This window comes from Sorex fumeus, unplaced genomic scaffold (genome assembly GCF_029834395.1).
Source record: "Sorex fumeus unplaced genomic scaffold, SorFum_2.1 ptg000030l, whole genome shotgun sequence".
NCBI lineage: Eukaryota > Metazoa > Chordata > Mammalia > Eulipotyphla > Soricidae > Sorex > Sorex fumeus.
The window spans coordinates 2,083,360-2,227,538 of NW_026606087.1; the positions used below are offsets into that span (position 1 = coordinate 2,083,360).

The 144,179-nt window shown below is 39.9% G+C and overlaps 1 non-coding gene across 1 annotated transcript; it reads right to left on the bottom strand.

Moving 5' to 3' along the window:
* Positions 1-130,693: 130,693 nt before the first annotated feature.
* Positions 130,694-130,899, bottom strand: LOC130025579 (small nucleolar RNA U3). Its single transcript, XR_008792716.1, has one exon. It is a non-coding gene; the product is annotated as a small nucleolar RNA U3 (small nucleolar RNA).
* Between the last annotated feature and the right edge of the window lie 13,280 nt (positions 130,900-144,179).

Genomic DNA, 144,179 nt, shown 5'->3' on the forward strand with positions numbered 1-144,179 from the left:
ATTGAATTTAACAATGAAGCACTTTACCAGAGTCGAAAGGATGGGACACTTCGTCTTGCTCTTATGAAAGTACGTCAAACAATGGGTAATACATCACACAATGTCTTGGGTTAACTGAGCCTTTACACAAGCTGGCTGCTAATTTGCTTGGGCCAGCAGAATGTCACTTTTATTTAATTTTGCCAATAAGATCAGCAGGGATCCAAACTCTGTTTAACTCTCAGTTATTAAAAGAGGTTTTTCTTATTACACGAAGAACTCATTAATTCATGTCTCTCCTAATTCAGAATTTGAGGTCTTTGGAACACAAGGTGGGAGGTGCTTTATCTCTGCTATGAAGGAAGCAAGTTTATCCTATAGAAAACTTCTGTGCTGAGTGCTTAAGCAGCAAAAGAGACAAAGTCTTTCAAGGGCTTTAGAAGAATTTGATGTGTTAATTACAAATTGTTCCTCCATAGTTACCAGAGCAAGTCATCTAAGAATTCCAGTGGGGGAGAGACTTTGTTTTCCCCCCTTCATTCAGTCAATTATTTGGTACTTCATTCAGTCATTTAATCATTCACCCATTTACCACTTCATATATCTTTTCATTTACTTAAAAATCAAATCCTTCTACTTGCTAGGGGTTGGTTTTGGAACTTGGTTTACAGAAACCAGACATATACGCAGACTCCCTGCCCTGCCCCTTCCCCGCACATAAGCATTTTGTATTCACTATGCTTCATTCATCCATGTGAGACATGGGTGGGATGTTTCACATTATTTATTTATTTATTCATTTATTTGGTTTTGGGCCCTACCCGGTGATGCTCAGGGGTAACTCCTGGCTCTGCACACAGTAATCACTCTTGGAGAGCTCAGGGGACCATAAGGATGCTGGGGATAGAAACTGGGTTGGCCACATGCAAGGCAAATGCTCTAAAACCCATTGTTCTATCCTAGACCCTAATACTTTTGAACTTCATTTTCTATCCTTTGTCTACCACTCTCCTCTAGAAGACAGCTGAATCACTGTTTTGCTTTGCTACTGACTTGTGGCCCAATTTGATCAACAAGAGCACTGGGAGATAAAGAAGTGAAGGAGGACTAGATGATATTTATTTCTGCTTTCATGAGCAAAGACATCAAGGGTAACTTGGTCCCTCTATGGTAGTTATAATTCCTATTTGAGTAATATTACCTTAGACTGGTAAAGCTCTCTGTCATTACAATATATGTGGCATTAACTTCGTTTTTTGAGTTTCTCCATGTCCTGCCTACTTCTTAAAAAATGCTTACTTTTTCATAAACTACTGTCAAATATCCCACTCTGACTATGCAGTCTTTTCTCTGACTAATAGACAGGAACAAAAGTCATATATATAAAGATAGTACAGGCTGTGAGAATGATAAGTCACTGGGAATGGGAAGAAGAGTTTGCAGAGAGTTTGCTGGACTCATTCCCTATTTGAATCAGGAACCTAAACAATCAAATTGTGTTTACTTAAATCAATTGATTAATAATTTTGCACTTTTCATAAATTTCAAGGACTGTCTCACCACCAGTGCAAGAAATTGAGGTCTATTTGTATCGAAATAACTATGCTTTGCTTTGCCCATCACTATATAGCACTGTCCTCCCGTTGTTCATCAATTTACTTAAGCAGGCACCAGTAATGTCTCACGATTTGTTGTTACTATTTTTGGCATATTGAATATGTCACGAGTACTCCTGGTAGCTTGCTGGGCTCTCCTAGAGGAGCGGACTATATATAGGTTATCAATTCTTAGTAATAAGTCAAATGATTTGAGGCTCTTCGTGTTCCTAGAATGAACAGACACCATTGGGCTACACTAGCACATGACAGGGACAAATGGAGACGTTACTGGTGCCCTCTCGAGCAAATCAATGATTAATGGGAAGTCAAGTGATCAAGTGATCAAGTAATAAGTTATAATCATTCTCAGGGACTTGGTATTTGGACCTATGACTGAGGAGTGACTACATATCAGACTTTGTTCTTTTAAGGTGACTTCTACAATCACTTGCTTGTGACAAAAACCTCATTTTTGCTGACTGGATGGAAATAATTGCCCGAGAATTTGAAGCCTGAGATGACATGAGCAGGTTTAATATTCTAACACTTGTCCTGACTCTATCAGTGTTTTCAGAGTTTGCATAAAAAAGCAAAGAGAGGTTAATTGGCATAACTTTCAAAGAACCCACAGATATTTTGTAAAGAAACCAATTGCTAAAAATGTTTGATTAACTTCTTCAGGCTTTGTTATATGTTTCACTATATACCACAAATGAAAAATATCCTTTCTGTGTCTGTCTCTCTCCTTCTGAACATTTCTTGTTTTCATTTTTTGTGATATCTACCACTCTCACTGGTCTGAGATGATATATCATTATTGTTTTGATTTGCATTTCCCCAATAAGAGTATAAGTGTAGCATTTTTTAATTATATATTTTTTTATCTTTATGTGCTCTTTAAGGATGTTTCTGTTTCTCTCTTCCTTCATTTGTTAATAGGATTATTTGTTTGTTTTACTTGTAAAGTCCTACCAGTGCTTTAAGTGTCTTGGATATTAACCTTTTATAAGATGAGTGATGGGAAAATATTCTCTCCCAGTCTATGGTGTGTCTTTTTATTCTGATCCTTGTTTCTTTTTGATACAGAAATTTTCTAGTTTGTTTTAGTGCCATTTGCTTATATTTGCCTATTTTTTTTGGTTGGCAAATGGCATTGAATCATTGGAGATACATTTAGAGTCAACATTATGAATTGTTCCACTTATGTTTTCAACAATATCCTGTGAATTCAAGTCTTATATCAAGGCCTTTAATCTACTTTGATTTGACTTTTGTGCATATTGCTGAAAGGGTGTGAATTTTTTTTTTTTTGGCATATGTCCAACCAGTTTTCCCAGCACCATTTGTTGATGAGGGTTTTCTTTTTTGTTGTTGTTGTTTTCTTTTTCTTTCTTTTTTTTTCAATTTTATAGAAACACTGACATAGTTACAAGCTTTCATGTTTGGGTTACAATCACACAATGATCAAACACCCATCCCTCTACCAGTGCACATTCCCCACCACCAATCTCCCCAGGATACCCCACCTCTACCCCCTCCCTCTGCCTCCATGGCAGACAATATTCCCCATATTCTCTCTCTACTTATTATGGTTTGCAATACAGACAATACATACAATACAGACAATATGACGTTGGGATAAATAGTCCTAACTATGCTGAGGAAAGTTCCTTCAACTGTCATTTTATTGAGCATTTTTATCATGAATGGTTGTTGGAATCTTGTTAAAAAATTTTTTCTGGGGGTTATGGTGCTGCCAGCAGGTCATTCTGTACTTGTGAGGTGAGTGCATCAGTAGCCTGATGGTGCCTTCAGACTTCCAGACACCCCAAAATTGCTGCTGTGCCTTTGGCCAGACCCCAAAAACTTGGGGCAAAGTTTACCAAGAAAGTAAATGGCCTAAAGTTAGGTATGTGGGAAACACACCCACAAACCACCTCCTGCTCAGCTATATAATTGGAGGCATGGCCTCTCTGGTTCCTGATTGAACTGCTTAATGGCCATGATCCCAGAGACTCAGAAACAAATCTCGAAACCCAGCAGAAATGCGTCCTGTCCCTGCAGTAGGTTACCGGTGCTGGGCCAACCCAGGTGGGAATAGGTTTTGTGCCTTGGCCTGTTACCCCTGGCGGCCCAGTGGCTGCCATCCTCCAGAGGCCACTGGACAGTAAGGTTTGGGCCCCCAGTGACAAGACACACAGGGCTTCATGGGATGGGGGTGGAGGTGGTCCTGTCCTCCCAACCACAATGAGACCCCAAGTCATCGCCCAGGAACGGCCTCTCTGGCTCCTGATCAAGCTGCTTAACGACCATGATCTCAGAGACTCAGAAACAAATCTCGAAACCCAGCGGCTTTTGGCAGAAATGCGTCTAGACCACACAGTAGGTTACTGTCACTGGGCCACCCCAAGGGGGAAAGGGTGCTGTCCCTCTGCCAGCTTCCCCCTGGCGGCTCGGTGGCCTTCATCCTCCAGAAGCCCCTGGACAGTCAGGCTTGGGCCCACAGTGACGAAACTTGTTGGGCCTCACGGGATGGGGGTGGAGCCAAGCCTGTCCTCCCCACCCCAACGAGACCCCAAGTCATCGCCTATGAACAGCCTTTCTGGCTCTTGATCAAGCTGCTCAACGGCCATGATCCCAGAGACTCAGCTGCAAATCTCAGAACCCATCAGGTTTGGGCAGAAATCCCTCCAGATTTAAGTGTTAAAATTTCAGAATTTCAAAATCACGCAGCCACTACTGCAGCCAAGTGACATCAAATGTTATTCATAACCAGCAATAGAAAACAAATTGTCTACTGTTGTCTTTTCAGCAGATCTGAGTGTTGGGGTAAAATCTCAAATAATAATGGTAGGTCTGGTGTCAAAATATTGAATGTGATCAAAGTAGAGAGAGAGTAATGTGGAAATCATCTGCCCCACAGGTAGGGGAATGGTGTAGGATGGGGGTATACTGGGGTTTTTGGGGGTGGAGAATGGGCACTGGTGAAGGTATGGGTGTTTCATTGTATGACTGAGACTTAGACCCGAAAGCTTTGTAACTGCTCTCACGGTGATTCAATAAATAAAATTATAAAAAAATTTTTTTCTGTATCTTAATAGGATCACATGATATTTGACTTCTCAGCGGTAGGGCATTTGCCTTGCACGCAGCCAACATGGCCGACCCGAGTTCGATTCCTCAGCCCCTCTCGGAGAGCCCGGCAAGCTACCGAGAGTATCTCGCCCGCACGGCAGAGCCTGGCAAGCTCCCCGTGATGTTTTCGATATGCCAGACAAAGTAACAACAAAGTCTCCAATGGAGACGTTACTGGGCCCGCTCGAGCAAATCGATGATCAACGGGAGGGCTTTACTTTACTTTACTTTACTTTATTATATTGATTGATTTGTGAAAATAAACTATCTTTGCATGCCAAGAATAAATCTTACATGATAATGGTGCATGATCTTTTTGATGCATTGTTGGATTCAGTTTGCTGTTATTTTGTTGAGGACCTTTGCATCTATGTTCACGAGAGATGCATGTCTATAAATAGATTTCACTTTTTTTTTAGTTTTCTTTCTGCGTTTGGTATTAGTGTAATATTTTCCTCATAGGGCCTGGCAGTATTTCTGTTTCTTTAATTTTCGGAAAAACCTGAAAAGAATTGGCAGCAGTCTTCTTTTAAAGTTTGGAAGAACTCACAAGTAAACCCACCTGGCACTCCATATGTTCAATTCTCCTGAGCCCGCCAGGAGTAATGCCAGGTCATAGAGGCAGGAGTAAGCCCTGAGCACCACCAGGTGTGCTCCTAAAACCAAGACCCTTCAATGGCTCTTGCAAAATTGGTTTCAATACTATGAAGTTCCTGAGATGTTCCTTATCCATTAAGTTCTTGCTTATCCATAAATAAAAGTTTAGTCAGTGAGATGCCTTGTTGGTCTTGTTGATGAGGTCATCATACTATTATGACTTTTTTTTGTTAATACCCCATTTTCTTCTTGGCCCCCAAGTCTCACTTGATAAATATGATAAGAGTTTTTAAATTATTTTTTGTTAAAAACACTGATTTACAAAGTTGTTCATTAGACAGTTGTTTCAAGCTTTTAGTGTTCCAACATCAACAGTGTGACCTTCCCTCCAACAGTCCCTTCCAATCCCAACCTGTACCCTTTTATTTTATATTGCTTATTCTAACAAAAATTTAAGAAATGGCAAGTAGAATGAGTAAAAAGTAAATCAGAGAAAATTCATGATTACAATATGATTTTGACCTATGCAAATAAGAACATTAAAGCTACTTAATACAATAAAATAAAATGACTATTCTCATTTACGTATATGTTTACAACTCTGTAATCTAAAGTATATAATTTTTAAACTTGCATTTTATTATAATAGTTATGTCTCAACTGTCATTAATAAACCTTTTAAAGCAATTCTAATTAATATATTTTGGAATTTACATGGAATAGGTAAGGAATTATGTAAATTTTCCCCTACACTTTATATATACACTGTTGTTTACAAAGTTGTTTATGATGATTTGTTAAAGGCATTCAATAGTCCAATACCAATCCCACAATCGTTACAATTCCCTCCACCACTGTCTCCAATTTTCCCAACTTTCCTTTAAAAGGAAAATGCAGGCCCTCAATAATTGAATTTATATTGCTAGTTGTCAATAATTTTGCTAACAGAATGTTAAAAATTGTTTACTTTGAAGGAAATTGGTGTAGTTTAGTTGCCTATGTTACATGCCATCCAATCTGGTGTGCTACTACAGGTTTATCAGTGTTGTAGAGATTGAAATGCCATGTAGCTAAGAACACAAGCTCCAGGAGATCCAGAATTTTTTTTAAGTAAAAACAGATTTTATGTGGAGGTTTTTGGAAGGGAGAGGGGGAGAGAGGTGGGGGAGGGAGGGAGGGAGAGAGGGAGGAGGGGGGAGGGAGAGGAAGGGAGGGAAACAGAGAGAGAAACGTGCTCAGGAGAGAATGTGGGCTTGTCTCCAAGGGCAGAAGGGGATCCCCTACACACACCCCAGTGTTAGATAGGAAAGCATGAGAGTACACATCTAAAGAGGGGAGATACGGGCAACACATATGCTTGACCATGTGGGCGCAAGCAGCACATGGGCTCAGGCAGCATATGCACGCCCAAGTCCAGAAATTTTAAGTGGGTAGTATAGCTGCAGTTAAATTTTTAACTGGGTGGTGGCTTTGGGGTGTTGATGTGATTCTCATGGCTTTCAGAGAGTTGGGGGTAGTAGCTCAGCCCATCTCTGAGGAAACCCTAAAGAATTCTGTCACAAAACCCATATAACTGAATGTTTCAGCAGATTAATTTCCGGGTGAGGTTTGGTCCTGAACATTGGTGTCCTGCCAGGGCATGGCAGCAGTTTTGAAATGTGGAAGTAAGCTGCTGCCAGGGTTCTGTTTAGGTAGAAACTGGACTGATTTGTCCCCCTCTGTGGTACCCCAGATATCTCAGCCATGCAGTGTCCAGAGAAATTTTTTGGTTTGTTGATCTCTTTCAAGATTTATTTATGAGTCTCTGAAACAAGGATGGTCACTGTCACTGTCACTGTCCTGCCATAGTTCTTTGATTTGCTCGAGCGGGTCCAGTAACATCTCCATTGTGACAATTGTTACTGTGTTTGCATATCAAATACGTCACAGGTAGCTTACCAGGCTTTGCCGTGTGGGAGAGATACTATTGGTAGCTTGCCGGGCTCTCTGAGAGGGGCGGAGGAATCGAACTCGGGTTGGCCATATTGGCCGTTTGCAAGGCAAATGCCCTACACACTGTACACACTGTGCTATTGCTCCAGCCCAAGGATGGTAAACAAGCTTACATGCTAGTACCACCAAAGGTGGTTCATAACATGAATCTTATGAAGCTCTGTTGCATGTAATTCTCATCATTGATTTTGCAGCTTCCAGTATTCTATTTATTCTGTTTTTGTTATTCTGATTATGATATGTCTTGAAGTATTTTTATTCCTATCTACTTTAGGTGGGACCATTTGGTCTCTTTAATCTTGGTGCAAACACTCTTTAATTTTGCAAACTTCTCAGCTATTTTTTCTTTGACTAACGACTCTTCATTGAAATTGCCTTCTTTCTTTGGGACTCCAATGATTCTTATATTGTGTTTCACTTGAACTTTTCCCCTCGTTCTCTCCTGTGCTGTTCATTGACTTTGAGACTTTTTTCTTCTTATAATCCTTTTTTTAGGTTAGAATTTTTCTGCATCACTTCTTGGATCTCACTGATTTTTATCCTCAATGGCTATTACTCTGGTGTAAAAGTCTTCCAACAACTGTTCGATTTTATCTACCAAACTCTCTAGTTCTGTCACTTCTGGTTGTATTTTTTCTATTTTTTACCTCATTCCTTCTAGTGTTTTCCTTTTTTTTTTAACTCATTAAAAATTCTCAATGTGTTATCTCTAAAGTTATGTCATGCTCGTTTATTGAGTGGGTTAGTATGGTCAAGTTTTCTGGCTACCACCTTCACTCGCTAAGTTTGGTGGTATTCTATGCTGCTTTCCCATTATGTATATTGCAGTCTGGTGGTGAATAATTCTAATTTATAACCTGTACCACTACCCAACCCTGGAGCCCTCTGAGGAAATCAGATGAGTGTTGCTTTCTTCCTTCCCGTTAGACCTATCCTAAACAATACTGGTGTTCCTACCTTGTTATTTGGAGTCTTGTGTGAGTTCCAGTACAACTTACAATATCATTGGCCCAACCTATCCTCTATCTGTAGTTTAAGGCTCTATAATTGTTATTACCATGGCTCCTTTTGTGAGCTTTTGTGAAAATAAGTGATTAGAACTAGGAATAAATTATTATTATCCCAATATAGCAGCCCAGCTACTGCAGTGTCTGTGAGTTCACTTCAGAAGTTCCAAATTTATTCCCCATGAGATGTGAAAGAAACAAGTATCAGATGACTGCTAACATAGTCACATACTGCTAGAAAACTGGAGGGATGATCTCACCTTTCTGCTTGGTTGAGGTCTGAGAGTAGTGAAGTGAATGAAGCCAAGAACTAAGGCAGTGATTATCACCTATATAATGTGAGAAAAAATGTCACAAGAATGAGAGTGTTCCAAGCTTCTGTGCAGGCCGAGAGTTTATGGATGAGGGGTACACATTCAGGTGTAGCATTTGAACCTAGATCTCTTGGGTATCACAAGAAAATCTTCTAAGAGCCAGGACATCAATGAATACAGCCTACCTGAGCATGAAGACTGGCTTTTCATGTACTTCCTAAGCATCTTCTCTTTTCTTCTGAAACTGGTTGTCTATGTCATTTCAGTCTAATGAGAAGATTTTCCCCATTAGAAAAGAATCTGCTAACAGATTATGGTGGCATACAGACATTCTCTATTTTCTTTCCTTTTGTCCCCCTAAAATGGCATACCATTTTATGTCACAGAGTAAGAGTTTAGTAAATATTTATTGAACAAATGGATAAATGAGTAAATAGATTAAAAAACTCTTGCCTAAATTATAACATGTTTTAAAAAAGAAATCACATCTAAAACCGTTCAAGCACTACTAGGAACTAACTAACAAACAAATTCCTGAGGGAACCTACTTTAATACAAAAAGATAAGCATAAATTTATAATTAGCATATCAAGCATACTTGGAAGCAGTAACATTCCCCTCCAGTTCTTGTTTATATTGCTTGGGAATGTGTAAACACTTTCTTTGCATTCAGGACAATCTTTCATTCAGACTCTATTGAATTTATCACAATTTCTCAGTTACCCTATATCTAAAATCAGTAGATGCTTATGGAGGACCAGATGATGCCCTTTCCAGATCCTTAATGAAGGTCAAATAATTATTTGCAACCTCAGATATCCTCTATATGTACCCCTCACCCTTGATGCAAATAGATGAGAATGACTAGGGCATTTCTGCATACTGATGGAAGGTAAGAAATTTAATCAAGACCAACTATGATTTTCCAATAGATAAAATGCCACAGTTTTCTGTTGGGTGAGTCCTCTGTCTCCATGAACCTGAGGAAAATAAGCTGAGTGACCACCAGAGAGAGATTGAGCCGATAGAGCTGATAGCATGCTCAGTTCCCAGACCCCTGTTCATGTTAAGGTGAGCTTGCAATTTTGACTTGACACCCCTTGCCATGTAAGGGACATTCTGAACCCTACTTTCTGAGTTGCCACAGGGATCCAGCATCAGGGGAAAGTCAGGGAAAATAGTGACACACAGCAGTGGCATAGGGTAAGAGTTTCAGTGTCAGGTCTGTGTGGCTATGGACAAATATTTTGCCTGCTTTGATTCACTGTCCTCTAAAGTAAAACTGATTCATCCCATATGGTCCTCTGACCATCACCAGGAGTAATTCCTGAGTACATGAGCCAGGAGTAACCCCTGTGCATCACCAGGTATGAACCAAATAGCAAATAAATAAATAAAGTAAAACTGATCATATTTATATTGAACTCACACAAAGGATGAAGTGTAATTGATGTAGATAGGTAGATAGAAAAGGGTCCATGGCAATGGGATTCCTAGGAAGCAATGAAACCAATACCCTCAAAGCTACAAAAAGCCCACCTCGCAGAAATAGGAAATAAGCCCTGATAAAACTTCATCTGGCACCAGCAAACCTAGAGAAGGCTGGAACCCTTCTGAGGGAAGCTCTAGTAGGAACAAAGGCCAAGGAAAGAAATTTCAAGGAAGACCATCAACCGTTCCCAATTCTACCACCTTGGCAACCACCCTAGCAATGGACCCTTGCCTAGCTAGAAACTCCATGTGTGTGGTGCAGGTTGGAGAAACCCCATAAAAGCCACCTTGAACAAAGGAAGCACATGCATATACTGCCTGAGCCCATGTGCTTCAGGTGTACACGTGGCCAATCACATGTGGTACCCACATATCCTCTTTTGTGATGTGTACTGGGTCTCTTTCTGCCCTTGGAGAAGCCTGCATTTTCTATCTTGAGCACATTACCCTTTCTCCATATTTTATCCCTCCTTACTCTTCTTAAAAACCTCCAAGTAAAATCTAGTTTTATTTCACTACTTATCTATACCCACAATTCTTTTCTGTGAGGTAGAACAAAGACTTGGAAGCCCTGGGTAAAGCCTAGGGCTGACTTTTATTTTTCTACTGAGACTAATTCCTCACTCTAGCCTTAGTCCGTGGCTCCCAAAGAAATCAGGAGATGGGCATTAACTTCCATGCCAACAAGACCAAATGGTCATCAGATGTCCACCTCACAGGGCTTAATGGCCACCTCACAGAGCTGATGGGAATTGAGATCCATGCCATGCAGGGGCTCATCGCAGACTTTATTAGTCCTAGTCTTTCCAGCTGGTCCTGAGGTGGCAGAGGCAGATTGGGAGAAAATGACCATCTCTCTTCCCTCTATAGTGAATAAGCTACCTGTACGGGTTCCACTGACTTCAGAATCATGAGACCATAACTATGAGACCATAACTTCACATCTGATTCTTTCTGGCTTTGCAAATAAAATTAGTAGCTTTCACTGCCTCAGTTTTGCCTCCCAACACATATTTTAGTACTAGTTGAAGTTAGTGACTTCCAGTACCTCAAGCTCGTCTCACAGTAGTTTCTCAGCTTCTTTGTTCTGCTCACCTCGCACCAATAAAATCGCATGCCTGTTAGCTCCATTCCATTGCCCTGGGTTAAGAGGTATGAGGGGGCTTCTCTAAGAATGGTTTGGTTTTGCTCTTGTCCTAATTCATGTTTTATCTGACTGAATGGTCACAAAACTAAATTTAATCTCTCTAAGCCTCAATCTTTTCATTGGTAAAATGAGAGAAACAACCACCATCCATCTAATCTTTCAACAGCATTCATTGATTATTTTCTAAGTATTAAATGTTGTTCTGTGCGCCATCTTTGAAGCGTTCAGCATAAGAGAAGGAACACATGGAGGGTGCGGGATCCCGGAGGAAAAAAAAAAAGAAAAAACAGGTTCCAAAAAGAGCTGAGATCACCGGCAAGTTCCAGATGGAGTAGGCGCCGCATCCCGCCTCCCCCAGATGGAACCCCGGTGACCAGAAGCCTCTACAAACACAGCTCGAGTATGCGGGAACGAGGACTTTTTCTCAAAACCGCGGCCGCGCGACATCTCTCTATATACAAAGTGATCAATGAGAAGTAAACCACCCAATCTTTCTCCCTGAAAATCAGAGTTAAGTTTGGAGCATGGCCACAGCCCCAGAAACACAAGGACTTAATGCAGAACCCAGCAGCTTAGAGCAGAAAAGTGAACGGACGATGAGTTAACCCAGGCCATCATCTCTGCCCAGAGGGGAAAGGGTGTTGCCCCATTCGCCCTCTCTTCTCTGGAAAGAAGGATGGCGGCCGCACGGGAGCCTTGTGGACAGCAGGTATGAGCCGGGGGTGTGGGGAGCGACTAAAACCTCACGAGAAGGGGGGCGTTCCGGTCCGTCCACGCCCTACCGAGGTCAACAGTTGCCCCCCACGAGTGGCTCCCCAGCACGGCCACAGTCCCAGAAGCACAAGGACTTAATGCAGAACCCGGCAGCTTGGAGCAGAAAAGTGAAAGGACTATGCATTAATCCAGGCCATCAAGTCTGCCAGAGGGGAAAGGGTGTTGCCCCATTCGCCCTCTCTTCTCTGGAAAGAAGGATGGCGGCCGCATGGGAGCCTTGTGGACAGCAGGTATGAGCCGGGGGTGTGGGGGCGACTAAAACCTCATGGGAAGGGGGGCGTTCCGGTCTGTCCTTCACGCCCTACCGAGGTCACCAGTTGCCCCCCAGGAGCGGCTCTCCAGCACGGCCACAGCCCCAGAAGCACAAGGACTTAATGCAGAACCCAGCAGCTTGGAGCAGAAAAGTGAACGGACTATGCGTTAATCCAGGCAAACATTTCTGCCCAGAGGGGAAAGGGTGTTGCTCCCTCCCGCCCTCCTCCCTCTGGAAAGAAAGATGGCGGCCACATGGGAGCCTTGTGGACAGCAGGTATGAGCCGGGGGTGTGGGGGCGACTAAAACCTCATGGGAAGGGGGGCGTTCCGGTCCGTCCTTCACGCCCTACCGAGGTAACCAGTTGACCCCCACGAGCGGCTCTCCAGCACAGCCACGGCCCCAAAAGCACAAGGACTTAATGCAGAACCCAGCAGCTTGGAGCAGAAAAGTGAACGGACTATGCATTGATCCAGGCCATCAAGTCTGCCGGAGGGGAAAGGGTGTTGCCCCATTCGCCCTCTCCTCTCTGGAAAGAAAGATGGCGGCCACATGGGAGCCTTGTGGACAGCAGGTATGAGCCGGGAGTGTGGGGGCGACTAAAACCTCATGGGAAGGGGGGCGTTTCGGTCCGCCCTTCACGCCCTACCGAGGCCACGAGTTGCCCCCACGAGCGGCTCTCCAGCACGGCCACAGCCCCAGAGGCACAATGACCTAATGCAGAACCCAGCAGCTTGGAGCAGAAAAGTGAAAGGACTATGCGTTAATCCAGGCAATCATTTCTGCCCAGAGGGGAAAGGGTGTTGCTCCCTTCCACCCTCCTCCCTCTGGAAAGAAAGATGGCGGCCACATGGGAGCCTTGTGGACAGCAGGTATGAACCGGGGGAGTGGGGGCGACTAAAACCTCATGGGTCGGGGGGCGTTCTGGTCCGTCCTTCACGCCCTACCGAGGTCACCAGTCACCCCCCGCGAGCGGCTCTCCAGCACGGCCATGGCCCCAGAAGCACAAGGACGTAATGCAGAACCCAGCAGCTTGGAGCAGAAAAGTGAACGGACTATGCGTTGATCCAGCCCATCAAGTCTGCCAGAGGGGAAAGGGTGTTGCCCCATTCGCCCTCTCCTCTCTGGAAAGAAAGATGGCGGCCACATGGGAGCCTTGTGGACAGCAGGTATGAGCCGGGAGTGTGGGGGTGACTAAAACCTCATGGGAAGGGGGGCGTTTCGCTCCGCCCTTCACGCCCTACCGAGGCCACCGGTTGCCCCCCGCGAGCGGCTCTCCAGCACGGCCACGACTCCAGAACACAGAAACCAATTTCTTAACTATCTGACTTTCAGTAGAAATACTTCCAGGGTCGATAGGTAAAATAGCAGAAATCCAAAACCAACATTTAATTCTTGAACCCAGCTGTAGATAGCAAATCACTTCACAATGCTTTTTCAGCATGTCTGATTTGGGGGGGGGGTAAACTCTAAATAATAGTGGTGAATCTTATTGAAACAATGAATCTAATCAAAGCAGATAGAGTGTTAACTAGAATTCATCTGCCTCACAGGGACGGGGAGAGGTGGGGGGGTGGGGTTTTATTGGGGTTCTTCAGGGTAAAAAATAAGTATTGGTAAAGGGAAATGTGTTTGATATTTGCATGACTGAGACATAAACCTGAAAGCTTTGTAACCTTTCCCACAGTGATTCAATAAATAAATTTTAATAAATAAATAAATAAATAAATAAAAGTAAAATTTTCAAATAAAAAAATAAATAAATGTTGTTCTGTATGTGTATTTATTTGTATGTGGAGTTCATATATATCATATATAATGCCTAGGTGATGGTGTATATGCAAACATAGATTTGCACATATGAATATATTTATAGGTATTTATTTGTATATGTATTTATTTGTATGTGGAGTTCATATATATCATATATAATGCCTAGGTGATGGTATATATGCAAACATAGATTTGCACATATGAATATATTTATAGGTATGGGAAAAGGGCTGGAGCGATAGCACAGCGGGTAGGGCGTTCGCCTTACAAGCGGCCAACATGGCCGACCCGAGTTCGATTCCTCCGCCCCTCTCGGAGAGCCCGGCAAGCTACCGAGAGTATTCGATATGCCAGACACAGTAACAACAAAGTCTCCAATGGAGACGTTACTGGGCCCGCTCGAGCAAATCGACGATCAACGGGAGGGCCTTTACCTTACCTTACCCTATGGGAAAAGGGCTGGTAAAGTCACTAGAACAAATATTCTTCAGGCAGTGGGAGGAGTAAGTGCAAAAGCCCTGATGTAGGATTGAGATTGACATGAAGTGCAGGGATGGCCCGTATGGTGAAGAAGGGGGACAGGGCAGGCAGAATGCAGAGGAAGGCAGAGAAAAAATAAATGGGGGTTATTTCACAATGTTTCTATTAAGGTTGACTAAAATATGTGCCAAACACATAGCAGGTATTCAAATAAGAAGTCGTATCTTCTTCTCACTGAGCTAATAAATTTTAAACACCTAGCTGGAACTGCAATTTGGGGCACAAAGATTTTGATGTGACTTCCTAGGAATGACACTGTCCTTCCCACTGTTGGGGCTGGGGAGCGGCCAGCCACACTACTTACTTTGATCAATACTTCTGTTCCTCAGTCTGCTTTTCTCTTGTGAAGTCAGTCAGTACTGCTTTGACACCTGCTGTTTTTTGGCTTGCACCTGTGCACCTGGGCCTCTTACCAGAACAACTCTGTCTCTCTCTCGATTGTATTTAGTTGGCATTCACCAGCAGCTGCCCTTTGGACTCAGCACTGTCTTCCCTGGCATAAAAGTGGACATTCTGCTAAGGGTCTTTTGATGTGGGCTGGGCTTCCAGTGGAGTAACAGGCATGTCTTGATGGACTCAATTGGAACCATGATATGATAAGGGAAATGGGGAAGAGTGATACTGTGCCTAGCATGAAAAAGCAGAAAGGTTGACTCTAAAGGGATGAATAGAAAGGTTATTTCCTTCCTGAATTACAGGTTTCACTTCTCAAATCAATGTGTATGCAAAGATCCCTCAGTTCTCCTAGCTGATAAAAGATGCACTGGAGGAAGAGCAACTGTGACAGATGGCTCATTTAGAAAAATCACTGGATGGTAGAGATAAACATAATCTACTACTTATTTTGGAAGAACATAATAACCATTATCACATTCTATCTTCAAAACCCTATGAGATGGGTGTTATGAATAGTCTTATTTTATAATTAAAAGTATCACTTATCAGAGAAATAATAGGTATCATGAATAAGATCACCAATTTTCTAGAGCTGGGAATCCAAGGCAGTTTTGATCCTGTAATGTTTCCATGCACCATGTTATTTTCTGCAGATAAATACTGATGAGAATGAACATAACCCATAGCCCTCAATTTCAAACTGCCTTAGCACGAGAACCAAGAAAAATCTCTAGATAGCTTTGATGTACTAGTAAATCAAACACTGAGTTTCTCCTCTCTGCTCAGAGCTAAGTAAGTTAGTGTCAGAAAATTTGAGGGGAAAATGCTTCTCTCATCTGTGCTTGTACCTTGCTGATGAGAAAAGCCTTTACCATAGAGTGAAGTACACATTGTCTGGGAGGATGCTGAATGGAGGGACTTTTGGCTGAGCTTATACAGCAGCTGACAAATGAGGGATCTGAGAGTGAGGTAAATGCTCAGTGTGACAGCAGTGAGGATACGGCTGTGCCTCAGGCAGGGGTCAAGCATTGAGGTGCTCCAGAAAGAGAGAGAGAGAGAGAGAGAGAGAGAGAGAGAGAGAGAGAGAGAGAGAGAGAGAGAGAGAGAAACTACTCCAGAGATAGCGGGTGTTCTAAGAATTTGGGGCTTTGAGACTACTTTGTTGCTAAGATGTTCATAAGAGGCTTTTACATCACACCACATTCATGAAAGGGGTCTCAGTTACCCAGACTGTAAGATCAGTCAGTCAAAGATCTTAGTAGTAAAGAGACTTGACTGAGGTACCTACACCCTAACTAAGCAATCCTCAATGTGACCTGACCGTCCTGACTCAATAAGCATGTGCTATGCACCACACATGCTAGGTACTCAAGGCTGAACCAGAGGATCAAAAAAGCAGCTGCTGGGGCTGGAGCTATAGTACAGTGGGTAGGGCGTTTGCCTTGCATGCAGCTGACCCGGGTTCCCGGCATCCCATATGGCCCCCTGAGCACCGTCAGCTGTAATTCCTAAGTGTGGAGCCAGGAGTAACCCCTTGTATCCCCTGTTGTGACCCAAAAAGCCAAAAAAAAAAAAAAAAGAAGAAGCAGTTGCTGTATTTCTGTTGTGCCTGAGGGATGGTCAGTACCAGGGGAAGTCAAGAACAAGTTAGAGAACTTGAGCAAAAGAAATAAACAAGTTCCTAAAATGTGGGCAAAGAGTTGCTTCTTTCCCAGTCAGTGTGCTTTATTGTCACCTCGCCACTCATATATTTAGTGTACTTTCACTGTGGGTACAGCTCCTTCCCATTACTTCTTTCTCCCTGAGAAATCGAGTGCTGGGGATCAACCCCCGTACCTAGAAGACCAAGCAATTGTGAGGTGTGGCTTGACAACCACCTGCTAGGAATGGTGGGCTCTAGCTCATGCCGTGCAGGGACTCATCCACAGACTTTACCAGTCCTAATCTTCCCCGCCAGTCCTGGGGTGACAGAGGCAGACTGAGAGAATGTGACCATCTCTCTCCTCTCTGCCTCACATAAGCCACCCATGAGCGCCCACCAACTTCACTGTGATTTAGAATATTGTTAATAATGGTTTATCATACACCTTCCAACAGCATACCCATCACCTGTGTGCCTATCCCTGTCCCACAGTAATCCCAGCATTCCTCACTTTAGCCCTCCACCCCCCTTAGTCCTCTACCCCCTATTCCCAACTCAATTGGGTCGATCAGTTCTATAGTGTTGCCTTTGGCCTTTTGTTGCCATCTCACTGTGTATCTTTAAATTCCACATGTGGGAAAGATCATTAAGAAAAAAATAATTTGAGGAGGAAAGAATGAATGCTCAAGGTTTAGGACTGTAAGTAAGGACTGAAAAGTGCTGAATAGATTTGATCTGCTACTAGGACCTTTCCTGACATAACATCTGCCTCTCAAAATAAAGTTATATTTAGTCTTCAGGTGTAGCTAAATACAAAGTTAGCCAATGTTTATCCTATTTCATCACTGAGATAAGAATCCCTTTGTGGGTAAACACATAACTTAGTGTCTTCCATCTGTTCAAACCAACCCATCATTTGAATAACAATTTCCTACTCCAATCCCCTCAGCACACCACACACACACACACACACACACACACGACCACCACCACCACTTTCAGTTGCATATGTGAGATTTGTGGGCTGAGGCCTGAAATCAAGTTTAATCTCTGTATTCATATAAACAAACTCCTTGCAATTTTATAAAGAAAATAATTTTAAACCTCTAAAACCCTCACTCAACATGCTAAAACCAATAAATATACATGCATTGATATAGTAAAATAGGGCTGGAGAAATAGCACAGCAAGTAGGGCGTTTGCCTTGCACATGGCCAACCCGGGTTCGAGTCCTCCATCCCTCTCAGAGAACCTGGCAAGCTATTGAGAGTATCCCGCCCACACAGCAGAGCCTGGCAAGCTCCCTGTGGCATATTCAATATGCCAAAAACAGTAACAAGTCTCACAATGGAGACATTACTGGTGCCCGCTTGAGCAAATCGATGAACAACAGGATGACAGTGCTACAGTGCAATAGTGAAATTTTATCTAAATAAAAGATACTTTCTACTGGAAAAAATAGAAGAATCCCAGATCTCAGAGAATAAGACTCACTGGCTCAGTGCTTGCACTGGGAACCAAAATCCCATAACTGTATAGCTTTGTAAGATAGCTTTTTATTTATTTGCCTCTGAAATATTGTTTTATAGATCTAGTAAATTGATTTCTGACTCTGCTTCTTTGGCTCAGGATTATGATTCTCAAAACTTTGCATCTTTCCGTGTTCCCCAAATCTTGGAAAAGGAGCTGCTAGAGCCCTCTAGTCTTCCTCTTTGCATCTGTGTCCTCCCCTTGCCTGGTCTTATCTCTCATTCCTCCTGTGACTGTCTTATATGTCCAAGCTCCATGGGCTCCTTTTGAAGAATGAGCATGTGGCTGCTGTTGTGTCCCAAGTGATGCCAACTCATTATTCTCTCTCTCACATTATTAGTGCTTGGGCTCAGGTTGATGTGTTTCTGATTAATGAGGCGTTTGTTCTGCACCACAAAACAATTGAAGAATACCCTTCTCATTCCAGTGAATTGTACACAAAGTTAATTATGAGATGACCTTCCTTGGTTCCAAGCACAAGATACCAGGTGTCTAAGTCTCACCTGACAATTGTTTCCATGAAATCTTGGCAGGAGAAAGAAATACTCAGAGCAAAGGGGAAATATAAGACATGAATCTGACATTCAGAGTCTCTGAACTCTGGGCTTGCACAACTGTGAGCGGCATGTAAAAAAGAAAACAAATGTCTTACTTTCTTGGAATGATCTAAATTCAAAGACTGTGTGACTTTGAGCAAGTTACTTAGAGTATCTGAATTTCAATTTCAACCAGGGACTGTGGGCTGGAGGTGGGGGTGGAGGGGAGACAGCAATCATCAAACAGCTTTGTTCTGTTTTTAATTTTTGTGGATAATGCAGAACCTGGGGTCAGAGTGATAATACAATGGCTAGGGCCCTTGCCTTGCATGAAGCCAACCTGATTTCTATTCCAGGCATTCCATACAGAAGTGATCCCTGATTGTAATGCCAGACCACCAGGACTAATTCCCGTGTGTAGATCCAGGAATAAGATGTGAGTACTGCCAGGTATGGCCCCCCTCCCATCCAAACCCAGGCAGATGTAGTTTCTGTCTCCTACCTTTTCTTTTCTCTTTACACCTAAATAATAGCTCTCATGGAAGGAAACCTTATTCATTATGCTTTTTTAATTATTAAAATTTATTAGTGAGTCACTATGAATTACAAAGTTCTTTGTGATTGAGTTTCAGGAATGCAATGTTTCAACACCAATCCCTTCACCAGTGCTTACTTCCCTCCACCAGTGTCCCCAGTTGTCCTCTGTTGCCTGCCTCTCTGGCAAATATATATATATTATATGTATATATATGTACATATATATACATATATATATTGCTTTTGGGCTCTGTGGTTTACAGTACAATTACTTATAAGGTATCAAGCATATCACTTTAGTACTTCCTTCCCTGTCCTATCCTCATTGTTTTCAAGGAAGAAGTTAGGAGATTCTACTCTGGGTCACATAACTAGGCCAAGGACCAACAGACATCCTTGTCTGGCAGTAGCATCGCTAAGATATATTTGTGTCTTTCTACTGGGGAGGCCAGGATTGCCAGGTTCTTGAGAGCACCCAGAAAGGAAACTCCATTCTCTACAATGGTCCCTGAACATAGTTTGATCAAAGCTGAATAATCTTCCCGCTCTTGGCACATCTGAAGCTCAGGTGAAGAATGGAGAAATTACCTTTGGGGATTTGTGTCCCAGAGAATTCTAGCAGAAAAATTCCAACTTCCTGTTCATTAGGGCTACCCCTAAGTGAGGAACTTTCCAGAAATCAGACCTCCCATAGTGCAGACTAAAGGGAAACAAAGCTAGTGAATCACTACCTAAGGTGACCATAGGTCATGTGTCCAACACACTTCGCTTAACAAAAATTCTGTGTTCTGTCTTGTAAGAACATTATCAAAATGAGTTTTTCTCATTTTGCTAATGTGGAATTCAATACCAAAGAGTTCTCTGTCTCCCCTTTGCTTTTCCATTTGCAGAAATACCAGAGATTGCATGGAAAACTGTAACCATAAAAGAGGTTTCCAAGACCATCTGTGATATAGAGGTAGTTCAAAGGGGCAACTTAAGCACTACGTATTAAACCTGTAATAGAAGAAATCAACCAGAAAGTATCTGAGTGCATCATTAGGGTGCAGTAATCGAGACTGAGAGTTGGAAAGAGTATTGATAGTCAAATCTCTAGAACTTGGATTGATGATGAAATATTCTCACAGTTGTGCAAGTTCAAACAATGACAATTCATGGTGGGTAGAGGCTCAAGTTTCGGATAATGCAGAATCTCAGTGTTACATGTTACCAGATATATAAACTGAAAAAGTTATTTAAATTCTTTGTGCGTCAACTTTACTACTTAGGAAATAGAGATAAAGATTTTTGTTGAAACATGAGTATTCAAAGGTATCATATCTTAAAGTGTTTCATACTGAACCCAGAACACAGGAAGTAGGAAGTTACAGTATATATCATCTGCAACTGAGATTTTGGAGAGTTAGGTGTGGCCTGAAAGACAGGGAGTAGGGTGGAAAGGTCTGCATGCTTAAATTGTTAGACAATGAAATTAGCTACACATCAATGTAATTTCTAATTCTGAAGAGGCTGGTATAGGTATAAGGTGTTTAATAGTACAGAATTCAGTGCTCCAGAATACTAAGTTCTATAACAACCTGTTGGCCATCACTGGGGTAATTTGCTAACTTTGCCCTATACCCTTCCCAATCCCAGTTACATTTTCCTCTCTAATGCTCAGCTCCACGTTAATATTCAGCTCACTCTACTAGTAGTTTTATGAAGACTCTGCTCAACTGGAATGACTGAACACTAGATTTAGTGACAGACTGTGGTCAGTGGGTCTCAGTGGAATGACTGGAAGAGTGGACAGATGTTGGCGATGCTGATGGATGCAGTCTGCTGCCTTCCCTACTCCAGATCCATTCACTCGGGATTCATACTGCATCGCAAATAGATTTCTCAAGTCTTCTCTTCAAACTTTCTCCAACCCCCTAGCTTCAGGGGGAAGCAAGAAATTGTTGAGGCACATCCATCAAACCAGTGGAATCATTTCTGATTCCACTGATTGGATTCATAAATTTGTTTTGCCACAGTCGTCTCGTTCAGAGAGTTGACAAGCTCTTCTTGAATTCATGAATTTGGGAGGAAATGAACCAAAGGGACTGAGAAGCTCCGTTTTGAAATGAACTGTGGTATGTTTGTCTACAAATTTCATTAACAATTTCAGAAGAATTACAGAGGTGTGAAAAGGATCAGCACATTGTTGAATTGGAACATCTGTCCTAGGCATTAACCATTTCAGTGAATAAATTCACAAATACACACATAAGAACACTTATTTTCTAATATCATTGATAATCATCTATAAGCTAAATAAACTAATGTATTTTATTGATTTATTATTAAATATTGATCAATATGTTGTATTTGATACGTAGTTCTAGGCTCTTGGTGGGTGTGAGTGAAAAAATAGAGATAAAAATCCTTTCTTTTTACAGAAATGTATGTAATGTTTTATTTCTATAATATCCTATCATTTTCTTATCTTTCTAGAATTTCCCACCCTTTGCAAGCTTTTCTCGTGTGTACCTTAGATTTTATAGCAGTGGTTATCACCCATTCATCCATGGATCAATGCTAGTTTGCAGGTGTAGAAAAGATGAAAATCAATGATCCATGGATCAGTAGACAGACAAGTGCTGGTATGAAAAGTTTGGAAAACGCTTCTTTACAAGGAAAATGAAACCAGACTTTCCTTTACATTTCCTGGGATGTTTGTTAAGCATGACATTTGAAGGATTCAAACTAGTCCTTCAAAACCAGAATTTCCAAGCTTAGTTTCCAGAAATATTTATTTTTTATCGTGTCCTCAGAGTCATCGAAAAAAATAGGCAAAAATCAGTGGAAAAGATAAGGTGTGGGAGATAATGATTTTTTGAAACATGCTCATGGGTGCATATCTTTGTCTCATCTCTTAATAGTGGATGAAAAGCAAGCAAGTGATATTTCCAAGTCTCATTTTCTCCATCAGTAAAATGGGAGCAATAATGCCAGTCTAGTGGTCATGCTGTAGATATTAAAAATGTAGTACTCGGGGCTGGAGCGATAGTACAGAGGATAGGCTGTTTGCCTTGCATGTGGCTGACCCAGGTTCAATTTCCAGCATCCCATATGGGCCCCCCAAGAACTGCCAGGAGTAATTCCTGAGTGTAAAGCCAAGAGTATTGTCATTGGCTATTGTCAAGAGTATTGTGCATTGTCAAGTGTGACTCAAAAAGCAAAAAAAAAAAAAGCTGTACATTTCATGTAGTCAACTCACTGTTGAAACATGGTAGTATCCTTCTAAATTTAATTAATTCAATTTAGTCAAATTTAAACAGAACTTTGCCAATATTTCTTGATTGGGTAATATTTCATCGTGTAAATATTTATGAGTGAGAAACAGAGGAACAAAGAGAGACAGAGATAGAGAATAGAATATGTGAGTACGTGGTTGTCTCTGTTAAGCCAGTAGATCAGAAAAGAGCATGAGAGACGAATATTGATTTTGTATTTCTTTAATATCTCCTCAGAAATTTTTGCTAAGATCTTAATTATGACTCAGATAAGCCCTTTTCAACAAATTTCCACAAAGTCAGAAATTTATACATTAACTTGCAATGTTAATATCTGACCAATAATTAAAATCATTCATTTCTCTGCCTCATTTTAGTTCTTAGCCAATTGCTTTGATTAGCTTTAAATTTAATAATATGAGCATCATGCATTTGTATGTTACTTTATAATTTTTTAAAATATATTCACATATCTTTGGATCTTTCTAACTACTCTGGGAATTAATCAAGGCTGATGTAATTATTCTAGCATTGCAGATGAAAATGCTGAATTCTATACACGTGAAATAATATGCCCCAGTTCCATGGAGTTAGAAACAAAATTTTGACCAGAATCCAGATTAGTTTAAGGTCATTATTATTGTGAGATAATAACCAGTAGAGATATACACCCTATAATGAGAGAGACCCTACTTAATTCATGGGCTCTTAATTCTATTGAGAGTGAACCTATAGGCCACAAGAGACATCACCTTTACTCTTGGAGAAGGAAAAGAATCATCATAGTAATTTATGTGTTTGAGTCGAATGATGCTAAGAACTGCCAGGTGGCACTTGAGAAGCTATTGGTGCCAAGAATTAAACACAGAATGTAAATAATGTGCTCTAGAACTTGATAAATATCCTTAGTACTGTTTTTGGTTCATTTTTCAAAGGTGGTATTTGGTGGGGAGTAGGGAGGAGAGGGTGCAGATGGCTGTGCTCAGGGTTTATTCCCAGTTCTCTACTCAGGGATTATTTCTGATGGTGCTTGGGAAACCATATGTGATGCTGGGGATCGAACCAGGTTCTTCTTCAGGAAAGGTATGTACCACACGTCTGTACTATCTCTCCAGTCCCCAAAGGAAGTATTTTTGAGTCACACTTGGCAGTGTTCAGGGGTTATTCCTGACATGGTTCTTGGAGATTGCTCTCAGCAGTGCTCAGGCACCTATGTGGTACCAGGGGGAATTCTGGTCTCCTCCCTGGCCTCTTTTTTTTTCCATTTTGTTCTTTCTTTTTGTTTTTGAGCTCAAAGAATTGTCTAAACTAAAAATGGATACACACCAGAGGACTGGATTCCTCCAAAGACAGAGGGAGTAAATACCTAGAGATTCAGATACTAATATGAGTAAACAAGCACAGAAAATGAGCATCATGAATGAAGATAGGCATGGAGATGAGCCCGTAGATGTCAGATCCTCACCAACAAAGACATTCACCAACTGGTGGAATTGTCTCCTCACATTTAATGGCATCAATGCTTCCTTTGCTTCTTTTTTGGATCTTGGTCTTAAAGGGTCTATGACACTGTCTCTGTCACTGGCACTCCCTTTTTCAGTCCTCTCCCACCACTGCCACCCATTCTGTTTAGTGGCAGTATTTATGTTAGAAAGATAGTACATGGCCAAGGGCTGGAGCGATAGGGCATTTAGCACAGTGGTAGGTCATTTGCCTTGCGCGCAGCCAGCCCAGCTGAGCCAGGTTCGATTCTTCCACCCCTCTCGGAGAGCCCAGCGAGCTACCAAAAGTATCTCGCCTGCGACAAAGCCTGGCAAGCTACCTGTGACATATATGCCAAACACAGTAGCAAGAAGTCTCAAAATGGAGACGTTTCTGGGCCTGCTCAAGTAAATCGATGAATAACGGGAGGACAGACAGACAGACAGTACATGGTTAAGGTACTTGCCTAGTATTCAGCCAAGCCTGGTTCCATCCTTGACGTCACATATGGTCCTCAAAACAGAGCCAAGGAGTGATACCTGAGCATTTCTCCAGTCACCAATCCCCAAATCAAATTTTTAAAACACTTATTTGTGTGACCAGAACCTGGACAAAATTTGAGTGAGGCTGCAGAATAGAGTTGCAGTAGAACTCTGACCTCTTCATTGCTCTAAGATGATAAAAGTTATCCTGGAAATTTGCAATTGGATGAGAAAGGATAGTGGCCTCACCTATTAGGAATCTAATTGAAAGGGTGTTGAAGAACTAAAAATTTGCTGAAGGTCTGGAGGCACAGACTCAACAAACTTGACACAGCACTTGCTTCTTCACAGATTCACATTCTGAGTAGGAGTTTGAGAGTCAGACTAGCTGAACCAGGCTTACAGGTGGTCCTTAGTTAGAAAATGGTCAAGTGACTGGGATCAAATAATCAGTTCACTAAGGTCTTCCCCAGACCAAGGTGCAACAGCTGAAAATAGAGAGCAATTCATTGGAGAAAATGATGTTCGAGATTCCTCTTGAGAACTTCTTTAGAGGAAGTTGAACTCTTTTGTGATTATAACACAGACTGGAAAACTGATCTCTGGTCTTCTCAGACAAGATGGTGAATTAATCTAGAGAACAATGGAAGAGAATCTCCCCAAAACCTTTCAGTGTATACAGGTCATCCCAGGGTACACCACATTGACGTGAGAATTATTTTATGCTAAGATCAATAAGATCAACCATCAGTGTATCACTGTTCTCCCGTTATTCATCAATCGAGTGGGCCCAGTAACATTGTGAGACTTGTTACTGTGTTTGGCATATCGAATACGTCACGGGTAGCTTGCCAGGCTCTCCAAAAGATAAAAGATCAACCATAAGTTGATATATATATATACATATATATATGCCCCTATAAGTTCCAAAGAATTTTTTTGACAATTCCCTTAACTTCTGAGGAGTGTGAAAATTTTAGGTATCACCCAGATTTAAGATTTTCTCTAAAAATAGCCTATCAGAGAAATACTTCTATATAAACAAAGGCCATTATAGACAATCTGGTTCTTTCTGTTAAGTAAGTCCTTCCTCAACTCCGATAAAAACCCTCGTTTTGCCCCATTTTCTTCATGTTTTTTAATTAATTCATTTTTTAATTGGGCTGGAGCGATAGCACAGTGGGTAGGGCATTTGCCTTGCACACAGCAGACAAGGCCGACCAGCGTTCGATTCCTCCGTCCCTCTCAGAGAGCCCAGCAAGCTGCTGAGAGTATCTTGCCCAAAGCCTGGCAAGCTACCCATGACGTATTTGATATGCCAAACACAGTAACAACAAGTCTCACAATGTTATTGGGCCCACTTGAGCAAATCAATGAACAATGGGAGGACAGTGACAGTGACAATTGAATCACTGTGAGATACAGTTACAAAGTTACTCATGATAGGGTTTCAGTCATACAATGTTCACCATCCCATCCCTTCACCAGTGTACACTTCCCACAACCAGTGTCCTCAGTTTCCCTCATCCCCCCTTCCTACCTTTATAGTAGGTACTTTTCCTCTGTCTGTCTGTTTACCTCTCTCTCTCTCTCTCTCTCTCTCTCTCTCTCTCTCTCTCTCTTTCTCTCTCCTTCTCCTTTTCGGCATTTGCAATACAAGCACTGAAAGATTATCATGTAGTATATCTTCTTATCTACTTTCAGATCTGTTCTTGTTCAGTGATCAATTCCAATGAACATAGAAGTGCAGATAACATTTCTGCTGTGTGTTTTTAGGCCCCAGGGTACATTCCTAAAAATGGTATTGCTGGGTCAAATGGAAGCTCAATTTTTAGTTTTTTGAGGAATGACCATATTATTTTTTAAAGAGGCTGGACCAGTTGACATTCTCACCACAATGAATGAGAGTCCCTTTCTCCGCATCCTTGCCAGCACTGGTTGTTCTTGTTCTTTTTGATGTGTGCCAGTCTCTCTAGTGTGAGATGATATCTCATTGTAGTTTTGATTTGCATTTTCCTAATGATTAGTGATATAGAGCATTTTTTTCATGTGACTTTTTGCCGTTTGAATTTCTTCTTTGAGGAATTTTCTGTTCATTTCTTCTCCCCATATTTGGACAGGGTTGAATATTTTTTTCTTGTAAAGTTCTACCAGTGCTTAATATATTTTGGATATTAACCCCCCTATTATGGATACACGGTACATAATTTTTCCCAATCTGTGGGTTTTCTTTGTATCTTGGTTACCATTTCTTTTGAGGTGCAGAAGTTGCTTAGTTTAATGCAGTCCCATTTGTTTATCTTTGCTTCCAATTGCTTGGTCAGTGGTGTTTCATCTTTGAAGATGCCTTTAGCTTCCAAGTCATGGAGGGTTCTGCCTACATTTTTTCTCCATGCACCTTATAGATTTATGTCTGATGTTGAGGTCTTTAATCCATTTTGATGTGACTTTTCTGCATAGTATAAGATAGAGGTTTGAGTTCATCACCTTCCCCAACTTCAAACTGTACTACAAAGCAGTAGTACTTAAAACAGCATGGTATTGGAATAAAGACAGACTGCATATCAGAGGAATAGATTTGAATAGCCTGATATATTCATATACAAACATTTTTTAAGATCATTTGATTTTCGATACAGGAGGAAGAAATATGAAGGGGAGCAAAGAAAGCCTTTTCAACAAGTGATGCTGGGAAAATGAGCAGCTACATGTTAAAACTATGAATTCAGATCTTGACCCATTTACTTCAGAATCTACAACCACGTCAACTTTTTCTATGTATCTAAATAAATTTCTTCCTTTCTCTTATTTTTCTGTGTGATGTTAATTTGATTGCTCAACTACCCCAAGAACAACCCAGAAGGGTGGGGTACATTTCTTATCTGCTCCGTAGCATTAAGTTGAAGTAACTCTTAGAATCTCTTTAGTAAATTTCTAAGCAGCTATTTAGTTTTCATGACAGTTAACTGAACTTTTCCTTTACAGTAAAGCAATATTCCTCTTCCCTTTGTTGCACTGACCTGTCTTGATAAAGGTTCAGTGTATAAGGGCATCAACTGGGAATGTCTTGAGGAAAAAAAAGATAGGGGGAAGGAGGTAAAACTATACCCCCTTGGTCAAGGATAATCTAGGAAATACCGTCTTTATATGACAATGGAAGTTGGCATAATGAAAAGAACATTGATTTTGCTACTACTAGGTGTGTAATTAAAAAAGTCCTGGGATTTCTCCCCTGATCTGCGCGGGACTGGCACGGAGGCCCAGCTCTGGGCAACAAAGCTGAACGGCTCCTATTCCAACCAGGTAGAGCCCGCCCCCAAGGGCCTGGGACCCTCTCTGAGCATGCGCAGTTAGCTCCATCTCCTAGAAAGCCGGTTTTCTCCCCTGATCTGCACAGGACTGGCACGGAGGCCCAGCTCTGGGCAAGAAAGCTGAATGGCTCCTATTCCAACCAGGTACAGCCCGCCCCCAAGGGCCTGGGACCCTCTCTGGGCATGCACAGCTAGCCCCATCTCTTAAAAAGCAGGTTTTCTCCCCTCATCTGCGTGGGACGGGCAGGGAGGCCCAGATCTGGGCAACAAAGCTGAATGGCTCCTATTCCAACCAGGTACAGCCCGCCCCCAAGGGCCTGGGACCCTCCCTGGGCATGTACAGCTAGCTACATCTCCTAGAAAGCCGATTTTCTCTCCTGATCTGCGCGGTACGGCACGGAGGCCCAGCTCTGGGCAACAAAGCTGAACGCCCCCTCATTCCAACCAGGAGACGTACCCAACTCCTCGCCCAGTGCCAGGGACCCTTTCCCGGGCCGCAGCCGCTAACGCGGCCACAAAATATTCTCCCACTACATATGCCATAGGAACCATAAGCTACCTTCTTAGATGGAAACTTCTCTAGTTTAGATCAGCCACTAGAAACACAGTAGCCAATAACTCATAAGCCTATCTTAACTCAAACTTCATATCAAGCAGAATAGTAACAGTGAACGTGAAGGACTAAACCACACGTGTCACAATGGTAAAGCAATGCAAAAGCCCAACAAACTTTCTTATTGAAGAGTCTAGCCCAGATGACAACAGTACTGTAGTGTTAGACAACCTCTTTGACAAGGAATTCAGAAGGGAGCTACTGAGGATGCTTAGGGAACTACAAGAAACAATGGAAAGCAACGCCAATAGAAGACAAGAGGATTTGAAGGCAGAAATGAGGAAAATGCAATTGGAAATGTCAGACCTGAAAAACCTCGTAGGCGAATTGAAAAACTCAGTGGAAGGCCTCAGCAGCAGAGTAACAGCTGCTGAGAACAGAATCAGTGAGCTCGAAGATGAAGTTCAGAGACTCTCCAGAAAATAGCAGAAAATGGAAAAGAGACTCACAATTCGGGAACAGATGGCAAGAGAAGATCGTGATGAAGCAAAGAGGGGTAACATAAGAATTACTGGAGTCCCAGAGGTACAGGAAGAAAACCTTGATGAAGAAGAAACTGTCAAAGACATCAGTGCTACAACGTTTCCAGAGCTGAAGAAAACTTGTGACCACATTCAGGAGGCCCAAAGGGTACCAGCTAGAAGAAATCCGAACAAAAATACCCCAAGACACATTCTGATCAAAATGACCAAAACCTTAGACAGAGACAAAATTCTGAAAGCAGCAAGATCGAAGAAAGAAATCTCTTACAAAGGAGCATCCTTAAAATTCACAGCTGATTTTTCTGATGAAACCCTCATGGCCCGAAAACAGTGGTGGGACATAGTGAAAAAACTCAATGAAATAAATGCCTCCCCAAAAATACTTTACCCAGCGAGACTCTCATTCATAATAGAAGGAACAACACACAGTTTCACAGAAAAACAACAGCTCAGGAACTTCATAGACTCAAAACCATGATTACAAGAACACCTAAGTGGGCTACTTTAAGGCAAGAAAGGCCCCTCAAATACACCAAATTTCAACAGAACAATGGGTCAAAATCCCATAACAATAATCTCTCTCAAAGTCAATGGGCTAAACACACTAATTAAAAGACATAGAGTGGCAAGATGGATTAGAAAATTGAACCCAACATTCTACTGCCTGCAAAAAACACATCTCAATAGTCAAAGCAAACACAGAATCAGAGTCAAAGGCTGGAAAACAATCCTACAGGCAAACAGCTCCCATAAAAAAGCTGGGGTAGCCATCCTAATATCAGACCACATCGATGTCAGAGTGAAGAAGGTCATAAGAGACAGTGAAGGCCATTTCTTAGTGATCAAAGGATCTGTACAACAGGAAGAACTTACAATAATAAATGTATATGCACCTAAGGAGAGACCAGCAAAGTACTTAAAACAACTACTCATAGATTTGGAAAAAGACATCAATAGCAACACAATACCAGTGGGAGACTGCAACACTGCTTTGTCACCTCTTCATAGATCAACCAGACTCAAGCTTAGCAAGGACATACTTCATCTGAGGGAAACAATGGAAGAAAGGGACTTAGTAGATATATACAGGACACTTCATCCACAAAAAGCTGAATACACATTCTTCTCAAGCGTACATGGAACATTCTCCAAGATAGACCACATGCTGAGCCACAAAACATGCCTCCATAAAATTAACAAGATAGAGATTGTATCAACAATCTTTCAGACCATAATGCTCTGAAATTAGAAGTAAATCACACACAAAAACAGAAAACTAAATCAAACACCTGGAAATTAAACAGTGTGCTATTGAACAACGAGTGGCTTAGACAGGAAATCAAAGAGGAAATCAAAAGATTCCTAGAAACGAATGAAAATGAGAACACGAGTTACCAAAACTTATGGGACACAGCAAAAGCTGTGTTAAGAGGAAAGTTTATAGCTCTACAAGCATTCCTCAGGAAGGAGGAACGAGCACACATAAGTAACCTAACCTCACAGCTTAAGAGCTTGGAGAAGGACCAAAAAAAGGAGCACGACCCGAACAGGAGGAAGGAAATAATAAAACTCAGAGCAGAGATTAACGAGATGGAAACCCAAAAAACAATCCGAAAGATCAATGAAACCAAGAGCTGGTTCTTCGAGAAAATTAACAAGATCGATAAGCCTCTAGCAAAACTCACAAAGAGAGGGAGAGAGAAAACCCTAATAAACCGGATCAGAAATGAAAAGGGGGTCATTACAACAGAAACTACAGAAATTCAAAGGATCCTCAGGGAGTACTTTGAGAAGCTTTATGCCACGGAACATGAAAACCTCGAGGAAATGGATAAATTCCTAGACTCCTACAGACTCCCAAGGCTGAACCAAGGAGACCTGGAATACCTGAACAGACCTATCACTATCAAGGAAATTGAAATTCTAATAAAAAGTCTCCCCAAACACAAAAGTCCTGGCCCAGATGGATTCACTAGTGAATTCTTCCAAATCTTTAAAGAGGACTTACTCCCAATCCTCTTTAAGCTTTTCCACGAAATTGAAATATCAAAAACACTTCTGAACAGTTTCTACAAAGCAAATATCACACTGACAACAAAAGCAGACAGAGATACCACAAAGAAAGAGAAATACAGACCGATATCCCTGATGAACACAGAGGCAAAGATCCTCAACAAAGTACTAGCAAATAGAATCCAACTACTCATCAAAAATATCATACACCATGACCAAGTAGGATTCATCCCAGGGATGCAAGGATGGTTTAACATTCGGAAATCAATCAACAGAATCCATCACATCAACAAAAGAAAAGATAAAAAGAATATGATTATATCAATAGATACAGAGAAAGCATTTGAAAAGATTCAGCTCCCCTTTATGATGAAAACCCTAGCCAAAATGGGTATAGAGGGGACCTTCCTCAACATAATTAAAGCCATCTACCACAAGTTTACAGCAAGCATCATCCTCAATGGGGAAAAACTGAGAACCTTCCCTCTAAAATCAGGGACGAGACAAGGATGCCCACTATCTCCACTGCTGTTCAATATAGTACTGGAAGTACTTGCAATAGCGATTAGGAAAGAAAAAGATATTAAGGGCATTCAGGGAGGAAAGGAAGAAATCAAGCTCTCACTATTCGCAGATGAGATGATACTATACTTAGAGAATCCAATAACCTCCACCAAAAAACTCCTAGAAACAATAGACTCGTATAGTAAAGTTGCAGGCTATAAAATCAATACTCAAAAGTCCATGGCTTTCCTATACGCAAACAGTGAGAGAAAAGAAAGCAACATGAAAAAAACAATCCCGTTCACTATTGTGCCCCAGAAAATCAAGTACCTAGGAATCAGCTTAACTAAGGAAGTAAAGGACCTGTACAAAGAAAACTACAAAACGCTACTTCAGGAAATAAAAGAGGACATGAGGAAATGGAAAGATATCCCCTGCTCATGGGTCGGGAGACTTAACATTGTCAAAATGGCAATACTACCGAAAGCATTGTATAAATTCAATGCAATCCCTATAAGGATACCCATGACATTCTTCAAAGAAATGGAGCAAACACTCCGGAAATTTAAATGGAACAATAAGCCCCCACGAATAGCTAAAGCAATTCTTGGGAAAAAGAAATTGGGAGGAATCAACCTCCCGAACTTCAAACTGTACTACAAAGCAGTAATAATCAAAACAGCATGGTACTGGAACAAAGGCAGAACTGCAGACCAATGGAACAGGGTTGAATACACTGACATCTCCCCTCAATCATATGATCATCTAATCTTTGATAAAGGTGCAAGGAATGTGAAGTGGAGTAAGGAAAGCCTCTTTAACAAATTGTGCTGTCATCACTGAACGGCTACATGCAAAAAATGGGCTCAGAACTCTGCCTAACACCATGTACAAAAGTAAGATCAAAATGGATTAAAGACCTCAACATCAGACCAGAAACCATAAGGTACATTGAAGACAATGTTGGCAAAACCCTCCATGACATTGAAGCTAATGGTATCTTCAAAGATGCCATGCCACTGGCCGAGCAAGTGAAAACAGAGATAGATAAATGGGACTATCTTAAACTAAGAAGCTTCTGCACCTCCAAAGAAACAGTGACCAAAATACAAAGACAGCCTACAGAATGGGAAAGAATATTCGCCGAACACACATCTGAGAAGGGGTTGATATCCAAGATATATAAAATACTGGTTAAACTCCACAAGAAGAAAACATCCAACCTCATCCAAAAATGGGGCAATGAAATGAACAGAAACTTTCTCAAAGAAGAAATCCGAATGGCAAAAAAGCACATGAGAAAATGCTCTACATCATTAATCATCAGGGACATGCAGATCAAAACCACAATGAGATACCATCTCACACCTCAGAGACTGGCCCACATTCAAAAGAACAAAAGCAACCGATGCTGGCGCGGATGTGGCGAGAAAGGGACACTCCTTCACTGTTGGTGGGTATGTCGACTGGTTCGGCCCTTCTGGAAAACAGTATGGACGATTCTCAAAAAATTAGAAATTGAGCTCCCATTTGACCCAGCAATACCACTTCTGGGAATATATCCCAGAGAGGCAAAAATGTATAGTCGAAGTGACATCTGCACTTGTTTGTTCATTGCAGCACTCTTTACAATAGCCAGAAACTGGAAGAAACCTGAATGCCCAAGAACAGATGACCGGTTAAGGAAACTTTGGTACATCTACACAATGGAGTACTATGTAGCTGATAGAAAAGATGAAGTCATGAAATTTAAATACAAGTGGTGCAACATGGAAAGTATCATGCTAAGCGAAATGAGTCAGAAAGAGAGGGATAGACATAGAAAGATTGCATTCATCTGGGGGATATAAAGTTTCTAAATAGGAGATTAATACCCAAGAATAGCTGAGATCAGCACCAGGAGGATTACTCCATAGCTTAGTGGCCAGTTGGGCATTCTAGAGGAAAGGGCAGCTCAGATAGAGAAGGGAGCACCAAATAAAGGGTGTTTGGAGGATCCTCCCAGGAGGGGAGATGCATGTCGAAAGTAGACTATGGACTGAACATGTTTGCCACTCAATGCCTCTTTTGCACACCACAACAGCCAAAAGGAGAGAGAGATCACAGGGTATTGCCCTGCCACAGAGGCAGTGTGGGATGGGGGGGATGGGGGTGGGGGGGATATTATCCATGGTGGTGGAAAATGGGCACTGTTGGAGGGATGGGTATCTGATCGTTGTATAATCGAAACACAAACACAAAAAAAATTGTAAATCTACAACTGTACCTCATGGTATTTCACTAAAAAAATAATAATAAAATAAAATTTAAAAAAAGTTAAAAAAAGTCCTTTACCTTGTTGATTCTCAACTTTATAAATAAAAACTAATACTATTACATAGGGCAGAAGAAAAATAAGATTAAATTGGGTGATTTTCTTACACAAAACAAGGCAAAGTCTAATTTTTAAATCATAATTTTTAAGTATCTTTTAAGGGTTCAGAAAGATAATTCAGTGGGCAAGGCACTTATCTTGCACACAGACAACCTGTATTCAATCCCCAGTACTCCATATGCCCCCTCAAGTACTGCCAAGAATGATTCTTGATCCCTGAGTAAAGAGCCAGAAAAAAGCCTTGAAATTCACTGGGTATGGTCCAAGAACAAATATAAAGGTTTAAAATTAATTTATGATTTGTTATTAGTGAATATTTTATTTGTATACTGATTTTATATGATTTTATATAAAATACTGAAGTAGAAGGGTTTGCCAGAGTAAAAAGCTTAAAAGCCTCCTCCAGAATAGTCTCTTACCCTCGTAATATTATGTGTAATTTCCTTTTCTTTGGCAAAGAATGAAAAGGACAATTCTCATGAATTCTCTATATTTTTATTAGAAGCTTCTATGTGTCACCCAGAGTATGAGCACTAAAATCAGAGTCCAAACACAGAAATCCTAGTTGAACCACTTCTACATGCAATGCTTGGAAAAAATTAGTTAATTCTGGACCTTGATTTCCTCCTTTTAAAATAACAATAATGCTATTGTCTAAATCTTCAGAGTGTTGTGAAAATTAAATAAATTAACACATGTAAATATCTTAGAAGAGCCAACACACACACACACACACATACACACACAAACACACACACACACACCCATGCGTGCATGCGCACGCATGCTTGGCGTGTATTCACATACATAAATAAAGTTAACATGCACATAAGGTTAATGAATATTCTGTCAGTGAACATTTATTGGATATTTACTAAGCCTGTGTTCTGCTAGATTTGGGGATAGTAAAGATGAGTTAGATGGGCGCATATGCTGCCTGAACACGTGTCACCCACCTTCTCCTCTTTGAGATGTGTACTTTCATTTTGTCATGTCTAGTGCTGGGATGTGTGTAGGGGCTCTCTCTGCTCCTGGGGAAGCCCGGGTTCCCTTTTGAGTAGGTTACTCTCTACTCTCTCTCACTTTCTCTCCCTCCTTCCCTAAAAAACCTCCAAATAAAAGCTGTAATTTCACTGCTCGTCTACTCCTGAAATTCCTTTCTGCGAGGCGAGACAAGAACCCAATAACCCTGCGTCCTGGTGGCAGAGGCGGATGGGGAAAAAGTGACGGTCTTTCTCCTCCCTGCTTCACATAAGTCACCCCTGGGGCTCACTGACATCAGGGGAAGAGCCATAGGGACCACCCTGGCCGCCTCTGAAGAATTTATACAGCTGGCATCCATGGAGCGAGCATGAGCTACCAACCAAAGGAAAAGAAGAATCTACTAATTGTGCACATCACAGATGACTTTGGGACACTGAGATGAGTGGCAGAGACAAAGCTGTTGCTGGCCATTTAAAGCTTAAAGCTCTGAAAATTGAAGAGGAATCTTTGGGGAGAACTAGTCTGAACTGCCAACATCGGAGATTAAGAAGTGATTAGATTTGTTTCTTCTTTGAAATCTCTGACTCAAATCCAGTGCTCTGGAGGGGACACATACCTGATGCCCTTGCTTATATATTGTCTTTCCAATAGCACTGCTTCTGTTTAGAAACCCAAAGGCAAGAGCACATGGAACAGACTGTTAATTACCATGACATTTAATAATAAAGAAGACACTTGTATTAGTAACATCAGCATCTCAGCAAGGAGAGATTGAGAGTTCCCATCCCAGTTAGAATCTTCTCCAAAAATAAGATTTTCCACTTCCACCACTTACACACTTTCCTTTCCACTTTTTTTCCTCCCCTCTAAAATGCCAAATTCATTTTTTATACTCTATCTTCTACCCCTTTATTTCATTGATTTTTCATAACTTAGATGATGATGAATGTTGGATTGAGGGACAAACTCTCTTGCTACCTTTGCATTTGTTGTTTCTAAACATATTTTTTCTTTCTTTTTCCCTTCTGCCTCAGATGCATCAGGCCTCTTTCTACCTCACTGTTAATTTTAAGACTAAGCTCTTAGGGCTACACATGATTGGAATATAATTAATCAGACCAATTTTTAAAACATAATTGGTTTGAGCACTCAGAATTTAGCGGTGTATGCAAAGGCCATATTCAGGATAAGTACTAGCACCAACTCTTGATCTCTTTTTATTAAGACAACATGATTAAAAATGTTGTTAATAACAGTGTGTTTCAGGCATGCAATGTTCCAAAACCAAATCCGCCACCAGTGCCCCCTTTCCACCACCAGTGTCCCTAGGTTCCCTCACACTCCCCCAGTCTGCCCCCTTGACAGGATATAACAAACATGTTTCACATTACTTGCTCCAACAAAACTTGAGAAAATGACAAATGCACTTTGTAGGAAATAAATCAATAGAGGTCCAAAAAAAAAAAAAGATAAGTTAGACAGAATGATCCCAAAGTTCTATGCTTCTAGGAGCAATTCTACTTTTCCTAATGCTCCCATTACTTTCTCTAGGATCCTTTTCCTTCTTTAAAATCTCCCAGCCAGACTCTTCAGGACAAGTCTTTTACTTCTGTTCAGTTGTTTGGTACTGGGAGCTGAGACCTTTTAGACTATGTCCCTAGTCATCCTATATGGTATTGATCACCAAGGAGTTCTCCTACAAGAGGAAGAAAGCCCCACTATCCCAAAAAAATTTCCACAAGTATTAATCATACATGTCTAGTATTTAGTTTCCTAATATTTAATTGCTTGATTTCCCAAGGTAATATTTACTTTTGATTAAATTTTATAAGATCTGAATCTATGCAAAATGTTTCAAGAATTTTTTATCTTTTTATGTTAATGAATAGTTAACATAAATGAACAAAATTGTTTGTAATCAAATAATCAACACTCCCTACCCCCATGTCATTTTATGACTCTCGTGTATATTTCAAAGACCATGGAATGGGTCTGTTTAAAATGTGTTTTGAAAGGTTTTCTAGAAGAAAATTTTTTACAATTTAACAAATTTTAAAAGCAGCCATTGCTTCCCCATCTTCATAAATCAGCAGTTATCTGGACGGTGGAGCCCTTCCTACATATTTTGATCTGATGTTTATGTAATGATAGCTGTTCACTCAATGTGCCCAATTTCATTCTCCATTCATTGAATTTCTCTCCCCTAGAGCAAAGTTTTTGTTTCAAGTCTCTTTATCTAGATGTAGTAGAGCTTCATCAGAGATAAAGAGAGCTGGTCCAACCAACTACATTGATCTTTGAGATTTTCATTTTTCTCAATGGTATTTCTTTTTGGGTTGCTAACAGTTGTCATCTCCACATTACCTCCCCCTCCTCCCCCCGCCAAGCCCTCAGCAGTTCTATGTTGTTACTGTCACTGTCACTGTCCTCCCGTTGTTCATCGATTTGCTTGAGCAGGCCCAGTAACGTCTCCATTGGAGACTTTGTTGTTACTGTGTCTGGCATAGCAAATACATCACGGGGAGCTTGCCAGGCTCTGCCTTGCGGGCGAGATACTCTCGGTAGCTTGCCGGGCTCTCTGAGAGGGGCGGAGGAATCGAACTCGGGTCGGCCATGTTGGCTGCGTGCAAGGCAAACGCCCTAATGCGGTGTTATGTGTGTACTGAAAATAGATATTGGGTTAAGGGTGTAAGGTCCCTTGGGACCCCAGGGAGATTCCAGAGTTAAAACTCTACTAATTAGTAACTCTCCCTTTCCTGCCCCCTCCCTAGTAGAGCCTTAGCTCTGAAGTCCTTCATTATTGGGATGTAAATTCTAAAACCATTTGTTGACTCTTCCCTGCTGGGATGTAAATTCAGAAACCATTTGTTGGCCCTTCCTTATCTGTTACCTCTATTAGGAACTTTTCCCTTATCTGCTTCCACCGAATCAAAGGGAGCCAGGTGATAACTAAATGTCCGAGTTACCAGATGCCCACTAGCCACAATGCCTATGTAAGTAAATGCTGATCTTTGAATCTATAGGCTAAGGAGTAATGTACTTTTAAATGGATTGGTTAAGAAAGTGTATGTTGTTACAAATCTATTGGCTATGAAATGCGAGGGATTTGCCGTTAAGGGCCAGTGAAGGCCTATATAAGATCCCCTTTGAAGAAGTTCTGGATCTTGCCTTACCTATCTGACCTGCGTGTCTGTGTAGGCGGCTTGACCCTGGCTAGCCAGTCTTACAATGAACCTTGCTTGCTATTTGCAGTCTCTGGAGTCTCTTTGTCCTTAAAGGGAGATCAGGATCCTCATCCTAACAAAGGGTACAGTGACAAAGGTTCACTCACAACCAAGAAAATGATAATGGTGGAGAGATGGAGTAATGTAAGGAAGGACTGAGATTAAGTCAGAATTCTTAAGGAAATACTACTTTGCTGGAAAAGGTAAAACAATTTGAGAAGAAATAAAATGGAGTTGGAAGAAAAGCTGGAATGGAAGAAAAGACAAAAATGAAAGCGAATAAGATTAGAAAAGAAACAAAGGAGAGGGGAAATTAAAAAGGAAGAAGAGAGAATGATGGAAAGTCTAGAAAAATAAAAGAATCTAGCCACAAGAAGAGCAAATCTGAAAGAAATAAGAAAGAACCAAGTGGAACACCAGGGCAGCACTTCAGAAATCTTAAGTAAAGTTTACCACCTACCCACTTCACTCGTTAGCTCCTCAATCTTCTCTCCACCCGTTGGACTCATGGGTAATTTAATCTTAAGACACCTACCTTATGGACTTGGGATAAACTAAATGAGAATATGAATCTAAAGCATCAAACACAGTGTCTGCCTGGATAGATGTTCTATAAACAAAATCTCCATTTTGCCAAATAAACCCTTTGTTCTCTAGCAGTAAAAACAAAACTGAAGGACTGAAGAGATAGTACAGTGGGTAGTGCACTTGCCTTGCATCTGTAGATACAGGTTCCATCTCCAGAACCCCATATGGTCCCCTGAGCACTGCAGGACTGATCTCTGAGTGCAGAGCCAGGAGTAAGCCCTGAGAACCATTAGGTGTGGCTTAGAAAACAAACAAGCAAACAAACAAACAAAATCTGGCAGCATGAGAAGCAGGAAGAACAACAAAAATTACACTGAATAGGGGGTTTTCTTCCTCTGACAATTCTGGGTCAGAAAATACAAAATACAAAATAAGGTGATACAAAATAAAGTGACAGTCACATGGTATGGTGCTTTGAATTCTAGAAAGCTTGTATCCAGGGTTGAGGAATCATGGAGAATTTCACCTACAGAAATTATGGAGAACTTCCCAAAGGGAGACATGTGAAATGGAAGGCATTAGAAAGAAAGAAACTTTTCAAATGGAGAAGAGAGGAGATATTTTTTACTGATGGTATGAGAAACATAGAGCTAAGATAAGCAGGGTTTGAGCTTGAAAGAAAAAGTCTTCACTAGAATGAAACCCTAAAGGGGATGGGATTCAGGATTATAAAATTGTGTTTTATCTATGAGATCCTCATGTCCCATCAAAGAATTTAAATAGAAGAATGACAGATTTAGATGCAAAACAAAACAACCAAAAAGCAAAAATACTCTCTTGGAGAGTGAACTAGCAGTAGCAGACCATGACTGTAGGCACATGAATATTCATTCAGAAGCCACTGATTGCGGTATGAGAAAAAGCTGTCATCATGGACTGGAGAAGGCAAGAAAGACCTGAGTGATACAAAATCATCAGGTACTTCTGGAGATGAAAACTTCTACTATAATGAAGCAGATCAAAGATCCTCCTGAGGTCCTGAGAAATTGATGGATAGTGAGTGACCATTTATTTCAATCTTTTTACCACCACTAATCCTCTGGATAATTTTTTCTTTTCTGTGATCAGACCAAAAATGAATTTGTTATTTATCAACATTTGGTTAATACTTTATTTATTAAACCATTTAAAGAGTCACTGTATAACTTAGTTGTTTGTTTTTAGATATGTTGTATAATTCATTAGTAGAAAATGCTTAAAGGATGAAGCAGTTACAGATACAAGAGAAATATGCTTGGGTAGAGAACCCAATACTCTTTTGACTAGAAGTTACAACCACACTCTCTAGACTGGGTCTCTAAAGTCAGACTGAATATACTGAATAGGCCTGAATATGCTTAATATATCTTTGTAGCCCCACCCATCAAGTAGCTTCTGTTTTAGATACTTCTATACATATGAACTTTTAGATATGGTTTTTCTGGAGGATTTATGGATTCCCTGACACTACCTGTGTTCTCCAGTGTGTTCTATGAGGTCCTCAGATCCCACCAAATAATTTTAAATAGAAGAATGACACACTTGGATATAAAACAAAGCAATTACTAATTATCACTGGGAATTATCAGTGAGGTGAGAAGAACTAAAGGACTATGGTGTTTATCTGACTATTTATATCATATGGGAGAACTAAAAGTTAGGCATTTTTCCGTGCGATCCCTAAAGATATTATCCACCCAAATTGTGAGTATAAAACTCCTGGGGACAGATCTTAGTTCATTCTTAGATGAATTACAGAACATAGAATCTGTTAAAGGCAGGAGTAGTTGTTCCATCCTATAAAGGAGACTGCATTTTAATTGAGTGTCTATTGCATTCCAGGCACTATAATAGGATCTAATCTCCATATCCTTTTAAAAATATCTTTATACTCTATGGGTTAGGGAGTTTATCCTCACTTGATAGATGAGTCTTGCAGTGCGTTCATGGCTTAAGTGACTTGTCTATGGTCACACAACAGGTAAAGAAATGATAGATCCAGGATTCTAGCTCAGCTCCAGATCACAAGCCGAGACTGTCTCTTTTTCAACCTGGTACTTCTCTTCTAGTGAGCAACGTGGGTATTCAGTCTGGGAAGTTGTGATGTGATTTAGTTTGAGAAGGGACATCAGTCCAGATTAACCCACAGTGTCTTCCTAACTCCAAAGATCACTGATTCTCAAACAGAAAAATCAAACTGAAATTATTATACTATGGAATCCCTAAGCAAGGAAAGGCGACAATAACTAGTGTAAAGAGAAATGATATGGAGCCTAAATTATTTTCTTCTTTGAAAAAAAAAAACAAAATGAGAAAGAAAAATCAGACATGACAAGAAGCAAGCAAACACATATTTTATAAAACATTTCTCATCATCAAAGTTCTGTTTTAGGTATTCTTCTTGCATGTTTTCATGCTGAAACCTATTTGCAAATTATTTTCTCACTTTTTTTCACATGAAATGCACCCTCGATTATATGACAAGAAATTATATGGTGCTAATAATTTATTTAAAACCACATCCATGTCTCACATTCATTCTGCACTGCAAAATCAAGTAGATGCAGAAGGGGAATTTTTTTTTTCTCTGAACTTTCTGACCATCTCTATTGTGGAAGAGAGAGTAATAGCAGGTATCGAGGGTGCCAATTATGTGGTGATGTACAAACCACTGGAGAAAAATCTATATGATATTTTAATGCTAGTCAAACAGAACGATGAAGTTTAAATTAGCTTGAAGCTACTAAAAATTCTAACTATGGCTCTGCCTTCATTGTATGGGAGGGTGAAAAAGAGCTTTATAGAAAAATATGTCTATCTTATATGGATGGGCTGCCTGATGCCTCTTTCTTTTTCTGTTGTGCAAAATTCCATTTGTTGCTGTTGTTGGTGGTTCAATGCTCTATTTTATATTCTATTTCTCCTTTAACTGTTTTTTCTCCCCCCACTCATTTTGCTTTCTATTACCTTTTCTTCCTTCTTTCAAATCATCTTATCTTCTACTTTCTTTCATATTTATTTATCTATTAGTTTCATAAGCTTATAAAACCTGAAGATGTTAAAATCCCAAGAGCTCTGGTCTATGTGGGAAGTGGGAGTCTTTGGGAAAAGAAATCCAGCTGGTTGTGGTATAAAGAGTTGGATGTAAAAGAGAACTGAGGACTGGAAACTTATTCAAGGTCACCCAACCATTTTGTAGAGGATAATTTGCTTAGAGTTTGAGTCATGTCATGGAGGGGGAAAGGGAATTTGAGTAGAACAGGAAACCAGAAGTCACACCTGCAAAGACTCTCAAAAAAATCAACTTTCAAAATTCATGATTCCAAAAGATTTTTTATTTCTTTTAAGTATACTATGTCACATCCAAACCACATGCAGTCCAAATAGAAGGTGAGATAGTATAAATATCTCTATTATAAGGGTGAGAAAGCAGGCAAGGGCAGAATAATAATGTTTATTCAATACTTGTATGGCATAAAATTATGCTGTGATTTAATCCTTCATCAGATTGTGCTTTAAACTTTAAAAAGTTAGCAGTTAAACTGTTAACTCTTGTTCTAGATAGAAGTCTAGGATTTTTAACTAGTTATACAGTTGAAAAGAAGATAAAAATCAAGTTTAAAAATCAACTCTTAAAGAAATGACCACACTCCTTGATATTGCAATGTGCCCTTCAGTTGTCAGGCTTAGAAATACCAACTCTTAGCTCAAAATATTTGTCAGTGATTTTCAGAAAATAAGTGAAGAGGGTTGGCAGGACCTCACCAGGGCATGGTAGAGTCAGCAGCGCTTCATTATTAATATTGATGCTCAGAACCAAGAAGATAAAATTTAAGGACAAGGATAGTAGAATCAAGTTGAATTTGGAAACATGTATAATTCAGTGGGACAAATTGGCAGAATTAAAAGAACACACAAGAAATGAGTTAAAAATATGTTTTGGATTTTGTTCTAGATGGTAGAGTTGCAGGTAGGAAGTAGGGATGGGGGGGGGGGGTTCCTAAGTAACATTTTGGGCAAATGAGTCTGAAACCTGAACCCATGAGGGCTCTGACCAAAAGGACCCATCTCCAAAGCCCAGAAAGCCATTGAGATGCAGAATTTCAGGCCAAGTGCAGGAGACTTCCTGAGAGGAGACTAGCTGGACTCCCTGAAAGAAGAGGCTCTAGCTCTCAACAAAGGCCTGATGAATATCAGAGGAAGACTCTCAACTCCTTTATTTTTTTTAGTAAACCTTCTTTTCAATAAAACTGTTTTTACTTCACTGCCCATCTCCTTGTGAAATTCTTTTCTGAGAAAGATGACAGACCCAAAAAGTCTGGGTTAGGTCCAAGACTAGGTTTTCTTTCCTGCAAAAAGCAATTCCTCTCACCAGCCTGAGTCCACAGCTCCCTGAGAAATTGGGTGGCAGGGATCAACATCCATGTAGTGCAGAACAAGGGGATGGCAGGTGCAGCTCAATAGCTGCCTAACGGGGGTGGGGGGGGGGGCTGGATGGATGTGAAGTTAGTGTTCTATAGGGGCTCATGGAAGAGTCTAATATGCTCTAAATATCCCAGGCATTCCCGAGGTGACTGGTGTAAAGGAAAGCAGATTTCCTTCTTGAGGCTGCTGATTCCTTTCCATGTCACATAAGTCATCCATGGATCTCAACCAGCAACAGTAGTGATGCTGGTGGGCCTACTTCTGAAATTCCTTTCTGTGAGGCGAGACAAGAACCCAGTAACCCTGGGTTCCGGGTGGCAGAGGCGGTTGCAGAAAAAGTGACTGTCTTTCTCCTCCCCGCTTCACATAAGTCACCCGTGGGACCCACCGACATCAGTTGGACTGTAGATGATATGTTTAAAACATTTTTCCCCCATGGAATAGATCAGAACTGTTCATAAAATTCAAGCCAAAATAAAGCTAAAAAACAATTGTTACAATCATTTAGTATCCTAAAACCAGATAGTGTCACTTGTATCACCTTTGTTCATTGATTTGCTTGAGCCGGCGCCAGTAATGTCTCCATTCATCCCTGTCGCATGCTAGTGTAGCCCAATGGCATCTGCTCGCTCCAGAAATGTGAAGTGAGGCCCGTTATTGTTACTGTTTTTGGTATATCGATAACGCCACGGGTAGCTTGTCAGGTTTTCTGAGATGGACAGAGGAATCGATCCCCAGTCTGCTGAGTGCAAGGCAAAAGCCTTTATCACGGTGCTTGTTAGGGCGTGGATCGAGATCTCCCTCAGACAACAAAGAGACTCCAGAGACTGCAGACAGCAAGCAGGGTTTATTGTAAGACTGGCTAGGCAGGGTCGAGCTGCCTACACAGACACTCAGGTCCAGCAAGTTGGGCAAGACCCCAAGCTTCTCTAAAGGAGATCTTATATAGGCCTTCACCGGCCGTTACAGCAGCGCCTGCGCATTTCATAGCCAATAGATTTGTAACAACACATACTTTCCTAACCAATCCATTTAAAAGTACATCACTCCTTAGCCTATAGTTTAAAGATCAGCATTTGCATCAGTTCTTAGGAACGTCCTGGTTTTTAGGGCAGTCCTGGGTCTTGTGACATCGGTCTTGTGAGAGACACCTGGTTATCTGGTCTGACCCCCACCCTTCTCATGACTTGCAACTCAGGGCACCTGTATCGAGTTCCTTGCTCACGGGCAGAAAAACAAGTTATTTTTCAATGTGGGTTCCTGTAAAGAGGATGTGAAAAGACTATCTAGACCTGTTCCTCACAGTGCTATGCTCCAGCCTAAAACCAGATAGTAATCATTGATAATGATTGTCTCTTTCTTTTTGGACATTTTCCTTTTCCAGGAAATTTGTTTTCTTCTTTGTGTTTTCCTATGACTGTGTCAACTCTTCACATGTACATTTGTATTTATTTTACAGTATTCTTATACAAAATATTGTTTGTCTGTCTGGGGCCACACCTGGTGGTATTCAGGGCTTACTCCTGGATTTGTGCTCTGGGATCACTCTTGGTGAGGTTCAGGGGAACGTATGGGATGCTGGGAGTTGAATCTGGGTCAGTCATTAGCAAGGCAAACAGTTCCCTGCCTCTTATACTATTTCTCCAGCTCCTACAAACTAAAATTTTAATTAAGAAGAAGCCAAATGAAGACCTTTGCAATAACATGATCAAGGATTTGATTGTTGTTTTGTTGTGTCCATCTGTTCCCAAACTCTACCTCCTTCCAAAGCTCATTGCACAAAAAAGCACAAAATAAGTAGACTTCACTTTGTAAGCAACTTAAAAAACTGAAGAAACTTGAACAGATGTGAAGCATCTTCACATTAACAAATTAGAAATATTCCTTTAGTAAAACATGCTCAAATCTTAATCCCTGAACCACCTTGCATTTGACTTTGATAGAAATGCAAATTATCAAGGTCTAGCCCAAACACAAGACTTGGGAGTTGAAACTTTAAAATCTAATTTTTAACAAGCCTTCCATTGATTCTTTTGCAGACTTCAAAGTGTTTAGAGACTGCATTTTAGTGGGGAGAAGGTAATATGAAAATAAGGCCCATCAATCTAAGAGAAGATTTCCACTGCAGAGCAGAAATCATAGCTCATCAGAAAGTTTAAACAGAACAATGACTATAAAAATTCCTTTCCTACCATATTCAAAATCTGGGTTTGGTGGAGTTTATGATCCCCAGATCTTAATAATCATCCATAGTCTACATTTCTGTATTGACAATAACAGGACTTTCAAATCATTTATTTTGTGGCATCAGTGTAAATCTTCTTTGAAATAAGACAAATTAATGTTTTCAATTAATTCATTTTTTAAAAATGTGTTTGCCTATTCTTAGATGAAAGCACTTGCATTCTTGTGGGGCTTAATATAATTTTTTTAAACTTCACAGCTTATCATTCACTAGCTACATGTTCTCAAAAGAAAACATTTTTATGTAGGCTTCTATCTTATTTATTTCAGTCCACAATAAGTGTAAGTAGCTGAAGATCAATTCTGAGTACTTTATCAGCTCTGATATGGAAGCCTTGATTTTTTTTGTTGGATATCAGTTCCCCTCCCCCTGCCCCAAGTTGAAAGATGACATTGTTCACCACAATTATTCCCTTAGGATTCTCCCAAGTCATGCCTGCCAAGCCCCAATGACAAGATATAGGGGGCAGTTAGACTATTACATACTCTCCCTGCCACTTTCAATCTAGCCTAATGCAATCAGAAACACATGACTACATCAACACATCTCCTTTAATCAAATGTGATTAAGTCAGTCATTAGTTTTGCAAGACAAATAAAAGATACAAGTGCTTGTGATATCAATGTAACTGCCCCCCTTCTTAAGTGATTTGTTAGGAAAAAAGCCACCCCCTTCCCCAACACAGAAGTTAGGACCCCTGGAGGTCTTTGCACCTTTTTCTGCTGGTGTTTATTATAATAAAGCATCCTGGGCTTGAATGCACAATCCTTTTTTTTCTTGTCCCCTCTCACAATGTCCCCATGTTGTCAAGCAGAATTTGGCTTCAGCTTGATCAGGATGATTTCATTATCCCATTGTTACCATTATGACTTGGGCAATTAGTAGTTTATAAGTATAAATTTATGGCAATCTGTGATCTAGGCACATCGGCAGTAGTCAGGGCATAATAAAAACCCAATCAATTTCTTTCATTTAATATGTAGGCTGTGACCCTAGTTTTGATTAGAACTCTTAGCTATTTCATCTTTAAATAAAAAAGAATGTCTGCAAGCAATTATATGGTGTGTTAATTGGATATTCCTTTTTATCTCTTATACTACTGAATACATTGCTAACGAAATCCTTTTCTCTGTCTCTTTCTCAGTAATGTCTCTCCCCTCTTTGTTAACTGTCTTTGTCTGCCTGCTTCTAGGTCTCCATTTCATTGTTTCCTTCTACCTCTCCATTTGAATGCCCACTGACCGTACAGGCTGGACTCAATTTATTCAGGGTCCTGGGTTACCAATCCCCTCTCCCACTTTCAAAGCCTCCATTCTCCCTGAGTTCTATATGACCGACTTTCCACAGACATATTTGTACATTATGAAGCTGAAGCCACTGTACTATCTAGTGGTCTAGTGAACAGCGAACAGTGTTCAATAATAATAAAATGAAGGCATTGCGCTCTCACACTATGTACCACATTGCCATCCTCTATCTCAGGAAACTACTGAATTTTATTCTGTTTCTCCAAAATATTTCTCTGAAGTATTAAACTTGCAATGGTGGCATTACTGAGAGGTAGGAAAGAGACTCTAGTACTGCAAATGGGTAACCCAGATGACCTGGTTAGCCAAACTCTATCTGCCCTACTAGAATAGAGCTTCCTCTCTATTGAGTATGCATTTTATTGGACGATCTAATAAGCCAGTCCCTGTAAAAAAGGACTCTAGTTATTTTTTAAAATTTTTTTAGTAAATGCTTCTATAGTGTATTATTCATTCATTCACAGACAGAATTCTTAAGCTCTTTTTTGTGAAGATTGATTAAAAGGTGGACTGGTTCACTCTCTGGGATACCCCCATCCTGGACCTTTTCACCATCCTTTCCAAACTGTACACACACACACACACACACACACACACACACACACACACATATTCCATTCCTAGAACTCCCCTGCTCTCCAAGACTTTGTTCGACATCTTAAGATTGTTAGAGTTTCATTTATTTATAAGCTCTTGTTTTCCGGATCCTATTTCCTTTCTTTTCCTTCTTTGCTTCTGTAAGACTTTTCTGCTTGTAGCACACTAAAGGGTTATAATATAAACAAATTATTTTGATCCTGGTTTATTTGGAAATATCTTGGTTTTATTCACATATATTGCTGGCTTGGTCCAAATTCTAGGCTGAAGCCACTTTTCCTCAGGGTTTTCAAAGTATGTCTTCTAGCTTTGGATATTCCTATTGAAATTCTTGTTACTTGTTTTTTTAAATATTTAGTCCTCAGTGTTTGACTTCCTGCTCCTTACCTATAATGTTCCCAGTTTTTATATCCCTGTGTCTTGATATCACATAATGATTGTGCCTTGGATAGGACTTTGTTCATTTTTATTCTCAGAAATTCCTTACAATCTGAAAACATCTTCAATTGTGGACATTTTCCATATACATTTTTTAAAATAATACTTTTATCTCTTTTATAATTTTGTTTTCTTTCTCTAGAACTCTCATATTAACTAAGTAGTGCTAGACTTCTATTTTCAATCCATAATTTTCTTATCTTTTCTCTCTCAATTTCCACGTTTTCTCTTTCTTTTAATTTTGTACTTTTATCTTTCTATTCTCTAACTGAAATTTTAATTTTTCTTATTGTATTTTTAAATTTTCACCTTTTAAATTCTTTCGTTGTGATTCTTAGAATTCTGTTTCCATTCTACATGGATGCAATAATCTTTCTTTTTAAATATTAAAAAGACTAGAATACAGGACCACATGAGCTCAAAGTTCATATTCTGATCATGATATTATTCATAAATAAGCACGTTTTTTAGTTTTTATGGTCTTCGCAATTGCTTCCAGATGTGTACCACAACAAACTAACATGGATGTTATTCATATAGAAATCGTATCTGCTCTATATTCTCTGTACTCATCACGAGTCCTCATATAAATAGATATTTAATATATATTTGGCAAATGAATGAAAGTCACAAGAACTAACTTTCCTGATTTTAGTATAACAGCCAGAGAAGGGGAAAATAGATACTTCTTAGTTCTTGTGTTGTCACAGCCATTCAGCAGCTATTGACATGATAAAACAATTCACATGAGCTTGTCCCTGTCCCCACATCTGCCTAATGGAAAAAGAATTTTCTCAGAAATTGCAGAAACAGGAGGTTTGAGGTGTTTAACAAGGCTGCCCAATCTGTTCATTAATAATGTTAACAAACCAAATTCTAGAACAAGCTTAGATGATCCTATTGGACTTTTCAGCCAAGGGAGACAGCTGTCTGTCAGGATTCATGGTGGGCACCTGCCTGCCCTAAGGCCAGCCTAGGAAGGGGGGCTGGTGAGAGAGAGTAGAAAGATAACAGAGATAAATCTAAATTCATTCGGGAAGCAGTCACACTCAATGACATATTCACTGACTTCTTCAACAGCTCATTTGATAATGTTCTCTCTGCGCTATTCATTTTTCTGAAAGATGAAAGCTGGCTGAGGATCTCATCTGCTCACTGATGCAGGGAAAGGATTTGAAATTAGCACACACACATACACACACAATCTGAAATGGAGAGTGTGTGGGGGGAGGAGGGAACATTCTGATGACCAGTTTCATGGTGTGTCCTGACACAAGAGACCCAGTAGCCTGGTATGAGGTCACCTTTAATTAGTTATGCATTATAATCCAACAATATGCCAATGGGCAGATACTAGCTCAGTGGTGAGGGGCATCTATTATGCTAATTAATCACTTCAACAATGTGATCTGCTTGTCTAGGGGCAGGTAATAACTTGCAATGGGAGAAGAGAAAGGTCAGAACTTTGGACCCAGTGTTACTGTCTCAGTGTATTTCAAGCTTCTTTGTGCCTGTGGCAATCACTGATCAGGATGTTTATTTAGTGCCATTGCTATGCTGAGTCCAGAGTACAAAAGCAAATGAGATATGGATCAGGTTTTCCAGTACCACCTTCTGGTCAGGAAAAGAAACAGAAACACTGAAGACAAATGCTTACGGTGTGGTTTTAGTATCTGCAGAGCAAGTCAAGGCTCTTCTTTGATAGCACTTAGTGGCTAAGAAGACCAATAATGTTCTTGTTTTAATTTAATGCCATCACGTGGGGTTTTTTTTTAAAAAAAATGATTAATTTTAGTCACCATGATTTAAAATCCAATTAATTTTAGGGTTCTATGCAAACAACCTTCTAACACCACAACCAACACAAGAGTATCCATTTCCCTCCACAAGTGACTCAACACATACCCCCTGCCCAAGACCACCAGGGCCTTCACCCCACCAGTTCTGTAGACCAGTTCTCAGGTTCTATTGCCTTTAACCATTTGTTATTCCATTGAAATGTTTCTTTATATCCCACATATGAGAGAGATTATTTTGTTTCTATCCCTTTTCTAGCTGATTTTACTCAGCTTGATACCCTCTGTTTCATTCACATAGCAGCAAATTGCATTATTAACTCTATTCTTAAAGCCAAGTAGTATTCCATTGTGTGTATGTATATACTCCATGGTTTCTTTATCCAATCATCTGCTCTTAGAGAGGGATTGTTTTCATATTTTGGCTATTGTGAATAGTGCAGTAATCAACATATGTTTTCAGAAGAGTGTTTCTGGATCCTTGGGGCAGATGCCAAGAAATGGAATTGATGGCACATGTGGAAGCTCAGTTCTTAGGTTTTTTGAAAAGTTTTCATATTATTTCTCAAAAAAGTTGAACAAGTTACATTCCCACCAGTAGTGGATAAGGATTCCTTCCTGCTTACATTTATGCCAATACTAGTTACTTTTACTCTTTTTATATTTTAAAAAAAATTTATTTAGTGAAACACCATGACAGTTGTAGACTTACAAATTTTTGTGCTTGGGTTTCAATTATACAATGATCGAGTACCCAAAATTACTCATAATACAGTTATTTCAAGCATTCACATTCCAACACTAATCCCACCACCAATGTGAACTTGCCTCCACCCTTGCCCTTAGTAACCTCCCCAAGCCTCCCTCTTTATCAGGCACAAAATAATTTATTTTTTATTGCTTATTACAACTAGATGGCTAACAAAATCATTTCATTTCATTTCATTTCATTTCATTTCATCATCCTGTTATTCGTCGATTGCCTCGAGCAGGCCCCAGTAACGTCTCTTTCATCCTAGCCCTGAGATTATATTCAAGGCTCTTTAGGAGAATGAGACCCATCATTGTTACTGGTATTTGGCATATTTGGTACGCCATGGGGAGTTTGCCAGACTCTGCCCTGTGGGCAGGCTACATTCGATAACAAAATCATCAAAAATATTTCAGTAAAAAAATTTGTGAAAATTGTTACATCTCACAATGGAGTCATTTAAGTCATTATATGAGGGTTTACTAAGTAATTTGTTGCTAGTTGAGCCTTTCAAGTTACTGTTTTTGTATATTAAGCTTAACTGGTTTCTATGCTATTTTCTCTTCTAACTTGGTTTGCTACTACTGGGATATCCGTAATGTGAAATTTGGAGGTGTCCCGTGGCTGCATATGCAGCTGTAAGGTCCAGGAACTCCAGAGTCCGTAGAACTGAGCCAGTGAGTGTCAGTGGCTTGGCTTGGCTTGCATCTCTTCTAAGATAAGTGGTGAAACTGTGGCACTGGACAGTTGCTTACATGGTGGCAGCTATGGGATTTGGGGCTTCCTTATGTACAGAGGTGGGAAGAAGCTGCCTACCTCCATTCTGAGAAGATTCCAGACTCTCAGTCAAAAATGGTGTATCTGAAATTTTGTTTTGTTTTGCTTTGGTATCTCTGTAGAGATTAATTGTGAAGCAGTGAAGTTTGGCCATTTGCATGGTTTATAGTTTTCAGGATAAAGACCGGTGTATCTATGAGTTTTATCAAATTTGGTTGGCATCTCTATAGAATTAGTGATCAAGCTGTGGAACTGAGCCATGGTTTACATGGCAGAGGCTGTGGGTTGTCTGCTTTTACTCTTTTTAATGTGTTCCAGTCTGAAGGGTATGAGGTGATATCTCATTGTTGTTTTGATTTCCATTTCTGTGAAGACAAGTGATGGAGGTTATTTCTCACAGACCTATTGGGCATCCATATGTTTTCTTTGCAGTATTATGTTCATTTTATATTTCCCATTTAAAATTTTTTCTTATTAATTTTTACAAGTGCTTTATATATCTAAAATATTAATCCTTTGTCATAGGAACAGTGGACAACCTTTTTCTTCCAGTCTGTGAGTTGTTTTTTAATTCTGATTATTGTTTCTTCTGCAATGCAGAAGCTTCTTAACTTGATATAGTCCCATTTGTCTATCTTTGCTTCCATTTACTTGGCCAATGGCATTAAATTACTGAAAATGCCTCTAAATTCAATGTCGTGGAGGTTCCTGCATATGTTTTTCTCAATATAATTTACAGGCTGAGGTCTAATAGCAATATCTTTAATCCATTTTGCATTGACTTTGTGCATGATGTGAAATAAGGGTCTCAGTTCATTTTTTTTAAAATGTGACTGACAAGTTTTCACAACATCATTTGTTAAAGATTTCCTTACTCCATTTTATACTCTTAGCTCCTTTGCTAAAGATTATCTGACCATATATTTGCAGATATATCTCTGAGCTCTCAATTCAATTCTATTCAATTGGTCTGAGAATATATCCTTTTTCCAGTACCTTACTTTCTTGATTACTACATTTATAATATAATTTGAAGTTGGGAAAATAAAAGCCTCCATTCCTTTTTCCCCTCTAGGATTGGTTAGATAATTCAGGGTTGGTTTTGTTTTGTTTTTGCTTTGTTTTTACATTCTATATGAATTTCAGCATATTTTGTTTGTATTTTTTAAAAATGTCATCAGTATCCTTGTTGGAACTCATTGAATCTGTATGATGTTTTGGGTAGCATTATTATTATTATTATTTTTGTGATATTAATCTTTTCAATCCATGAACAGAGAGTGTTTATGCTTTCTTATGTCTTCTCATTTCTTTTAGCATTTATTTATAGTTTTCATTATATATCTTTCACCTCTTCTTATTTTATTTATTTATTTATTTGCTTTCTGGATCACACCCGACAATGCACAGGGGTTACTCCTGGCTCTGAACTCAGGAAGGAATCACTCCTGGCGCTGCTCAGGGGACCATATGGGATGCTGGGAATTGAACATGGGTCGGCTGTGTGCAAGGCAAATGCCCTACCCACTGTGCTATCTCTCCAGCCCCTTTCACCTCTTTTTAAAAGATAGAAAGGTACTTGGTTTTTTGGTGTGTAATTGTGAATAGGATTGCTTTAAAAATAATTCCATCTCTTCTATTTCATTGTTTGCATACAAAAATGTCATGGATTTATTCATCTTGTTTTTATAGACTGCCATGTTACTTCTTTACAAGTTATTGTTTCTAGGAATTTTTGTAATGTGTTTAGAGTTTCCAAGTATGGTATCATGCCATCTACAAACAGTGAGTGTTTGGCATCTTTTTCAACTTGAATGGCCTTAATATCTCTTTTCCATCTAATTGATTTGGTAAAGACATCTAATACCATATTGAACAATAATGGTGAGAGCTCTGTCTCGTTTCTGATCTTAGACAGAAGACTGATACTTATTATATCTTAAGTGTCAAGTTAGCTGTGTATTTGTGTAAAAGGATTTGATTATACTGAGAAAGTTTCTCTTCATCCCTAGTTTGTTTAGAGTTTCTACTAATTGGTTTTGGATTTTGTCAAATACTTTCTCTGCATCTATGGCTTCTTTATTTCTTTATTTAATGTTTTTGCTTTTTGGGGTCACACCCAGCAAGGTACAGGGGTTACTCCTGGCTCATGCACTCAGGAATTACTCCTGGCGGTGCTCAGGGGACCATATGGGATACTGGGAATTGAACCCGGGTCGACTGTGTGCAAGGCAAATACCCTACCCACAGTGCTTTCGCTCCAGCCCCATCTATGGCTTCTAAGATAAACAAATTTTTGTGTTAGAGTAAGGGGTATGCTGGTGTTATTATTATTATTAATCAGGAATCAGGTTAGTCTGGGTTTGAATACTGACTCTTCAATTTTGCAGCAGCAGGACTATGAGCAGTTTACTTTGTATGTTTGGGTCCAATTTTTATCCTTTATAAAATGGAGTGTGATTAACATTTCAGGATTAAATGTTAAAAGAATTTAAATCTATGGTGAAGATGCTATTGGTGCCCTTCCTCTGTCTTAGCACACAGGGATTTTGGTTTTGGCAGAGAATGATCCAGAAGGCATTGCTGGATATAAAAGAATATAAAAGGAAAATGAGTTCTTCCTTAACATTCATAGTGTAGGAACTGGCTCTCTAAAACACTGGGAAAAAAATAATATAACCAACCATTATAGCGTATAGTAGTTGCTTGTGTATGCTTGTTAAATGAATGGAAAAGTTTCTCTGTTTTGTTTTAAATTAAATTCTGGATAAATACTCTTTAAAAGGAGTCATCAGCTCAAATAAAACCAGAGTGATGGAGGGTGACAGAGAGTAAGAGAGACCAAATGTATGGAACAATGAGATAGAATTAGGGAAAACAAAAATTTGACAGGTCTAAAACAAATAGATGTATTTTCCCAGCAATTTCTGATACAAAACTCAGGTGGCCCCATCTAAAAAATTCCTAGTCACTAACATAGAACATTTACAATAATTAGAGGGTCAAACAGACAGTTGCACTTAAAAGACATTCTAAGGAATCTTACTTTTTTTTTTATTGACTTGGCAACCCATAAGCAAGCTTACAAAGGATGCTTTTCAAACACACATGAAAAAGCCATCCTTAGGTTTTCAATCTTAAATACATCTACATCTACTCATATTTTTTTCTTTTTGTATGTACAATTATATGCATTTTCTGTATATCTAATATTCTATTGACTAAAAACCACAAATTCATAGAAGTCCAGGAAGAAGGTCACATATCAAGAAAATCTGTACTGTTTCAAAATATGAGCACTGGCACTTAACAATAAAAGTACCAAATATTGTCTGGAAGGTACAGAAAAGAGTAGAAGTAGGTTCAAGCTCTCCCAGAGTGCTGGAATGATTTAATTCAAAAGTTATTTCTTTGTTAATCTTATAATAATATTATTCTTTAGCTCCTGTTGGGGGTAAATGTAAATTCCGATGTGAGAATTGTTCATATGTTTCTTAATTTTTCAAACATTAGAAAAATTTAATCCTCTTTCGCATGATGTCAGGACTACTAAATTTTATATCACCATGCTTATATTTATTGTCTTCTTCCTTTTCCTTTCCTTTTATTGGACGGGGTTTCAATGACTGGGTTCACATCTGCTGACTGTGGTACTCCCAGGTGGTCTCACACCTTTAGTTGCAGTGAAAATTTACATTCTGATTTCAATACTCACTGGGGGTCACATGTTTTAGTTGAGATGCTCCCATGCAGTTCCCTAGAACTGATGCACTCTATTGTGGAACCTGAGAGCCCCAAGTAGCAGAGTCTCTAGCCTGCATATGGCACATGTAGACAGCACCAAAGATTGAACATGTGGCCTCATGCTTTCAAGGAAGGCATGTGAGGGTTTTTTTGTTTCTTTTTCTTTATTTTATTTTTATTTGTTTTGTTTTCTTTAAGGTATAATAATTTCTTTTTTAAATTGAATTATCATAAGATAATTCAATGGAGCATAAGAGAATAAGATAATTCGCTGGAGCATAGCACAGCGGTAGGGCGTTCGCCTTACAAGCGGCCAACATGGCCGACCCGAGTTCGATTCCTCCGCCCCTCTCGGAGAGCCCGGCAAGCTACCGAGAGTATTCGATATGCCAAACATAGTAACAACAAAGTCTCCAATGGAGACGTTACTGGGCCCGCTCGAGCAAATCGACGATCAACGGGAGGGCCTTTACCTTACCTTTCCTTTACCTTATCATAAGATATACAGTTACAAAGTTGTACATGATTGAGACTTAGTCATACAATGTTCCAACATCCGTCCCTTCATCAGTGCACATTTCTCACCACCAATGTACCCAGTTTCCCTCCTGCTTGCCTCCCCCTGCCCCACCCCCAGAGCCTGCCTGTTTGACAAAGACCTTTTCTTCTCTCTCTCTCTCTCTCTCTCTCTCTCTCTCTCTTTTTCTGTCTCCTCATTTTCCTTTTAGGCACTGTGGTTTGCAATACTGTTATTAAAAGGGTATCATGCATATCGCTTTAACTCCTTTCAGCACTCAGTTTTTGTCAGAGTGATCAATTCAACTATCACTGTCATAGTGGTCTCTTTTCTGTCCTAAATTCAGTCCTATCCCCTTTGGAGGCTTCCTACCATGGACCAGTCCTCCTAGTCCTTGATTTTACTGTACTTTGGCTATCATTTTTTTAAATCCCACAGAGTGTAATCATTTTATATTTCTCCCTCTCCCTCTGACTGACTTCACTCAGCATATTACTCTCCATATCCATCCATGTATAAGCAAATTTAATTATTTAGGTTTTCCAAAAAGCCATGTAATGTTCCATTGCATAGATGTACCATTGTTTCTTTATCCACTCATCTATTCTCAGGCACTAGGGTTGTTTTCAGATTCTGTCCATTGAGAACAGTGCTGCAATGAACATAACAGTGCAGATGGATTTTCTGCATTGTGCTTTCTGGCCACTAGGGTACATTCCCAGGGGCAATACTGCTGGGTTGTATAGAAGTTCAATTTCTAGGTTTTTTTTTTTTTCCCCTTTATTTTATTTTTTTTAAAGTTGTAGATTTACAATTTTTTGTGCTTTGGATTCAATTATACAATGATCAGATACCCATCCCTCCACCAGTGCCCATTTTCCACCACCATGGATAATATCCCTCCCACCCCCATCCCCCCCTCCCCCCTGTCTCTGTGGCAGGGCAATCCCCTGTGTTCTCTCTCTCCTTTTGGGTGTTGTGGTCTGCAAAAGAGGCATTGAGTGGCAAACATGTTCAGTCCATAGTCTACTTTCGACATGCATCTCCCCTCCTGGGAGGATCCTCCAAACATCCTTTATTTGGTGCTCCCTTCTCTATCTGAACTGCCCTTTCCTCTAGGATACCCGGCTGGCCTCTAAGTTATGGAGTAATCCTCCTGGTGCTGATCTCAGCTATTCTTGGGTATTAATCTCATACTTTGTTACTTTATATCCCCCAGATGAATGCAATCTTTCTATGTCTATCCCTCTCTTTCTGACTCATTTCGCTTAGCATGATACTTTCCATATTGTACCACTTGTATGTAAATTTCATGACTTCATCTTTTCTAAGAGCTACATAGTACTCCATTGTGTAGATGTACCAAAGTTTCTTTAACCAGTCATCTGTTCTTGGGCATTCAGGTTTCTTCCAGTTTCTGGCTATTGTAAAGAGTGCTGCAATGAACAAACAAGTGCAGATGTCACTTCGACTATACATTTTTGCCTCTCTGGGATATATTCCTAGGAGTGGTATTGCTGGCTCAAATGGGAGCTCAATTTCTAATTTTTTGAGAATCGTCCATACTGTTTTCCAGAAGGGCTGAACCAATGGACATTCCCACCAACAGTGAAGGAGTGTCCCTTTCTCGCCACATCCACGCCAGCATCGGTTGCTTTTGTTCTTTTGAATGTGGGCCAGTCTCTGAGGTGTGAGATGGTATCTCATTGTGGTTTTGATCTGCATGTCCCTGATGATTAATGATGTAGAGCATTTTCTCATGTGCTTTTTTGCCATTCGGAATTCTTCTTTGAGAAAGTTTCTGTTCATTTCATTGCCCCATTTTTGGATGGGGTTGGATGTTTTCTTCTTGTGGAGTTTAACCAGTATTTTGTATATCCTGGATATCAACCCCTTGTCAGATGTGTATTCGGCGAATATCCTTTCCCATTCTGTAGACTGTCTTTGTATTTTGGTCACTGTTTCTTTGGAGGTGCAGAAGCTTCTTAGTTTAAGATAGTCCCATTTATCTATCTCTGTTTTCACTTGCTCGGCCAGTGGCGTGGCATCTTTGAAGATACCATTAGCTTCAATGTCATGGAGGGTTTTGCCAGCTTTATCTTCAATGTACCTTATGGTTTCTGGTCTGATGTTGAGGTCTTTAATCCATTTTGATCTTACTTTTGTACATGGTGTTAGGCAGAGTTCTGAGCCTATTTTTTTGCATGTAGCCGTCCAGTGATGCCAACACAATTTATTAAAGAGGCTTTCCTTACTCCACTTCACATTACTTGCACCTTTATCAAAGATTAGATGAGCATATGATTGAGGAGAGATGTCAGTGTATTCAACCCTGTTCCATTGGTCTGCAGTTCTGCCTTTGTTCCAGTACCATGCTGTTTTAATTATTACTGCTTTGTAGTACAGTTTGAAGTTCGGGAGGTTGATTCCTCCCATTTTCTTTTTCCCAAGAATTGCTTTAGCTATTCGTGGGGGCTTATTGTTCCATATAAATTTCAAGAGTGTTTGCTCCATTTCTTTGAAGAATGTCATGGGTATCCTTATAGGGATTGCATTGAATTTATACAATGCTTTCGGTAGTATTGCCATTTTGACAATGTTAAGTCTCCCGACCCATGAGCAGGGGATATCTTTCCATTTCCTCATGTCCTCTTTTATTTCCTGAAGTAGCGTTTTGTAGTTTTCTTTGTACAGGTCCTTTACTTCCTTAGTTAAGCTGATTCCTAGGTACTTGATTTTCTGGGGCACAATTGTGAATGGGATTGTTTTTTTCATGTTGCATTCTTCTCTCTCACTGTTTGCGTATAGGAAAGCCATGGACTTTTGGGTATTGCTTTTATAACCTGCAACTTTACTATACGAGTCTATTGTTTCTAGGAGTTTTTTGGTGGAAGTTATTGGGTTCTCTAAGTAGAGTATCATATCATCTGCGAATAGTGAGTGCTTGATTTCTTCCTTTCCTACCTGAATGCCCTTAATATCTTTTTCCTGCCTAATCGCTATTGCAAGTACTTCCAGTACTATATTGAACAGCAGTGGAGAGAGTGGGCATCCCTGTCTCGTCCCTGATCTTAGAGGGAAGGCTCTCAGTTTTTCCCCATTGAGGATGATGCTTGCTGTAGGCTTGTGGTAGATGGCTTTAATTATGTTGAGGAAGGTCCCCTCTATACCCATTTTGGCTAGGGTTTTCATCATAAAGGGGTGCTGGATCTTATCAAATGCTTTCTCTGCATCTATTGATATGCTCATATGTTTTTTATCTTTTCTTTTGTTGATATGGTGGATTATGTTGATTGATTTCCGAATGTTAAACCATCCTTGCATCCCTGGGATGAATCCTACTTGGTCATGGTGTATGATCTTTTTAATGAGTAGTTGGATTCTATTCGCTAGTAGTTTGTTGAGGATCTTTGCATCTGTGTTCATCAGGGATATCGGCCTGTAATTCTCTTTCTTTGTGGAATCTCTGTCTGCTTTTGGTATCAGTGTGATATTTGCTTCGTAGAAACTGTTTGGAAGTGTTTTTGATATTTCAATTTCGTGGAAAAGCTTAAAGAGCATTGGGAGTAAGTCCTCTTTAAAGATTTGGAAGAATTCACTAGTGAATCCATCCGGGCCAGGACTTTTGTGCTTGGGGAGACTTTTTATTACCATTTCAATTTCCTTGATGGTGATAGGTCTGTTCAGGTATTCCAGGTCTTCTTGGTTCAGCCTTGGGAGTCTGTAGGAGTCTAGGAATTTATCCATTTCCTCGAGGTTTTGATGTTCCGTGGCATAAAGCTTCTCAAAGTACTCCCTGAGGATCCTCTGAATTTATGTGGTTTCTGTTGTAATGACCCCCTTTTCATTTCTGATTCGGTTTATTAGGGTTTTCTCTCTCCCTTTCTTTGTGAGTTTTGCTAGAGGCTTATCGATCTTGTTAATTTTCTCAAAGAACCAGCTCTTGGTTTCATTGATCTTTCGGATTGTTTTATGGGTTTCCATCTCGTTAATCTCTGCTCTGAGTTTTATTATTTCCTTTCTCCTGTTCGGGTTGTGCTCCTTTTTTTGGTCCTTCTCCAAGCTCTTAAGCTGTGAGGTTAGGTTACTTATGTGTGCTCACTCCTCCTTCCTAAGGAATGCTTGTAGAGCTATAAATTTTCCTCTTAACACAGCCTTTGCTGTGTCCCATAAGTTTTGGTAACTCGTGTTCTCATTTTCATTCGTTTCTAGGAATCTTTTGATTTCCTCTTTGATTTCCTGTCTAAGCCACCCGTTGTTCAATGGCGCACTTTTTAATTTCCAGGTGTTTTATTTAGTTTTCTGTTTTTGTGTGTTATTTACTTCCAATTTCAGAGCATTATGGTCTGAGAAGATTGTTGATACAATATCTATCTTCTTAATTTTATGGAGGCATGTTTTGTGGCTCAGCATGTGGCCTATCTTGGAGAATGTTCCATGTACGCTTGAGAAGAATGTGTATTCAGTTTTTTGTGAATGAAGTGTCCTGTATATATCTACTAAGTCCCTTTCTTCCATTGTTTCCCTCAGATGAAGTATGTCCTTGCTAAGCTTGAGTCTGGTTGATCTATGAAGAGGTGACAAAGCAGTGTTGCAGTCTCCCACTGGTATTGTGTTGCTATTGATGTCTTTTTCAAAATCTATGAGTAGTTGTTTTAAGTAATTTGCTGGTCTCTCATTAGGTGCATATACATTTATTATTGTAAGTTCTTCCTGTTGTACAGATCCTCTGATCAATAAGAAATGGCCTTCACTGTCTCTTATGACCTTCCTCACTCTGAAATCGATGTGGTCTGATATAAGGATGGCTACCCCAGCTTTTTTATGGGAGCTGTTTGCCTGTAGAATTGTTTTCCAGCCTTTGACTCTGAGTCTGTGTTTGCTTTGACTATTGAGATGCGTTTCTTGCAGGCAGCAGAATGTTGGGTTCAATTTTCTAATCCATCCTGCCACTCTATGTCTTTTAATTGGTGCATTTAGCCCATTGACATTGAGAGAGATTATTGTTATGGGATTTTGTCCCATTGTTCTGTTAAAATTTGGTGTATTTGAGGGGCCTTTCTTGCCTTAAAGTAGCCCATTTAGTTGTTCTTGTAACCATGGTTTTGAGTCTATGAAGTTCCTGAGCTGTTGTTTGTCTGTGAAACTGTGTTGTTCCTTCTATTATGAATGAGAGTCTCGCTGGGTAAAGTATTTTTGGAGAGGCATTTATTTCATTGAGTTTTTTCACTATGTCCCACCACTGTTTTCGGGCCATGAGGGTTTCATCAGAAAAATCAGCTGTGAATTTTAAGGATGCTCCTTTGTAAGAGATTTCTTTCTTCGATCTTGCTGCTTTCAGAATTTTGTCTCTGTCTAAGGTTTTGGTCATTTTGATCAGAATGTGTCTTGGGGTATTTTTATTCGGATTTCTTCTAGCTGGTACCCTTCGGGCCTCCTGAATGTGGTCACAAGTTTTCTTCAGCTCTGGAAATGTTGTAGCAATGATGTCTTTGACAGTTTCTTCTTCATCGAGGTTTTCTTCCTGTCCCTCTGGGACTCCAATAATTCTTATGTTACCCCTCTTGGCTTCATCACGATCTTCTCTTGCCATCTGTTCCCGAATTGTGAGTCTCTTTTCCATTTTCTGCTCTTTTCTGGAGAGTCTCTGAACTTCATCTTCGAGCTCACTGATTCTGTTCTCAGCCGCTGTTACTCTGCTGCTGAGGCCTTCCACTGAGCTTTTCAATTCGCCTACGAGATTTTTCAGGTCTGACATTTCTGATTGCATTTTCCTCATTTCTGCCTTCAGATCCTCTTGTCTTCTATTGGCATTGCTTTCCATTGTTTCTTTTAATTCCCTAAGCATCCTAAGTAGCTCCCTTCTGAATTCCTTGTCAGAGAGGTTGTCTAACACTACAGTACTGTTGGTGTCATCTGGGCTAGACTCTTCAATGTGAATGTTTGGTGGGCTTTTGCGTTGTTTTACCATTGTGAGAGGTGTGGTTTAGTCCTTCACGTTCAGTGTTACTATTCTGCTTGATATGCAGTGTGAGTTAAGATAGGCTTATGAGTTATTGGCAACTGTGTTTCTAGTGGCTGAGCTAAAATAGAGAAGTTTCCATCTAAGAAGTTAGCTTATGGTTCCTATGCCATATGTAGTGGGAAAATATTTCACGGCCGCGGCTCCGGAAAGAGTCCCTGGCACTGGGCGAGGAGTTGGGAATGTCTCCTGTTTGGAATTGGAGCCGTTCAGCTTTGTTGCCCAGAGCTGGGCCTCTGTGCCCGTCCCACGCGGATCAGGGGTTGAAAACCGGCTGTCTAGGGGCTGTTTCTAGCTGCGCGTGCCCAGAGAGGAAGCCAGGCCCTTGGGGGCGGGCTGTACCTGTTGGAATTGGAGCCGTTCAGCTTTGTTGCCCAGAGCTGGGCCTCTGTGCCCGTCCCACGCGGATCAGGGGTTGAAAACCGGCTGTCTAGGGGCTGTTTCTAGCTGCGCGTGCCCAGAGAGGAACCCAGGCCCTTGGGGGCGGGCTGTACCTGTTGGAATTGGAGCCGTTCAGCTTTGTTGCCCAGAGCTGGGCCTCTGTGCCCGTCCCACGCGGATCAGGGGTTGAAAACCGGCTGTCTAGGGGCTGTTTCTAGCTGCGCGTGCCCAGAGAGGAACCCAGGCCCTTGGGGGCGGGCTGTACCTGTTGGAATTGGAGCCGTTCAGCTTTGTTGCCCAGAGCTGGGCCTCTGTGCCCGTCCCACGCGGATCAGGGGTTGAAAACCGGCTGTCTGGGGGCTGTTTCTAGCTGTGCGTGCCCAGAGAGGAACCCAGGCCCTTGGGGGCGGGCTGTACCTGTTGGAATTGGAGCCGTTCAGCTTTGTTGCCCAGAGCTGGGCCTCTGTGCCCGTCCCACGCGGATCAGGGGTTGAAAACCGGCTGTCTAGGGGCTGTTTCTCTCAATTTCTAGTTTTTTGAGGAGTGTCCATATTGTTCTCCAGAAAGGCTGGACAAATGGGTACTCCCACCAGTATTGAATGAGAGTCCCTTTCTCTTTGCATCCATGCCATACCTAGATGTTCTTTTTGATGTGTGCCAGTCTCAGTGGTGTGAGATGATATCTAATTATTGTTTTGATTTGCATCTCCCTGATAATTAATGATGTAGAGCACTTTTTTCATGTGCCTTTTGGCTATTTGTTTCTTTTTCTTTTTTTTAATGAGTTACCCTGAGATATAGTAACAAAGCTTTCATGATTGAGTTTCAGTCATACAATGGTAGAACACCCCTCCCTCCACCAGTGTACATTTTTCACCACCAATGTCCCCAGTATCCTCCTGCCACACCTGACTCCCTGCCCCTACAGCAGACAAATTTCCTTCTTACTCTCTCTCTCTACTGTGGGGCGTTATAGTTTGAAATACAGATACTGAGAGGCCATAATGTTTGGTCCTTTATTTACTTTCAACTCACATCTCCTATCCTGAACGATTCCCTCCAACCATCACTGACTTAGTCTTCCCTTCTCTATTTGCCTAATCGCCTTCTCCCCCAGCTCATGAGGCAGCAATCTTCCTGGACCTTGTCTCTACTGTCTTTGGGTGATAGTTTCACATTGTTTTATATTCCACAAATGAGTGCTGTCATTCTATGTCTGTCCCTCTCTTTCTGACTCATTTCACTTAGCATGGTACTCTCCATGTCCATTCACTTATAAACAAATTTCATGACTTCATTTTTCCTAACAGCTGCATATTATTTCATTGTATAAATGTGCCATAGTTTCTTCAACCAGTCATTTGTTCTCAGGAACTAGGGTTGTTTCCAGATTCTTACTATTGTGAACAATGTTACAATGAACATACAGGTGCAGATGTCATTTCTACTGTGCTTTTTTGCACCCCCCGGATATATTCTCAGAAGTGGTGTTTCTGGGTCATATGGAAACTCAATTTCTAGTTTGTTTTTTTTAGGAATGCCCATATTTTTTTCCAGAAGGGCTAGGCAAGTCAGCATTCCCGCCACATTTGTTTCTTTTTTGAAGAAGTTTCTGTTCATCTCTTCTCCCCAGTTTTTTATAGAGTTATATCTTTTTCTTTTAAAGTTCTACCAGTAGTAAGGCATGTATTTTTGCCATGGAACCACCCTGTGCCAATATTTATTGTTTTTATGGTTGCAGATTCATTCTTTTGCTAAGCATTAATGGTTTTGTATCAAGAAGCTTAGGGAATCTTAGAGAAAAGAAACTTCCACATGATTGAGGGGAGGAAGGGGTAAAAGTGGGGGTAGGGCTCTTGAAACTTATAAGTAACTCCCAAGTTATGCTCATGGAGATAGGAATGATTCCCAGCAATACTTGGCCACCAGGCTGACTGTTTAGTGCTAGGGCTGAGGATACAGTGCTACTCAGGTCCTGTGGTGTCAGGGGCCACCAGGACCACTACAGCAGTGGGCAGGGGTCAGCAGATCTATATCCAGTGATGCTCAGAAGGCCATGTGGTGTGGGGATCAAAATACATCAAGCATATGAAGATGTGTCCGAAACTTTATACCATGTTCCTGGCCCGTGTACATCTTTTTAAATATTAAATATAAAAAGATGTGCTGGGGAGATAATTTAAAAGGTTGAATTGCATCCTAGCATGCAGAGGGCTCAAGTTCAATCTTTATTTGGTCCCAAAACCAAACAAATAAGCAAGCAAAGGAATTTTTTGTAGGAAAAAATAATCAGACTTTATTTCTGGCTCTGTGCTCAGAGACCACTTCTGGTACAGCTCAAATGATCACATGGGGTGCCAGGGATTGAACTTGGTATGGCTGCTTGATAAGAAATTGTCTTACTCAATATGTTGTCTCTCCTGCCCCATTCATAAGCTTCTCCTATCTGTCCTATTTATACAAAGTCCTCTGATCTCTTAATTCTAGCCCACCAAGGCTTAGGAGAATCATAGACTTATTTCAGCTGGAGTACTGATGAGGGTCTTCTTGTTACATTATTTGAATTCCCAACCAGAAGAGTCCTAGGGTGGCTCAGACCAGTCTCTGAACTATGTCTATTCCATGGACTCATTAGTTCTCCTGCTGTGTGGTTGAAGTGGTAAATACTGGCTATTGGTGTTGCAGGCAAGTTTCTTACAGAGGAACTGTGCACAGGGAAGCTATAATTGTATTTCCAGTAATGTCTTCTAAGTCTTTTTCTCCTTTTAAAGTATTGTTTTTTAATTTTAGTAGAAATTATTCATTCAAATCTTGAAAGATTTTTATCAATCTGAGAATTAATCAATATTCTTGAGTCCTGTCTATATTAAAAGAAAAAGTGAGTGCACTTTAAGTTTTCCCACTATTTCACTTTACTGTTATAATCTTGAATTTTAGACCAAAATTACTATTGAACTATTATTAACATTATTTATCATTTAAATTTATTCATATACCATATAGTACCAAATCTCTAGTTTGTTAATTTCTTGTTACCACTAGCTACTTTATACCCTAACGTTTCAATTCATAAGCTTTTTACATTATAATTCATATCTTGGATGAAACATTTCCTCAAGTTATCAACACCATTCTATTCACAACAATAAGCTTTTTTCCCTTAGAAAGAGGGGACTTGAAAGTGGTATACCTGTTCAATTCTTTCAGAACCAAAAATAAATCTTTTTCTTGTGTACCTAAATTAAAAATTTAATATACTCTACTTCAGCATTCATTGTCCTCATTTTGTTTCTAATACTCTGGATGTAGAGTCATAATTTTTTGACTATTAGAACTTAGTGGGTTTTAGTTTTCCTTCCTTTTCAATAACTGTTCTTCTTTAAGTTCATTGTGCTATTCTGACCTTGTTTTTAAATTCACCAAAATATAATTAGATGTTTGATTCTATATACTCAGCTTTCCTAGGGCATAGTGGTCTCCTTTAATGCACCAAGAAAAACAGTCTAGGGGGCTGAAGCGATAGCACAGAGAATAAGGGTGTTTGCCTTGCTCACAGCCAACCCGGGTTCAATTCCCAGCACCCCATATGGACCTCTGAGCACCATCAGGAGTAATTCCTGAGTGCAGAGCCAGAGTAACCCCTGTGCATCGCCAGGTGTGACCCAAAAAAAGAAAAAAATCAGTCTATATATCTTGGGTTCTTCAAAAGACTGGAAAAACAAAATCACTTAAGTATCAGATAGAAGAACAAAAAAAAATTTAAAGTTTACTGATAACATGCTATCTCATATGGAATTAAAATGCTGCCAGCAGGTCAGTCTGTACCTGTGAGGTGAGTGCATCAGCAGCCTGATGACGTCTTCAGACTTCCAGATACCCCAAAATTGCTGCTGTGCCTTTGGCCAGACCCCAAAATCTTGGGGCGAACTTTACCAAAAAAGTAAACGGTCAAAAGTTAGATATGTGGGAGACACACCCACAAACCTCCTCCAGATCAGCTATATAATTAAAGGCATGGCCTCTCTGGTTCCTGATCGAACTGCTTAATGGCCATGATCCCAGAGACTCAGAAATAAATCTTGAAACCCAACGGCTTTTGGCAGAAATGCATCCACATCCTGCAGTATGTTACAGGCGCTGGGACACCCCAGGTAGGTTTTGTGCCTTGGCCTGTTCCCCCTGACGGCCCAGTGGCCGCCATCCACCAGAGGCCACTAGACAGTCAGGTTTGGGCCCACAGTGACAAGACACGCGGGGCCTCACGGGATTGGGGTAGAGCCGGACCCCCTTTCCTGCCCGTTCCCAAAAGACCCTGAGTCGCCGCCCAAGAACGGCCTCTCTGGCTCCTGATTAAGCTGCTTAATGGCCATGATCCCAGAGACTCAGAAACAAATCTTGAAATCCAGCGGCTTTTGGCAGAAATGCGTCCGGACCCCACAGTAGGTTACTGTCGCCAGAGGCCATTGGACAGTCAGGTTTGGGCCCAATGTGATGAGACACACAGGGCCTCACAGGATGGGGTTGGAGCTGGCCACTACTTGCAGTCACACAACATCATATGTTATTCACAACCAACAATAGAAAACAAATTGTCTACTACTGCCTTTTCAGCAAATCTGAGTGTTGGGGTAAAATCCCAAATGTTAATGGTGGGTCTAGTGTCAAAATATTGAATGTAATCAAAGTAGAGAGAGAGTAATGTGGAAATCATCTGCCCCACAGGTAGGGGGAGGGTGTGAGATGGGGGTATACTGGGGTTTTTGGGGGTGGAGAATGGGCACTGTGAAAGTACTGGTGTTTCATTGTATTGATGTAGGCAGGTAGACAGGGAAAGGTCCTTTGCAATGAAACAAAGTTTCATGGAAGAATTCTAGGAATGACCCACCTTGTGGATACAGAAAACAAAGACCTGTTAAGACCATCTAAGACCATCTACAGACCCTGAGTGAGGATATAGGCCTCCTCCCCATGAAATTCCTCTTTTTGGACCTCCCCTTTAATCTGATTAACTTTAGTAATTCAGCCCAAAGAAGACCTTCACCACTCCCAACCTCCCTGGTAACCTCCCTAGCAACGGACTTTTACCTGGGAAGAAGCTTCATGTGGGGGCAGGCTGGAGAAACTCTATGAAGGCCACCTTGAACAAAGGAAGGGCGCATATATGCTGCCTGAGCCCTTGTGCTGCTTGCGGCCACGTGGTCAAGCACATGTGGGCTGAGCACATGTGTTGCCCGCATCTCCCCTCTTGAGATGTGTACTTTCATGCTTTTCTGTCTAATGCTAGGATGTGTGTAGGGGCTCTCTCTGCCCTTGGAGAAGCCCGTTCTCTCTCTTGAGTACGTTACTCTCTCTCACTCTCTCTCCCTCCATACCTAAAAATCCTCCAAATAAAATCTATTTACTTCACTGCTTGTCTACTCCTGAAATTCCTTTCTGTGAGGCGAGACAAGAACCCAGTAACCCTGGGTCCTGGGTGGCAGAGGCGGGTGGGGAGAAAGTGACCATCTTTCTCCTCCCCACTTCACATAAGTCGTCCATGGGGCCAACCGACATCAGTATGACCGAGACTTAAACATGAAAGCTTCGTAACTGCTCTCACGGTGATTCAAAAAATAAAACTATAAAAAATGAAACAAAAAAACCCATGCTATCACAGAGCTGGTAGAGTGTTTGCCTTGCACGCGGCTGACCCAGGTTCAATTCCTCCATCCCTCTCGAGAGCCCGGCAAGCTACTGAGAGTATCCTGCCCACACAGCAGAGCCTGGCAAGCTCCCCATGACATATTCGATATGCCAAAAACCGTAACAATAAGTTTCACAATGGAAACGTTACTGGTGCCCGCTGGAGCAAATCGATGAACAATGGGAGAACAGTGCTGCAATGCTACTGATAACATGAAAACTTCCTATAAGTTACCTAGAGTCCCAACAAAGCGGAACTCACCAGTTGACTTTCATGGTAAGCATACATAAACAGATAAGCCACTGGGAAGAAGAAATGGAAGGTCAATTAGAATATTCACAGGAATAGTCACCATTGGGGGCAGAGGGTGGGGGGGAGTATTTAAGTGTAAATTCTGCCTTCTCCAATAGATAGGGAGATTCTATCTTTCTGAAAAGATACCCTTAAAGAAGAAATTTACATGTAATTGTCTTTTACAAAAGGGTGTTTCCACTCAAACTTTTACAGGCCCTCACATGCAATCAATCAACCTTTTAACAAAGACATTATTCAGGGTGGTAGACTTTTGCTTCCCTTCAGTATCAAGAAAAACGTTTTCTTTTTACTCAATTCTGTTCTCTGGTCTTACACTCTCTTGTTTGGTGTTGCTGTTGTTGTTGTTGTTGTTGTTTTAAAAATAACTTTACAGTCATTCAGTAATTGTGGCTCATGAGAAGATCTTTGCAACACCAAATATTTGAATGAAAGATAATAATGAATCTGTTAATCTATCATGATCTGGCTAGTACAGAGGTCAGAACTGTCTAAAAAAAGATGTGGTGGTAAGAATAAGTGAGGTTTTACCATCTTATGTTTGATGATCTAGAATTTAAGCATATACTTTTAGCTTTAATGTATTTTTCACAAAATTGTGAAGGTAGGTCTCCTGAGCACCAAAAGGAGTGAAACCTGAGCACTGTCAAAAACTGGGCACTGTCTGTCAGCTCCTCCCCTCCAGGTGGGTCGGGGGCGTCCAGCCGGGAAGTGCTCCTGTCCCCAAAGCCGCGCCTCAGATTCCCACCTGAAGCCCAGTGGGGAAAGTGCCCGTCCATCTCCGGGGGACCGACCACCAGTCCGTCAGCTCCTCCCCTCCAGTTCCAACAAAGACCTGTTTGAAAACAGCTGTATAAGTTTATTTCCAAATAGCACCTCCTCCAAAAGTTTCACTCAATGTCTGTTATAAAACAAAGAATAACGCCTGACTGAGAAGAACGTCAAACTCAGAAAAGTAGAAGGGTGCCTACCATGGACAAAAACTTATTCATAATCCCTTCCCACTATAAGAGGGAATAGTATAATCTGTGCTGGACGGAACTGAGGCCCATTATTTGGCAACAAAACTGAACGGCTCCTGGCAGTCTCTATTCATTCAACCAGGTACAGCCTGCCCCAAGGCTTGAGAATCCCCCAGGGAATGCGCAGCTAGCTTGATCCTCTAGAATTGCCGGTTTTCTCCCTTGACCTGCGCAGGTCAGGAACTGAGGCAACATCAGATCCCGTGGCAACAAAGCTGAAGGGATCCGGGAACTCTCTCCTCACTCAACCAGAATAGTAACAGTGAAGGTGAAGGACTAAAGCACACTGGTCACAATGGTAAAGCAACGCAAAAGCCCACCAAACTTTCTTATTGAAGTGGCTAGCCCAGAAGACACCAACAGTATTGTAGTATTAGACAACCTCTCTGACAAGGAATTCAGAAGGGAGCTACTTAGGATGCTTAGGGAACTAAAAGAAACAATGGAAAGCAATGCCAATAAAAGACAAGAGGATTTGAGGGCAGAAATGAGAAAAATGCAATCGGAAATGTCGGACCTGAAAATCCTGGTAGGCGAATTGAAAAGCTCAGTGGAAGGCCTCAGAAGCAGAGTAACAGCTGCTGAGAACAGAATCAGTGAGCTCGAAGATGAAGTTCAGAGACTCTCCAGAAAAGAGCAGAAAATGGAAAAGAGACTCACAGTACGGGAACACATGGCAAGAGAAGATCGTGATGAAGCCAAGAGGGGTAACATAAGAATTATTGGAGTCCCAGAGGGACAGGAAGAAAACCCTGATGAAGAAGAAACTGTCAAAGACATCATTGCTACAACATTTCCAGAGCTGAAGAAAACTTGTGACCACATTCAGGAGGCCCGAAGGGTACCAGCTAGAAGAAATCCGAACAAAAATACCCCAAGACACATCCTGATCAAAATGACCAAAACTTTAGACAGAGAGAAAATTCTGAAAGCAGCAAGATAGAAGAAAGAAATCTCTTACAAAGGAGCATCCTTAAAATTCACAGCTGATTTTTCTGATGAAACCCTCATGGCCCGAAAACAGTGGTGGGACATAGTGAAAAAACTCAACGAAATAAATGCCTCTCCAAAAATACTTTACCCAGCGAGACTCTCATTCATAACAGAAGGAACAACACACAGTTTCACAGACAAATAACAGCTCAGGAACTTCATAGACTCAAGACCATGGTTACAAGTACAACTAAATGGGCTACTTTAAGACAGGACAGGCCCCTCAAATACACCTAATTTCAACAGAACAATGGGACAAAATCCCATAACAATAATCTCTCTCAATGTCAATGGGTTAAACGCACCAATTAAAAGACACAGAGTGGCAGGATGGATTAGAAAATTGAACCCAACATTCTGCTGCCTGCAAGAAACACACCTTAATAGTCAAAGCAAACACAGACTCAGAGTCAAAGGCTGGAAAACAATCCTACAGGCAAACAGCTCCCATAAAAAGCTGGGGTAGCCAACTTAATATCAGACCACATCGATTTCAGAGTGAAGAAGGTCATAAGGGACAGTGAAGGCCATTTCTTAGTGATCAAAGGATCTGTACAACAGGAAGAACTTACAATAATAAATGTATATGCACCTAATGAGAAACCAGCAAAGTACTTAAAACAACTACTCATAGATTTGGAAAAAGACATCAATAGCAACACAATACTAGTGGGAGACTTCAACACCGCTTTGTCACCTCTGCATAGATTAACCAGACTCAAACTTAGCAAGGACATACTTAATCTGAGGGAAACAATGGAAGAAAGGGACTTAGTAGATATATACAGGACATTTCATCCTCAAAAGGCTGAATACAAATTCTTCTCAGGCGTACATGGAACATTCTCCAATATAGACCACATGCTGAGCAACAAAACATACCTCCATAAAATTAAGAAGATAGAGATTGTATCAACAATCTTCTCAGACCACAATGTGCATAAATTAGAAGTAAATCACACACAAAAACAGAAAACTAAACCAAACACCTGGAAATTAAACAGTGCGCTATTGAACAATGAGTGTCATAGAATGGAAATCAAAGAGGAAATCAAAAGATTCCTTAGAAATGAATGAAAATGAGGACACGAGTTACCAAAACTTATGGGACACAGCAAAAGCTGTCTTAAGAGGAAAGTTTATAGCTCTACAAGCATTCCTCAGAAAGGAGGAACAAGCACACATAAATAAACTAACCACACAGATTAAGAGCTTGGAGAAGGACCAACAAAAGGAGCACAACCGAACAGGAGGAAGGAAATAATAAAACTCAGAGCAGAGATTAACGAGATGGAAACCCAAAAAACAATCCGAAAGAACAATGAAACCAAGAGCTGGTTCTTCGAGAAAATCAACAAGATCGATAAGCCTCTAGCAAAACTCACAAAGAAAGGGAGAGAGAAAACCCTAATAAACCGAATCAGAAATGAAAAGGGGGTCATCACAACAGAAACTACAGAAATTCAAGGGATCCTCAGGGAGTACTTTGAGAAGCTTTATGCCACGGAACATGAAAACCTCGAGGAAATGGATAAATTCCTAAACTCCTACAGACTCCCAAGGCTGAACCAAGAAGACCTGGAATACCTGAACAGACCTATCACCATCAAGGAAATTGAAATGGTAATAAAAAGTCTCCCCACGCACAAAAGCCCTGGCCCGGATGGATTCACTAGTGAATTCTTCCAAATATTTAAAGAGGACTTACTCCCAATCCTCTTTAAGCTTTTCCACGAAATTGAAATATCAAAAACACTTCCGAACAGTTTCTACAAAGCAAATATCACACTGATACCAAAAGCAGACAGAGATACCACAAAGAAAGAGAATTTCAGGCCGATATCCCTGATGAACACAGATGCAAAGATCCTCAACATAGTACTAGCAAATAGAAGCCAACTACTCATCCAAAAGATCATACACCATGACCAAGTAGGATTCATCCCAGGGATGCAAGGATGGTTTAACATTCGGAAATCAATCAACATAATCCACCATATCAACAAAAGAAAAGATAAAAAGCATATGATCATATCTATAGATGCAGAGAAAGCATTTGACAAGGTCCAGCACCGCTTTATGATGAAAACCCTAGCCAAAATGGGTATAGAGGGGACTTTCCTCAACATAGTTAAAGCCATCTACCACAAGCCTACAGCAAGCATCATCCTCAATGGGGAAAAACTGAGAGCCTTCCCTCTAAGATCAGGGATGAGACAAGGATGCCCACTATCTCCACAGCTGTTCAATATAGTATTGGAAGTACTTGCAATAGCGATTAGGCAAGAAAAAGATATTAAGGGCATTCAGGTAGGAAAGGAAGAAATCAATCTCTCACTATTCGCAGATGATATGTTACTGTACTTAGAGAACCCAATAACCTCCACCAAGAAACTCCTAGAAACAATAGACTCGTATAGTAAAGTTGCAGGCTATAAAATCAATACCAAAAAGTCCATGGCTTTCCTATACGCAAACAGTGAGAGAGAAGAAAGCAACATGAAAAAAACAATCCCGTTCACAATTGTGCCCCAGAAAATCAAGTACCTAGGAATCAGCTTAACTAAGGAAGTAAAGGACCTGTACAAAGAAAACTACAAAACGCTACTTCAGGAAATAAAAGAGGACATGAGGAAATGGAAAGATATCCCCTGCTCATGGGTCGGGAGACTTAACATTGTCAAAATGGCAATACTGCCGAAAGCATTGTATAAATTCAATGCAATCCCTATAAGGATACCCATGACATTCTTCAAAGAAATGGAGCAAACACTCCTGAAATTTATATGGAACAATAAGCCCCCACGAATAGCTAAAGCAATTCTTGGGAAAAAGAAAATGGGAGGAATCAACCTCCCGAACTTCAAACTCTACTACAAAGCAGTAATAATTAAAACAGCATGGTACTGGAACAAAAGCAGAACTGCAGACCAATGGAACAGGGTTGAATACACTGACATTTCCCCTCAATCATATGATCATCTAATCTTTGATAAAGGTGCAAGAAATGTGAAGTGGAGTAAGGGATGCCTCTTTAACAAATTGTGCTGGCATCACTGGACGGCTACATGCAAAAAAATGGGCTCAGAACTCTGCCTAACACTATGTACAAAAGTAAGATCAAAATGGATTAAAGACCTCAACATCAGACCAGAAACCATAAGGTACATTGAAGACAAAGTTGGCAAAACCCTCCATGACATAGAGGTTCATGGTACTTTCAAAGATGCCACGCCACTGGCCGAGTAAGTGAAAACAGAGATAAATAAATGGGACTCTCTTAAACTAAGAAGCTTCTGCACCTCCAAAGAAACAGTGACCAAAATACAAAGACAGTCTACAGAATGGGAAAGGATATTCACCGAATACACATCTGACAAGGGGTTGATAACAAGGATATACAAAATACTGGTGGAACTCCACAGGAAGAAAACATCCAACCCAATCCAAAAATGGGGCAATGAAATGAACAGAAACTTTCTCAAAGAAGAAATCCGAATGGCAAAAAAGCACATGAAAAAATGCTCTACATCTTTAATCATCAGGGAGATGCAGATCAAAACCACAATGAGATACCATCTCACACCTCAGAGACTGGCCCACATTCAAAAGAACAAAAGCAACCAATGCTGGCAAGGATGTGGCGAGAAAGGGACACTCCTTCACTGTTGGTGGGAATGCCGACTAGTTCAGCCCTTTTGGAAAACAGTATGGACGTTTCTCAAAAAATTAGAAATTGAGCTCCCATTTGACCCAGCGATACCACTCCTGGGAATATACCCCAGAGAGTCAAAAATGTGTAGTCGAAGTGACATCTGCACTTGTTTGTTCATTGCAGCACTCTTTACAATATCCAGAAACTGGAAGAAACCTGAGTGCCCAAGAACAGATGACTGGTTAAAGAAACTTTGGTACATCTACACAATGGAGTACTATGTAGCTCTTAGAAAAGATGAAGTCATGAAATTTACATACAAGTGGTACAATATGGAAAGTATCATGCTAAGCGAAATGAGTCAGAAAGAGAGGGATAGACATAGAAAAATTGCGTTCATCTGGGGGATATAAAGCAACAAAATATGAGATTAATACCCAAGAATAGCTGAGATCAACACCAGGAGGATTACTCCATAGCTTAGAGGCCAGCCGGGTATTCTAGGGGAAAGGGCAGTTCAGATAGAGAAAGGAACACCAAATAAAGGGTTTTTGGAGGATCCTCCCAGGAGGGGAAATGCATGTTGAAAGTAGACTATGGACTGAACATGATTGCCACTCAATGCCTCTTTTGCAGACCACAACACCGAAAAAGAGAGAGAGAACAAAGGGGAATGCCCTGCCACAGAGGCAGGGTGGGAGGGGGGTTGGGGGAAATGGGCACTGGTGGAGGGATGGGTATTTGATCATTGTATGACCGAAACCCAAGCACAAAGATTTGTAAATCTACAACTGTACCTCATGGTGCTTCACAAAAAAAAAAAAAAAAAACTGGGCACTGCCCAAAAACAAAAACTAATAGGAAAAAGTGAATTCAGACATGAACAGTATTGCTAAAACCAAATTTAAATTAATTCTGTTGCAAAAGGAATTTTAACTCATATATATGAACGATTACACAATATGAATAAGGGAAATAGTGAATTTAGAGATTTTTATATCACCTTTAATTTCTCAGTACTTATGTTTAAATTTCCCAATTTTTATTTATCTCATTGACCATTTTATTTATTTATTTATTTATTGCTTTTTGGGTCACACCCGGCAATGCACAGGGGTTACTCCTGGCTCTGCACTCAGGAATTACCCCTGGCGGTGCTCAGGGGACCATATGGGATGCTGGGAATCGAACCAGGGTCGGCCGCGTGCAAGGCAAATGCCCTACCTGCTGTACTATTGCTCCAGCCCCCATCTTATTGACCATTTTAATAGGAAAGTGGGAGTCAAGAAGAGCTAGCCTCCTGATCTAACCATCATCTGATCTTACAATCCTTTTAATTTCTAGCTGCTATTTCTACCTATTTGCTGTCAAAACTCATGACAGAGAGAATGGATAGGATTTCACACAAACATTAATGCTCGTAAGGAAATAACAAAATTTAGACTGATTTGGGTCAAAGCCCAGCTCTAGAGAGGGAAAATAAGAGATACATTTAAAGCAGATATAGGACAGATTAGATTCAAGAGATTTTAAATAAGAATGCAGCCATCTGAGAGGGGACCTGAGGTCAAGTTCATTGGCAATTAAAGCAATAATCAGAAGGCGACAAACCAAGAAATCATGGTTCCAAGCGCTGAACCATGTCTTGCATCTATTTGGCCAACATTCTAATCACTTACAAAGCTGCCAACATGGGGATTACCTTCGACTCCTCTTTACTCCATTCCTCACCCTCATGATCAATTAATTATTTCCACTCTATTGTTCTTACCACCTGAACAATGAACTCATCCTCATCTTTTCAAAGATTGACACTTAGTCCAGGTTTCCAACTAGTCATATTATTTTCATGAGATTATATCCCATTTTTATATCCCATTTTTAAATTAAAACTTGAAGTGATTTATCCTTTTATCTCAGAACATAATGAAAACTTTGTTGATCTGCCAGATCCTGTTCTATGAGGCTCCTTTGCTCTTTGCTATCTCTTTTCACTAATTGTATCATATCTCCCAGAAAGTCTTGGTTTCTTATTCTGGCTTCCAAATCCAGTTAGAAACAATTTCTCTTCCAGAATCATTCCCTCACTCATGATTTTAATGCAAATAGAGCTCTTGTGTGTGTATAACAGAGAGAGAGAGAGAGAGAGAGAGAGAGAGGGAGAGAGAGAGAGACCTTTGTTTCTCGGTCCATCTTAATTTCATAGATAATGAGATAATGTTCCTAAAGAACTTGCATAAGGTAAACCAGAAACATAGTCAATTATTCAGGGTCAAATGATGACCCTGAAAAAAAGGTCTAATTTAATCTCCAGAAACTATGAATAATCTTATGTAAGGAAAATTATTTAAAGATAAGATTAAGTTAAATATCATGAGCCCATTCTGAGTTCTGGAATACAATGATAAATATTCTTATAAGATAGACAAAGAGAACACCCTGATATGAACAGGCAGTCAGAGGATAAAGCTGGTAGGATGAAGTCACAAGCTGAGGAAACTACCTAAAGTTGGGAGAGAAACAAATTCTTTCACTGAGTCTTTGGAAAAAACGCGGTCCTGAGTACCTTGATTTTAGACTTCTGATCTCCTAATAGTCAAAAAACTTCTTATAGCAGTTCTAAGGATCATCACTTGATCACTTGACTTCGCGTTAATCGTCGATTTGCTCGAGTGGGTGCCAGTAACGTCTTCATTTATCCCTGTCACGTGCTAGTGTAGCACAATGGCGTCTGTTTGTTCTAGGAACATGAAAAGCCTCAAACCGAACGTTCATGACCTTGATGAAGAAGTCTGACCATCTGGTAAGTGGGCAGCCACGTAGACGGGGGTCGGAACTCCAGATTCTTTCTCTCATTTGAGTGAAACGTGATACTCCAAGCATAGCTCTTTCAATTCCTCTTTGGGAGACCCGAATAGCGAATAGGATTCTCATCCTGTTTGTTTAGGGCCCAGGTCTCTGAGGCATATATTAATGCAGAAAGAACAGTGGAATCAAAGAGATGTGCCTGAGGCTGGAGATTCTTCATTCTCTTAGCTATTTCTTTGATGTCTTGAAGGCTTTCCAAGCCACTCTCTTCCACCTGCGCAACTCAGGTGCCAGGTCATTCATCATGTTGACTTCTTGACCTAGGTACACATTACTGTTGCATTCAGAGATGGTCGTTCCATTGAGAGCGAATGGAGCGTCAGGAACAAGGCTGTTTATCATAAACATTGTCTTCGTAAGATTCAGCTGGAGTTCGACCTTTCCACACTCACGGTTGAAGTCAGCCAGCATTTGTGCTGCTGAGCTAATTCTTGGTGTTATTAGAACAATGTCATGAGCAAAGTGGAGGTGGTGTAGTTGCCGACCATCTATCTTCACTCCCATTTCTTCCCATTCCAGTCGTCACATGATGCTCTTGAGGGTAGCACTGAAGAGTTTCAGGGAAATGGTATCATCCTGGGTTTTCTCCCCTGATCTGCGTGGGATGGGCACTGAGGCCCAGCTCTGGGCAATAAAGCTGAAAGGCTCCTATTCTAACCAGGTACAGCCCGCCCCCAAGGGCCTGGGACCCTCTCTAGGCATGCGCAGCTAGGCCCATCTCCTAGAAAGCCGGTTTTCTCCCCTGATCTGCGCGGGACTGGCACGGAGGCCCAGCTCTGGGCAACCAAGCTGAACAGCTCCTATTCCAACCAGGTACAGCCCGCCCCCAAGTGCCTGGGACCCTCTCTGGGCATGCGCAGCTAGCCCCATCTCCTAGACAGCCGGTTTTCTCCCCTGATCTGCGTGGGACGGGCAGGGAGGCCCAGCTCTGGGCAACAAAACTGAACGGCTCCTATTCCAACCAGGTACAGCCCACCCCCAAGGGCCTGGGACCCTCTCTGGGCATGTGCAGCTAGCTCCATCACCTAGAAAGCCGTTTTCTCTCCTGATCTGCACGGGACGGCACGGAGGCCCAGCTCTGGGCAACAAAGCTGAATGGCTCCTCATTCCAACCAGGAGAAGTACCCAACTCCTCGCCCGGTGCCAGGGACTCTTTCTGGAGCCGTGGCCGCTAATGTGGCCACAAAATATTCTCCCACTACATATGCCATAGGAACCATAAGCTACCTTCTTAGATGGAAACTTCTCTAGTTTAGCTCAGTCACTAGAAACACAGTAGCCAATAACTCATAAGCCTATCTTAACTCACACTGCATATCAAGCAGAATAGTACCAGTGAACGTGAAGGACTAAACCACACTTGTCACAATGGTAAAGCAACGCAAAAGCCCAACAAATTTTCTTATTGAAGAGTCTAGACCAGATGACAACAACAGTACTGTAGTGTTAGACAACCTCTCTGACAAGCAATTCAGAAGGAAGCTACTTAGGATGCTTAGAGACCTAAAAGAAACAATGGAAAGCAACGCCAATAGAAGACAAGAGGATTTGAAGGCAGAAATGAGGAAAATGCAATCGGAAATGTCAGCCCTGAAAAACCTCGAAGGTGAATTGAAAAACTCAGTGGAAGGCCTCAGCAGCAGAGTAACAGCTCCTGAGAACAGAATCAGTGAGCTCAAAGATGAAGTTCAGAGACTCTCCAGAAAAGAGCAGAAAATTGAAAAGAGACTCACAATTCGGGAACAGATGGCAAAAGAAGATCATGATGAAGCCAAGAGGGGTAAAATAAGAATTATTGGAGTCCCAGAGGTACAGGAAGAAAACCTTGATGAAGAAGAAACTGTCAAAGACATCATTGCTACAACGTTTCCAGAGCTGAAGAAAACTTGTGTCCACATTCAGGAGGCCCGAAGGGTACCAGCTAGAAGAAATCCGAATAAAAATACCCCAAGACACATTCTGATCAAAATGACCAAAACCTTAGACAGAGACAAAATTCTGAAAGCAGCAAGATCGAAGAAGGAAATCTCTTACAAAGGAGCATCCTTAAAATTCACAGCTGATTTTTCTGATTTTTCTCATGGCCCGAAAACAGTGGTGGGACACAGTGAAAAAACTCGATGAAATAAATGCCTCCCCAAAAACACTTTACCCAGCGAGACTCACATTCATAACAGAAGGACCAACACACAGATTCACAGACAAACAACAGCTCAGGAACTTCATAGACTCAAAACCATGGTTACAAGAACAACTAAGTGGGCTACTTTAAGGCAAGAAAGGCCCCTCAAATACACCAAATTTCAACAGAACAATGGGACAAAATCCCATAACAATAATCTCTCTCAATGTCAATGGGCTAAACGCACCAATTAAAAGACATAGAGTGGCAGGTTGGATTAGAAAATTAAACCCAACATTCTGCTGCCTGCAAGAAACACACCTTAATAGTCAAAGCAAACATAGACTCAGAGTCAAAGGCTGGAAAACAATCCTACAGGCAAACAGCTCCCATAAAAAAGCTGGGGTAGCCATCCTAATATCAGACCACATCGATATCAGAGTGAAGAAGGTCATAAGAGACAGTGAAGGCCATTTCTTAGTGATCAAAGGATCTGTACAACAGGAAGAACTTACAATAATAAATATATATGCACCTAATGAGAGACCAGCAAATTACTTAAAACAACTACTCATAGATTTTGAAAAAGACATCAATAGCAACACAATACCAGTGGGAGACTGCAACACTGCTTTGTCACCTCTTCATAGATCAACCAGACTCAAGCTTAGCAAGGACATACTTCATCTGAGGGAAACAATGGAAGAAAGGGACTTAGTAGATATATACAGGACACTTCATTCACAAAAAACTGAATACACATTCTTCTCAAGCGTACATGGAACATTCTCCAAGATAGGCCACATGCTGAGCCACAAAACATGCCTCCATAAAATTAAGAAGATAGATATTGTATCAACAATCTTCTCAGACCATAATGCTCTGAAATTGGAAGTAAATAACACACAAAAACAGAAAACTAAATAAAACACCTGGAAATTAAAAAGTGCGCCATTGAACAACGGGTGGCTTAGACAGGAAATCAAAGAGGAAATCAAAAGATTCCTAGAAACGAATGAAAATGAGAACACGAGTTACCAAAACTTATGGGACACAGAAAAAGCTGTGTTAAGAGGAAAGTTTATAGCTCTACAAGTATTCCTCAGGAAGGAGGAGCGAGCACACATAAGTAACCTAACCTCACAGCTTAAGAGCTTGGAGAAGGACCAACAAAAGGAGCACAACCGAACAGGAGGAAGGAAATAATAAAACTCAGAGCAGAGATTAACGAGATGGAAAACTAAAAAACAATCCGAAAGATCAATGAAACCAAGACCTGGTTCTTCGAGAAAATCAACAAGATCGATAAGCCTCTAGCAAAACTCACAAAGAAAGAGAGAGAGAAAACACTAATAAACCGAAACAGAAATGAAAAGGGGGTCATTACAACTCAAACTGCAGAAATTCAAAGGATCCTCAGGGAGTACTTTGAGAAACTGTATGCCACGGAACATGAAAACCTCGAGGAAATGGATAAATTCCTAGACTCCTACAGACTCCCAAGGCTGAACCAAGAAGACCTGGAATACCTGAACAGACCTATCACCATCAAGGAAATTGAAATGGTAATAAAAAGTCTCCCCAAGCACAAAAGTCCTGGCCTGGATGGATTCACTAGTGAATTCTTCCAAATCTTTAAAGAGGACTTACTCCCAATCCTCTTTAAGCTTTTCCACGAAATTGAAATATCAAAAACACTTCCGAACAGTTTCTATGAAGCGATTATCACACTGATACCAAAAGCAGAGGGAGATACCACAAAGAAAGAGAATTACAGACCGATATCCCTGATGAACACAGAGGCAAAGATCCTCAACAAAGTACTAGCAAATAGAAGCCAACTACTCATCCAAAAGATCATACACCATGACCAAGTAGGATTCATCCCAGGGATGCAAGGATTGTTTAACATTCGGAAATCCATCAACAGAGTCCATCACATCAACAAAAGAAAAGATAAAAAGCATATGATTATATCAATAGATGCAGAGAAAGCATTTGACAAGATCCAGCACCGCTTTACGATGAAAACCCTAGCCAAAATGGGTATAGAGGGGACTTTCCTCAACATAATTAAAGCCATCTACCACAAGTTTACAGCAAGCATCATCCTCAATGGGGAAAAACTGAGAGCCTTCCCTCTAAGATCAGGGACGAGAGAAGGATGCCCACTATCTCCACTGCTGTTCAATATAGTACTGAAAGTACTTGCAATAGCGATTAGGCAAGAAAAAGATATTAAGGGCATTCAGGGAGGAAAGGAAGAAATCAAGCTCTCACTATTCGCAGATGAGATGATACTATACTTAGAGAATCCAATAACCTCCACCAAAAAACTCCTAGAAACAATAGACTCGTATAGTAAAGTTGCAGGCTATAAAATCAGTACCCAAAAGTCCATGGTCTTCCTATACGCAAACAGTGAGAGAGAAGAAAGCAACATGAAAAAAACAATCCCATTCACAATTGTGCCCCAGAAAATCAAGTACCTAGGAATCAGCTTAACTAAGGAAGTAAAGGACCTGTACAAAGAAAACTACCAAAAGCTATTTCAGGAAATAAAAGAGGACATGAGGAAATGGAAAGATATCCCCTGCTCATGGGTCGAGAGACTTAACATTGTCAAAATGGCAATACTACCGAAAGCATTGTATAAATTCAATGCAATCCCTATAAAGATACCCATGACATTCTTCAAAGAAATGGAGCAAACATTCCTGAAATTTATATGGAACAATAAGCCCCCACGAATAGCTAAAGCAATTCTTGGGAAAAAGAAAATGGGAGGAATCTACCTCCCTAAATTCAAACTTTACTACAAAGCAGTAATAATCAAAACAGCATGGTACTGGAACAAAGGCAGAACTGCAGACCTATCGAACAGGGTTGAATACACTGACATCTCCCCTCAATCTTATGATCATCTAATCTTTGAAAAAGGTGCAAGGAATGTGAAGTGGAGTAAGAAAAGCCTCTTTAACAAATTGCTGGCATCACTGAACGGCTACATGCAAAAAATGGCTCAGAACTCTGCCTAACACCATGTACAAAAGCAAGATCAAAATGGATTTAAAGACCTTAACATCAGACCAGAAACAATAAGGTACATTGAAGACAAAGTTGGCAAAACCCTCCATGACATTGAAGCTAATGGTATCTTCAAAGATGCCATGCCACTGGCCGAGCAAGTGAAAACAGAGATAGATAAATGGGACTATCTTAAACTAAGAAGCTTCTGCACCTCCAAAGAAACAGTGACCAAAATACAAAGACAGCCTACAGAATGGGAAAGAATATTCACCGAATACACATCTGAGAAGGGGTTGATATCCAAGATATACAAAATACTGGTTAAACTCCAGAAGAAGAAAACATCCAACCCCATCCAAAAAATGGGGCAATGGAATGAACAGAAACTTTCTCAAAGAAGAAATCCGAATGGCAAAAAAGCACATGAGAAAATGCTCTACATCATTAATCATCAGGGCCATTCAGATCAAAACAACAATGAGATACCATCTCACGCCTCAGAGACTGGCCCACATTCAAAAGAACAAATGCAACCGATGCTGGCGCGGATATGGCGAGAAAGGGACACTCCTTCACTGTTGGTGGGAATGTCGACTGGTTCAGCCCTTCTGGAAAACAGTATGGACGATTGTCAAAAAATTAGAAATTGAGCTCCCTTTTGACCCAGCAATACCACTCCTGGGAATATATCCCAGAGAGGCAAAAATGTATAGTCGAAGTGACATCTGCACTTGTTTGTTCATTGCAACACTCTTCACAATAGCCAGAAACTGGAAGAATCCTGAATGCCCAAGAACAGATGACTGGTTAAAGAAACTTTGGTACATCTACACCATGGAGTACTATGTAGCTGTTAGAAAGGGTGAGGTCATGAAATTTACATACAAGTGGAAAGTATCATGCTAAGCGAAATGAGTCAGAAAGAGAGGGATAGACATAGAAAGATTGCGTTCATCTGGGGGATATAAAGTAACAAAATATGAGATTAATACCCAAGAATAGCTGAGATCAGTACCAGGAGGATTACTCGATAGCTTAGTGGCCAGCCGGGCATTCTAGAGCAAAGGGCAGCTCAGATAGAGAAAAGGTAAAGGTAAAGGTAAAGGCCCTCCCATTGATCGTAGATTTGCTCGAGCGGGCCCAGTTACGTCTCCATTGGAGACTTTGTTGTTACTGTGTCTGGCATATCCAATACTCTCGGTAGCTTGCTGGGCTCTCCGAGAGGGGCGGAGGAATCGAACTCGGGTCGGCCATGTTGGCCGCTTGTAAGGCGAACGCCCTACCCGCTGAAGGGAGCACCAAATAAAGAGTGTTTGGAGGATCCTCCCAGGAGGGGAGATGCATGTTGAAAGTAGACTATGGACTGAACATGTTTGCCACTCAATGCCTCTTTTGCAGACCACAACACCCAAACGGAGGGAGAGAACACAGGGGATTGCCCTGCCACGGAGGAAGGGGGGATGTGGGATGGGGGTGGGGGGACATTATCCATGGTGGTGGAAAATGGGCACTGGTGGAGGGATGGGTATCTGATCACTGTATAATCGAAACCCAAGCACAAAAATTGTAAATCTAGAACTGTACCTCATGGTGTTTCACTAATAAAAAGAGAAAAAAGAAATGGTATTACCCTGCCTAACCCCTCTCTTGACATCGATGATTACTTCTTTGTAGAATGATGAGATCCTGGTAGTGAATCCATAATACAGCTCACGGATGATCCTGATGTATTGAGTTTGAATGCCCTAATTGGCTAGGGCTTCAGTGACCGCTTCCATCTCAACAGAATCAAAGGCCTTCTTTAAATCAATGAACGTTAGACAGAGTGGCATCTTGAACCCCCAAGAAACCTCAATGAGCTTGGTTATCATGTGGATATGGTTGATGGTGCTGAATCCTTTGCGGAACCCGGCTTGCTCGCATGGTTGTCCTTCATCTAGTGTTCTGCCAATCCTATTCAGGATGACTCGAGTGAACAGCTTGTAGATGACAGAGAATAGGCAGATTAGGAGATAGTTGCTAATGTTGTGGATGTCTCCCTTCTTGTACAGTAGTACAGTCCTGCTGGTTTTCCATTGGGATGGAACCTTGCATTCAGACAGGTAGCATATGAAGAGCCGAGCCAGCGTATTGATGAATACTGACGGCAGGTTCTTCAGGTGTTCAGGTCTGACCTTGTCTGGGCCAGGTGCCGTTCCTTTCTTTACTGATGAAATGGCATGTCAGATTTCGGAAGAAAGAACATTGGGAACGACATATCCATTCTGTGGAATTTGGTATGTGGGCAGGTGGACATGGCTATCGAAGAGATCTGAGTAGAAGTCATGGATAACCTTCTCCATTGCCCTTCTGGAAGATGTGATAGATCCATCAGGACATCGGAGGGCAGTCATCTTGGACTTGTAGTTGGCGAAGGACAGGCAGGCATTATGAATGCTTTTCCCCGCTTCTGCTGCATCTACCAACACTTCTGCTCTTCTCTCTTTGAAGTCTTCCTTGATCGCATCTCTGCACTGCTTTGTGAGCTTGCGGTTCCCCAAGGCATGCACCAAACCACGTTGGCGAATAAGCCAAGAGTTTTCGAAGACAGTTGTTTTTTTTTGTCGCTATCTCTCTCTTGCTGTTCCTTGCACAATCATGGAGGTGCTGAACCAGTCGATTATATTCCTTGTCTTTGTTGTCAACAGTGGCATCTTCCCATATTGCCGCAATAGTGCCAAGAGCTCCCAGTTGGTGGTTGATCTGGGAGATCTCTTCTTAAACTTTGCAGCCCTTTCTCCCCACTCTGTGAAGTAGAATTTTTCACAAGGAGACGGTGGTCCTATCCCCTTTGGAATTTTGGGACAACAGCTACATCAGTCAGGCAAAACCGTCGATTGAATATGATGTGGTCTATTTTGTGTGGAACCCTCCACCAGGAGATTCCCATGTCCAATGTTTAGATTCGCCCTTCTGGAACTGTGAGTTACCATGGATGGTCTTGGTGGATAAGATGAACTCAGACAGTCTCTCACCCTGTTCGTTGCATTCTAGGCCACGGGTCCTGATGTGGAGTTCTTCGGCTGATCATCTCGGTCCTATCTTGGCATTAAAATCACCTTGTAGAAGGTGTGGTCTTCTTTATAGAACTTCTCCAGCTCCATGTAGAACTTCTCATTTCAAGTATAAGGATCATATACATGAGTATTTTGGCCCATGGTTTATAGGGGCATTCTTTCTCAATTCATTTCATGCTGGTGTTTATAAGAAAGAAACTGGAATTTGATATCTGACATTTTCTGCTTCATTTCTTGTCTCTTTTTAAAGATCACTGATATATCTGTTTGGGTACTTACATTGAGTATTTATACAATTTTATCAATCTATTAAGACCCTTTCAACAATTACTTTCTATATCTGAACCAATGGCTTATTTATTAGTATCATGTTTCTAAACTCTCGCACTATTTTATCTCTCTTTCTTTCTCTCTCCTTCCCCCACACATTCCTGTTTTTTTCTCTCTATATCATCGCCATCCTTCTCAAACTTCAGCAGTTTCCTTGAAATTAAAGTACACTGCCAATATGCCCTGTCTCAAGTGGAGAGCCAAATTTCATTACCACTTGGAGCATTTTAAATCAATATTTGGGCATTTAATGATTTTGCTCATTTTATTTGAATACATTAGAGAAGTCTGATAGGCCTATTAGGGTCCTGATGATTAACATCTTCGAATCAGCAAAAGGTGCCAATTTAAAAAAATCGGCTTGTTTGGAGCCCACCATAAAAATCTACATAATTTAGCAATTATTTTATCATTTTGAATATATATTAAAAATAGTTTTCAGTGTTTAATTAGAAGATATAGTCAACATATTTTAAAGTGAGCTACCTCCTCTATGTACTTAGGGTTGAAAGGAAGAAATATTTGGGACCAGTTCTAATTTGTAAACTAGCTTCACAACATATTTCTGCCCCAGACACTCATGACCCTCAATCATCTTGTGTGCCCTCATTAGGGGCTGATTTACAAGTAATCAGATGAACTAGAATCTCCCCTTGAGAGTTTGGCTAGTGACACCACTATAAAAGAAGACACTGTGTCTTCAAATCTAAATAGTTCCTTTAAAAACTGAACCCAAGAGACCTAATCCTAGAGACTTTATGGGATATTTTCTTGGAGGCACAGGCTGAGCTATGGATCATCCTTTCTAAAAGAATTAAGAGTTTGGAAAGATGGCTTTAACCTACTCTTTTCACCTTCCAGCCTCTCAAGAATTCATGATATATTCCTATCGGTCAAATTAGACCCATAAACAAAACTACAACATGGTGAATGGTTGTCAGTAGTGGTTGTTCAAATTTTTTGCCATGAGGCTTAGAGTGAGGCTAGAGCATTCACCAAGTCAGCTAACTGACCAGTGGAGAATCTTATTTCCAGTGTTAAAAGACTGAACGTGGCATATACCTGGCATGTTGGAGATGTTGAGAACCAAAAAATACTACAAAGAAATATGAAAGAGATCCCTAATTACTGAATGCTGTGAAGAAAGACAAGGAACTAGAAGGAGCAAACAAACAAGGGACATAATTGCAACTGAACATCAACAACGCTGGAAGGGGTAGCTCTAGTTCCTGAGCAGTGCTCCCTCTTGAGTAAAAAACACATGATGTGGGGGAAATTATGAATACTGAGTCATCTGGGGAGAAAATTGAGACAGATAAATCTCACTTAGTTGATTTTTATCTCAGATCCTGATCCTCATTCATCATCTCCTGCATATGCAAGCTCTGGCCTTTCTCCCCATATTCACCTACTACAGCAGGCCTTCCTTTCTTTGTCCCACCATTGGCTTGTTCCATTGGCTGCTTCCCTTTTGAAATCTGTTTCTACTCCTGAGATTCCTGAGACCTCAGCCCCTTTTTCTGAACTCTAACACACACCATTTATAAAAATATAGATGAGCGGGGCTCGAGCAACAGCACAGCATGTGGGGCACTTGCTTGGCATGCAGCAGACCTGAGTTAGTTTTCTGGTGCCTCATAAGGTCCCCTGAGCAACACCAGGAGTGATTTGGGAGGGCTGAACCCGATTTTGCTCAGTATTACTTCTGGGTCTTTGCTCAACATACTCTACATCATATAATAAAGAGCAACACATATATGTTGCACATACATATAATATATGTAAAGAAGAGTGATAATTTCATATAACTACTCAGAATAATAGGAAAACATGGCAAAAGAAGCAGCCATAAGACCATTTTGAGAGAATGAAGGAAAAATCAGGAGGCAGACACTCAAGAGTGATATTGTGACATTTTCCTATAACTAGAGGTATCAATGTACATAGTGTACAAATATTACCCACAAAAGCTATAGGTATTAATAAAGGAGAGAAATATGATTATAATACCAGGCAAATAGTCAAGGAGTACCTTGGAAAGAGAGATAGGTGCATGACTGGGAAGAAGAATTCATAGAATTTCCTCAGGGAAGAAAAGACCTTTTCTAGTTATGATAATCGTCAACCTCCTTTAACCAGCAAGTTTCAAAAGTCCACATTTATCTACAATATACTATGATGTTCTGCCACTAGTTTTTAATCCCTTCCCATCTTTGGGAAAAGGACACATTATACTAGAAATGTGACTCACTTACGTGAGGAAGATTACTCCCTGATAAAGAAACAAAGGAATAGGACAGACACAGACTGATTAGTATTAGATTCTGATCACTCTGAAGATCCAGTCATTTCTTTTAAAATGTTATATCCAATAATTTCCTAAGCTAAATAACACTTTCCAAATATCTAATTTGTATGTCAGATACCAACCTATGAAGTTATGAATTCAATCTGTTACCTCTTGAATCTACTGATCCAATTTGAGTTTGTGAATCCTAGGCACATAATTTGCTTTGACCATCTGCCTGAAACATAAAAAGAATAAAATTTTTCATCTGTGTTTCCATTATTTTTTTTGCTTTTTAAAAATGTATTTATTTATTATTTATTAGTGAAACACCTTGTGGTACAGTTGTAGACTTACAAATTTTTGTGCTTGGGTTTTAATTATACAATGATTGAGTACCCATCTCTCAATCAGTGCCCATTTTCCACCACCACTTAACCCAGTACCCCTCCCACCCTCTATCCCCTCCCATCCCACCCTGCCCTTGTGGCAGGGCATTCCCCTTTGTTCTCTCTCTCTCCTTTTAGGTGCTGTGGTTTGCAAAAGAGGCATTGAGAAGTGATCATGTTCAGTCTATAGTCTGCTTATAGCATGCATCTCTCATCCTGGGAGGATCCTCCCAACACCCTTTATTTGGTGCTCCCTTCTCCATCTGAGCTGCATTTTCCCCCAGCATGTGCGGCTGGCCTCCAAGCCATGGAGTGAACCTCCTGATTCTTATCTACGCTATTCTTGGGTGTTAGTCTCCTAGTTGTTACTTTACGTAGCGCAGATGGATGCAATCTTTCTATGTCTGTCCCTCTCTTTCTGACTCATTTCACTTAGCATGATACTTTCCATGTAGTACCACTTGTATGTAAATTTCATGAATTCATCTCTTCTAACAGCTACATAGTACTTCATTGTGTAAATGTACCAAAGTTTCTTTAACCAGTCATCTGTTCTCGGGCACTCAGGTTTTATCCAGATTCTTGCTATTGTAAACAGTGCTGCAATGAACAAAAATCTCTGGGATATATTTCCAGGAGTGGTATTGCTGGGTCAAATGGGAGCTCAGTTTCTAATTTTTTGAGAATCGTCCATACTGTTTTCCAAAAGGGCTAACCCAGTCAGCACTCCCACCAGTAGTAAGGGAGGGTCCCTTTCTCACCACATCCACGCCAACACTGGTTGCTTTTGTTCTTTTGCATGTGGGCCAGTCTCTGTAGTGTGAGATGGTATCTCATTGTTGTTTTGATCTGCATCTCCCTGATGATTAATGATGTAGAGCATTAAAGTTGGCAAAACCCTCCATGACATTGAAGCTAATGGTATCTTCAAAGATGTCACACCACTGGCCAAGCAAGTGAAAACAGAGATAGACAAATGGGACTATCTTAAACTAAGAAGCTTCTGCACCTCAAAAGAAACAGTAAGTTATGAAATTTACATACAAGTGGTACTACATGGAAAGTATCATGTTAAGCGAAATGAGTCAGAAAGAGCGGGATAGACACAGAAAGATTGCATTCATCTGGGGAACATAAAGCAACAAAAAGGGAGAGTAACACCCAGGAATGGCTGAGATTAGTACCAGGAATTTTGCTCCATGAATGGAAGGCCAGCCACAGGCTCTAGGTGAAAAGGAAGCTCAGATAGAGAAGAGAGTACCAAATGAAGGGTGTTGTGAGGGTCCTCCCAGGGTGGGAGAAGCATGCTAAAAGTAGTCGATAGACCAAACATGATTGCCACTCAAAGCCTCTCTTGCAAAACACAGTACCCAAAAGAAGAGAGAGAGAACAAGGGGGAATACCCTGCCACAGAGGCAGGATGGGACGGGGGGGGGGGGTTGTAGGGGGGGGGATGCTGGGACCCATGGGGATGGATGACGGGCACCGGTGGAGGGATGGGCACTTGATCATTGTATAACTGAAACCCAAGCACAAAATTTGTAAGCCTATAACTGTACCTCATGGTTTTTCACTAATAAAAAAAGAAAAAAATAAATAAAAAAAATTTTAAAAAAATAAAATAAAATAAAAAAAAGAAAAAGAAACAGTGACCAAAATACAAAGAAAGTCTACAGAATGAGAAAGGATATTCTCTCAATACATATCCAACAAGGGGTTGATATCAAGGATATACAAAGTACTGGTTGAACTTCACAAGAAGAAAACATCCAACCCCATCCAAAAATGGGGCGACGAAATGAACAGAAACTTTCTCAAAGAAGAAATCTGAATGGCAAAAAAGGCACATGAGAAAATGCTCTACATCATTAATCCATTATATTTTTGAAAACAATCAATGTTATAGTACCTAGTGAAAACTAAGTCAATCAGGGTGTTGGTACTAAGAAAAAATAAATAATAAATAGCATTTTCTTTCAAAATGAACAGTCTCGGGCTGGGGATGTGGCTCAGTGGTAGGCAGCTGCCTTGCATGTGTGAAGCTCTGGGTTCCATTGCTGGCACTATGAAAAAACAAACAACAAGGGCTGGAGTGATTGTACAGTGTTTAGTGGACTTTCTTGATTGCAGCCTAACTGAGTTCGATGTCTTATATTCCATATGGTTACCTGAACCCATCAGAAGTGATCTCTGAGCAGAGCCAGGAGTAATATCTTATTATCACCAGGTATAGTCTAAAAGTAAAAACAACAACAACAAAAAAATAGAGATAGAAAGAGAAAATAAATAATAAAGTGCAAAATTTTTATCATAGTCCCATTATACTAAACTATAATTATTCCCCTCCAATATTTATTGAGATTTTTCAATACTGTTAATTTTCATGCATGTAGTATTTCAATAAAAAGCAAATTTCAAATGTTCATATTTATCTACAACATACTACAGTGTTTTCCAAAACAAATTCCATATCCTTTAAATAAATGCTCTGAAATCTGTTGCCCAATTAGTTATAGTTCTGTTGCTACGAGTTTAATATTAATAGACCAATTAAACAAAATGTTTTGAAACAGAAACACAAACACTATAAAGCTAGGTTATGTGAAAAAATTTGTGATAAGAGACTGGTCAGAATCTAACCCTTCTCTACCCCTAGAAACAAATATTTGCTAATTCAATGTTTGTTAATTACTAGCTGCTGATTCAGCCATTGGAATGGCTTTAAATAAGACCTACTCTGGATATCAAAACCAACAAATTGATAAATTTAGGATCATAATGTTTGATATCAATCAAAAACTAACAAGCATATGAAGAAAAGTATTATGACTGTCTAAGAAATTATAGAATAAAGGAATTAGCAAACAATTCCTTTAAAGCAACTATTTTGTTTTTGTTTTGGGGTCACACCAGGTGATACTTAGGGTTACTCCTGGCTCTGCACTCAGGAATCAGTCCTGGTGGTGTTCGGGAGACCATATGGGAAAATGAGGATGGAATCTGGGTTGGCCTCATGCAAGGCAGAAGCCCTACCCACTATTCTTTCACTCCAGGTCCTAAAGCAATTACCTAGTCACCCAACAAAACACTACCCAAATACCCAAAATGCTCAATGAACCCCAGTAGAAGAAAAAAAGATAATCTAAGCATTTTTAATCAAACTGATAACTTATTTATTGTCAGAAACTAGAGACTAGATCCAAGAGAAACAAAAAACTGTCAACCCAGAAAAATGTTTTAAAAATGAAAGCAAAAAATTGTTTTTCTAAACTAGATGAAATGAGAAAATTTACAGCTAGTATTTTCACAAGAAATGCTGGAAGCAATTCTTCAGACAGTTGAAAAATAATACCTGATGAAAATTTAAATATGCACATACAAATTAAGAAATTATAAATATGTATGTAAGTACAAACATTTTTTTTAATATAATAAACTTTGGGGGGCAGAGAGATAGTGCAGGAGGCAAGGTGCTTGCCTTGCACACAGCTGGCCTGGGTTCTATTCCCAACACCCCAGATGGTTCTTTGAACCTTTCTAGGAGTGATCCCTAGTGGAGAGCCAGCAGTAAGCCCTGAGCCCCACTGAGTGAGGTTCAAATTTTTTTTAGTTGGTTCATATACAATAAGCTTTTAAAAGCAAAAATAATAACTATTAATGAGTCATATATAAATGAATGATGATTGTGATTCATACCTATATACATAGTTATCTTCTGAAGATAACTATGTGTATAGCACATTCCAAGAGCCCCAGTAGATGACTGAAATAACAGATAGTACCAAGAACTATATATAATATTTTTTCCTGTACATAATCACCTATGATAAAGTTTATCAATTACACACAGTAAAACACTGCACTGCACAGTAATGCACTGAACTGTCCTCCCATTGTTCTTTGATTTTCTTGAGTGGGCACCAGAAACATCTCCATTGTGAGACTTCTTGTTACTGTTTTTGGCATATCAAATATGTATGGGTAGCTTGCCAAGCTTTGCCATGCGGGTGGAATACTCTCAGTAGCTTGCCAGGCTCTCCAAGAGGGGACAGTAAAACACTAATAATAACAATAGTAAAATATAACAATTATAGTTGTATACTTTAATAAATGTTCTATAAATGTTCTTTCTCAAAATACATTTTTCATGTAGAATTTTTAGATTGTGGGTGATTGTACATTATTGGCACCAGACAAAGCAAAACTATAGGTAAGGGTAACTGCTACAAAATTAAAATATATAAGAAGAGAAGTAAGGATAACAACAGAGAAGTAGAAGTATAATAATATTATTTTATTTTATTTTGGCTTTTTGGGTCACACCCAGTGATGCACAGTATTTTCACAAGAAATGCTGGAGGCAATTCTGGCTTTACACTCAGGAATTACTCCTGGCAGTGCTTGCAGTACCATAGGAGATGCTGGGAATTGAACTTGGGTCGGTTGCTTGCAAGGCAAGCACCCTATCTGCTGTATTATGACTCCAGCCCCCTAATAATGTTATTTTCGAATAAAATGCTGTTAATGATGTATATGGTAAATCATGGTATTGTACAGAGCAGATTCTAAAGCAGCATAAAGAGATTATAGCTAACAAATAGCAGAAACCAAGACTATTATTTAATAGTTAAGCAATGCTCCCAAAACAAACCAGAAACAAACACCATATATCAAATAGAACAAATATAAAAAGGAATCGATTTAAAGTAAAAAATAGAAATACTTATGTATGTGATTGAAATATTCATAAAAATGTAAAGAAATGAAGTGATTAAGAGCAAAAAGTAACTATTAATTGAACTTTAATACAATGCTACAGGAATTGTAAAAGGGAAAGGAAGGGGGCAAAGCATGTTATGCAAATAATCATCAAAAGAAATCTGGAGTGGCCAATGCCTCTTTGCAAACCACAACAACCCAAAAGGAGAGAGAGAACAAAAGGGAATGCCCTGCCACAGAGGCAGGGTGGGATGGGGGAATGGGGGGTGGGAGGTATACTGGGGCCCGGGGTGGTGGAAAATGGGCACTGGTGGAGGGATGGGTGTTTGATCATTGTATAATTGAAACCCAAGCACAAAAATTTGTAAATCTACAACTGTACCTCATGGTGTTTTACTAATAAAAATTTTTAAGAAAATTTTAAAAAAAGAAGAAATCTGGAGTGGCTTTATATATCATAATATCATAAAATATATAGAGTTTTGTAGGGTAAAGAAGAAGACTAATGATAAAGAAGTCAATCAATTTACCAATATAAGGGAATATTAAACCAGCATCTATTCAACAACTAAATTATTTCCTTGATTTTTTTAAATTAATTTACCGTGAGGTACAGTAACAAAAATTTCATGTTTGAATTTCTATCATGCAGTCATCAAACACCCATCCCTTCATCAGCGCACATTTTCCACCACCGAAATCCCCAGTATCTCCCCACCCCATTCCACGCCTTTCCCTGTATGGCAGACAATTTGCAAAATATTCTTTTTCTACTTTAGTTGCCTTCGATATTTTGAGACCAGTCCTACCACCCCTCATACCTGCCGAAAATGTAATGCTAGACAATGTGTTTTGTATTGAGTATTATGGATATAATATAATGTCGTGGCTGCAAGCTCTAGGAATTCTAAGATTTTAGTAGTTAGGGTCTGAAGAAATCACTGCGGCAAGTTGCTTGGGTCCAAGATTCGTCTGTGCGTCTCTGGATCATGGCTGTGTGGGAGCTTAAATAGACAGTGGCCAGATGTGGCATCATCTCAGCATCCCATCAGGGCAGGGGGAAAAAGGAGGGCCAAATCACCCACAATCTAAAACTACTACATGTAAAAATGTATTTTGAGAAAGGTCACTTTTATAGAACATTTATTAAAGTGCATAACTATAATTGTTATATATTATTGTTATATATTTGAGGCTCTACATATTCCTAAAACGAACAGATACCATTGGGCTACGCTAGCACGCAACCGGGATGAATGGAGACGTTACTGGCACCCGCTCGAATAAATCGATGACTAACGGGGATTAAGTGATTAAGTGATTAAGTGATTATCACAACAAGCTCCCGGAAGAGCACAAGGCAGAGTCTCCTACCCTGTGTCTGACTATCCTCGCCAGGGCCCAACAGCTGAAAACCTCCAGGCCCCAACCAAGGCCTTACTGGAGCCACTCTCCACACACTTGGATAACCCTCAGACATAACAGAACTGGCAGAGGAACCCAGGTGTGTGGGACCCGGGGCTGAGATCTCCAAGCCTGCACGGTTTGGGACTGGACCTGTCAGTAGCTAGACAGTTACACCCTCCAACTGCCGTGTAACCCCAACAAAGGCCAGGATCCAGAGATTATCACAACAAGTTCCTGGGAGCAGGCGGCCGCATTCGCGGCCGCGCGACTATTTATTTAGTTTTCTCTAAATTTTCAGGGTACCTTAAATATCCTTAAATATCCAACCCGCACGGCAGAGCCTGGCAAGCTATCCGTGATCTATGCCAAAAAGACCAAATTGATATGCCAAATCCGGTAATAAATGGATCTCATTTCCCTAACCCTGAATATGCAGAGTCGAGAAGGATATGGAAGGAGAAGCTGATAAAACACCAAGGCAGACATACGCTACCAAAACGCAGAAAAACAAAAATGATTGTCTGTACTTTTAATGCTCGTACGCTGGCATCTGCTGCATCCATTGAAGACCTTATGGTACAAGCACGAAAGATCAAGTACGACATCATTGGTCTGACCGAAACGAGAAGACATCAATCACATCATGCTGTTTTCGACACTGGAGAAGAACTGTTCCTTGGAACATGTGATAAAAGAGGCGTCGGTGGTGTCGGTATCCTTGTCAACACAAACTTAGTCACGAGCATTGATTCATTTGAATGCCTAACAACCCGAATCGGACGATTACACTTGAATAAATGTGGCTCACTACCGGCAGTTTCTATCTTTGTTGTCTATGCACCAACATCCAATTATGGTGAAAAAGAAACTGAGAAATTCTACATGGAGCTGGAGAAATTCTATAAAGGAGATCACACCTTCTACAAGATCATTGTCTGTGATTTTAATGCCAAGATAGGACCAAGAAGATCAGTCGATGAACTCCACATCGGAACCCATGGCCTGGAATGGAACGAACAGGGTGACAGACTGTCTGAGTTCATCATGTCAACCAAAACCTTCCATGGTAACTCACAATTCCAAAAGGCTGAATCTAAACGTTGGACATGGGAGTCTCCCGATGGATGGTTCCACAATGAAATAGACCACATCATATTCAATCGGCGGTTTTGCCTAACCGATGTTGCTGTTGTCCCAAAATTCCAAACGGGATCAGACCACCATCTTCTTCGTGCAAAATTCTACCTCACAGAACAAGGAGAAAAGAATGCAAGGTTTAAGAAGAAGACTCCCAGAACAACCACCAACTGGGAACTCTTTGGCTCTGTTGCGGCAACATGGGAAGATGCCGTCATTGACAACATTGATGAGGAATAGGATCGAATGATTCAGCACCTCCATGATTGTGCAAGGAATGCCAAGAGAGAGATAACCACAAAAAACCGTCTTTCTTCGAACACTCTTGAACTTATTCGCCAACGTGGCTTGGCACGTGCCTCAGGCAACCACAAGCAAACGTCCGAACTGGCAAAACAGTGCAGAGAAGCCATCAAGGATGACCTCAAAAACAGGAGAGCAGCAGTACTGGTAGATGCAGCAGAAGCTGGGAAAAACATTCGTAATGCCCGCCTGTCCTTCACCAACTACAAAACCAAGATGACTGCCCTCCAACATCATGATGGATCTATCACATCTTCCAGAAGGGCAATGGAGAAGATTATTCATGACTTCTACTCAGATCTCTTTAATAGCCACATCCACTTGCCCACATACCACATACCACATGATGGATATGTCGTTCCCAATGTTCTCCCTTCCGAAATCCAACATGCCATCTCGTCGGTAAAGAAACAAAAAGCACCTGGCCCAGACAAGATCAGACCTGAACACCTGAAGAACTTACCATCAGTACTCATCAATACATTGGCTCGACTCTTCACACGCTACCTGTCTGAATGCAAGGTTCCATCCCAATGGAAAACCAGCAAGACTGTACTACTATACAAGAAAGGAGACATCCACGACATTGGCAACTATCGCCCAATCTGCCTATTGTCTGTCATCTACAAACTATTCACTCGAGTCATCCTGAATAGGATTAGCAGAACACTAGATGAAGGACAACCATGTGAACAAGCCGGATTCCGAAAAGGATTCAGTACCATTGACCATATCCACACAATAACCAAGCTCATTGAAGTATCTCGGGAATTCAAGATGCCACTCTGTCTAACGTTCATTGATTTAAAGAAGGCCTTTGATTCTGTTGAGACGGAAGCAGTCATGGAAGCCCTAGCCAATCAGGGCGTACAAACTCAATACATCAGGATCCTTCGTGAGCTCTATTGCGGATTCACTACCAAGATCTCACCATTCTACAAAGAAGTAATCATCCATATCAAGAGAGGGGTTCGGCAGGGTGATACCATTTCACCAAAACTCTTCAGTGCCACCCTCAAGAACATCATGCAATGACTGGAATGGGAAAACATGGGAGTGAAGATAGATGGTCGGCAACTACACCACCTCCGCTTTGCTGATGACATCGTTCTAATAACACCAAACATCAACCAAGCGGCACAAATGCTGAACGACTTTGACCGTGAATGTGGAAAGGTCGGACTACAGCTGAATCTTACGAAGACAATGTTTATGAGAAACAGCCTTGTTCCTGACGCTCCATTCGCTCTCAACGGAACCACCATCTCCGAATGCAACAGTTATATATACCTAGGTCGAGAAATCAACATGATGAATGACCTGGCACCTGAGTTGCGCAGGAGGAAGAGAGCGGTTTGGAATGCCTTCAAGAGCATTGAAGAAATAACTAAAAGGACAAAGAACCTCCAGCTACGAGCACATCTCTTTGATTCCACTATTCTTCCTGCATTAACATATGCCTCAGAGACCTGGACCCTACGAAAACAGGATGAGAACACTATTCGGGTCTCTCAAAGAGGAATCGAAAGAACTATGCTTGGAATATCACGATTCACTCAAATGAGAGATAGAATCCGGAGTTCTGATCTTCGTCAACGCTCAAGAATCAGGGACGCTGTCTCATTTGCCAAGGCATCAAAAATCAGATGGGCTGGACACATAATGAGGTTGACAGACAACCGCTGGACTAGAGCCATTACTGATTGGATTCCACGAGACATCAAAAGATCACGTGGACGCCCACCTATAAGATGGTCAGACTTCTTCGTCAAGACCCTAAATGATCGGTTTGAGGCTCTACATATTCCTAAAACGGACAGATACCATTGGGCTACGCTAGCACGCAACCGGGATGAATGGAGACGTTACTGGCACCCGCTCGAATAAATCGATGAATAACGGGGATTAAGTGATTAAGTGATTAAGTGATTATTGTTATTAGTGTTTTACTGTCCCCTCTCAGAGAGCCCGGCAAGCTATCGAGAGTATTCCACCCGCATGGCAAAGCCTGGCAAGCTACCAGTGACGTATTTGATATGCCCAAAACAGTAACAACAATTCTCACAATTTGTTGTGAGATATTACTGGTGCCCGCTCAAGCAAATTGATGAACAATGGTAGGACAATGCTACAGGACAGTGCTACAGTGCTGTGTGTTAGTAAATAATACAATAAAAGAACAAAAAACAAATCAACAATTATAATTGGAAACTTGAAAACTTGAATACACCTCATAATATGTATATAGAATTTGTGTCATTGTAAGTATTCCAAATATCTAGATGATTCTATCAATAAACTTAATCTGATTGACACTGATATATGACACACTTCACCAAACAGCAGTCACCAATGAAACATATTTGGATCCTAAAAAAATTTTAAATTTTTAATATTTAAATTAATATTTATTGTATTCATAACAACATTGAATTAGATTTGGTATAAGTAACAGAAAGCTATGATCCCCAAACATTTGGAAACTAAGTAATATAAAGGTTAAAAGGAGGTTTCAAGAATAATTAGAAAATGTCTGCAGTTTAATTAAAAGTAAACACAACATAGAAGTATTCGTATTACCTAGTTAAAGCAGTGGGCTGGAGTGATAGCACAGCGGGTAGGATGTTTGCTTTGCACTCAGCAGAGGCAGCCGACCCAGCCGACCCAATTTTGATTTCTCTGCCTTCGATTCCTCCGCCCCTCTTGGAGAGCCCAGCAAGCTACCGAGAGTATCTCAGCCACAAGGCAAAGCCTGGCAAGCTACCCATGACGTATTTGATATGCCAAACACAGTAACAACAAGTCTTACGATGTTACTGGACCCGCTTGAGCAAATTGATGAACAATGGGAGGACAGTCACAGTGACATTGACAGTTAAAGCAGTGCTTAGAATATCAATCCTTTCATCAGTGTCTTCTAGCCTCCACCATTGTCTTTGGTTTCCTTCTTGCCCACTCTCCCTATATGCCTTCTTGGCAGGCACTTTGTTTTATTGAATCACCACAGGATACAGTTACAAAACTTTCACGTTTGAGTTTCTGTCATACAATGATTGAACACCCATCCCTCCACCAGTGCACATTTTCCACCGCCTGTGTCCCCAGTATCCCCACTCCCATCCTAACCCTCCCTCTGCCTCTTTGGCAGACAATTTCCCTCATATTCTCTCTACTTTTGGGCATTATGGTTTGTGGCAGGCACTTTCCTCCTCCACCACTTCCCTGACCTATGCCTCCTACCCTTTCCCCAGTGGCAAGTTTCTTACTGAAAATCAGTTCGCCTGCTCTTCGTTTCTATTGCCTTTGGCCATTTGATATTCCCCTACAAAGTACTTAACATATGAGAGAGATCATTCTGAGTCTGTTCTTTTCTCTGTGACTGACTTCACTGAGCATGATACTCTTCAGATCTATCTCATAGCAGCAAATTACATGACCTGATCTTATGGCCAAAGAGTATTCATTGTGTATGTGTATTAGAGTTTCTTTTTCCATTTTTTTAATGGTTGTACAAACAAGAAGGGTGGAAGATGAGAACAAGGAAGAAGCAGTAGAAAATAAGTGAAAACAAGGAAGAAATCTCAACAGTAACAGCTATTTAACAGGCTCTAAATATAGATTTACAAAGTCTAAAATGTTTACTATTTGACTTGATGCAGGAAATGTTAGATAACCCCCATGTTCAAAAAAAATAAATAACATCAAACATCTATACTAGAGATTAGTAAAGTTCCCAAATCAATAAGCTAAGCTGTAATTCCAAGAAACTTTTTCCCCTACTTTTTTCCCCACTTCCCTCCTTCCCACCACCCATTATTAAAAAGTTGTTCATGATGATTTGTTACAGGCATTCAATATTCAAACACCAACCCCACCACAACCTGTCACCTTCCTTCCACCATTGTCTCCATTTTCCTAGCCACCACCTGAAATTTGCCCCCAGAGCAGGTCCACAGTAATTTATTTTATATTGTTTGTTACCATTAAATGGCTAATGGAATGATAAAAAAAAATACTTCAGTAAAAGAAAATTTGTGGAAATTGTACTTCACCATGGGAATATTTAATTCTGTCTGAGGGTTTACTAAGCTGTTGTTGCAAGTTAAGAATTCCGTATAGTGTTTTTATTAGTCAAAGTTAGTTTGCTTCTATGTTACATTCCCATCTATCTGGCGTGCTCCTGCTGGGATGTTAATATTGTAGAGTTTGGAGATGTCCAGGAAATCCAGAATATTTAACTGGGCAGTCTGACTGGAGGCATGGCAGCAGTTGTTGGGGTATGAATGTGGCTGCTGGGGCTTCAGTATGTCAGGAACTTGGGCTGACCTCCTCCCAAAATTGCCCCAGAGATTTCAGCCATAAATAGGTGTCCAAGAAATTTTTGGAGCTAATTGATCTCTTTCAAGATTTATGTATGAATCACTGTAACAGAACCAGTAGATGGGCTTACATGGCAATGGAGGTGGGATATTGGTTTCAAGACACTTAAAATAGAGCAAAATTAAAGGCACACAAAAGGAAGGCTATGATAAAGATGAGACTAGAAATAATACTGGAAGTAGAAAAATTGGGGGAGACAATCAAGAAAACTCAGACTGGTTCTATCACAGATCATTAAATTAGTGAACCTCTTGATGGCCGACCCGAGTTCGATTCCTCCGCCCCTCTCGGAGAGCCCGGCAAGTTACCGAGAGTATTCGATATGCCAGACACAGTAACAACAAAGTCTCCAATGGAGACGTTACTGGGCCCGCTCGAGCAAATCGACGATCAACGGGAGGGCCTTTACCTTTACCTTGATGTAAACTCATCCACTGGGCCAGCTCTACTAAATCTTGGAAGAAATAAAAGCCAAGCTGCAAAAATTCATGGGTACACTGGTCTCCTAGCAGAAAATTCTGGGGTGCCTTAGAAGAGAGTCTCCACCCTGCTGAAGCTTTGTCAGATGCACCCACACCCCATAGTTGCCACCATGCCAATGGTCCAACTCCACTGCTTCATGACTAATCTCTGCAGAGACATGAAACAGATGAAAGCTCCAAGTATACTAAGTGTTTAGGCTAAAATCTATAGGACCTTCAGAATTGGGGCCAGAAGCCTCCCCCTTCCCCATACATTCAGAAGCCCAAGCAATTACAACCACATCCTATAGCTGCTTCCATGTAAACTTATCAGCCCAATTATACAGACTCTAGAGTTCTGAAATGCAGAGCCATGTATGTGACAAGGAGATATGTCCAAATGCCTCAATACTGACATCCCAATAAAACCACACCAAATTGTATGAGAAAGTAGCATAGAAGCCAACTAAGATCAATAAAAAAGCAATAACACAGAAGACACAACTAAGCAATAACCAGCTTTACTAACTCTCAGACAAGGACTTAATAACCCCATGGTGAGATTTAACAATTTTCACAAATTTTCTTTTACTGAAGTATTTTTTGATAATCCCATTAGCAATTTTGTTTTAATAAGCAATATAGAATAAATTATTTTGTGCTTGCTAAAGGAGCAGATTTGGGCTGTGGTTGGGAAAATGGGGATGATGGTAGAGAGAACTTCACTCTGCTGGTGGGACTAGTGTTGGAACACAGAATGCTTATAACAACTGTATTATGAACAACCTTGTAAACGATGGTGTTCAAATACAGTAAAAAATACATTTTTTAAAATAAAAAGATAAAAAAGTTTAGTAAAACTATTGGGAGACTAATCAAATATAACATTAAGTGTGAACCCCCCCCAAAAATAAGGGAAAGAAAAAAAGAAACCACAAAGAACCGATGTTTGTTTGTTTTTAAAAAAACAGATATGAGAGATTTATTTTAAAAAAAATGAGGGGTTGGAATGATAGTGCAGTGGGTGAAGTTTTTGCCTTGCATGTGGCAGACCCAACATCCATCCTCTGGACCCCATATGGTGCGTTTCTCAAGCCCCTTAAGGAGTGATCCTTGAGCACAGAGCCAAGAATAAGCCCTGAGCATGACTGTGTGTCATTCAAAAGGCAAAAAATATTTTTTAAGTAAAGAATATTATAAAAATTTTTACTAATAAATCTGATAATTTTGATCAAATAAAAATATTCATGGAAAGACACATCCCCCCCGCCCCAAGCGCCATCTTACAGCACACAGCAGCGAAGAAAAAAACTGGCGGGAGGGCCCCACAGCTCTCAGAGAATGCTCCAAGCCTCGGCCAAAGCCGATATCGCTGGGAGGTCCCAGATGGGGTAGGTGCTGCCTTCCTGCCTCCTCCAGATGGAACCCCAGTGACCATGAGCTTCTCCAAGCATGGCTTTGGTATGCGGGTACCAGGACTTTTCCCCAAACCACGGGAAAACCACATTTCCTGATATACAAAGTGATCAATGGATAGCAAATTATATAGCATTTTTCCTTGAAAATCAGCTTGAATGATGTTAGGAAAATCTGAACAAAAGAGAATGCACAACCAAAACACATCTAGAGTTTGTATTTAACTATGATGCTATGCCTCCCTCGGAGGGGAAGGGTGTCTGTCCCTTGCCTGTCCCCCGTTGTGGTGGCAGCATGGTGGCCTGCATCTTTTATTTATTTATTTATTTATTTTCTATTCTTTATTTTTTTTATTTTTTATTTTTTATTTTTTTATTAGTGAAAAACCAGAGCCTAATGAACAGCCAGGTATGAGACTGCATTGATGAGGCACGTTGTGCTTCATGGGATGGGGGTGGAATCGGCCCTGCTCCCCGCCATGACAATGCTCTGGATTGCCACCCTCAAACGCCTCATCCGGCTTCTGACTGACCATGATCCCAAAGGCACACATACCAATTCGGAACCCAGGGGCTTCTGGTAGTAATTCCTCTAGGTTTATTACTAAAATGTCAGAAATCCAAATTCGCATGGCCGCTGTTGTGGCCACATGACATCATATGCTCTTCATAATCAGCAATAGAAAACATATTCTAATTACGTCTTTGTGGCAGGTCTGAATGTTGGTGAAAATTCCAAATAACAATGTTGGGTCTTTTGTTGTAATATTTAATGTGATCAACGGAGAGAGAGAGAGAGAGAGAGAGAGAGAGAGAGAGAGAGAGAGAGAGGTGAAAATCTGCCACACAGGCAGAGGGTGGGTGGGAGAAGGTGTATACTGGGGTTCTTGGTGGTGGAAAATGTGCACTGGTGAAGGGATGGGTGTTTGATCATTGTATGACTGACCGAGACTTGAACTGAAAGGTTTTGTGACTGTTCTCATGGTGATTCAATAAATTAAAAAAATAAATTTAAAAAAAAGAAAGACACATTCCCAAAGAAGAAATGGTTAACTTGAATAGATCATAACCATTTAAAAATTATATCTATAGTTAAATTCCTCCTCAGTCCAAAAAAGAAACATTAACCCTCTAACTCAGATAACTTCTCTGACAAATTCTAATGTCCAACATTTTTTAAAAATTATTTTTGGGTCTCAGTGCTGCTCAGGACTTACTTCTTGACTCTGTGCTCAGGGATCATACATTGCAGTGCTGAGAGCCCAGCAGTACTACACCTGATAGTGCTGGGGAATGGGGGTGGGGGAAGATATCGTGCTGGGTCTATTACTTGCTACTCAAAAGTTATAACTTATACTTTTGATAACTAGCAATTATACTTTTGATATTTTCAGTCAGAAGGATCCTAACAAATAAAAATGAGTCTACTGGTAATCTCTTGGTTCTATGCTTCTGTTCCTCACCTCTAAATTGTCACTGTCACTCTCCCTGTCCTCCCATTGTTCATTAATTTGCTTGAGCAGGCCCAGTAACATCTCCATTGTGACACTTGTTGCTGTGTTTGGCATATCAAATACGTCATGGGTAGCTTGCCAGGCTTTGCCATGCAGGCAAAATATTCTCAGTACCTTGCCAGGCTCTCCGAGAGGGACGAGGGAATTGAACCTGGGTCGGCCGGGTCAGCTGTGTGCAAGGCAAATGCACTGCCAGTTGTGCTATCGCTCCTCTGTCACCTCTAAATAAGGAATAATAATGATAATAATGCCCATATAGTTTTTAGGCAGATATAGCATGTAGTTATCTAGTAAATATTCAGTGTGTTAAAATTTACTCCTCCTTGTCCTCCTCCTCCTACTATTACTAATATATTGATTCTCAACAATGAAAATGAAGGAAAATCACAACTGAACAAAGGGATTTAATTCAGTCGACCACAATCTATTGACTGTGGTCTATATATCAAGTCTTGATATATATATATGCATATATATATGTATGTATATATCCCATTGTTCATTAATTTACTCAAGTGGGCATCAGTAACATCTCCAATGAGACTTGTTACTGTTTTTGGCATATTGAATATGTCACAGGGAGCTTGCCAGGCTTTGCCATGTGGGTGGAATACTCTCTGTAGCTTGCTGGGCTCTCCGAGATGGGAGGAGGAATCAAACCCCGTTGAGCTGTGTGCAAGGCAAATGCCCTACCTGCTATGCTATCTATATGTCACTTGATATAGATCTATATCTTTATATCTATATATCAAATCCTCTCACTATAGTTATAAATGAATTTTTCCTAAAGCTCTCACATAAGAGAGAAGTAGAGCAAAGAAAAGAGGCAATTATGGTACAATACCTTAGCAATTTACAATTGCTTTTACTAGTGAAGTATAGGGATTTGGGGTTACACAGAGAAGAGGCCTTTAGCCATGGTTTGATAAATCGTTAAGTCACTATGACTTATTGGAGGAAATAACCCGTAAGCAGATGAATGAAATTCCCCATGAAGGAGACCCAGCAGAATATTTTAAAGGTGTTCCAGGTAGAGAAAGGCATATACAAAGTCCAAGACAAGGAAGAAGTAAAGCTTACACTGAATTTCAGTATAAAGGTTACTAATCCATAGAGTGTCGTGTCAATCCCAAAAATGAATAAGCACCTTGAAAATACTCACATTGAGTCTTTCCAATGTATGAAAAGGAGGAATCTGCAGGCTCCTTGGAAGGGTTTCTAATTTAGAAATCAGTGTAAAGTAGTCTTCAAATGAAAAACCGTGCTCCTCCTGGTTCAGGTTTCTAAATATGAATTTGATGTGTTATTTATTTAAGCTCTAGCCTATACATCAAAGATCTCAGTTGAAAAAAAAAGATAAAATTTGGCTCAAGTTAAGATTGGGACTCTTAAAGTGGGGAAAATTATAAATTAACCAATTATTCACCATATGCATGAATTGCAGGCTCATACTGAATTAGGTCAGAGACCTGGACCAGACTAATTGGTCTTGAAGTTTTTGAATGCCCAAGTTGTGGCAGATATTCTGGAAAAAGACAAAAGAGGAATAATGGGGATATTAAGCAAGCATCAAGTCTTGGGTGAAAATGTGATTAAACACAGATAGATACAAGAAGTTTTCTGGGGAGCTGAAGCCATAGCACAGTGGGTAGAGTGTTTGCTTTGCACAGGTCAACCTGGGTTCTATTTCCAACATCCCATATGGTTCCCCAAGCACTACCAGGAGTGATTCCTGAGTGCAGAGCCAGAAGTACAGGATTAATCCCTGTGCATCACTGGGTATGACCCCCCCAAAAAAAAGTTTTCTAGGAGCTACTCTGGTCAGTAGCTCTAAAAAAGTTCTCAAACTTTTACAAATATGCCATCCTCTTTTTAAAAGTTAATTTATTTATACTTATTTGGTTTTGGAGTCACAACCAGACTGCTACCTTTTCTGAGTTCATAGCTTGTTCCTTGTGGTGCTCAAATGGGCATGTGGTAACAGGAGCTGAATCAAGACTGGCCACATGTAAGACATATGCCTAACCAGCTGCACTATCCCTAAATGTTCATTTTTTAATCATGGTAAATTGCTAGAGTGGCAAAATTCCCTCCAATTCTTTTGAACATGCTCTTTGTATTGTGACTTTCAAGCTTATCAAGGAGCTAAGAGAATCTGTATCTTAATTCCTTAAATCTCAATATGATCCTAGAATTTATTTTGGTCAATGAGATATTAGTAAATATGATGCACCTGGAAAACATTGCTTTTTGCAGTTTATCTTGCTTTTCTGCTCTTAGAAACCAAAAGATTACATGCAAACAAATCAAGACCAATCTACTAAAGAAAAATAGGCCATGTAAGGAGAGGTGAAATTATCCGCTGCCTTCCTAATCAAGGTTATCACATTAATTTGGTGTCCTCAGCTTTTTGAGTGAGCATTTCTGAGAGAAGCATAAATTTATCTATCTGAGCCCAGTCCAAATTGCTAGCCATATAGTCAGCAAATAAATACAATTGTATTTTTAAATACTAGACTTTGGCATTTTCAACTTGTCTGACCTGAGTTTGATTCCTCCGTCCCTCTCAGAGAGCTCAGCAATCTACTGAGAGTATCTTGCCCACATGGCAAAGCCTGTCAAGCTACCCGTGACATGTTCAATATGCCAAACACAGTACCAACAAGTCTCACAACAAAGATGTTACTGGGCCTGCTCGAGGAAATCGATGAACAACAGGAGGACAGTGCTACAGTGCTACAGCTGAAGTTAACTGATTCATTCACTAGGTCTACATATGAGGAGCAGGTGAAATAACATCTGATCTTATTGAACCTGTGCAAAAGAAAGGGAAACTTAACCTTCTTTCTTCCTAAAAGACAATATCACATCCCTCTTTCCTGAGTAGAGGTTATTCAGAATCACTGGATCTCTCAATAAAAGTTTGACTAATTTTTAAAAATCTAATGCTGCTTTGTAGGCCCAATGGTGACCCTAATGGCCTAAGTCAATCAGTGCATTGTGAATGCTTGGCCATGGTTCATTGATAATTCATGAAAAATAATTAGACCCAATGAGTCACTCATGCTGAGAGAATAAAATATGGAGCAATTTTCACCATTCAGTAGAGACAAGCAGAGTAATGACAGAATCTGGCAGAGAGGAGAGATGGAGAAGTCAAATCTCAATAATATCATACAGCTCCACCTCAATCTAAGCAAAGCTTTATTTTTACTTCTAGCTATATGCAGAGAAATTTTTTTTTTTTGTCTACTAAGGAGTGATAGCACAGTGGTAGGCCATTTGCCTTGCGCACGGCCGAGCCAGGTTCGATTCCTCTGCGATTCCTCTGCCCCTCTCAGAGAGCCCGGCAAGCTAGCGAGAGTATCTCGCTCACCCAGCAAAGCCTGGCAAGCTACCCGTGAGGTGTTCGATATGCCAAACACAGTAACAACGAGTCTCACAATGGAGACGTTACTGGGCCCGCTCAAGAAAATCGATTAACAATGGGAAGGCAGTGCTACAGTGCGACTAAGCTAGTCGGAGCAGTATTTCCTATCACTATAATCAACATTCCCAACTGCTTTCCTTGTGCATACATATTTTTTCAAGTTCAATTAGGGAGCCACTGCCCAAGCTAAAACCCTACCTATTTGAGTCTAAATCTTTCCTACTTTATCTCTCCAACAGGCTGGGGAAAACTATAACCTTGTCATCCTCTGTGTGTCCTTCTGAAGAGAACTTCACTTAATCACTTAACTTCCCGTTAGTCGTCGATTTCCTCGAGCGGGCACCAGTAACGTCTCCATTTGTCCCTGTGGCGTGCTAGTGTAGCCCAATGACATCTGTTCGCTCTGGGAACATGAAGAGCCTCAAACCAATCGTTCATGATCTTGATGAAGAAGTCTGACCATCTGGTAGGTGGGCGGCCATGTGGTCTTTTGACATCCCGTGGAATCCATTCAGTAACAGCTCTAGTCCAGCGGTCATCTTTAAATCTCATTACGTGACCAGCCCATCTGATTTTTGACACCTTGGCAAATGAGACAGCGTCCCTGATGCTTGATTGTAGATGGATGTTGGAACTCCAGATTCTTTCTCTCATTTGAGTGAAACATGATATTCCAAGCATAGCTCTTTCTATTCTTCTTTGGGAGACCTGAATAGCATTCTCATCCTGTTTGCGTAGGGCCCAGGTCTCTGAGGCATATGTTAATGCAGGAAGAATAGTGGAATCAAAGAGATGTGCCCGGAGCCAGAGGTTCTTCGTCCTCTTAGCTACTTCTTCGATGTTCTTGAAGGCGTTCCAAGCCGCTCTCTTCCTCCTGCGCAGCTCGGGTGCCAGGTCATTTGTCATGTTGACTTCTCGACCTAGGTACACATAACTGTTGCATTCGGAGATGGTCGTTCCATTGAGAGCAAATGGGGCATCAGGAACGAGGCTGTTTCTCATAAACATTGTCTTCGTAAGATTCAGCTGTAGTCCTACTTTTCCACACTCACGGTCAAAGTCGGCCAGCATTTGTGCCGCTTGGCTGATGTTTGGTGTTATTAAGACAATGTCATCAGCAAAGCGGAGGTGGTGTAGTTGCCGACCATCTATCTTCACTCCCATTCCTTCCCATTCCAGTCGTTGCATGATGTTCTCGAGGGTGGCACTGAAGAGTTTCGGTGAAATGGTATCACCCTGCCGAACCCCTCTCTTGACATCAACGTTTCTGAAGAGAACAGGGATCTGAAAATGTTTTCATATAAAGAAAGTAGATGCAAAGGAGATATAAAGAAGTAGATGCAAAGCAGAAAGAATCCTACAGACATGCACCTGGAATTGGTGATGCATGGAAACCCACAAGGGTGAACTAGAAGAATAGGAGTTATGTCAGCAGAAAGTATAACTTGAGCAGAGCAGAATCAGTTTATTTGAGCCATTTGATTCCCCAAATTGAATTGGTGTCAAATTGATGTCATCTGGTGTCAAATTTATTTAAAGATGTGGGTTAGAAGGAGGACTTTGTGCCTGATTGGTACTCCTGAGAGGCTAAGGGACCAGGAGGTCAGGCAGGAGGTCACCCCACAACAGACAGGAACCAAGCAAAAAAGTCAGACCTGACATGTCAAGTCAGAGCCGAATCGGTTTTGTCATGCCTAATATTCAAATCAGAACAGAACCAAGTTTCTCGCATGTGAACCCACAACAAAGTTGGACATATGTGTGCTCTACCTAATCATTGGAAAGTAAAAATAGGCCTTTCCTTCTTCTACTTGTTTGCAAATTGAAAGTCTAACAACTTTACCACTCAACTGCTTGATGATTAGTAGGCGGTAATTTAAACTATACACATTATGCTAAGTATCCTTATATTAATTCAGTCTGAGTGAGTTTTTATAAAATGCTTTGTTCTGCTCAATAAAGTTAATTATATGTTCTATGTTTCATAACTGAGAGTCTTGATTTTTTTTAAACATAATGGCAGCTTCAATTGCATTTCCTTATCAACTGGGGTGTGTAACAAAAAAGGAAGCACACTATTAAGGAAGCAGAGCTGTCTGTTCCGGTGCCATTCTGTTCTTTCTGTGCCCCAAAGGCAACAGAGGTGTAAATCATCCTCTAAGTTTGTAAAGTGCTGCTATTAAGTCAAGGAGACATAGACAAAGCCCTGAGGAAATGGTCCCTGGGAAAAGTTCTAACATAGAAGTGGAAGGTGAGACATAGTCCAGGAAGTATGAGCAGAAACACCCAGAATTGGTTCTTAAAAACAGAGGCGTAAGAAGAAGTACTTGACCACAACACTCAAACTTATTCGGGAAACGTCTAAACATTGGCTCTGCCTATGGATCCTGTGAAAATTTCTCCTCAGTGGAACAGGAATAAGTGCATCACCAGCCTGGGTTTAAGATCCCAAGTAGGCATTGATACCAGTGGTTTCTCCTTGTGACTTATGTGAAGTGGAAAGAGAGTGGTGGCAGCCCCAAGAAAAAGATCTACAGCTTTCTCTCTACCCAGCTTTCTCTCTACAGCTTTCTTTTTGCCTCGAGAAATGGCTAGGGAGAATTACCACTAAGAGTCTGCTGTGAGCCTTGCTCTTTGCATGAAAGGAAAGTCAGTTCTAGATTTTTACCCAGGTCTCTTCAGTCCATTGTCTTTGCCTTTCAGAAAAGAATTTCAGGAAGAGACTAGCAGTAAAGAAAAATGGGTTTTATTTGGAAGTTTTGAGGGGGGGAGGGGTTGGTGAGGAAGAGAGAGAAAGAGTTAGCAATGGATGGTCTTCTTTGATATTCCTTTCCTGGTCTTTGTTCTTACTGGCACTTCTCCTAAGAGGGTGTCCAGCCTTCTCTAGGTCTATGCTGCTCTCAGGTAAAGGTCTTATCAGTCCTATGGTCCTGTGTCCATAAGGTGGGTTCTGGCAGCCTTAGGGCAAGTTGGTTTTATTACTTCCCAAGATCTCATTGCCCTGGGTGCCTCTTCCCTATCTGCCTGCCTGACTGCTTCAGCAAGAGAGATTGTACTTATTTGACAATTTGGAATACAAAGAAATACCTTTTATTGAAAACTTTTTCAAAATAATTTATGTCCATCAACCCACTAATTCTCTTCAGAGTCCTGTGAAATAGTTATGCTATTCCCAGTATAGAAATGTAAAAAGCTGAGATTTAGAGAGGTTAGGTGAGTTGGGCGGGCTGGAGCGATAGAACAGAGGGTAGGGCATTTGCCCCAGGTTCGATTCCTCTACCCCTCTCGGAGAGCCCAGTAAGCTACCAGAGTATCCCGCCCTCACGGCAGAGCCTGGCAAGCTCTCCATGATGTATTCAAAATGCCAAAAAACAGTAACAACAAGTCTCACAATGGAGACATTACTGGTGCCCGCTCAAGCAAATTGATAAACAAGGGGATGACAGTGCTACAGTGCTGCAGGTGAGTTGGGCATGAAGCCAGATAACTGGTACAGAGAGTCCAGAAGGTCAATCCATATTCTCAGGGGCAATGCCTCTTGAGGGTAAATAAAAACCCCTATCAGATCATTATCTGAGGATAAAGAAAAATCCCCACCAGATCATTATCGTGAAGAATCTGCTGGTCAGGAACAACAGTTCACAGAGTAATCTCAGAGAAAGGAGGATTAGAGGCAGAGGTGGGGCAAGCAGACCCTGAATGGTTCTTAGAATGCATCCTCTCTGTGAAGCAGAGGTCATTCAGGAGTCAATAGATGCTGCTAAAGGGCAAGAAAACTCATGTTAGTCCCATCACTTGTCATCCCTTTGATCTTCAATTTGCTTGAGCGGGTGCCAGTATGATGTCTCCATTCATCCCTGTTGCATACTAGTGTAACCCAATGGCATCTGCTCGCTCCAGGAACACGAAGAGCCTCAAACCGTTTGTTCAGGGTTTTGATAGTCCCATAAAATGAAAATTATTATTATTAATCTTATTATTCTAATAACTTAGTAGTATATTTTTATTCAATCAAATATCTTTATATGTAATGTATTGTCTTAATAAATGATTCTATCTAAAAGACCAAACGTGATAGCCTCCCAGTATCTGTACTGCAAACCATAATGCCCCAAAGTAGTGAGAGAGTGTGCCGGAAATTGTCTGCCATAGAGGCAGGGGGGAGGGTTGGGATAGGGGGTTACAGGGGACAATGGTGGTGGAAAATGTTCACTAGTGGAGGGATGGGTGTTCAATCATTGTATGGTTGAAACTCAAACATGAAACCTTTGTAGCTGTATCTCATGGTGATTCAATAAAAACAATTAAAAAACTAATTCTTAATCAGTGCAGAGTGTGGCTCCTGATAGGACTAAATTAATGCCTATTAAATAAATGTTTATTGATAGTTTTAACTAAATATGATATACATTAACTGCTCTTTAACTTAGTGTAAAGATAATAGCACTGATAAGATAGTATTCAAATCTATATTTTGACATTTTTCTAGGAGATTCAGTTACTCTTAAACAAATCATTTCAGCAGCCTGATACTCATTTTTTGAAACAGTAAATGGGAATAAAATATCAGTAAACTCACCCTCAGACCTGTTTCTAAGATCAAGTGAGCATTTGAAAGCTTTTTAGAAACTATAAAAACATTTTCACGTTTGGTTCCATTAACTTAATTAACCTTCCTGCATACAAATACATTGCATTTTGACAGTTAATATCTCACCTAATTTGTCCTAGGTGATGATATGTAGAGTAGAGCTACAGATCACAAGCCAGGGATGACTTCACACAAGCTACTGTTTCTTTTTCATTTGTGGTGGAAATATCCATAGACAAGTACTCAGAATACTCTGGCTTTACATTCTGGCTCTTCTATTCAACTTCTAGAGAATAATAAATCAGCTTATAAAATTTCTAAATCTCAAGTTTCACTTCTAAAAATTAAAGATAAGACTAATAATCCTACTCTTGTCACAGTGTTGTGTTGAGGAAACCAATTCTTTAAAAAAAAAAAACAGGTCTTGGATGATATTTCTTACCTCCCTGACTTAGCCTCTCAGTGTTGTTTATGCAATTATGATTGTATACATGTCATAATACACCTAATGTCAGCACTGAAAATTTAAATGAGAAGGGCATTAATTCCAGAGAATCAAATAATATTTTGAGCAGAATGAGTTTTCATAATCCAATTCAGAAAATGAAGATATATTTCATATTTCACAGAGAAGAGGTATTATAAGTAATCCCAAATATCTGACACTCTTCACATCCACCAAAAATTTTAAAATGCTTACCATATCTAATTGAACACATTTCTGCTATCAACTATTGAAGTAGTGGTGTCAGGTACTTTTGGGAACATTTCTCTTATAGTAATACCCAAATTCTCCAGAGATATGAATGCTCTATACTTATTTGTGCAAGAATCAACTTCAGAAATTAAAAGTGGCCCATGCCCGACTCATTCTCAAAGTGACAAGAGAAGGTACAAGGCAATGCCACATTTCCTAAGCTGAGTAGGCAAGAGCCACACAGCCCAGTCATGCATCTCAGATAGCCGTTCCTTGATGGGTCTCAGTCTACCCTATCTGTAACACAAAGGATTTTTGCTTCTGACTATTACCCATGATTCTAAGAGAAGGTCTCCTTAGTTCTATTCTTGTAAAGAATTCTCTGATCAGAGCCTTTTTTTTCTCTTTTCTTCTTTGACTTATTTTCAGATGTGTCCATTCAGTTAATGGGCTTTCATGAGTGCTAATTTCATCAATCATGCCTTGCAAAACCAGGGGAAAGAAGTGCAGACTGAACGTTCCACTAAATTCTCTTCTCTGAAGAGAAATTCCTTTTTTCCTTTAACTTCTAAGGGAAAAAAATTAGTAGTCTTAACCACTAATCACAACTAATGGAAGATAGCACTGTGTTATTCTTGACAACAATGACTTGAAGCAGACCCCAGGGAAGTCAATATTAGATCCATTTGTGGATAGAGGCAGGGGAAGGTGTAAAAAGCTCCCATTGTAGGTCCATTGTAGAGCCCTGTGAGGGCTGCATTTGACGGGAAACATTTAAATCTATTTTCTTCTGACCTCTGAGGACTTTTAAGTGAAGAGGGAAAAAAGCCCTTTGCAACAGGTCTGGTGTTTTGACATTCATTTCCCAGGGCACAGGTTCTTTCTGAAGGAGAAGAGGACAAGTGCTGAAAGTTAATGGAAGCCAAGCTGGGCAATTGGTGTCATCAGAATTTCATACTGAGTTCATAGACAGAATCTCAACTTTTTAGTAGAATTTGAGGAGTGTGACAAGGCTGCAATGCATAGCTGTTGACCAGGAGATGAAAACAAGAAGTATCAGCACCTCAACCAAAGTCAGTACCAGAAGAGGACATTTGACTTCTAATTTCACCTAAGATGTAATAATCAATTACTATGTGTGCCCTACATTTCTTCTACTCAGTAACCCTCTGTGAGAGGAATTATTATTATATTTTTTTTTGCTTTTTGGGTCACACCGGTCAATGCACAGGGGTTACTCCTGGCTCTGCATTCAGGAGTTACTCCTGGCAGTGCTCAGGGGACCATATGGGATGCTGGGAATCGAACCTGGTTCAGCAATGTGCAAGGCTAACGCCCTACCCATTGTGCTATCACTCCAGCCCCTGTGATAGGCATTATTGCACTCCTGTTTTGCCAGGTAGGAAATAGTAGAACCATGATTCAAATATAGATTTGAACTAAACATTTGTTTAATTATTATGTTATCCAGATTTCTTGCTTTGTCACTAACTCTCTGACTGATAGAACAAGATATAACTTCTCCAGGTTTCATTTTTTAAGTTTAATGTGACCTATAGGTCTGTGATGATTAATCGTATATGTCAACTTGATTAAACATTATTTCTGGATATGTCTGTGAGGATGCTTCCCAGGGAGATTAGCATTTGAATTGATGAACTCAGGTTGGTATCACTCAATCCTCTGAGTGCCTGAACAAAGATCTGAGAAATGGAATATGTATTCCTTCCTGCTTGCCTGCTTGAGTGACACATTGATCAGCTGCCCTAGCACTGGTGTTTACACAATCAGCTCCCCTGATTCTCAGGTCTTCACACTAAAGTTGAATTACAACAAGCACCTTCTTGTGTTTCACCTTCTCAGCTTGCAGTGGGAAGACAGTGAGATTTCTTGGCATAATCACATGAACCAAATATGCATAATACCTAGTATAATCTCTTTTTTTGTATATGTCTGTATATACATATATATATATATCTCTATATAGATCTCTTATATACTTATAAGAGAGAACCTATAGATATAAAATGCATTATATGATAGATACACATACACATATACAGCATTAGTAATTCTTTACTCCCCCTGTTCTATAAAACCTTTAAGGTTTAGATAATATTGATCTACCATAGCACCAGTATTGGGACCTACTTAACCAAAGGCAGTGATTATAAAATTTTTCCATAAAAGGCAAGAAAGTAGATACTTTAGAATGTGTTAATCAGATGGTACCAACTACACAGCTCTGATACTATATTATGAAAGTTGTGATAGGCAGTAAGTAAACAAAATAATTTGGCTTTATTCCAATAAAACTTTATTTACAAATATGGGCAGAAAGATGAATTTGGCTCATGGCCAGTCAAAGTTGCCGGTTCTAAATCAATCAAAGTAACTTCATCTGCCCTTTTTCAAAATAATGCCTAATCCAAATGGTGCATGACATTCCAGTGGCTACAGTGATTGGCTTTGGAATAGACTAATTAGAGTGTGCCTGAGGAATCTGGCTTGATGGTTGGCACAGGATATGTTATGACTTCTCACCTTAGACTTTTTCTGTGCGTGAGCAAGAAAAAGACCATAAGAAAGCTCAGGCTAAGGAAGAACCCAGCAAAATAAAGAAGGAAAAGTCTAAGAGTATAGCCAAGAGAGGGCTAATTGAACAATGCTTGAATCCTGCTCCATATCTTGGCTTCATAATTTCAAAATCAAATATACTCCTTCTTGTAAGTTATTTTGTAGTCCTACCGATTTAAAACATTTTAACTGATACAAGTTGGATTTCATAAGAACTAGTAGCAGCTGGGGGTATGGTGTCCCCAACAAGTCAACCTGTACCCGCAGGGTGAGTGTATCAGCAGCCTGATGGTGTCTTCAGGCTTCCTGACACCCCAAAATTGCCACTGGTCCTTTGTGACCCAAAAACTTGTGACAAAGTTTACCAAGAAATCAAATGACCAAAAGTTAGGTATGTGGGAGCCATGCCCACAAACCATCTCTGACTCAGCTATACAAGCTCATTTATTGGCCTTATTTCAGAGACCCATAGATAAATCTTGAAAGAGATCAAAAGCCACATTTAAGCTCAGACCCGCACATGGCTATACAGAGTGGGATAAATCAAAGGGGGGCAGGTTGGCCTGGAGCTCGCCCAAGTAGGTCTCCCAGCAGCCACTTGCTTCCACAATCCAAAATCTCCACCATACCCAAGACCTGACTCCACTGTCTCAGGACAGACCTCATCAAAGATATCTGCTGAAAATTCTGGTATGTGGGTTTTGTGACTGAAATCTCCAGGCTTTGTCAGAGTTGGGGTGGGCTACCTCCCCCCACTTCCCAATACTTATGGAAGCACTGGCAGTCACCCCCACGAACCAACTCCAGTACCACCCTGTAAGCTCTACTACAGGCCTTGCTTCAGAGACCCCTAAATAAATCTCAAAAGAGATCAAAAGCTGCAGTTAATCTAGGACCTGTGCACAATTGAACAGAGCTCCATGTAGCCACTTGTTTCCAAAATCCAAAATTGCCGCCATACTTCCAGCCTGACTCCACTGTCTCAGGACAGACCTCACCAAGATAAAATCTGTTGAAAATTCTGGTATTCCAGTTCTGTGACTGAAATCTCCAGGCTTTCTCAGGGTTGGGATGGGTTGCCTTCCTTCAACTCCCTGTACTTTCAGAAGCATTGGCAATCACATCCACACCCCGAACCCAACTGGAAAGGTATTCCAGCCTTATCATCCTGATAAAAATCCCAAATGCCCTGAACAAACACCATGACCTCTTAGCACCTGTATTGCAAACCATAATACATAACAAGAAAAGGAGAGAGAGAGAGAGAGAGAGAGAGAGAGAGAGAGAGAGAGAGAGAGAGAGAGAGAGAGCAAGAAGGAAAGTGCCTCCCATTTTAGGGAGGCTAAGGGTAGGGGGTGGGGGGGTTGGGAGATGGTGATGGGGAAACAGGGGACATTGGTGGTTGGAAATGTACACTGGTAGAGGGATGGGTGCTGGATCATTGTATGATTGATAGCAGAAAATCTGAGGAATATATGCTGAAGGATGATCCCACTCATTTGTGGTAGAGAAATGAGTCAAGGATATGGACAATATAATCAATAATAAACCTTGGGTACTAGAATATAGATCTCAGGATGCCATATTTAGGGGGACAAGGAAAGGGGAACTAAAAGGCTTCCATGAAGCTACACAAGTGCCTAAGTGGAGGTTATTAAGCACACTGGTGGTGCTAAGGGAGGTGACAGTATTCACTAAAACTATAACTGCTAGTAAATAAATAATGGTAGGATGGTTGGATGAAAGAAAAAGCATACTGGAGAAGACACAGGGGTTGGGGAGATGGTCATGGGTACTTTAGTGGCAGTGGTGTTCAATAACTTTTAACATCTATACAAGTAACTTGAACAAATTTATAACCATATAGTCCAAAGTAGAATAATATGAAAACTTTAAATAAAGAACTAGTGGAAGGAAAATAAGATTTTGCCTTCCCCAAATTAAAACAGAACAATAAAAGAAATAAAATAAGTAGTGGCTAATGCATCAACTTAATTGTTTTCCAGGATGTTCGGAATATTAGTTAAACATTATTTCTGAATTCATTTGTCAGGGTGTTTCTGAGTAATATTAATATTTGAATCAATAGAATAAGTAAAACAAATGCTCTCCCAGTAGAGGTTTTGAATAAAAATATAGAGGAAGAAATAATTTTTTCTGCTTCACTTTGAGCTATAGCACTGTTCTCTGCCTTCAGACTTAGACTCGGATGGAAACTTACAACATTAGGTTTGATGGTTTTCAGGACTTTTGATTTAGGCTAAGATTATACCATTGACTCTCCTGGAAATGACTGCTTAGCCTTTAAAATGTATGAATCAATTCTATATCTACTTGGAGAACTCAGACTAATACAAGATGAAATCGCCTTTGATGCAGTTCTGGATAAAACATCAAAGTGGACTGTGTTCCGCTGACCACTTAACCTACCCATAGAGGTCCTGAGATATATTATCTGTCACATAAAGTATTAAAAATCACGGTCACGGTCCTCCTGTTGTTCATCGATTTGCTCAAATCATATTTGAAAAATCACAATGAAAATAATCTATGATAGGGCATTTCTAATTTCAGAATACATCCCTGAGAATGATGGTTTGTTAGGTCACAGAAGTTTTCAAATCTTTTTTCTCCATGTGACTGACTTGCTCCAGGTTTCCTCTGTGGAGCTCTATTTCCTCATCCATAAATAAGCATCTTGGTTAAAACACGCATCAGAAATTCTCTTTTCCTGTGCTACCCAGTATCAGGAAAAGGGCAGCTTAATCATCTCTCTGATTCACAGATAACTAGATTAAGACTTTGGGTAGCTGCTATTATTTTCATTTTTATATAAAAGTGATATAATACTGTGGAAAGATTTATAAATAAACATAAAGTGGGAGAAAGCATAAAATAAAAATAACTAATAATACCCCTCTTGAAATAACCATTATGAACATTTGGTATCAGTGTATTTATACTTCCTTCTTCCTTCTCTCTCACTCTCTCCTTTCTCTCTCTCTCTCTCTCTCTCTCTCTCACACACACACACACAGAAGACATTATACAGTTGCAAGCTAAACCTATTGAATTATCTCAAAAATATAATAATCATCTTTCCAAACTAATAAATATTCTTTTCTTATGCAAGTTTTAATGGTTATATCAAATTTCAATGGCATATTTATATCAAAATTTATTCCAGTAATATCCTTCTGTTGGAAATTTAAGTTTATCCAATGTTCTGTTATTTTAATAGTATGGTGAGCATTATTGTAGCTAAATCTCTACACATTTGCATTATTATATCCTTAGGATTTATTTTTAGAAATGAAATTGCTAATTCAAAGGGTTTAAAACCTTTTAAAATTGTTTGGTTCATTTTACCAAATTATCCAGAAATTTTATGCAAATGTAAGCACCCTTTCCTGTATATGAAAATGCCAGTTCCTCAAACTCTCACCACTAACATGTCATTATACTTCAAAATGTTTAATGTTAGAAAAAGTGAGAAAAGTGAGGTCTGGGTTCCTTGTAAGATTATAACTTGGATTTTAATTTATATGTGTCTGGGAGGGAGAGGTTAGGAATCTCCTCTTAGTTTTGATCTGTAGTTGAACCTACAAGTTTTATTAGAATCTAACTCTAGTTATGTGTGCACCTAAAATAAAGGCACATGAACACAATTTAATACTCTTAAAAATACAAATGTAGAAATTGCCTCAATGGGACAAAGAAGAAAGATTTCTTGGTAGATCACGGAGTGTCAGTAAAAATGCATATTAAAGATAATCTCAGGTTTGCAGATTTTTTGTCTGCTTCTTTGTTGTTCACATTCGGCAGTGCTCAGAGCTTATTCCTGGCTTCATGTTTTTCATGAGGCACTTCCCTTGTACTATCTCTAAGGCCTCGATTTTAAGGTTTTTAAAAAATTCTTTTTATCAGTTTCTACGTCTTTGAACTTAAATCTTTGTAGATCATTATCTTAATTGTGACTTCAGAGCTAAATTTTAGTCTAGTAATGGAACACAGTCTGTAAGAGCATATTTAAAATCTTTTTATGCATCTATTTATTATTGTAGATTTACTCTCAGCAAAGTTCACTAGATGCAGGTTAATGGTGCTGAGGGATCAGGGAACACCAGGGCTACACCTGGGAGTACTTAGTGGAAGGATATGGGGCTGAGGAATCAATTTCAGGACCTTGCACATACAAGGCATATGTTCTGACACTTGAGCTCTCCTCCTAACCCTTCAGGAACCATTTTTATTTGGTTGCTTTTATGATTATATCTCAAGATAATTTCTTTAAAACTGTCATACCATGTTCAAGATAGTGTTTTCAACGTCCTGAGCAGAAGTTTGGAAGAAGATTATCCTCCAGTGGGTATCTGATGAGACTCTAATATCTGGGTTCTACCCTGATAAGACTCTGAAGCAAAGAACATAGATAAAGCATGCTTTGACTTTTGATCTACAGAAAATGTAAGATAGTATATATATGCTTTGAGTTTTCAAAGTTTTTAGGAAACTGTTGGGCACTAATAAAAAACAAATGCCTCCTTCCATGACCAATTGCTCTAACAAAACTCAATTGCAAACCAATTTCTATGATTTATATAGTTCAGAGAATAGTAGAATGTAAAGCATCAATAGAAAAAAGTTTATAGAACTAGAGAAAAACAACAGAAATCACAGTTTATATCTTTCAGCAGCAGTTCTGGCAAGACACTACCATTAGACAATTAAGTCATTACTATATCTGCTAGATAAAAACACCACTGGACCTGACTGCTGCTGTTGGAGCTTGAGTTCCAGTGCTGCCACCCATGGCTATGCTTAACATATGTTTTATTCATCACTGTCTGGTGTCTCCTTGTTGATATTCAAAATATTGAACGAAAGCATATGTTTTCTCATGTTAAGCCACACAACCATATCCTTCATGATGGGAAGCAGGGGCCTGGTGTATCTGTGCAGAAGTACAGAATTGCTTAAATATAGAGTGCATTATCATATATTGTATCAATAGGTCTTTATCCTATCAAAGTGCTATAGCGAATAGATGATATAACTTAAAAGCGGCAGAAAATTATTTCTCACAGTTCTGAAGACTGGAAAGTCCAAGATCAAGTTGCAAGCAGATTTGGTGGTTACTGAGAGCATGTTTACTGGTTCATGTTGATCATATTCTCGTTATACCCTCACACATTTTAGAATAGGCAAGAGAAAGAGAGTTATCTTACTAGGATCAAGGCTCCACTATTATGCGCTAATTGCCTGCCCATTATAAATACTAGGAATTAGGTGTCAACATATGAACATGGGGTATAGAAAGACACATTCTGCTTTAGAAAATGTTATGCCCTAGAGGTTCTTGATTGCTTGTTTGCAGGGGGTGTGGGGTACAAAAGTGGTACTCAGGGTGACTGAAGGCCAATGCTGGACATCCGTTATCAAATGGGACATATGAGTCACCCCTGGAACTAGAGCTCACAAAGGATCCTGATGTATTGAGTTTGTACGCCCTGATTGGCTAGGGCTTCCATGACCGCTTCCGTCTCAACAGAATCAAAGGCTTTCTTTAAATCAATGAACATTAGACAGAGCGGCATCTTGAACTCCTGAGAAACCTTAATGAGCTTAGTAATCGTGTAGATATGGTCGATGGTACTGAATCCTTTTCGGAATCCAGCTTGTTCACATGGTTGTCCTTCATCTAGTGTGCTGCCAATCCTATTCAGGATGACTCGAGTGAACAGCTTGTAAATGACAGACAATAGGCAGATCGGGCGATAGTTGCCAATGTCGTGGATGTCTCCCTTCTAGTATAGTAGTACAGTCCTGCTGGTTTTCCATTGGGATGGAACCTTGCATTCAGACAGGTAGTGTGTGAAGAGCCGAGTCAATGTATTGATGAGTACTTATGGTAAGTTCTTCAGGTGTTCAGGTCTGATCTTGTCTGGGCCAGGTGCTCTTTGTTTCTTTACCAACGAGATGGTATGTTGGATTTCGGAAGGGAGAACATTGGGAATGACATATCCATCATGTGGTATGTGGTATGTGGGCAAGTGGACGTGGCTATTAAAGAGATCTGAGTAGAAGTCATGAATAATCTTCTCCATTGACCTTCTGGAAGATGTGATAGATCCATTATGATGTCGGAGGGCAGTCATCTTGGTTTTGTAGTTGGTGAAGGACAGGCAGGCATTACGAATGCTTTTCCCAGCTTTTGCCGCATCTACCAGTACTGCTGCTCTCCTGTTTTTGAGGTCATCCTTGATGGCTTCTCTGCACTGTTTTGCCAGTTCGGATGTTCGCTTGTGGTTGCCTGTGGCATGTGCCAAGCCACGTTGGCGAATAAGTTTAAGAGTGTTCGAAGAAAGGCGGTTTTTTGTGGTTATCTCTCTCTTGGCATTCCTCACACAATCATGGAGGTGCTGAATCATTCGATCGTATTCCTCATCAATGTTGTCAATGACGGCATCTTCCCATGTTGCCACAACAGAGCCAAAGAGCTCCCAGTTGGCGGTCGTTCTGGGAGTCCTCTTCTTAAACCTTGCATTCTTTTCTCCTCATTCTGTGAGGTAGAATTTTGCATGAAGATGATGGTGGTCTGATCCCGTTTGGAATTTTGGGACAACAGCAACATCGGTTAGGCAAAACTGCCAATTGAATATGATGTGGTCTATTTCATTGTGGAACCGTCCATCGGGAGACTCCCATGTCCAACGTTTAGATTCAGCCTTTTGGAACTGTGAGTTACCATGGAAGGTTTTGGTTGACATGATGAACTCAGAAAGTCTGTCACCCTGTTAGTTCCATTCTAGGCCATGGGTCCCGATGTGGAGTTCATCGACTGATCTTCTTGGTCCTATCTTGGCATTAAAATCAACGACAATGATCTTGTAGAAGGTGTGATCTTCTTTATAGAACTTCTCCAGCTCCATGTAGAACTTCTCAGTTTCTCTTTCACCATAACTGGATGTTGGTGCATAGACAACAAAGATAGAAACTGCCTGTAGTGAGCCACATCTATTCAAGTGTAATCGTCCGATTCGGGTTGTTAGGCATTCGAATGAATCAATGCTCGTGGCTAAGTTTGTGTTGACAAGGATACCGACACCACCGACACTTCTTTTATCACATGTTCCAAGGAACAGTTCTTCTCCAGTTTCGAAAACGGCATGATGTGATTGATGTTTTCTCGTTTCAGTCAGACCAATGATGTCGTACTTGATCTTTCGCACTTGTACCACAAGGTCTTCAATGGATGCAGCAGATGCCAGCATACGAGCATTAAAAGTACAGACGATTATTTTTGTTTTTCTTCGTTTTGGCAGTCTATTTCTGCCTTGGTATTTTATCAGCCTTTCCTTCTATATCCTTCTCGACTCTGCCATATTCAGGGTTAGGGGAATGAGATCCATTTATTACTGGATTTGGCATATCAATTTGGTCTATTTGGCATAGCCCATGGATAGCTTGTCAGGCTCTGCTGTGCAGGTGGGATATTTAAAGGGACCCTGAAAACTTAGAGAAAAGTAAATAAATAGTCGCCGCACGCTCCCGGGAGCTTGTTGTGATAATCTCTGGATCCTGGCCATTGTTGGGGTTATACGGCAGTTGGAGGGTGTAACTGTCTAGCTACTGACAGGTCCAGTCCCAAACCGTGCAGGCTTGGAGATCTCAGCCCCGGGTCCCACACACCTGGGTTCCTCTGCCAGTTCTGTTATGCCTGAGGCTTATCCAAGTGTGTGGAGAGTGGCTTCAGTATGGTCTTGGCTGGGGCCTGGAGGTCTTTAGCTGTTGGGCCCTGGCGAGGATAGTCAGGCACAGGGTAGGAGACTCTGCCTTGTGCTCTCCCGGGAGCTTGTTGTGATAATCTCTGGATCCTGGCCGTTGTTGGGGTTACGCGGCAGTTGAAGGGTGTAACTGTCTAGCTACTGACAGGTCCAGTCCTAAACCGTGCAGGCTTGGAGATCTCAGCCCCGGGTCCCACACACCTGGGTTCCTCTGCCAGTTCTGTTATGCCTGAGGCTTATCCAAGTGTGTGGAGAGTGGCTTCAGCATGGCCTTGGCTGGGGCCTGGAGGTCTTCAGCTGTTGGGCCCTGGCGAGGATAGTCAGGCACAGAGTAGGAGGCCAAGATTAGTACCAGGAATTTTGCTCCATGACTTGGAGGCCAGCCACATGTGCTAGGGGAAAAGGAAGCTCAGATAGAGAAGAGAGCACCAAATAAAGGGTGTTGGGAGGATCCTCACAGGGTGGGAGAAGCATGCTGAAAGTAGACTATAGACCAAACATGATTGCCATTCAATGCCTCTTTTGCAAACCACAGGACCCAAAAGGAGAGAGAGAGAGAACAAAAGGGAATGCCCTGCCACAGAGGCAGGGTGGGATGGGGCGATGGGGGGTGGGAGGGATGCTGGGACCCGTGGTGGTGGAGGATGGGTTCTGGTGGAGGGATGGGTACTTGATCATTGATCATTATATAACTGAAACCCAAGCACAAAATTTTTTAAGTCTATAACTGTACCTCATGGTGTTTCACTAATAAAAAAAATACTGAGAGTTTTCAGTAGACTTGGAATTGAACTGCCATGTGACCAAGCGATTCCACTTTTGACCATCTATCCACAGAACATATTAACAATATCTCAAAAGAACATATGCACAGAATTATTCATTGTAGCACTCAGTACAATAGCTAAGCTATGGGATCAAGCTAGGTGTCCAACAACAGATAGATTATAAATATGTGGTATATATACACAATTGAATATTATCACATATATGGAATACTATAGCTGCAAGGAAGAAATTGTGAAATTTGCTGCAATGTAGTTGGAACTGGAAGATATCATATTGAGTGGAGTAAGCCAGAAGAAGAAAGACAAACAGGATGATCCTACTTATCTGTGGCATATAGAATACAGGATGAGGAAATCTACTGTAAAAGGTAGATGCTTAGATCACCCTTTACTTGAGTGTTTAGAAATAAAGACAGAGAAGGAAAGAAATCAAAGGAGTAATTAGAGAACAGGAAGTAATTAATTAACAGGCACCAGACCTTCAATTACACCAGTAACATGGGTGAGTAGTATAGCCCTATATCCAAAACACAGATTCAATAAAACTGAAAATATGCAATGTAAGCTGCAACCACTGGAACTTTGTAATGTGCCTGTCAAGTGGAAATAGTGTTGGGATGGGAAGAGGATACAGGAACAATGGTAGAGGGAAGTAAACACTGGTGGTGGGATTGGTGTTAAAATATTATATGCCTTATATTCTTAAAACTCAACTTTTAATAATTTTGCAAATTACAATTTTTTAATAAAAATTATTTTAAATGAGGGGCCAGAAACCAGGATTTGTAGACTACATATCAAGTGGGACCAAAATAATTTCTCTCACATTGCAGTCTAATCACTATACCGGTTCCTAACATATTGAAAAATGCAACATAATTGTAAAGCTGAATGTAACCTTTCCTAAAATAACCAGAAACAGTATTCTTTAATCTTTGAGAATATGACATGGTCATGATATAAACCTGGAAACTTAATCAGGAAAATTTTCAGAATTCAACAAATTGAGTCTGATAGGTCATCACACATTTCTACAGAAAAAGCAGATATAATAACAACTATTAATAACCTGTGTCAGACTTGTTTGGTTCCTAGAGAATGGGGAAGTTTACCTGTAAAAGGTCATGATGGAGAAGAACTTAGCATACTATATGACAGGAAGAAATGAGGTTAAGTGCTCTGGTCTACTTACTGATTCTAGATAAACTAGAAGGAGAGGTTATTCTACAAGGAAAAAAATACATTTTATAACATCTCTATATTTGATTATCCCACAAATGCTTAAGACCTATAACTTTCTTTTGTTTAGGAATGAATCCAAGCACCTTCATAGGATCTTCAAGACCTTCTATAATGTTTCTTTATTTTCTTTGTTCTCATCAAAATTTAGCCAAATATGTTTATTTTTTTTCAGATCACTGTTCACACCCAGACATGGAACTCTGTCTAAATAAATTATTGCAAACTTGTTTAGCAATTTTCTGTAATTGTAAATTATAGTTATATCCAGCCTCCCTCTAAATGTGGTCATCACCTAGAGTTTTATGACACAGACTTCCAGGAGTCATTTATCCTAAGTCAGAAAAACTTTGCTATAAGTAAAGTTTCTTGAAACAGAAGCAAGTGAGGGCAGAATATATAACTAAAGTAGGACCATGTTAGGAGAATCATTCTAACTTTTAGGCTAATCCTTAGTTGTATGATCCTGGTCTTACTAAATATCCCCTGAACAGGATGTCCAAGAAGGTATAATGAATTCCAAATTAATTGAGGCCAGCACTGACCAGCAAGTCAAATTATAATTGCTGTTATGAATGGTCAATTAGAAGGGAAAATAAAAATCTGTTCAAAGACAATACAGTTATCTGGCCACAGAATGATAAAGCTAGGAAGACCAGGTAAGAAGCCTTAATTACTAGAGCAAGAATCTTTTGCTTGTGGGAAAAATAACTATATTTAGGTTATAACAAAAACAATTACAACAAACGATGATCACAATAAAGACTGACAACTACTACTACTACTATTATTATTATCAAAACTATCAACTATAATGGCTACCATCAACTGAATATCTTCTGTTCCCAATTGGCTTACTAATACCTTAAAACATCCTTCAAATTGCATGATATTATCTGTTTTTTTTAGAGAAAATAAGTCAGATAATTAAATTCATACAGCTAGAAAGTGGAAGAAGCAATATTTAAACTAGACTCCAAAGTTCATACATTGCCCTGTAAACCACATTTTTACAAAAACTGTCAAGGTGAGAAAACCTTGAGCTGTGCCCTCAGGATGGTTTGGGAGCATTATCTTTGACTAAATTGGAAGAGGAAATACAATTTAAGATGACAGTCCTGAGTAAACACCAAATACACTGGAGATCAGGCTTTTTTTTTTTTTAACTTTTGGGCACCATTCAGGCCTTTTCTTCATTTTGAGGGCATTGAGCCTTTGTTTGTGCAGCCTAACCAGTAGAGCCTGAACTGAGCATGTTCAGATAAATCAAATGCTATCATAATTGATTCATTTTACCAGCTGTAGAACTGTATTATTGATGAGCATATTGGTGGCACTTTTGCTTGAATATCTTCTATACCTATCCTGAGGGCTGGCCCACAATAGATCTTCAATAACTGCTTGCTCATGTATTTGTTGATCAATTAGTCGATGTGATAACTGACTGAATAAAAAGTCATTAGGAAAATCAGTAATGGTTTAGTTTTTCCATTATTCATTATCCATATACTACTACTATGCTTTCTTAGACCTGTCACACAGATATATGACTTATAGTACACCCAATTTTCTCAGGTCCATCTTCTCAGAAAACACGACATGACCTTTCTTATTTCATATAATATATTTACCTTCCCCCTGTGTACTATTTACATTAAGTGAGACAATGCTCACTTTTATTTCTCCCCTGCCCTTAATAAACAGGAGACCTGACTATCTTCAAAGTCCTAGACAAATCAATGATCCAGATAACATTAGCTCTGAGAAGATTTGCTGGTCCAGCTCGCAGAGGCAATGGTTGTACACACATCCCATTCTCTACTTCTCTTTCCTACCCACCCCATACCATACTGCAATACTCTAATTTGTCTAAGGAATGAAAGATGGTGTATTGAATTTCTGAACATATTCCAGTCTTCTGTACAGGCCAAAGAAACTGCTCTAAGTATCCATGAACAAGAAGTTAGGATCTAATGAAGCTGACCTTAATTACAAGGTTGGTTATCAGTGATGCTGTTCCATGAGTTCATATCAGATGAGGTCAAGTATTTGTTGGTTAAAGAACAGATGACTGGTTAAAGAAACTTTGGTACATCTACACAATGGAGTACTATTTGGCTGTTAGAAAAGATGAAGTAATGAAATTTACATACAAGTGGTACTACATAGAAAGATCATGCTAAGCGAAATGAGTCAGAAAGAGAGGGACAGACATATAAAGATTGCATTCAACTGGGGAACATAAAGTAACAAAATAGGAGACTAACACCCAAGAATAGCAGAGTATCAGGTTTTAAGTACCAGAAGGTTTACTCCATGGCTTGGAGGTCAGCCACACACACTAGGGGAAAAACCAGCTCAGATAGAGATCACTTGATCACTTGACTTCCCGTTAATCATCGATTTGCTCGAGCGGACACTAGTAAGGTATCCATTTGTCCCTGTCGCGTGCTAGTGTAGCCCAATGGCATCTGTTCGCTGAACACGAAGAGCCTCAAACCAATCGTTCATGATCTTGATGAAGAAGTCTGACCATCTGGAAGGTGGGCGGCCACGCAGTCTTTTGACATCCCGTGGAATCCAGTCGGTAACAGTTCTAGTCCAGCTGTCATCTTTAAATCTCATTACGTGACCAGCCCATCTGATTTTTGACACCTTGGCAAACAAGACAGCGTCCTTGATTCTTGATTGTCGACGGAGGTCGGAACTCCGGATTCTTTCTCTCATTTGAGTGAAACGTGATATTCCAAGCATAGCTCTTTCAATTCCTCTTTGGGAGACCCGAACAGTGTTCTCATCCTGTTTGCGTAGAGCCCAGGTCTCTGAGGCATATGTTAATGCAGGAAGAACAGTGGAATCAAAGAGATGTGCCCGGAGCTGGAAGTTCTTCGTCCTCTTAGCTATTTCTTCGAAAAGTCTTTGTTGGTTAAACGCTCTTGAAGGCGTTCCAAGCCACTCTCTTCCTCCTGCACAGCTCGGGTGACAGGTCATTTGTCATGTTGACTTCTCGACCTAGGTACACATAGCTGTTGCATTCAGAGATTTTTGTTCTGTTGAGAGTGAATGGGGCATCAGGAACGAGGCTGTTTCTCATAAACATTGTCTTCGTAAGATTCAGCTGTAGTCCTACCTTTCCACACTCACGGTCGAAGTTGGCCAGCTTTTGTGCCACTTGGCTAATGTTTGGTGTTATTAAAACAATGTCATCAGGAAAGCGGAGGTGGTGTAGTTGCCGACCATCTATCTTCACTCCCATTCCTTCCCATTCCAGTCGTCGCATGATGTTCTCGAGGGTGGCACTGAAGAGTTTCGGTGAAATGGTATCACCCTGCCAAATCCCTCTCTTGACATCAATGATTACTTCTTTGTAGAATGGTGAGATCCTGGTAGTGAATCCATAATACAGCTCACGGAGGATGTTGATGTATTGAGCTTGAATGCCCTGATTGCCTAGGGCTTCGATGACTGCTTCAGATAGAGAAGGGAGGAACAAATAAAGGGTGTTGGCAGTATCCTCACAGGATGGGAGATGCGTGCTGAGAATATACTCTAGACAGAACATGATTGCCACTCAGTGCCTCTTTTGCAAACCACAGCGCCCAAAAGGAGAGAGAGAACAAGGGGAAATGCCCTGCCACAGAGGCAGGGTGGGATGGGAGGTGGGAGGGGGGTGGGAGGGATACTCGGTTCAGTGGTAGTGGAGAATGGGCAGTGGTGGAGGGATGGGTACTCGATCATTGTATAACTGAAACCCAAGCACAAAAGTTTGTAAATCTACAACTGTACCTCATGGTTTTTCACTAATAAAAATCTAAATTAAAAAAGTCTTTGTTGGTTAAATGCCAATAAACCTTAACCACTGTAATATGTCACTCACTGGGAGACTGTAAGTCCATTTTTAATATTTCTGAGATTTTCTAAATAGAAGACTGACTTGGTTTTAAGTCTGGTTTCAAGTAAAGGTAGTTTGAATTTTTATCCTTTTAAAATATTTTGGATAATTTCTTATTAATATTAATGTACGGTCATCATTTTTATTTTATTTGGAAATGTTTGAGAGAGGTCATCACAAATAAGTATACAGGTTTAAGAGACATATTTTTTGACTGTCCAAGGTAAACCAGAATGAATGGAGACCACACTATAGGTTTTTCAGAGGTAAAGGAAGTTCCGTGGAGCAAAGACAGTCAATGCTCCATCCCTTCTCTGCTCTTTCTTCCCAGGTAAATATTCAATTTTATTCAGGGTGAATGTACATTCAGCACATTCTACACACCAATTCTAATAGTACCCAGTCATATGCATATTTTGGTAGAGTCTTTCCTACAAATTCCAAGACACTGATTTCTAAATAAAGCATGAGCAAGATTGTTCCAAAGACAGAAATATAGTCGTTACTCCTTCCCCAAGCTCCTTGCCACTGTGGATGAACTTATTTTCTTATTCCATAAGCAGTCTGACTGTGGTCATGAGAATACTTACTGAAAAGGGACTGGACATTTTAGCTGAGACACAAACATATGAAGAGGAATGACTGCTCAAAACAGGTTCTTATGAAATCCTGAGAAGAGGCTTGAACGGAAGTTAATAGTTTGGGACTCTTGACAGAAATCTACATAAAAATATTCCTTGCCAGATCAGGCATTATTCTTATTCCATTCTTCATCAGAGAAGCAAACAACTCTCCAGGGTCTGCTAGCATCTGGAGTCAGGAAGTCACCATATACAGTTTCCTTAACTACTGACCTGTGGTTAATAAATGAAGTGAAATTTTAATTCTAATAACTCTGGTATAACTATTTCTAAGAATATATTTTATTATGGACTAGCAATGTAACGCTTTGTTTGAATTGTGCACTTAATTTCCAAATAGTATTCAAACTAGTAGTAAATGGAGAATACAGCATTAAAAAAAGCATTAGATAATAAAGATTGGTGATGGTAGAATTATATTTTTTAAGTCTAGGTATTTACAAAAGCATTCTAGTACACCTTTTTATTTTTATTTATTTATTTTTTGTTTTTTGGGTCACACCTGGCAATGCACAGGGGTTACTCCTGACTCGTGCCCTCAGGAATTACTCCTGGTGGTGCTCAAGGGACCATATGGGATGCTGGGAATCGAACCCGGGTTGGCCACGTGCAAGGCAAACGCCCTACCCGCTGTGCTATCACTCCAGCCCCATAGTAAACCTTTTTAAAAAGAATGATATAAAGCAGAACATGTAAGTTTTGGACATAAAATTCTACTCTTACTGAGTTTGTAGTTTTAATTCTCTAAGCCCTGAGTTCTTCAGTTTACAAAGCAAACACACATTCACTAAGTAATTCTGAAACACAAATGGTTTAATCCATTATCTTATGCTCAGTTTTACTTTCCTTTCTTCTTTCTTGAAGAAAAATGTCTCACCAAGATCTTCCAGGCTAGACATTTATTTGCTAGTCTTCTCCTACATAAAAGTTTCCCAAGTCGACAGATCAGCATTAGGACCCAGTCAGTGCCCAGAAATACATTACCTTCTGCCACACGCAAAGCATCAGAAGAGTAGCTTTACCCATGAAAATCATAGCATTGGAGGAGGGAAATAAAACCTATAATTAATCAAACAGAAATTCCCAGAGCAAACATGCATCAATTAGGGGAAATGTTACCATCAGGTACTGGGTTTGGAATTTCACAAGGGACTCATAAGGTGAATAAACTAAGCTCTGGCATTGATTATGGAAAGCAGAGGCCGCATGATGTTAGGGCTGCTGTGATCAGTTCAGCCAGACACACACTTTTTAGTGCCTAGATTCCTGGATTACCTTTGTGCTGACTGACAGCCAAAAAAAGTAAAATGGGACCACTTACTGAAAAACTTTCCCTGATGTTTTTGTCTTCTGTCAACAGACACACCAATGGTGATATACTTTCCCTGTTTTTCAGCATTGCACATTCTTTAAATTGGAGAAAGTAAAAACAAAAATCTCTTCATTGTCCCTTCTCTGTACCAGGAAAGACAAACATGTTCTCTCAGACCTTTTAATATGTTGACTAAGACCACGTACAATATTATTTCTCCTTACAGCACCAGAATTTGAAAATTCAAAAGAATATTCACACCATTTTCTTAAGGAACGAGGAGCATCAAAAATGGTTGTATGGTTAAATAGGGAAAAAAGAGAGAGGTGAGGGAAATGAACTAAAAGCAAAACTCAAAGGTTCATTGCTGAATATCTCAAAATATCTGGTCATTCTCTTTTTACAGTACTAGCTCAGTATAGCATGGCTTTTTAGTTTTGGTTCAGATTCTCCCATGAGAAGTCACCAAATTTCACCTAATTATTGCCACACCCCATTTTTTATAGATTTTAGGGAAAAATTCTTTATGACCTTTTAAAAGTTCACATAATGGTTTCACCTCAATTTTCTACACACAAGCAAACACACACATACACACTCACACACACACACACACACACACACACACAAAACACGTGCTGATGATGGGGGTCAGTGGCAGAACGTATGCTTTGCATGCAGTTTGATTCTTGGGACTGTCAAAATAAATATTTGGCATAAAATCTGCTATCATTATGTGACTAAAATACTCTACCTTATGTCATATTCATTGTTGCTAAATTTTAGGCGTATAGCTAGGAATTGTGTCCCAAGATATAGGTTATACCTCAGAAGATATATTTCAGAAGATATTTATTTCCCATTTTGATACTAATGGGTTATGTGACCTACAGATCATATTTTTATTAGAATATTGAGATGTGACAAATACATCAAAATCCACTTTTCAAAGCAAAGTGTTTAAATAAAGTGGGGAAAAAAAGATAATATTTTTCTCCCTCAATTTCTCCAGTATGAGCCATAAAATCATATCAACGTATCCTATTTCTCCATCACTTTCATACTACTTTCATGACTGTGCCATATCTAACTACATCCATATTTTTTCTTTATATTTAAACAAACCACTCAGACTGAATCCTCTCCCTCTCACTCTTTTAAGGGAAGAAAAGAATGAGCATGGTAAAAGGCAGTTGCAAAAGCAACACCTAGAACCTGCTTTACACACAAGAGAAGATGCTTTGGAAGCTCCTTGTGGTTTCCGGTGCTCTACATGATCAGAGATACTCCCCTAAACAAGCTATAGAAATGATCCCTGAAAATATTCATATTATTCTTATTTACTAATTTTTACTTAGCTTGAGTTTTTTTCACTTAATTAAATTTTCTTTAAAAGAAGGATTATATTACTGGCACGTCACTTTATAAACCCCAAAATTATGGGGGAAAAAAAACTTCAATGAAAACAAAACAGTTTCTTTACATTTTAGCTAAGTATTTTGTGTGCCATAGATCCTATTCTTTGTTAAGAGTGAAAATAGCAACTGCCATAGGGGTATGAAAGACACAATAATAACCAAAAGTTTTCTTCTGAGAAAATAGAGAAATCAAAATAATAACATATTCTCTTTAGTGATTCAGTTTACTTAAAAAAATGCTCTTGAAATTGAAAAATTTTTCTCATAGCTCTACAAGCTGGAGTCCTAAATTTAAAGCACTAGATTAGATGATCCTTAATTCTCTCTTACACCTTCATGTTCTTTCTAATTCTGTTCCCTTTGCATTCATGGGTTATTCACACAAAGTCTATTCATTGTCTATATCTTCATGTTTCATTTCTGTTCTCATTTCTGGATAAATGGCCACATCTTCAATTTCCTTCTGTTCTAATGTCTCCTTGAATGCTGAGAGTCTAAGTAAGGTCACTTCTTCTTTCTCGGTCTAATAGCATCTTTGTTTCATCTTTCCAGGGTTTGTGCTTTCCCTCTGTGCCCACTTCACTCCATTTCCACCAGGAGGAGGCCAGACCCCTGGGGCTCAGTGGTGAGATGAGCTCCTGACACACCTGGTCACACTGCTAAAGCCTGTATTTTTCATATCTCACATTTGTCTGCCTGTGTCACTCACACCTGTGGTCAGTGCAAACTCGAAAACACACCTGCTTCAGAGCCAAACCTGCAGAGAAGGAATGTCAAGCATGACTAATGCTCCAGCAGGCTTGAGAACACAGCTTGCAGACCTTGTAGAAAGTGGTTTAGATCCTTTCCCACAGACAGCCTGAACTCAGTCTCCCAAGGAAACATGGAAAATGGTGCCATATCCTAGTAGCAGAAATGAGAACACAAGAGTAGCATTTGAATTTCAGTCTTATCTAGAGTGAGATCAATGCTGTTCATCATCTTTTGAAGTCCCTCTTTGGTCACTGTTATTCTCACATTTTCTAGTTTTGAAAAACAACAGAGAGAGCAACTTTACTTCCAAAAGTATATCAAGCAGATATACAGAAGCGCTCTCCCACTGCACACAATGTATATAATATACTGTTGCATGCAGTGCTGACATCTCAGAAAGCAAGGCATTTCTAGTATCCATTCTCCTTTTCAAAAGAAGGAATCATAAAAACCTGAGTGTGACCTGTAAAAAATATGGAAAGCAAGATGTTTTTAAAAATAAACACTGTTATTAGTGTGCTGTATTCTGGTGAAAATGCCTTTGTTGAACTATGAAGTTCAATTTCATAAATGAACTGTGAAGTCATTTATCTTCATGTGTTCCCACTAAGCTGGGAATCTAGAAATAGAGCAGCCCTAGGTAGGTAGCAGCATTCTGGCTGCCAGATGAAACAAATTTGGGGAGGAGTGAAAAAGAAATTGTCCTTAATTTAGTCCACAAGAATTCCCAAAATGTATAATCAAGCAACTGAGAACTTAGTGAAAGGTAATTAAGGACACAAGAAAATAAATCATCATGCGTAAGAATCAGCAAAAACAAAGATACCAGATGTAGACCCTGTACCAGACACTGAACATGTTCTGTCTGATGCATTTGAACTCACCTGTTTCACATTCTGGTCACTATTGTAACAACCAGCTCTGTGTGGGCTCTAACCAGCTTCTTACAGGTGCAGTCTGAAAGTGTCCTACGTTGTGCCTGCACCTCAGAATCTCATCTCTTGTCTCTGGGCTTCCATGTTGCTATGTAGTTGAAAAACATTGAAAAGACTGCTCAGTGTGTAGAAACTGAGAATATGAAGGAGTCAGTGCCTTACAGGGCAAAATTTTAATGGCAGTAGCCAGTGAACAAATTCTTACTCATTCAATGAGATAGCTGATACTGAGAAGCAGTTTATGTGACTTCTTGAGATGTTAGTGCATAGTTTTGTCTTATTCTATGAAAAAACCAGTCACATTTAGTGGCAATGAGCACTGCAGCACTGTCTTGATATTGTTCATCAATTTTGCTCGAGCAGGCACCAGTAACGTCTCCATTGTGAGACTTGTTGTTACTGTTTTTGGCGTATCAGACATGCCACTGGGAGCTTGCCAGGCTCTGCCATGCAGGAGGGATACTCTAGTTAGCTTGCTGGGCTCTCTGAGAAGGACGGAGGAAATGAACCCGGGTTGGCCGCGTGCAAGGCAACCACCCTACTCGTTGTGCTATCACTCCAGCAATGAGCAAGTAATACAAATTCATTTAGCTATTGTTCATTCCTGCTTTTTCCCCTGCCCCCTTGCTTCTTAGATTGCACTACCTCTCATTAATAATGAAATAAATCTGAAGTTGATACATAATTCTCTTTTTGAATTTTTTAAAGAGCTTTATAACACTTAATTTTACATGTGGGCCCAAACCCCTGAGCATTGCTCATTGTGAATGGTGAATAACAGTTAATTATCAAAAATAGGAATAAAATTTATAATTTTCTATTGTTAGTTAAAAAAAGAAAAAATTCTTCAATTGAGAATAAAGGAATATAAAGGTTTAGATCAAATTAGAAAACAAATAGTGAACAGTTAGTGTTGGCGTAACTATGAAAAAAGGGGACCCTCATGAAAAAAAGGTGGGAATGTTCACTAGTCTGCCCTTCTGGGAAAACAATCTGGATTCTCAAAAAACTTCTCAAAAAACTGGGGATTGAGCTGACCCAGCAATTCCACTTCTTGGCCTCTATCCCAAGACTCCAAAAACTTTATTCAGAAAAGACATTTGTATCCTTTTGTTAACTGTAACACTATTCACAGTAGTCCAAATCTGGAAAGAACTCAAATGTCCTAGAACAGATGGGCAGATAAAGAAATTATGGAACATATTCACACTGAAATATTACTTAGCTTTAAGAAAGGATAAAATCATGCAATTTGTTGCTATGAGGACAGATCTGGAGAGTGTCATATTGAGTTAATTTAATCAGAAGGAGAGGGACACAGAATAATCTCTCTCCTATGATCAATGTTAGGAAAGAAAAAGCAAAAGCAACAACAACAACAACCACAACAAAAAAAACAACCCCGTGGGAGTAACAAGAGTTCAAAGGCAATAGAAACTTAGACCTGGTTTTCAGTAGAAAGCATATCAACTGGAAGTATGAAGGTGCAGAGAAGAAAGGGAGCAGGCGGGGATTACTGCAACAATTGTGGAAGGAAGTAGACACTGGCAGAGAGTATGCTGCTGGAATATTTATATTTGAAACCATACCATAACAATTTTGTAAGTCACAGTGCTTATAATAACTTTCATAAAGAAAATAGTAAACAAAAGTGCAAATATATCAATAGCCCTGATAAACATTAATAGATTAAACTCACCAGTTAAAGACAACAGTTTTTAGTTGGATTACAAAACCAAAGTGAGTTTCATATTCTTTGCAAGAGGCATTATTAAACATGGAAACTGCAAAGTCTGAAGTAAAAGAGTAGGAAAAGGAACAATAGGCAAATGATGACCTCAGAAACTCAAGGTGCCTATATTATTATCAAACTAAGTTAGTTGATAAGGTAAACATCCTTAAAGATGACCTTGCTTTTAGCTACTGACAGTTTTGCTCCATCTCTCAGCAATTTACTTCCAGCAATAGAATATAGCAATGCTGAAAGAACGGCATCTCAATGACAAAATATTATAATATCTATGTTAATATTGGACTCTATTGGTTCTCTGACTTGCAAACCATAAGGAAGCAATCTGTCATCTTGAGCAGAGTACAAATCCAGAAGTAGGATGTAATATTTGGTCACATACCAATTAGCAATGGAAATCAAGAGGAGTTCATTGAAAACTTCCAATAGCTGTAGGCTGACCATTCCCTTCAGAAGAGCCTATAGACCCTGGACTGTCATCACAATCATAGCCTTGTAAGAGATTGAAGCAGAGACCCAGTAAAGTCTTGAGTGGCTTTATGGTCTTACAGAAACTGAGATAATACATGTACTGCTACAACATTTGGTTTATGTTACTCAGCAAAGATAACTAATAACCAAGAAGCAAATTTTTATATGGAAGCACTACTTGCAATCACTACTTAAGATAAATATTCAATTCACAAGAAAAAGATTTAAAAAATAAAATTAGGTTAATCCAATGCAATAAACTCAATTGCAAAAACTGGAAGTTTGTGCAAATGCAGGTGCAGGGCAATAAGCTGGGCTGTAAGCTTGACTCTGCTAAACATTTTCTATGAAACCTTGTGCCAACTCACCTCTCCTAAGCTTGATTGTTCAAGACCAGAGACTGCATGAGGTATAGATTCCTTTTCTTTAAAGAATTGCTCATTTGGTGATTAAATGAGCTCATTTGCTCATTTGCTCATTTGGTGATTAAAAATTATCAAATTAAATAGCTTCTGAATGTTTTTAACCAATGCCAATACTTTTTTTCAGTAACTGACACAGGTTCTTTAGGTTTCCTGAACAAGTCCAGTAAATGTACATCATGCTAGCAATGATGTACTGAATATGAAGTACAGAACGATTACAAGAAGTCAGAAAAGTTTATCTTAAAACAAATGAAGATAAAAGAAACCCCTCTGGGATATGTCCCACTCCTCTACCTCAAGCACTGCAGAAGAGGTTTGTACAATTTGCCCTTTCCCCTCCCCACTTTCAAATCAATCGGTTAAATCATCATGATTGAAGAAATCCAGCCAAAGGAAAAGCAAATAAGAGTTACCAGTGTGGCCAGCGCTGTGGGCCACCATATTCCCGAGAACTTGCTCTCATTAGTGAAAAAAATCACCTACAAGAATTTAAAAACCATGGAAATACAATCACATTGAGGCTAATAGTACCTTGTCCCTCCCAACAGGTAAGGACATTAAATAATGCAAAAGTCAGTCTACTAGGTATTGATTTGGAATGAAAAGTCTCACTGGTCAAACTATACATGAATGTATAGTAAATATAAAGTTGCAATTAAAAGTATATATTCATAAATGCATGTGTCTGTGTGTACTGCCTGTTTCTTATGCTTTATAAATGTAAACCATGATTCTTTGTCTTCAGGCAGAAATTTAGCCATACTCTCCTGCAGGTAAGTTATCTACAAATTCTAGCCCGAGGGTAGACTTTTTCACGTTGTATTTAATGCTGTTTGAAGATGCCTGAGTGGAACTTATGAAATTCCCAGTATCACAGAGGAGGTTTGTATTTTCCATTTAACCCCTGAGTTCTACCTCCTTTTTACAAATTGTTACTATGCTGCTGGCAGCCCCCCTCCAGCCTAAAGCTAAGAGAGAGCGATAGGAAGATTTCAGAACAGTTTGGGGTTGGGCATAAGTATTCTCACTTCTTCCAATCCAAGATGGATACTAAATTAGGAAATATTTGTAGGAAGCCATAGAATGGGGTCCTGAAATAGAAGCTGATTCTTACACACGCAAATTAAGGAATAAACCATTTAATGCTACAGCTTTGCTTTAAACTATGGCTCAGTCACTTGCTGATTTTTAACTTTGGGAATACTTCCCTTTTAGGCAGTTGGATGAAACCTAAGAGGTTCTCAGAGGCTTGGTGGCCCCATCAGTAATTCTTGGCCAGTCTGGTGGAAGTTCAAAGCAAGGAACCCAGACTGCAATGCTGCTCAGTGCCACGGACACTCAGGCTGTACCCACAAAACTGGGACTCTGCAGCACCACACCCCATGTTGCTGAAGGGACCATGTGGTTTCAGGTAATCAACTCTGGTCTCAAGCATGCTCGGCATGTACCCTAACCACTGTACTATCTCCAGCCATTAGGTAAATTTCTTAAATTTTTGTACCCTCAGTTTCATCACCTGTAACAGAGGACTGTTAAAAGGCCTGTTTCAAAGCTTTTCTCTGAGAAAATAGATATTAAATGTATGTAAACTTAACAACACAGAATCTGTGTATTCAAAAAAGTTTTTAGTAATTAAATTTTAAAAAATTATCAAAAAAGGGATAAAAAGACATACAAATGCTTTATTGTGTAGAACTCTCCAACCATTCATCAACCAGTCACTCTTCACCTTTTTTTTTATTTTCTGGACTAGAAATTTCAGTGTCAGAACAACCAAGTCAATTGCTCAAGTTTATACAGAAGTCGTAGTGACACACAGCAGAATTCACTTTCACTCTAAAAGCAGAGCCAGTAAAGATCCGGTAAAGTTAATTTAAATAGCTCACCCCTAAAGTTAATATATTTTTAGGACTGATAAAGCTCATGTAATGGGGAATGCTCAGGAATCCAAATCTACTTGGCATTCTCAGAAGCGTCCTTGGGCTGCTTGAAGATTCGCAGCCTATAGCTTTTGGCAGTCCCCAAAGAGGGAGCTCTTTCCACTAACAAAATACAAAATGCAAAATTAATAAAAAGACCCTTTGAAACTGACAAATGTGCCTCAGGCAAACTATCTGCCCAGCAGCTGGTTAAAATTTAATCAGTTTTTTTTTAAATTTTTTTCAGGCCTATACATCTTTTGTATGGAGCTCCCCAGTTTGAGAGTGGTCAAAGTTTATTAAACAAGAAATAACAACCAAGGCTTTTTAATTCTGCAAACAAGCAGCGGATGCTTTATGCGGCTGGGCAACAATCAAGAAACTAATTGCCCAGGTCTCAACAAAGCTGAATAATTCTTTAATAATTTCTATTCTTAATCTTTAGAAACCTAAATTGGCAACTATACAATGTACAATGAATCATAAAATTGATTTTGGCTTCCGAATGACATTGTGGCTTCTTCTGGGAAGTTGAAATTTAAGTGGAAAAGGAAGGTAGAAGAAGAAGTGGAAAATAAATGACCATTATATTGATAGGGTTTTGTATTAAAACTATGAAAACTTAGTTGAATTTATTGCTGATAGTGCCACTAGGATACTGGAAAGCAGTAGATGTTCAATTATTGGCCAATCAATTGTCACCAAGCAGAAAAACCAGACTAATGGGCCTGGCTCTAATTTAATTTTCTTTATTAACTCGCCTTCCATAAATATGAATAAAATTAAAGAATGAAGTAAAGCCAAGATAAACAACCATCTAAACGGAAACCTATCAAGAAGAAAATTATCAAAGTTCACAGTTGTCCAGAAAATGTAGCAATAACCACATAACTTCTCTAGTTACCTTTGAAAGAAGTAACTCTAAAAAAGCGGAGAATGGGGGGTTGGGAGAGGGGAAAGGGTTATAGTAAACAATGGACAAAGAGTTTTTATGTGCAATGTAGTTTTATAAAAGATGAAGTAACTTGAGTTGAAAAACACCAAGACCTTGGAACTGAATTCCTAGGGTGAGACAGGTGCATGTTGGGGGTTGGGCATGAGGGGAAGGATAAAATCAAGTTACAAAGTCTTCTGGGTACTATTGTGACCTGGTTGGGACAGTCCCTTAGCTGGACACTGAGAGATATTCGAAGGGAAAGGGGCTTTTTCCTCCTAATTAATCACAGGAATAACTACTAGTAAATACTTTAACTATTATAAGAACCAAAATCATACATCTTTTGTGGCCATAATTAGATTCTATGACGTCTAATTAAAGATAAGGACTAACAACTCTTCTAATAAGTGAAAGATAATACTCCTAAAATCCAGCTCTCAGCACTGAAATGGTGATTGACTTGAGTCTATAACTCAATCTCAGTTCTCCGTATACCAGTGACTTAACATAAGCAATTGACTTTATCTCTTTGAGGTTAATCTTCATTACAAATTGAAGAAATAATATCTGACTTTCAGTGCTATAGGAAGACTGAATGAACTATGCTGCACAATATTTATTACTAATATATAGTAATAACCTAGAGTATAGTACTAGGACCCAGAGACTTAGATTTGCTCCTTACCTCCAGATGGCTTCATCAGCACCACCATGTATAGTCCCAAAAGCTCTCAAGTATGAGAAGGGGGCTCTGTGATCTCCCACATTATTAGTACTGAACCACTGGCCCAATAAACCAAATTTTGCTTGGAGTGGTCTCTGAACCCCATACCACCACTTGGGAACACTGTTCCCACCACTACCACCCCCGCTCCTTTGCCAATCCTATATATGGGGTTGGGGTGGGGGGCATAGCATTAACTTTATACCCAAGAGTACAGATAATTGCTCTCAAATTTTCAAGTTCTCTCAAGCTTTGAAAGTTTTGTTACATTTAATTTATCCACTTCTCTGGTTACAAATTCTTGGTACTTTCTTCATTGAAGTTCTGGCTTCTCTTGGTACTTGTGTTCATCAGACAGCCTAGTAATAACTTCTTGACTTTATTCAGTGTTTTTGCTCTTGGCTTCAAAATAAATATTTGACAGAATGGAAAACAGTAATATAACAATAACAAAAGCAATTACTGGTACTTACTTGGTGCTTAATAATGTACATGAGCTATTATAAGTTTAATTATTAAACCTCAAGGAAACACACATGTTGGGTACCATTGTATCACCACTTTGAAAATGAGGAAACTAAATGACAGAAAAATTTTCTTCTCTCAAGTTTTACATCAGAATAAAAATTTTATTAGATGTTGAGATCCAGAGTTTTTTCATAAACTGGAGCTAACATTAAAACTGGAGTCAGCCTGTAACCGTTGTATCAGTAACAGTGGTTGAGCTATTACTATGTGCTATGTACAGAATTAAGTTTTATGTTTTATACATAAAAATTTTCACAATGAACTTTATGTTGTGGGTGATATTACATATTTGTCTCACATATAAGAAAATAGAATCCGTATTTCTTTTCAGTGATTTAAGTCTATCTGACGTTAGTCATTAATTAAAATGGTAGCACTATCTGCAAAATTTATGTGTCATCTATATTATTCTTTAAGAATATATCATCTAGAAATTTTCTATCCATCAAAATTTTGAGTTCCAAAGCTTTTTTGTCTGGACCTGTTCTCCCAACTGTAATCATGCATGCCCAAAGTATGCCTCATTTTGTACATTTTTAATTTCCTATGTTTGGGCATTGACTCCAATTTGAACAGATAAAAAAATCTTTAAATTAAATTTTAAGTTTACTAAAAATGTTTTGAAATTTTTTATTAAAATATTGTTCTATAATTAGTTTCTATGTACATTATATCTTTACTTTCTTATTTGCCTCTTTATATATTAATTCTGTTTAAGTATAAATATTTATTACAATCATATTTGTTAGAACATTGTCTGTTAAAATAATTTTCTATAGGAAATATCACTTATTTTTCTGTTCAGTACCTCTCTTTTCTTTCTACGGATAATGATTCCAAGTTCCTTAGGAGAAATAATTCTTTCCTCATGCTCCAACAAAAGAACCTGAATTTAACTGATTTTATGTGAGTCTATAATCTAATGGAATTAGACAGTGCACTATACTTCAGTGACAAATTAATTACAATTCCACCAATTGATTTAAAGATGGATATATGAATCAACTAAAAATCATAAGATTCAGGATAAGTTTTAAAAAGAACAATTTCTGATGATCTCCTTTGCATCTGTATTGGGACATTTGTAGCTATTTAAATTTTATATCACTAAAATACAAAATATAAAATCAAAACTATTGGGACATGATCAATAGTAGAATGGCTAGAGCATTTGCCTTGCATGCAGCTGACCTGGGTTCCATCAAGGGTATTCGATTTCTGACATCCCATATGGTCTCCTGAGCATCACCAGAAGTGATCCCTGTGCACAGATCCAGGAGAAAACAAACAGAAAAATAAATCAAAACTATTATTTTCATTTTTAAATGCTGCCCTCCTCTATTTATGTCCAAATAAATTTCTTACCTCATAAATTTTATTCAGTTAAAAGTAGCAATATCTTCCCAATATTTCTAACTAAAAGACTAGGGAACTCAATCAAAGTTTTTATATAGGATATAAATTTTTATACTCAAATGACTTACCAAATGCACAGCTATATACACCTCCATGAATATACAAAACAATTATATCTTTTTTTAAATTTTATTGAATCACCATGAGATAGTTATAAGCTTTCATGTTTGGGTTATAATCACACAATGATCAAACACCCGTCTCTCCACTAGTGCACATTCCCCACCATCAATATCCCCAATATAACCCCCCTTTCCCACCCTCCCTCTGCCTCCATGGCAGATATGATTCCCCATAACCTCTCTCTACTTTTGGGGATTATGGTTTGCAATACAGGCCCTGAGAGGTTATCATGTTTGGTCCTTCATCTACTTTCTGCACACATCTCCCATCCCGACCAATTCCTCCAGCCATCTTTTTCTTAGTGATCCCTTCTCTATTCCAGCTGCCTTCTCCCCTTTGCTCATGAGGCAGGCTTCCAGCTATGGAGCAATCAATCTATCTGTCCTGTGTATCTACTGTCCTTAGGTGTCAGCCTCATGTTATGTTGTTTTATACTCCACAAATGAGTGCAGTCCTTCTATGTCTGTCCCTCTCTTTCTGACTCATTTCACTTAGCATGATACTCTCCATGTCTATCCATTTACAAGCAAAGTTCCTGGCTTCATCTCTCCTGACAGCTGCATAGTATTCCATTGTGTATATGTACAAAGATTTCTTTAACCAGTCATCTGTTCTGGGGCACTTGGTTTGTTTCCAGATTTTGACTATTGTGAACAGTGCTGCAATGAACATATAGGTACAGATGACATTTCTCCTGTATTTTTTTGCATTCTCGGGATGTATTCCCAGAAGAAAACAATTATATCTTGACAAATTGATGCTTTTGTCATTATAAAAAATTTCTTGTCATCTATAATATTTTTCCAATCTTGAGTAGGGGTAGCTATTTATATAATAAAGCTTCGTGAAGTTTCTCAGTTTATTCTTTGCAAAAAGCTTCTTTTTACCTCTTTCAATCATCCTATGTCTTTTTAATTAAGGTTAACATATTAATCTATCATGTGTCTAGATGAAAAAGTAGAACATTCCCAGCATTCAAGATGCTCTTTACAGAACTACTAACCATCCTACTACTATCAGAGCTACTAATGTGATACCACAAAATTAATGCCACAAAATCACGTCAACTTTTTTTCTTATGTAAGTGAATGCATAAGAAAAATAGTGTGTTTCTTTTGCTTAAAATTAAACTGAAACAAGAAACTCATTTATTTTGCTCAAAATTATGGTTGTGTGATTCACTTGTGTATTTTATGTTATAGCTTATTCATTATATTGCTGTATCTATCCTGTTGTATGAATAACACCACAATTATCAATTCTATTGGTGATACAAAATTTTCAGGTATACAAACTGTTTCTAGACTTTGGCTCTTAAGAAGAGTGCCTTGATAAATATATTCTCACATTGCTTTTGATACATATTTCTACAAGGTACTAGTAAATTTCTTTTCAAAACCTTGCAAATTTCTTTTTTTAAATACTTATGAGCATTTTAGAACATTATCAAGAATTCTGAAAGGTGTTTTTATTTCTTCATACATGTAGAGAAAACTCCACAGATTTGGTATTACACAAGTTGTGGCTGAGCTTCAAACAGCAAGAGGTCTCCATTAGCTCACTAATCTTCATATTTACCGGAAACAGTCATCACAGTGTGAAAATTTCCAGAGAGAAAGCCCAATTTGGTGTTAGATGCCATACGGATCAGAAGCACGCTTGAGGTGCTAATGATTGCTGGTCTTTAATCGTGTGAATTTAGTGATAACAGGGCTGCCAGTTTAGGGTTGTCTGGATTTAGCATTATCCAGACCTCCCTGGCTATTTTCCAGAGTTCTAATGACTTTCTGCCTGCTTCTGTACTAGACTGGGTTATTTAATTCACAGGAAACATTCTCTTAGGGATTCCCTCTTTTTAGTTGCTAGGTTTTCTCCCCCACCATCCTACTCCCCACCTATTTCAGTGCCAAGAAAAGAAAAGTGTGAAATTGTACCCAGCTGGAATTTCTCTAACTATACATATCAGATATCATTAGATGGGGAAATAAGTCCTTAGGGGCCTACAAGGTATAGAAAATCCCTGCCCTGCATTTGGGTCTCTCAACAATTTTTCTTCCACACAATTTCCAGTACCATTGGTTCCAATGTGACCATTCCCAATCATCTTTCTAAATGCTTTCCTCTCTGCTTCCCATCCACTGAGGGACATATTCTCATTTCCGCAATTTCTTCATACTGTTTATTCTCTTCTTTCTATTCTATTGATTAACTATTTCATCTCAAAAATATATCAATAGATATGTGTATGCACATAAATCCCTATGCTTAAAACACTGCCGGACATTTGGAAATAAAAATGAGTAAAGCAGAAAACCTGTTTTCAAAACACGTACTTTGACAGAATGGGTAAGAAACACAGAAACAAAATAATCTCTCTAACTTGTGAAGGAAGATATGCAGGTACTATCAGGATGACTGCTTTGCACATATCTAGATTGACACCAAGAAGAAGATTTATTAGAACCAATTTTGGAGTCACAGTGCAAAATAAAAACATGGATCTTAAAAATTATTAAAAATATTAAGAATTTAAGATGCTATCATTGGAGCATTTACCCATGCAGAAGGCCAGATTTCTCATGAAGCTGCCCTTTGTTAGAGATTATTTCAGGGATAAAATACAGATAATACTTCATACATCTGCTTGTCTCAAGAGGAGATTTAGACAATCAGTCAAATTGGGATTGAATTAGTGATGAGTAAGTAGAAAATTAAACAAACATCAACAACAAATAAGACAACCATTCTTTCTAGGAAAGTTGGGGGAGAAAAAGAAAATTGTTTATTTTCACGGCTCAGCTGTGAATACTGTTTGCATAGTCTATTAGTCAGAGTTCTCTAAAGAAACAGAATCAGTAGAATCTTGAAAAAAAGAGAAAGAGAAGAGATTTACTTTAAGGAATTGGCTCATCAGATCATAGGGACTGGCAACCCCAAATTCTACAAAGCAGTAAATTAGAGATCCAGGGAAGAATTGATGTGGTAGCTCAAGTCAGTTTAGAGTTAAAGTTCCTCTTCATCATGGTCTATTATACCTCTAACTGATTGGGCCCACCACAGTATGGTATTTTTCCCAAAGTCTAGTGATTTTAATATTAATATGCCCTATAAAATACTTGATAATAACTCCTACTCTTGTTTTGACCAAACATCTGAGTACTAGATCTTAGCCAACTTGACATATAAAATTCACTATCATATCATCATAAC